Source organism: Gymnogyps californianus, chromosome 8 (genome assembly GCF_018139145.2).
Source record: "Gymnogyps californianus isolate 813 chromosome 8, ASM1813914v2, whole genome shotgun sequence".
NCBI classification, from domain to species: Eukaryota; Metazoa; Chordata; class Aves; order Accipitriformes; family Cathartidae; genus Gymnogyps; species Gymnogyps californianus.
In genome coordinates this window covers 2,765,323-2,909,501 of record NC_059478.1, presented here as the reverse complement: position 1 = coordinate 2,909,501, position 144,179 = coordinate 2,765,323, and the positions used below count along the sequence as shown (strand labels likewise).

At 39.7% G+C, this 144,179-nt stretch overlaps 4 protein-coding genes across 4 annotated transcripts; 2 read left to right on the top strand and 2 right to left on the bottom strand.

Moving 5' to 3' along the window:
- The first annotated feature begins 24,127 nt into the window (after positions 1-24,127).
- PRG4 (proteoglycan 4) lies at positions 24,128-41,804 on the top strand. Its single transcript, XM_050900952.1, has 13 exons — positions 24,128-24,221; positions 26,604-26,726; positions 28,239-28,358; positions 29,984-30,103; positions 32,193-35,488; positions 35,729-35,988; positions 36,109-36,629; positions 37,735-37,821; positions 38,133-38,272; positions 39,133-39,289; positions 40,162-40,341; positions 40,550-40,675; positions 41,682-41,804. The coding sequence occupies exons 1-13, from the start codon at positions 24,128-24,130 to the stop codon at positions 41,783-41,785; spliced, it is 5,328 nt and encodes a 1,775-aa protein (XP_050756909.1). The 3' UTR covers positions 41,786-41,804.
- On the bottom strand, positions 41,651-83,929 carry TPR (translocated promoter region, nuclear basket protein). The gene is made up of 51 exons (XM_050900846.1): positions 83,779-83,929; positions 82,062-82,166; positions 81,506-81,579; positions 80,037-80,133; positions 79,561-79,664; positions 78,715-78,879; positions 77,885-77,977; positions 77,682-77,762; positions 76,137-76,224; positions 75,473-75,613; positions 74,382-74,473; positions 73,337-73,534; positions 72,695-72,802; positions 71,931-72,157; positions 71,074-71,237; positions 70,540-70,679; positions 70,306-70,454; positions 69,843-70,005; positions 69,274-69,408; positions 68,348-68,488; positions 68,010-68,178; positions 67,324-67,490; positions 66,183-66,335; positions 65,342-65,458; positions 64,062-64,265; positions 63,788-63,972; positions 63,194-63,341; positions 62,661-62,798; positions 61,811-61,942; positions 61,408-61,538; positions 60,824-61,034; positions 60,340-60,486; positions 59,718-59,916; positions 58,801-59,006; positions 57,987-58,048; positions 56,863-57,071; positions 56,279-56,551; positions 55,320-55,468; positions 54,369-54,452; positions 52,351-52,551; positions 50,848-50,979; positions 50,223-50,313; positions 49,569-49,753; positions 48,662-48,730; positions 47,397-47,491; positions 46,591-46,697; positions 45,708-45,803; positions 45,346-45,502; positions 43,667-43,785; positions 43,018-43,116; positions 41,651-42,038 (listed from the first exon to the last, which is right to left on the bottom strand). The coding sequence occupies exons 1-51, from the start codon at positions 83,927-83,929 to the stop codon at positions 41,983-41,985; spliced, it is 7,107 nt and encodes a 2,368-aa protein (XP_050756803.1). The 3' UTR covers positions 41,651-41,982.
- Positions 83,930-84,578: 649 nt separating this feature from the next.
- On the top strand, positions 84,579-101,929 carry ODR4 (odr-4 GPCR localization factor homolog). Its single transcript, XM_050901091.1, has 14 exons — positions 84,579-84,629; positions 85,373-85,507; positions 85,946-86,077; positions 86,463-86,558; positions 87,703-87,809; positions 88,543-88,579; positions 88,707-88,847; positions 89,481-89,576; positions 90,105-90,170; positions 91,513-91,641; positions 92,323-92,413; positions 94,046-94,231; positions 99,413-99,505; positions 100,729-101,929. The coding sequence occupies exons 2-14, from the start codon at positions 85,409-85,411 to the stop codon at positions 100,794-100,796; spliced, it is 1,341 nt and encodes a 446-aa protein (XP_050757048.1). The 5' UTR covers positions 84,579-84,629; positions 85,373-85,408; the 3' UTR covers positions 100,797-101,929.
- A 5,495-nt stretch (positions 101,930-107,424) lies between these two features.
- PDC (phosducin) lies at positions 107,425-110,615 on the bottom strand. The gene is made up of 3 exons (XM_050901092.1): positions 110,555-110,615; positions 108,630-108,790; positions 107,425-107,952 (listed from the first exon to the last, which is right to left on the bottom strand). Exons 1-3 carry the CDS (start codon positions 110,613-110,615, stop codon positions 107,425-107,427), a joined length of 750 nt encoding a protein of 249 aa, XP_050757049.1.
- Between the last annotated feature and the right edge of the window lie 33,564 nt (positions 110,616-144,179).

Genomic DNA, 144,179 nt, shown 5'->3' with positions numbered 1-144,179 from the left:
GGAACAGACCTTTAAGATCATCGAGTCCAACTGTTAACCTAGCACTGCCAACTCCACCAATAAACCATGTCCCTAAGCACCACATCTACACGTCTTTTAAATACCTCCAGGGATGGTGACCCAACCACTTCCCTGGGCAGCCTGTTCCAGCACTTCACAACCCTTTGGGTGAAGAAATTTTTCCTAATATCCAATCTAATCCTCCCCTGGTGCAACTTGAGACAGTTTCCTCTCGTCCTATTCACTTGCTACTTGAGAGAAGAGACCGACCCCCACCTTGCTACAACCTCCTTTCAGGTAGTTGTAGAGAGCGATAAGGTCTCCCCTCAGCCTCCTTTTCTCCAGGCTAAACAACCCCAGTTCCCTCAGCTGTTCCTCACAGGGCTTGTGCTCTAGAGCCTTCATCAGCTTCGTTGCTCTTCTTTGGATGCGCTCCAGCCCCTCAGTGTCTTTCTCATAGTGAGGGGCCCAAAACTGAACACAGCATTCGAGGTGCTGCCTCACCAGTGCTGAGTACAGGGGACAATCACTGCCCTAGTCCTGCTGGCCACGCCATTGCTGATACAAGCCAGGAGGCTTTGGGCCCCTTGGCCACCTGGGCACACTTTTCCTTCAAAAAAGTCCTAGAGAGAGCAATTGTTTTGGGGTAGTTCAGAGATGTGCTGAATAAACAGTTAATGCTACAGTGCTACCTGGTGCCTGTGCCACCATCCTTTCCTACGAGCCTGCTAGTTCCACTGCTCATTTGATTCCCTGGGGAAGCAACACAGCATTTCCTCCCACCCTATTCTTGAAACACCACCCCGTGACACTGGCTACCTCCTCCGTTCCTGGGCCTTACCGAGGCACAAACATGACAACATTTAACTAACTACACTACCGAGATTAAACGTACCCTATGAAAGATGGCAAATGTGTTTTAGACGTTAGAGATTAATTTACACATACTGGTAGTTTAAGTAAGTGTGACACCTTGTGGCATTCCAGCAGCACGCAGCTGAGCACACAAGTCTCCCTGAAGCTCACCTCCAGGTGAGCACACGCATTAGATACCGGCTACCCGCTTGCCGCAGCACTGCCCGAGAGTGCCCAGCCCATGCACGTATTCCAGGAAAACATCCTGCTACACCCGAGCCTTTGTCTGGGCACAACCAGCCCCACTTTCCCTCCCGTAAACGATCCTTCCTTATTAAAGCCTAAAGGAAACTACATGCTAAGATGCAGCACTTTTTTTGCAAAAAAAATCATGCAATTCCTTCTGAATATAAGTTCTAGCAGAGGAATAAGGCACGAAAAGGAGTTCAGGGATGAAACGGGGGCCAGTTGCCAGAAAGGACAGAAAGTCCGCAACCGCCATCAGCTGTTACATGGCAGGTGTTCAGGAACTGAAGACAGGTAAGGTTCCCCCATCACACCTTCCTCAGAGATCCAGCTTGCCAGTCCCTTGAGAGAGGAAATCCACTGGGGCTTTGTTTTAATTCGCACACTGGCTGAATTTAAAAGCTATTGCATGGGTACAGCAATGAATCAAAGCAGAATACATAGCACCGTGGGTTAAAGGGAAAACAAGTTAGCAGATGAGAACGATGCTCAGAAATAACAAGAGTAGCAGCGCTTGACAGATAAGCATCCGCTTGCCAAGTAAGATCCAGACAGTCAGTGCTAAACGAAGCAGAAGGATAATGAGTAAATCGGTCGTCACCGCTCTCACACTGGCGTGGCAATTACAGGCAGGACTCCCACTTGCACCCCAAGAGCAGAGCGCTGGTACCCTTTGACTTCAGAAGCATTCCTAGTTCTGGCAGCTCAAATCTAAGGCTGCTGCCAATAAAAACTTGGCACGTTATGACCTTTGAAATCCATGGATTAGCTTATGAGGCTGGAATCCAACCGCCCGCCCCCCAGTTACACAGAGGCGGAGAACAGGACATGCACTGTGCGAGGAGGTACGCATCGCCAACACCGCGCCGGCTGTAAAGAGATGCAAAAGCAAGCCGTCTAGCACGTTTCCGTTTAAAGTAATCCCCGCCGAGATGCCGTGACGTACAAACGTATAGATGGGTGAGGGCTGCCGGGCAGGTCTCGCGCTTTGTTTCTGCGGAAAGCCTGCGGGCAGATGAAGGCTCCTCCAGCCTTCCGGGCTTCAGCCTCTGCTTCAGACGTGATTTGGTAGAGTCCACAGAGTCAGCAAATGGGTATCCTCTGCAGTGATTCAACACTGTATTGAGAACTCAAACACTGAAGCCTGGAAATTTAGAACATCTTCTACACCAATGTTCATTAATGCTGAAGAGCCTGAACAGTCAGTGACTTGCTCAAGCACAACGGTATTTCTTGCTGGGAAATCAGAGACGGTTTCAACTCCTGCACATACAGCAATGCTCGCTTTGTCTGGAGCTGTTGCTCCACATGAGCTATGAGACATCCTTAGCAAATTACTTTATTTGTCCTTTCTTTCCCTGGACAAACTTTCTGAGGCACAGGGTATCTCTGGATGTGAGCCGAAGCAGAAGCGAAACACCAGAGAGTGCCAGCTGATTGCCAGAGCTAAACAGGGCTGCTACGTATCACACATCCAGCAGCGTTGCACTAACAAACGTTGCATCCAAGCACAGCGTATCTAGCCGTGCCCTGGGAATAACGTTAAGTGTAATCCCTAACTGGCAAGCAGATTTTTATAAACACATTTGCGTGTCTGGCCACACTTAACCCAACTCCAATCACTTTTCAGATCATTGAGTTCAGCTATTCAGCATCTTCAGCGTACAACTGGTGCCAGACAGCATGCACAGCCGATTCTTCTGGTTTGATAAATTTAGTATTAGAAAGGGAAACAAAGAATACCTGCTTACAGATAAAGGCATATGGATAAAAAGAAGTGTTCTTTAATATTTTACACAAATACAGACTCAAATGATAATTTATTAATAGCCAAATGATGGGAGCATCAGAAACATGATCAAGCCAAGAAGTTGTTCAGATTACAGAGCAAAGGTTCAGAAGTGCTCTTGAGTAATGCTGTGTGATTGCTGCAAGGAGAAGAGAATCTGACGGAAAGAAAACCTCAGTTAAGTTTTCATTGTATGTGAGGATTATAAAACTGTGGCCATTTTGGGACTGGTAATTTCTCGGATAAAACGTGTGTAAGGAAAAAAAAAATGGTATAGCAAATACAGCACTTGCATGAGAAAGATCTTTCCTGAAATGGGAAGAGCTAGCACACAAGAGTAAGGACTGTACAATTCTTGTTATTCTTGATAGCTTAATGAAGTGGCTTGAAATTTAGCGAGATGCAGCGGACTTTCTTATTAGTAACTTCTCATCCCACTTGAAGTTATAGACTAGTTTACATACAGGTGAGAAGACATCTTCAGTAGAATCTCTCTCAACCATGATTTAAAAAAAAAAAAAAAAAAAAAAATCTATCTGCTGCCTATGAAATCGCACAGTAAATCTGATGTGCAGAGTTCACCTGGAATTCAGAGGGGTTCAGCTGGCGACGGACCGAGACGAACACCCCTCCAAACCTTTTAACGGCTTACAGAAAAGCAGGACAAACTGTACTCCAGCCTTTCTTCTGCTTGGATCACAACTGTCTCAAGGAAGCCTCTCTTAGAGAATCCCTGAGAGGTATCAAGAAATCTGGACTGTACAGATATGATCTAGCCCATAATTAAAGCGAGGCCAAACTCTCTTGCTACAAAAAAACTGTAGCACAGCCACTAGCAAATACTTAAAGTTGTATGTAAAAGCTTCAAAAAAAGAACGTATATGATCTTGGGTTCACAACTTCAGAGGCAAAAACCAGCCAGGATCCCTAAAGAGAAGAGTCCTGTAAGTGGCCCTAGTTACTACTGTCCCTAGTAAATACAGTGGTGCATAAAACACAGCTAGATTCCAAGCAATGTCGAAGTTCCTCTCTCTAACAGCCGTCACAGTCATCACAGGTTTTTAGCCAGGATGGCTCTAAAATCTGATGCTGTAGATCTAAAGAGTGAGGATGGAAACGTTGGGAGAATAATGAATTCCCAAATGCCACAGAAACAACAGAAGTGCCCCAGCTCTCCACTGAAAGCAGGCGAACGAACAGGACTTCTCTGCGTCCAAAGAGGAAAATACAGAGTGCTCTGGTGCAACCGTGTGAGTGACTGAAACTGAAGAAGCAAAAATACCATGAGAAAACAACATTAAAAGCACATGCTGAAGGGACTACAGTAGCCTTAGTGATAAACTGGGGAGGGCAAGGCATTCTCGTACCAGAACAGTACTGCTTCTGCATAAATGTCCTGGCAGTTCACCACCTGTGGACAAATCTTAAACACTAGAGAGCTTATGAGTAGGAGACAGGCTGAAAAGATGTTCAAATCTGCGACAAAACTATCACCTCTTCGATTTCTCTTCTGCTTAAAGGAACTGGACTTTGAATACAGACCTTGTAAATAACTCTGATTACATCAAATTTATTCATCCTTCCTCATCATCGTCTGCTAACAGAATTAGCTAACAAATCTTCACATATTTACCAACCGTACAGGTCAGATTGCTTTTCTCCGCTCTGGCCTTGTTTGAAAGAAAATATTTGTGGTTTGCTTACTGGTTCCTCTGCAATGCTCTCGATGTGGAGACTGATAGAGAACCTCAAATTGGGTGTAACCCTGCAAAGCCTTTGCCAAAATATTACCGCTAACATTTCGCAGCTCATGTTTTGAGAAGACTTTGGATGCATAAACGATGTTGTCCTTTAATAGATGAGGCTGTAGCACAGAAGTGGTTTGTGTTCACCAACTGAAATGCACAGCAAGGTAATATCATGGTACTTTTACCATGTGCGGTAGCTTTACTATACCACTATACTACTCAAGCAAAGAGCCATCAGTGATTACCAGAGTCACATCAAATGAAAGCCAGCCACAACCTTGCTAAAAACCCCTGACTGCCTTCGAATTGGACACCTCATCTAATCAAAATACCTCTTAATCGTATAAACGGTTCTCAGCAGACACTAAGAACAATAGCAAAAGTTAAGTTTTACTTAGAGCTGATGTAAAATGAATTTTCTGATAGAGATTTGAAAATTATAAACAGGACAAAAGAGATACATGGCAGAATGAATTACCACAGCGTGAAAAAGAGCATCTGCAGAGCAGCTAGTAAAAACAGTCTGCATTTTGCTGAGAACTAGCTTTTCTGAGAAGTAAAGTTGTTATTTGAGCAGTCATCTTCAGCAGTGAGATTCAGCCTTTGCCAGACTAGCCATTGTTTATTTATAAAGCCCTGTTGATTATCTAAATAAATCACATAGTACTGGTTTTGCTCCCACCTTGTGTGCTAGAAAAGAATTAATAGAAAATAACAATCACTGGATCTGCAGCCTGAAACTTGAACCTAAACCAGCCATGCTAAAATCTGAGACATTTTCATGATCTAGAGATATATGAATAAATTAACCATCAGTAGAGTTCTACAAGTATTTGTATGAGTGAGAACTGGCTGTGTCTGGGCATTTAATTTGCATAACACTTTGTAATACACGCTGCACTATCTTTGACAAGATAGTACTTTACTTGGGGCCTATCACACAGCTTGTCACTGTATGTCTCCAAATTGATTTATTCTGTGCTTAACATGACCCCTTAGTGCCATGGTCTGGTACTTAGCTAGTTTTCCAGCAAAGACAGTCCTAAAAAGTGGAAAACACAAACATTGCTAGCATTTTGACAAAGACCTCTGACCACTTAAAGCTGAGCTGAGAAAAACCCCATACCTCCTTCTTCTAGCTAGAATAAATCTCAGCCTGACATCCCCTGATGGACGGACGGACGGATAGATGGATGGATGGATGTCTGCTCAACCTGGCAAAACCAAAACTGTCTCTTCACTGGCTTTTCTGCCAGCCTTTGTTTCTTTCAACAAATGCTTCTGATACTCAGATACACAACCTGGACAACATCTGCAAATTAGACATTTGGTCTGAATCACACTGAAGTAAAAGTTTTTTTCCTTATACATCATAACAATATGGCCATCTCTATTCACACCTAAAAAGCTGTAATAACTATTACAGCGTGCGCTTTATATGCCTGAACATTGACTTTCCAGGCAGCTCTCAACAATGGCAAGAACCTTTTTTCTGACCACAGCAAATCCTTTTTCCCTCACTCACAATAATTCTGATTGCCGGTACAAAGACCTTTATCTTATTCTAATAACATAAGCTACTTCTTTGCTTTCAAGTCTCTACAGCCTTTCTTTACTGTCAAGAAACAGCCTTGCTAGACTTTCAAATATTTGCTCTTCCTCTCAAATTGGCCTTTTTACTTGGCAGAAGTTCCCTCCCCACAGAAGCACTCCATTTTGTTCTTTCAAATCTTTCTCCAGAGTACTCCTCTGTTAGGATGTCATTAGAGATAAAAGACAACAAAGATAGTGAAATGCGTAACTACAGGAAAGGAGTCTAACATCTTTTTCTGTAGAAGTTATCTAAAAAATTAGTTTTGGAAGGTACTGAACATCTTCCAGTGTAACATCATGTTGGTAAACAGCACTTTTATAATGATTTCCCTTATGAGAGGGTTGGCTATTGAGTTGCTTTTCTTTTTTCAGTTTTACAAACCCTGTATCTAAAGTCCAGATAAACTCCGTTCCATTACAGACAGAAAACGCACAAGATGTGCATGCGTGGATTTTAAGACCTGTTCTGCAATGTGCTCCTAGGGAAAGGGCAGGGGGTTCCTCTGGGTCACAATCTTAGATATAAACGATGCACTGAAATTTGCCCACTGATGCTACACCAAAATCCGTGATGCAAAAGAAGTATTCTTGAAAATATGAACACTGCAATCAACAAAGCCAGAGTTCTAGCTGGCAGGGTACGACTACAATGAGTCCTTGTTGCTCCTAAGTACAAGCACACGGGAGTGGATGGTGACAGACGAGCGGTGCCGTAAGGAAGGACCCAGACTGGTACAATAAGCTTTGGGCTGCAGATGGCCCAATTAGACTTTGCCATGTACTGCAAATAATGGCTGCTGCCACCTGCATTTGCAGATCTCAAGTGATGGTCACAGAGAAGAATATTCCATAGATCAGTGAACAACAATGAACATGAGCGTCTCGCATCAGTAACAAAACCCCCCAATAATCAAAGAATGACCTCCTCTAGATTTAAATCAGAAAGGGCATAAGCAAACACCGGATCACGTTTCATGTTACACCATGGATTTACAGATTTAGCCCAAGTGAGAGCTGTCACTGATGCCTGACAGCGTCCTGAGCAGCTATTCAGAGTATGTGAGCGCTTGCAAACACAACTATACTTCCACAGCACCCTGGGACAATTTCAAATCAGAAAACAGAATTTCAGTCCGTATTTGCTGAAACAATGGCTAGGATTTTTTTTTTTTTTTTTAAATCTGTTTGGGATTTCGTTCCTTTAATTTTTCTGATGAGAGCAGAACACATCCAGTATCACAAAGCTTTGCTAATTAGCAAGCACATCTGCAGTTACAGGTTTGACCTTAGTTCTGTTTTTTCAGTGTCGTGCCGAGCATGGAAGGAATATGCATTTTTAATATTTATAAGACTGCCAACAGAAATAAGCACCTTGCACTTCTTGCATTCAGGCTTCTCATGGTGGAGAAAAATATGCAATTACAATACAACCTAAGGGAGGCAACCACAGATCACACATTTTGTACCCTAGTTTACCAGGCCAGATTTCTTTCAACCGCTGATTTGCTTACTATCTAGTTGGAATGTTACATTCAATAGAATTTTGCAAGGGCCAGTTTCAGTACCCGAGTTATATGTTTTTATTAATGATCAGGGCAGGTGAATATTAGCAGATGACCCAAAAGGTAGAGGGCAAAATTAGGATTACAGTTGCAAACAAAGTTGATCAATTGAAGATAGTCCCCCAAAAACCAGGATGCTTTCAAAGATCAAACCCGACACATTACACATTAGACAGGAAAATACAATTGTGTAAATATAACATGCACGATGCCTGGTTATGGCTGCTTTTCAAAAGGAACCAAGGTATTACTGAGGATCACCAGCTAAATGAGAGTTAATGCTCTCACACGGAGATGGAAAAAGCTTCCTACTGATATCTGAACAAAAGCATTACATGCAAGACATGAGATGCATTCTTGTTTCATTTTTCATTAGTTATTATACAATTTCATCTGGAGTATCACATCCAATTTTGGCCCTATGTTCCAAGCAAGCTGTAGATCACCTTTGAGAGACTCATGAGAAAAATAACCACTGCTACTGCCTGAATTATCATAGGATAGATAGACCTTTTCTGTTCCTAGATGTTCTCAGAAGACATTGATTTATATTTTTTAGATTAAATCTCAGGTATTGCAACACACCAAAAAAAAAAAATCAAATATTATAAAAACTGTCATTTCTGCTGTCAGTAGCAGCATTGATAATGACAGTTATTCAGGGAATTTTCTACTCCAGTTTTCCATAGATAGATTTTGCAAGTAAAGAAAATATTTGACTGCATTTACCTATTATGCAGTGGGGGTTTTTAAAGCTGTTTTGATCCCATTTAAAATAAGTTTACTTTGTAAGATGAGCAACAGTACTTGTAAATCAGAACATCTGGTAAAACCCTGCAATCTGCCAGACAGCCTTGTGAAAGAGTAATCGCTCCAAGTAACTGTTATTTGCAATGCTCTTTAATATTATTCCAGACACAGTGATAATATAAATGTAAAAAGCTTAAAAGGATGGAAGTAACATCATATCCCTGAAATCATCACTAAGTGTCCATATTTTCTGAAGTTCACATATCAATCACAAGCGAACTACCATCCTGGCAGAAGTCAAAGGTCCCAGAGGATGAACATGCATGATGTTCACAGGGCGAAAAAAAAGGGGGAGGGAGGGAAGGAAGGAGCGGAAACTACAGATATTTATCATGCTCTATGGACATCTTCATTGTCCAAGTGCCTATTCATAGATTAACTGAGACAGCTAAGTTTAAGACTTATGAATTAAACTGTTTTCATTAACAAATGTAAGGTTGGAATGGACTTCAAAAGAACATAACCTTATTTTACAGTTGGGCCAATACAAGTATTTCCTTTCATTCAACAGTTATAAGAGGTACTAATGGCAAATATATATACTTTCTCACTCTTCACTATTTAGTGATATGATTTTGCTACAAAATACATGAACTAGGAAAGCTGCATTTAAATTATCTTGTATTAACCGAAACTGGTATTTCAGAGAGATATTTTTCAGAGAGATCATCTTCGTCATTAAGAAGATAAAAGTTTAAATTTAGCTTTGGTTCCAAAACGGGATTAAAAGATGGCCTTGTACTGTGATCAAGATACTCTAACAGCATCACCTGCAACAATAATATAATCAACTTAAAACATTCCTTCTAATACTAAAAAAAACTGAGTGGGAAACTGTGTTGAACGAGCAAGAATGAATATTTTATAAAATTTTATATGACACAGAAAGCTGCAGATGCTACATGCCTTATCTTTTACGACTACTGTGGTACCCATGGTTTTTCTTACTCTTAATCTCATCAAAATTTGCTTAGATTTCATGGTTAGCAAGAGAAACCAGTAAGTGAAGCACAGAGTTCACAGAAGTGGAAGGACAATGTTCAGAGGAACGACTGAGGAGTTCTCCCCTCCTCGACCCAGGTACCCTAAGCCACTGAGAAAGCTGCAGCTACCCCCAGTAGGAAAGGGACTGAAGTAAAATATTAGGGCCATCGGCGTTTGCGGTCCAGCATCAGGAAGCTGGGAAATGACTGTTGTTGCCTCTCCATATAATTATGTAATGGCAAAGTTTTACTGGCTGCCCAATTAAGACTCTTCAACAGATGGCCATGATACATGACTTAGTAAATGGAAATTAATCAGAACCATTTATAGTGAAGTAATGTCTCCAAAATAACTGTCCCCACTCTACCGTCTTACAGCAATAGGCTCGCAAAATCACAACAGGTTAATAATACAACCTCAATTTCACTATTCTCTCTTAGTGATGCAGACTCAGAGGAGAGCAAGGGAGGGACACCAGGAAGGAACTCCTGCATCACCAAGACCCTTCTCCCACAGCATTTCACCTCGTTCAAAAATGCATCCAGCTCCATCTTAAAACTCATTTGATCAGAAGGCTGTTTCAAAACCTCAGTGATACAATGCTTAAGAACCTTATTCAAATTCCCTGCATAATCCTACTTACAAACTGCTTAAAACCACTTGACTTTTGGCTGCTCTTGCTCTTCAGTTTAAATAACTCTCTTCCTCTCAGTCCCCCAGATCCTTATCGCCTGGAGGTATTTACATACAAAAATCAAAGCCCTTCTTTGCTAGAATTAACAAACTAAACCCTTCTATGGTTTCCTCTTGCATCTTTCCATTACTTTATTTATTATCACAGCCTCTCTTTTCACCTGTCTTAGTTTCAGTAACTTGTGTGTGGGCAGCCAAAAATGCTCACAGTATTCCATATCAGACCATGGGGTTTCGTTAATATTTTTAGACTAGTTTCTCTACTTTCACTGAATCCAGGACCCTGACTTTCTGAAGTGTGCTGGTCTAAATGTCACCAGAAAAACCTCAACAACATGTCACAATAACCGCAAAGTTTTATCTGGCCACATAATTAACTTCGCTGAGTAACCCGAGCCCTCAGGAGAAGAACACTAGGGCGTTACCATTAAGTAACGCAGAGTCATCAGCCCAAGCCGGAGCCCTGGAACAGAATGTTATGAATATAACATCAGCCCTAAAATGGTGCCAAACTTCTGCAACCTTTGCAAATTCCACAGCCATCTCACCCAAGCCCCATAGGATTCCCAAAGACAAAAAACACACAAACCTATCTGCTGGCAGCGAGGGCCGTTCCCGTTTCCTTCATGACTGTATATTCCAGTTAGTCCCCACTGCCTACAATTTGGTAGCTGGTCACCAATGCCAAATTCAACTTCTCCTCACACGTCCTGTGTCTGCAGCCCAACCCATTACCATCAACGCCCCGTTGACTAAACAAACCAATACCTCATCTCCATCAATACTGAGGGATTCATTTATGCTTTCAGTGCCTCTCAGTCTTTAGTTATATCCTCTAAGATCTCCTGGAACTTCACTGCTCCAGGTTCAAGCTTGCCTGTAACACTGCTGCTAAGCTTCTCCTTAACATGATATTTAAAGTTTACCTTAATTGGTCCAATTTGTCACTGGATCTAATAATGCAGCTGGTCAAAACAGAAGGCAACTACCAACACTGTATACCCTCCAGTCACCATGTATTTCAGTAAATTTGAGGTGAAACAAAAGGACTCATCCCATAGCTACACCACTTACAAAACAGGATAGTCAGATAATAGTGCCAGTCTGTTCTTCATGTTTCCTCATCAAAAACACTTGAAAGAAACACCACAATAATCTCAATAAAGCCTCAAGACAATATTCAGGATTTGTACATATTCTGAAACTCTTTTAGAATGGGAAACTACTTACCTTCTGCTTAACTCCTGGGAATTTAAAAGCATTGTAAGGTTTAAAATTTATTATACACAGAGGAAAAAAAAGGTTTGGATCTTTTGTGGTTTTTCACGAAGAGGTAATAGGCTGGAATACATTACAATATCATCTATTATTTTAGGCATATATTTTACTGATGTAAATAACTAATTTAGGGAATTTTCCTACTTGATGCCTTCCTAGGATCATTTAGTAATTACTTGTAGCAAGGTCCTAAATGAAATATTTATCATCACATTTATAAAGTACTGCAAATAACTGAGTTTTCCTGTTTGTTCTTCACTCTGTGCAAATTAGGCACAACATTCACAGACTCTTTTTCAATGTACTTTTAGGAACAAGTGTTGATCAGAGGTTGAATAATGTGCAAATTTGTTCTGTCTTCCATATAGAAAGCAAACTGAATGAAGCTCAGGTTTGCACTATGTTAATATCTACAGGTTTGAATTTATGCTGGTTCTTTACCAAGTTGCAGCACGATTTACTTGCTGCCAGCTATACTGAAAACACCAGCAGTCTCAACTCCTTACTAGAGCGTTTGAGATAGTTTCATGATTAGAAAGTCTTACATCAAGTAAAAAGGACAACACACCAGCAGCTCTGTTGCAGAGCGATGCCTATATTCTGTATTGCTCATACCTGAGTAATGCTACATGAGCCTATCTGTCCATTTTCCTATTGGTCTAATGTGGCTGATAGAGACAGTTCAAGCCACTGCGTTACTGTTTTAGAATAGTCTTGTGCTTGCAACTTGTGATCTGCACCTCTGAGGATATAAGCTTGAAAAAATACCCTATTTAATACTCTGATTTTTTTCAGAAATATAACCCTTTAACCTATCCTATTCTCACAACTCTAGTATTTGGATATAAAAATCACTTCAATGCATTAAAAGTAAGCATCAAATGGATTTGGAATTTAAATACCTACGCCTGAAACACTTTGCTTATAAAACAATTTTTACTCAAGCCAAAGTCACAAATTTACCCTTCTCTAGCCTTAATGGAGCTAAAAAAACCTCTTCATAGAAACAGATAGCAGCACATACACCCAACTGAAAAGGTCACAAACTTATGCCTAAAAAGCTAGGGGCAGTACCTTATCTCTATTTATAGTTTAGATCTTGCTGGCTTAAACTCGTCTCACAATTTCACATGAGGAGAGGTTTATTTATTTTAAATACACTATCTTCACAGGAGCTCCTTCTTTATCTGCAAATACAAGTTGCATATTGTTGGACATTCTGAAATTAATTTCCCAGAATTTCACAGACTACCTATAGTCCACTTGCTTTAGCTTCTCCGTCCTTACACCTTTTCTAATAATTCTTCCTATTAGTAGATGTCAACTTTAAGGATTCTAAAGATCATTTTGAAAGTGTGGAGTTCATATCACATTTATATAAAATTACTTTAATCTAAAAGTTAAGCCAAACATTTAGAAGGAATTGCTGTTCTCCTGAAAAGACTGGCGAATTTGGAGCATATCCTTAATTGAAACATGTGCTATATTCTTAGATACTTGATATGCCTACTCTTAGCATAATTAAAGAATAATCAAGGAAAAAAAGATTAATTAAAACATCAAGAGAGCTGAAATTCCATTGAGCTTGGCATAAAAGGCTAAGCAAGCTGCTTCCCTTTTCAATTAATTTTCCTTTCAGTGGATTCAGGACAACCAATAACCAATGATCAGGTCCCCAAGAGATGACCATTGTAGCATCTTTCTTTGGGCTGTTCTTCCTCATGTGGCTCCCACATTCATCTCAGAGTTAGTTTTCACTGTTATTTCACATCTTTATACAGTCACTAAACACGTAGGAGTTGGTTTTGGCATGCTGTTAGATTGAGCTTTCCTGTAAAATTTGTCTGTCCATCCTGTTCATTTCTCATGTTCTGGACTTAATAGCAGCAATAATTGGTTTGAATCATTTACTGAAGTATAGGCGGAGCAGCGACTGTAATGTCAGTTGTCAATATTTCAGCACATACACCTACACTTCATGCTCAAGGTTTTCACTCCTCAGCAGAAAAGGAAAGAATTAACAATGCCATTTTATTAGTGAAATGATTTCTGGAATGCCATGCTTTTAAGCAGCATAGTTACTGTATATTATTCTGGTTATGCAAATTCTTTGATTTGCAGTCTGATTAAGTCTTTACAGATTTGTTTCTCAGGCATAGCATCCATAAACAAAGGATAAGTGATGTTTTCTTATAAGAGTATTCTTATGTCAACACATATTCTTCATCAGCATCCCTAGAATTTTCTCTTATGTTCTGAAAACTAACTTTGAGCAAAGTATGTTGACAATTCACTGAGCCTAATCCTTCTGGAATAGAACTGTCTTAAGGGTGGTGCATTATTTATAATTTTAATCTTTAAACCAACTGCTTTGCTCACGAAAACATATGACTCATTCTGAAAAGTATAAAAGAAAGCCGCCTGTAAGAAGTCCCATCCTCCAGATACATCTCCTAAAATTAGATTGTTAGATGCACAGGGTGAGGACTTTTTCTTGTTTGTTCTGAAAAGCACCTAACAGATTCTGAATATTATGAAAATATTACTATGAAACAATAGTAGTTAAAAAACCTGAAGCACTCAGGAACACTCACTGACACAGCCACATACAAAAAGAAGATATTGGTTACCAACTTAAGAGTGCCCTGCAGAGGACAGCCTGCAAGGGAATATGCTAGCAGAGGTATAAAAGCCAAGGAGGAGATTTTCTTTGGAAGAACAGAAGCTTGTAAGTGTGACCCGCTACTTCCCTTAAACACCTTCTCATGGCATCCCAGTTACAAATGCACCTCCTTCCTCACCTCAGATTCTAACATCCAAAACCTGTTCTAATTTTTGGGGGAAAAAAAGGTGATTCCTTCCCACAGTCTACGCTAGAAAGGGAATCTTCACAGTCCAGCCGAGGAAAATAAGTCATTTTTCAAGCTATGCTTTTATTGCAGGCAGGTATTATCTATAAACCTGCCACCCAATTCAGAGAGTGATGTAAACTCCTGAATTCTCTACCCACTGGAGAGATTTTCTTCCACTTGCAGTCCTCATTACAACTCAGAGTCCCTCAAAAAGTTGAGTTAAAGAGCCATCAGCAAAGAGAATACTGTAAGAGAAACAGAGCAGACGATGTTTGGTGACACTAAGCTACTGATTCATTCTCACATGTTAGTTACAGAAAACATAGGAATCTGTTGCCAGAATTCAGTGTCCTGTCCCTTGCTTTCACAGTGATGCCAGCTGAGGTGCAAAAACCTGTCAGATGCACCAACACTTCAATGCTATGCCTTAGGGAAGAGAAAGGTGTCTTTTCCTGTTGCTGACTGGAGACTAATAATGTCCCAGAGCACAGAAATTGATAGCCCTTATTCTTCTACTGCCTAGATATGCACTATGTTCATATAGTCTACAAGAGCATGAGGTAGTTGGGATGGAAAGATGTTTCTGTTCTCTCTTTCTGGGATCATTGCAGGGATTTGCTCCCTGGCTGTTATTAAGGCTACACTTCGTGATGAGTTTAGTCTAAGCGCTGGGTAGGATAAGTAATACCAATAATAGCAATCAATAAAATGGGTTTCTGACACTGTAGTTTCCTAAATGTTAAACTAGAATATAACGTACCCATCTATGCAGTAAAAAATAGTACATATTTACAGCCAGTGAATGACATCAGCGCCAATTATAGCTCTGTAAAGTACATCAAAAAAGCAGGGTCCTAGGACTTCAGACTCCAAACACGAAGGCGATCCCCAGCTAAAACTAAGGGACAGACATGTCAACAGTCAAAAATCTGCAAACTTCACCCCCAGAATCTATACCACAGAGGGAATACCTGCTCCAAATTTCATAATCTTAATTTATAGCCTCTAACCCTGAGTTTAAGTACCAGATTCATCTATTCAGTTAAAGACTACTGGAGTCTTTAAGACTCCTACCAATACCAACTATTCTGACCCTGTTCAATTCAATGAACAAGGCTCCTAGGGTGTTGGTTTCCCAAACCCTAGTGTAATCCTATGCCTAAATTAACTAAAAAAGCTTCTTAAAGTATTATTTGCATACTAAGCCAGCATATAAAGCACTAGTCCTTCCAAGGCTAAATCATCATCTTTATGTCTTCAGATTATATGAGGGCCACAGATTTCTGGCCTTTGGGTTTCCAACTCTTAACCCTAAGTATGGCATCCATATAAGCAAAAATGACCCCAAAACATGAGACATTATCTCCTGCTAACATCAAACCACCACTTAAGCATACAATGTCTGTGGAATACAGTATGGTGCTAAAATCACTAAAAAAAAAAAAAGAAACAATTCCTAATCCAAGTATAGTTTTACCCCTCTACGTTTTTAATAGATAAAATAGGCCTTGAAATTTTTCATACTCCTACCCTAGCCCACTGTAACTCAGTTATGGGACTCAATTTTATGGGACTCATTCAAACATTGAGAGAAAACATAAGATGCTAGGCGCTTACTGGTATCAGACAACTTCTGGAGAACCTTGCAATAGTACATGCTCTTGAAGATTTGGATTCTGAAAGTTTTCTGGAACCTTTTTTCAGCTCCCACTGCCCACAGATTGCAGAAGGACATCAGATTTTTACTTCTCAGATTTCTCCTAACTCTGACCCTGTCTCTGAAGTCCCCAGATAATGTATATATTGATGTGTTGAATTGCCAAATCCTTGAAACCTAAACCCAATCTTCTTTATAGCCAGAGATTAATCCCTTTATAGAAGTAAAATACATGGCTGTGGTTCATGTCTGCCCACGCTTACTGGTTCTTAAAGCTATAGATGCCTAAATATTAACTCCAGCCTACATCATTATGCTAACCTCAATTGTAAGAATGAGGCCAATCTTTGCAGTAAGTGACATGGGAAGCAACTGAAACACACAAATATCTGAAAATGTAGATTAAAACTGAAACATACAAATTGAACATTAATGAAATACCCCAAAATGCTTTTACTAAGCATATACTGAATGTAGCCATAAATGAGGATCTTAATAGCATGAACCCCAAAACCTGAATATTACTTTGGAAATCAATTCCCTCAATAACACAGAAGATAAGATCTTCATCATTCCTCAGCCCTCCTTTTAACCTCTTAGTACCTGAGCTTCAAAACCAGAAGCCCTAACTCTGAGCCCAAATATATGCTTAGTAATATCAATATATATTGATCAATCCCTACAGTACATGGGAGTAAACAGGCCCTGCCAGACACCTTCCTAAAACTGAAAGCCACGAAGTTGAATCACTGGATTCTTATAATCTAAGTCAATCACTCGCATCAAACCAGAAACTTAATTTGAAGTCCAGAAGGGGGATGAATCATTTAAACAGAAAAAACCCAACCCCTACTACTGCCAGCCCTCTTTTAACTCTTAGGGCTTTTAAAATCCCCCAAGTTCTTGAAGACTTATCTTTCCAAAGCTTGACCTTGACCCCAACCTCAAGCATAGTCACACCTGAGGAAGGATATGGGGACTAATTCAGATCCCCAACCCTAACAGTAGCTTTTAATTATGGTAGTCCACGCTGTGAAAGAGAACTGTTTAGGGGAGGTGAAGAACTTAACTCCTTACCAGAAGGGAGCTCCTACCATTCCTGCTCCCAGCTACCTGTGCCCTTGAGAAACAGGTAATCAAGTGGACTTTCAGTTTTAGATTTCTAAAACCTAATACTCATTTCAGATCTAACCTCAGACTTAATTATAGGCAAACAGAGACCAATGCCTAGAAATTTCCTGATATAGCAGAAAGATATTTGGATGATGAACAACTAAAGCTGGTTATTTTCTTCATTTTGCCTCGTTATTCCCTCAGCAGATCAGGTTAAGAATCCTGCTTTTGCTGCAGATTATTCCTTTTTCAGGCTTAGATCAGCACTGCACAACCTGTGATGTACCATAGCCTTGCTGAATAATTTACATTTTTGCAATCATTCTATTTGTTGGAAGAATCTTCCTGTCATATTTAAACTGCAAACAGGCTGCTGTGTTCTCAGTGCCCTGTTTTGAGCTGCTGCAATCATGCTGTGTGTGTGCAACTCTTGCAGGAGGATTGAGAAGAAAACTGATTTCTCAGAAGCAGAGTTCATTTTGAAAGCACTTAAAAGAGAATACAACCATTTCAAAGGTCATTGAAACTGAAGGGAAAAGAGTATTTTTCCATTTTTTTATATCTTTACCTTTGACAAAGAAAATGGGATTTATCATGCTGAGACAATCTACTCTGCCAAATACCCAGTCAACTCTTGTTCACTGTAGGTGTCTTCCACACAACAGAATCCTAACAGGCAGAAGCAAAGTACCGAACATTTCAGGTGAATAATTCAGATTCTTGTAAAACTACTAATGATCAAAAACAGTTGTTTACAATAACAAGGAAAAAAGGCAGCTTCCACAAGCCTCTAGCAGCTTTAACTAAAGCCTTCTCTACTAGCATTAATATACAGTATTCAATACTGCCAAGAGAGTTTTTTTGTACATGAACTTATTATTTGACCTTCAAGACCTTCCTGTTGAATACACGTCAGAAGTGTTACTGTTAATTTCTTACTCTAAAGTCAAGCAACAGCAGAAAAGTTCCAAAAAGGAAAAAAATAAATCTTCTCAGAGAAGCATAAATTAACAACTACTTGTCGCTCTTATGTACAATTATGCTGATCCAGCAAGCCTTTCCCCCTTGAATATACACATTTAAACAGACCATTTTTGCTTGAATACATAAAAGGTGAAAGCTTGAGAATGTGTTAAAGGGATTATTTATAGTAGCCTGAGTGTGATGTCTAAGAAAGATGATTCATGTTAGAAGAAAATTACTTCATACCAAGTCTGAAAAAAACCCTGTCTGACACCTTTTCACTGCTATTTTGCCAAAGCAAGGGTGTTATTCTTCAGCCTCATAAAAAGTGGTGACTGTTTCTGTGAGTCTTTATTAACAGTCCTGTAGGTGATAATGAAATAACTGTGGTCTGAAAGAATTTTCTGCATCTTTCAGTCACAAATTAACCAGGAGCCAGTGCTAATTCAGCTACCACTGTTTAACTGAGAATTCCCCTAATTTCTTATGTTATAAACAGACATGTATAACTTCTTGCTCTCCTAGATTTACCTCTTTCTCCTACCTGAAGCACCCTGTCTTTCTCATGTTAATTTTCCTTATTCTTATCATGTGCCATACTTCATATTAATAAAATCCTGCATGAAATTTTTTTTCTTCCTGTAGTTGTATCTCTTGTTTTCTTCCAGCTATTATTCAGTAGAATTAGTTCATACACTATATGAATAAAAAAAGAACAAACAATATGGAATATAATTCATTTTGTGAGACATTTTTATGAGGCAGTAGTCACTTTTTTATCGGGCTATCTGGATGCAAATCAATAACCATTTCACTAGACCCAAGTTAGGAAGGGAATAATTCCTATACTGGGAGAGAAAGAAAAGTTGAATGTTTCTGATTTAGTAAGGTCCTGTTCTGCCAGACAGTCTCTGAAAGATTTTTCCCTGTAACTTTCTGTCACTAAAAGTCTGCCCTGTTGTATGAATCAGAGCACGCATTCCACACAAAATGAGATTCCAGCCTAGTTCAAATAAATCCATGCTCTAGCTTTGGGATAAAAACCTTTAAAATTCTTTTAGAGGAAATTGTTAGGACCCACTGAGAAATATTATCATAGCTATAAAGTGATGGTCTTAGGGCCAAGGCTCCAGAGGAAGCCAAGTTATGCACATTTATAGATGTAAACAGCCAGCAGATCTGCTCCTCCTCCTCCTGCTCTTCAAGATATTCCGTAATGTCTGCAGCTGTACTGAGTTTAAAGGCTTTTCTGGAATAAAAGGATTTCTCCTACTGGTTTTGGTAGTACTATAAAAATAACACAAACATGCAGATTCTAGCCTTCATCTTCCACCTATCACGATGGGCTCATCTGTTATCTCTGTGAGGACAAATAAAATTTCTAAGTCATATTTTTCTCTCTACTTCTTACTTTTGAACAATTCTCTCAACTTTTTAGGAAGTCTATATTTACATCAACTGGATGATGCATGTGACCATCTGCCCTTATTACAGCAGCTTGCTACAGCAGAATTCATTGCAATACTACTGCTACTCATACTACTCATAAATCACAGAAAAACAATGCTATTAATATTGCTCTGTCTTAAAAGTCAGCATATTTAAGTCCTCTTCAAAATTAACATTTTTTTTGCTATAATCAAATAAGATATGCCAATAAAACGTAGCCAGCTCTGGCATGGAAGAAAGTGACTGACGGTAGAAGGCAATACAGGGAAGCATCCTTCAATCAATTATCAGATGTCCCAGAAGAATTAATCGTAATCCCATGCCCTTCCCACATTAGGGCTTCTACTGCCTCTACATCATTCTCCTTCCTTGCCCCTCCAAGACTGTAAGCCTGAAAGTGTGTCAGTCCTTCCTGCAAGAGCAGAAGTTTTCTGTGATTCTTCAGAATTTTTCTTAGTAACTCATTTAATGAGACTTCCAGCACTCTCACTTAACTTCCAATTAAATTCCTTCTATACTTCCTTCTAGGTTAAAGATGAAAAAAAGGTACACTAATCAGTGAATATTTAACAGACCAACACTACTCTAAATACATGCTCTTTTGTTTTCTTTTCACTTCGCTCTTGCTCAGCTCAGTTTCTCTATGTAACTTCTGCTGGGACACCCCAGCTGCTCTTACAGCCAATGGAGTTCTCACAGGGATTCAGATCACTCCAGATGTAACTCAGTTTTTATATGAAAATTACATGATATTTTGAGGATACTGATGGGTTAACAATGGGGATCAATGATGGGACTGAAAAAGCAATAAGGCATCTGTCAGACCAGACCCAGATTAACACAACAACCGTTTTCTGGGATTTCACTGGCTTACGTTTTCCATGTGATCCCCAGTGGATATGAACACATCCCAAAACCACTATCACAAATGTGACTGACTAATGAGCTTCTGAAAAAGCCAAGGCCTGAAAAGGCATAAGAACACAGCTGAGTCATGGGCATCAACATAAGGAATCCATTAATCTAGAAATAAAAGATAACAGTAACAGTATTGTAACTGCGATGATCTCAGTATATAAGTAAAGCAGGGTTTGTAGGGAAAGGCTTTTTTTTTTTTTTCCACTTTTTAAAAAAAAATGCAACCAACTAATGAAGTTGGGAAATACAGATAAGATTTTGGATAACACATGACAAGATTTAATGAAGGGTTTACGTTGCCTGAAACCCTTGCCAAATTAAAGGACTGGTCAGTTGATATCTAACTGAAGCAATGAAATATCAGATAAAAAATAACGTTATCTCTTTCCGATTGGAGTGGCTAACCACAATATTAGGTCCCATATGTTGCTCCAAGACGAAGAAAAATGGTGGTGAAGCCATGTATCTTTATTTACTCATCAGAAATGTAACGAGTCCTGTTTCCCTAAATGCAGCAGAAATAAAAATAAGGAAATGGAGCTATAAAAAAAGGGAAAGTACAAAATGTTCTAAGTCCGTTTCAGATGGAGCTCAACCCAAAAATGGTTGAGATGTGTCCCCACCTCACCCTCCCCTACCCATGCAGCTCCCTGCTTACTCTTACGGCCCTTTTCACTGGCACACAAACTTTTGCATAACAGTATCAAGTAAACTCTGTCCATCATGAGTGCCCTGACTGTGTCCATATTTGAGCATATTTCTTGCCGCCTCCCAGAAACCACAATAATAATTTAAAGCAGGATTTCAAAGTCCATCCCTGAAAATAAAGGGAAGACCAGCAGAAGCTGGTCAGGATACAAAGCCCACCTCACTGTTGTCTGATCACACGCTGTGAAGTGCCTGCATAGATACCATTTCAATGCAACTGTGACACTACAATTTAAAGGCATCTTAAGTGCTTTTCACATCCTGTTAATCCACTTACGGAATTATTATCTTCTCATCACTCAAACTTTGCAACCCCACATCACCTCTGATGATCCAAAAACTTAATTTGTAAGAGAAATGAAACAATACAACCCTACCAAAATGAACATATTCATAACACATAATAAATGTAGCAGCCAATCATGACTACCCATATTTTCAAGTTGTGTATGTACCTAATTGTCTTCATATGACTTCCTTGAGTACTGGCATGTTAACAGAAGCATGATAATAATTTTGATCTTCTGTTACTTTTTATTTACTACTTTATATGTATTTTTTCACCTCGGGTAGTAGCCAGTATTAACTGGGACTCACAGCTGTACTGGCTGTGAAATGATGGAAGAGTCAACAGATCTGCTCCATATCAGGGATATCAAAGTAAGGATATACTCAATAATGTAGTCTTAAATGTTTTGCTTGATCAAATTATAAATTATTTAAGTTATGAGAATTTTAGTACTTTTCTAGAAAACCTATCTCGCCATGTTGATCCTATTTAGCTACCCTAACAACTACTACTTCCCTAGGCTTTAAATATCCATAGACAGGTACCTTTCTTCTCAAACCACAGAGTTTCTTTATCAAGCTTATAGTCAAGCTCCACTAAAGACAGCACTGAAGTTCTTGTTGTAAGACATGTAATGTATGTTTCCTTCTGTGTATTACCTTGAATAAACTCCATAAAATCTCCGAGCCTCGGGTTCCCTTTTCCACAGAGTAACAGTTACTTCATAAGCAGGCTGGCAGTGGGCAGAGAACCTTGAATAGCAAATCAACCCTATGTAAGTGCTCCCACTTAACACTTGTCTAAATAACTCTAGAAAGTTTTACAAAGATTATGTGTGTTCCTAGAGCAATGAAAAAGCACTCTTTCATTGACTGGAATCAATTAATTGAAGCGCGGCTGTGATATGAAAGCAATTGGAAGCATCCACAATGTAGAAAGATTGAATGAAACTGCCTCTGTTGTGATAATACAGAAATTAGACAGAAATTCTAGCATAAAAATACTAAAGCTGCACAATCATTGGACCAAGTGAGGAAAACATTCAAGCACATGTCTAAACCCACTCCTTTTCAGAGGTGTCTACATTATTTTTCCTTAAGAGACTCAAGCTTATTTTAAGTGCTTTCCTCAATTGGGATCAATGCGTATTATACCATATTTATTATTTTGGGATAACAGAATTACTTTGGAGTTCAAGTAATATCGTAAGACAGAAGTATCAAAGTTCCCCGGCCTTTAGGATAGTTTCTGAATAAAAAAATCCCTCCCAAACCCTGAGAGTCAGGACCATTAAAAGTTTCAATGGAAACCTCCTTTAGCTCTGAGAGAGAGTTACAAATAACCATTTCCAGTATACTGAACCTGGAACCAATAAACACAGAGACCACTGAAACAATTTAGGTCTCTTTCATTCATTTTTGATGCTTTACATGTAATATATTTAATAAATTTGAGATTCAACTAAATTCTTTGATTTCTAGCCAATACCTTGGCAAAATTTCCATTCAGTTCAGAGAAAAGTACTATATATTCAGTGCAGAACTACTGAATTACTTATGACCGTACGAATTAGATCTCAAAACTTTTTGGAGAAGATACACCATCAGTAGCAGATAATACTGCATAATTTTAGGCTACTGTCACCTAAGCTACATTTGACAGGAAAGAAAATATACTCCGTATTTGCCTATAATGATTTTTACCGCTATGCAATAATATCTAATGCCTTCCAGATGCATGCAGGACAATTTGTTCATTTCACTCAGTAATCAAAATGTGTTTTGACTAGTAAGTCCCTATTTATTTTTTTCTGTAATCATTTTTCTTAATGGGAGTATTTTCCAGATGTTGTGTTAGTCTAGTCATCTGGGACCTCTTCCAACTCATGTGGAAAGTTTGCTGTCATAAGCTGTCATTGGTGGTTTTGTTTAACAAGCTGTCTAATTAGTTAACCCCAGCATAGTTACAAAGCAATATATAAGGCATCTGAAACATCACTGAGAGCAGACATATTCTTTATTAGGTAAGTGTCACACCTATCTCTACTCAGAGCGTTTTGATCAGAGTGCTCTTCTTCAAAAGGAAAATTATGAACTGGAACAGAAAAACCAGACAAGTTTTCCTTTTGAAAGAAGATTTACTTTTATCCTACATTTCCATTTGACATATCTAAACACTAATATTTCAATGATAGTTTATGGTTTATAAAAGTGTGTTGCTTAATAACTAATGTTTTGGCAGTATTTTTTTTAGTTTACATTTATACTTATCAGTATTATAACCTTAGAAACTGTTTCATTGATGTGCATCCATATTAAAAGACGACTGTGGCTGTAGCTTTCACATAATAGAATTCTGCAAAAAATTACTTCCGTTATTTGTTAATAATTAATTTTCCTAGTCTTACTAGAGAATTTAACAGCTAATCAACTAATAACCGAGAGGGAATTTATGGAGTAATTCTAAATTAGCAATTTGTCCTTGAATAATTTAAGTATTAATTTTATGTTGTTATTAAACTAGTATTATGTATAAAGATATGCACTGCCTTTTTTTTTAAATTATAAACTGATTAATTGAATTGCATGTAGTGATGTGAGATTATTTCTTTTTAGGGAAGATGTCGTACCTGAAAGTAATGATCATATGGAACATACTTTGCGTATCCCTGGTGATCCTTTCACTGTCCTTGTTTCAAGAAGTGTCTTCTGAAGGTACGGTAACATACAAAGGTGAAGGGAGGGTGTCTAGGATATCTGACAAATACTAAGAATGCTTCAAATGCATCTTCATAAAAATACTGAGTTCTAGAACTTTATATTTATTCAGACAGGCATTATGATTCAGTTTTATCATCACTGAATATTTTCATAAATACATTTTGGTACAGCATGGTCCTCATTTTTGGAGGAATAAGATATAAATATTAATATAATGCAAAATGCATATGAATCTAGTTTTCTGTAGACATATTCTATAGATCCTGTTGCCCTCAGACTGACATATTTAGCCCGAGTGATTTGCAGTATGATTCAAGGAAGAATCTAAAATTACAATATCCACATAATTGGGTTAGAAATATTTAAATAGGCTCAGGGAAAGGAATGTCTATAGCATGCTAACTGCTTTGCCAGTAAATGCACTGTTATTACCACCACCGAGGCCAATTTTGGCAATTATTTGCCTAATACTACAGCTTTTTATTTACTCTCAAAAAAAATCTCTGTAATTGATTTCTAACTAAAGTAGCACCGTTATGAAGAAACAGAAGAACCTGCAGCCTGGCAAGTCCTGTGCTGTCACAGTTCTCCAGTAGCTATCAAGTTGTTACAGTGATAACATTGTGTATTACTTGCTGGTAGAAAATGATTTATTACTACTTGATAGTAGAATACATAACATTTGTATATCTGAGCAGCTCATCAGGGCGCAGCAGACGTCAGATTTGACCCGCAGGGCAGAGCAGTCTGACACTGCACGCTCTATAGTTGATGGGAGCCTTCCCACTATTTTCAGCAAAAATCAAGACTCTTGCCAACAGCAACTAGAACCACTTAGGCATTTTCCTTAGAAGTAACTTCATAACTTACAAGTCATAAACTTAAAACGAATAAATGAATGAAAAGGTGTTACTTTTTGGACTTATTTTGTTCCCGTAAGGGAAGAAGGGTGTGATATATCAGGCACATATCCATAAAGGAATATGTCTAGCTTCTCTTTTCAATTTCCATATTAAGAGCCCATTAAGTCAAGTCCATTAACTTCTCCATTTATTCCCTAGTCCCGCTTCATTATTTGTAAAGAAGTGGTAACAAACGTTATACCTAACTGCTGAAAATCACTATATATATACATATATATATGTAAAATTATTTGTTATCCCATGGTCTTTCTTCATACACACACGTGGAGTGTTTGCTGTTAGAAATTGTCTTTGGTGTTGTGTTACATGTTATTTGTTGTTATTTTCCTGTTGTTCCTCAATGTTTCAGCTGATTATCTTAACTCTGTTTTAGCTTGCTGATTGTTCAGCTTCTTTGTTTGTATTTAGGGGCGCTTCACTTGTGGTCCTGCATGTTTCATTTCCAGAAGAAGCTATTAGCATGTTATGTTAGTAGAGATTTCACACAGGAAGGGGAGTTGTTGCAGGGTGAATATCTGATATGCAGTAGAAGGTAACAAACCGCTGCTGAGCTTGAATGCCTGCAGTTTGAAAGCAGACCTCCCGATGTCTTGCTTACCAGCTGTAATCTGCACCATTTACTATTATCTAGCATTTTCCAACACTACAGCAGTCGAGCAGTAAAACCATTGTGGGATGAGCTTTTATGTTAGTCTGCTAATAAGTAATCTCCTAATTAACAAACAGAAAGTACTTTATAGAAGATTGCAGGACTAGATCCCAACTGTTCCTAACTTCAGAGTTGATACCAAATTCCTCTCTGACCTCAGGGGAAAAAAAAATAATGTAGAGGGCAGGCAGATTTTGAAAACTTCCAATAAAAATGGCTCTGGGGACCTGTATTGATTATGACAGTGCTCACCAGTTTGCAAGCTAAATTGATTTTATTTGGTTATTATGCAGATTACCAAAAGTAAAAATCAGACAGACCTAATGGGTCTGTCAGGTACAGTTGTGCAGATAACATCTATAACCATATGTAGGTTATTTATTCAATTAAGATGGAGAATAAGTCTGCAAAACAATATAGTGCCTGGCTGATATACTGCCTAAGTTAAATCTGCACGGGCTAGTTGGGATGCCAGAACTGCTGTGGTCATACTACTGAACCAGTCCTCAGGGATTCATTAATCTTCAGGAGAAACAGGGTAAGTTAGCCTCAGCAGAACACCCTTCTAACCCGAGCGTGTGCTGCTGCTGGTCCTCAGGCTGGCTCAGAGCAAACCTCTGATCCGCATGCCTTCAGGTGAGATTGCACCACACCCACAGTTTCTGCAATACTGAGGGAAGAAATGGCATGCTGTAGGAAAAAAAAAAAAAAAAAAAATAAAAAATCTTACTACTTTGGCGTTCAGCATTTCCTTATGTGCCATTTTGGTTCGGCAATGTTTACACCAGTGTTGTGTGATTTTAGATTTATCAAGCTGTACAGGGAGATGTGGGGAAGGGTATTCTAGAGAGCATGACTGCCACTGTGATTTTAACTGTCAACACTACATGGAGTGCTGCCCTGACTTCAAGAAAGTCTGCACAGTGGGTAAGTTCCCAAACACAGCCAGTTCCTATCGGCAAGACTTCCCCTCCCGTTTGCTCCAGCTCCCTACCACACCAGTGTCTCTTCTCTGAATGCTTAAATGTCTCTTTTAGTTCGCTGCATCCTTGCTCTCCTCTCATACATGTATTGTTCTCCTCCTCAAAAACTCAGTGACAACCTCTCGCAACCCATTCAAAGAAAATTGTGTATCCACAGGTTACCACTGAGAAAAGGATTTTGCTTTTCAGAAGAGCAGAGCTAGGCAAGGGGCAGGGGGAAACAGTTTATCTACCGCTTGTTTTCTTCTCCTTAGTGCATTTGTACTATATCTGTTTGTCTCTTATACAAAAAATTGGTGAAAGCAAATTCAGGGTTTTCCAGGAAGAAATTCTGGGACATTCCAACTCAAATTCAAGAAGTGTGGAGGCTGTAGGGTCTAATCCAAAGTCAGAGGGTGTCCTTCCATGGATAGAAATTGACTCTGGATCAGAACCGTGTCTAGATTTTGATGGAAAAGATAGTTGGATGAGTATTATTTTCTATACTTTATTTATATGCAAAACTGTATAGTGTAAATAAATACAGGTACTTCAAACTGTTTTACTGAGAGTTAAAAAATATTTTCTCATGAATCACCAATGTAAAAAATATCAGTGATTTAGATAACTGCAGTTTGTTACACTACACTGTAGTTCTAGTAAGATTACAGGTGTAAGATAAGACTTCTTAGATCCAGCAAGACAGGCCGAGTGTTGTTCAAAACGCAGACGCAGCACTCCCTAAAATGCTAATTCTGCTGCTCTGACAAGCACATTGGAAACAGTTGCACTTCAGTCTTCCCCATCCTGATTTTGATTTGCGAGGGGACATCAGCATTTTTCATAACTGAAAGTACATACTGAGGCATTTTAATTATGTAGGCTATTTATTTATTGTGGGCCTACATAATTAAAATGTATCTATTGAATAGACTGGGATAACATTTCAAAAATAGTCACTCTGTGTAACTTCGTTAACTCATTCACACAATTAAGTTGCAGTATTTTCCCAGAGACACCAGGTACACTTGGTCATGACCTATTTTGGCAAATTATTTTTCAGAAATGCTTTGGTAGACCCATCACTCTTGATGCAAAGTGGTACCCTGGTGAACACCTATTTGAAAACCCAACCCAGAATGCAAATACTATTCTTGAGATAACTGCTATTTGATTAGGGAAATGGAAACCCTCTATGATGGGACCTAGCTAAAGTGAACGCTGAGGTCACGTTTTATTCCACTATAAATTCTAAATGGTCTCAATATACTGCAATGGCAAAGTGCAGTTCTGGTTGTATAGCCCGATCCAAAACCCACAATTACACAAACAAGTTCTGGATCAGACCAGAATAACCACCTGATGTTATGAAGCTGTTCTTTACATCAGCTTAAGCAAATGACTTCACTGTAGAAAGGTCCCAGCGTTAAATGTGAGCTAGCCAAAAATACTAACTCTCTTGTTCTGCCTTACGCAGCAGTCTCCTGCAGAGGACGTTGCTTTGAAGCCTTTGAAAGAGGAAGAGAGTGTGACTGTGACGCAGACTGTGAAAGATATGGCAAATGTTGCCCTGACTACACGGAACACTGTAAAGAGGGTAAGAAACTTCTTTATCACTATATTTTTCCTACATATATTTAAACAGAGATGCTCTGCATTATCATAAAACATTAACTGTAGAGGCTTCTTAGGACACAAGAAGTTAGCTACTGAACAGAAAACAAAACAAAAATAACAAAATCTAAGTTCAAAAATAAACTGGCCATTTTCTCAAGCATGAACACTTTATGGGCGCGTACAGGTAGATATACTGGAAGCCATCACCAAGATACAAACTCTGAGGGTAAAGTATTTTGCGTTAGTCTCTTTTGGCACTAGCCATACTCTAATTTACTATCAGAACTGTCACCTAGAATAATACTTGTAAGGCCAGGTTTTGCATGTGCACTTCCACTCATGCTACTTAAGTTACATCAATAATTTTGCTGTTTCTGCATCTTCTGAACACTTTGTTCTGTAAAGGGAAGCTAAGTTTACATGTATATCTAGAGATCATGTTTATCTTTCCCATCCTCCAGAAGCCCTATATCCCCTGAATACACACGCACACACAGTTAAGGACTGATCAAACATTTTTCCCCCCCACTACTGGCTCCTCCGAAAGCCAATTCAGCTCCCAAAGTGATTTTATTCAACAATTACAATTTCTTGCTCTTTCTCAGTAAAAGCTTCAGGATATAGTCCAACACCCAACCTTACTTGCCTTGAGTACTAGCTGGCTATGAAAGTAAATCCTTTGATACCATGGTCATCACCTTGAGAGACAAAAATACCGCTCGTTTTGTAAGGAGCTGATTACACACACCTATGGCAGTTACCAGCTCCTTTAGTTGGATCAAAAAAATTCTGCAGGTTCCCCGAGTTCCATCACACTTTTTTCACAACTAACAAGATCCTTCTACAAGTCTACGCTAGCGGGAAGAGAGAGAGTCTCCCTTCCAATTGTACACTTTGACCCAACAATGAATTGAAAAATATTTTCTGGCTCTTACTGGATGCAAGTGAAATCCCATGCAATCTTCAGAGTTGGAAAATCTGAACACAAACCTCCAGTTTCTCCTCAAACTCAGCCTACTAGAAGTTAGCTTAATACTTAGACCTTGCGTTGTTTCTTTGGTCCATGCCTGCTTTGTAGCTCCTGTCTCTTTCAAAAAAACTATTGCTTTTAAGATGTCTCCAAAATGATCACTTGTGTAGAATCATCTGAAGAACTACAATATAACTAAATGTTCAGATTACCAAAGTAAATGCTTGGCTAATATGATAGCTCTCAGAAATCCACTATAGTGAGTTAGTTCCAAGCCATCTGTAGTCAAAAAATAAGCTGACAAAAAAAAATTAGACAAATTTTCAGAACGTAGAACTCCACTCAGAATTCATCTTTTTTCCCCACCTCAAAATTGCCGTTAGCAAAGAATGCCTCACCCCAGACTTCTGGGAAAAACATTTCTCCCGTCTGTGATGAAAGACTTAGGGATCCAAAGGGTATTTTTGCTCTTTCTCCCCAAATAATACTGTAAAGAATCCTATAGATAGGAAGAAGCTTAGATTTATATGTAAGATGGTAACTGAAATTTTGTAATCACTTTCTTCTCACACAGTTGACACCAAGCACCTATAAAGAAAAACGCTCCCATTAACAGATTATTTTATTTCTTTCAGCACACACAGAAAAGCCATCACCGAAGACTACTCCAGAAAACAAACCAACATCTAAAAGGTCATCCAAAAATGAGGAAAAGAAGCCAGAGGAAGTAACGCAGCCCCATGAAGTTATGGAAGGTAGGAAAGTATATGAATGAAACAGGATGGGTGTTACCTGAAGGAACATTAAAGACCATTTTCCTGCTCTGGAAATAGAAAGCCGATGCGAGACATTACCAGACAGTTACCAAGCTTGGAACTGCTCAGTTTATAAACTAATTACCTCACCTAGACCTCAGGATACTGACTCTGGAGAGTTCACTTAGCACAGATGTCAGACTGTGGTGATGTCTCCTGCATCTCTATTGGATTTTCACACGCATCTTCCAAAAATGTTACACACCATTGTCAGTTTTGGACAAAGTCCACGGCTGGAACAGGAAGGGTGTTGTATTTTGGGACAGTGATGAATTGGCAGGACCAAGACAGGAAAATCTCCTAGCAGGTTTCTCTAGCTTTAATCAAGCCAGGCCTCACACAGCTTCAGAAAACACATAATTTATTTTTTCTGAATGGAAAATATGTTGCTTTCCTGTGTTCTTTGATATTCTGCTCCAGCATTTTACGTGATAACTCAGGAGATCAGTTTGAACTTGAAACCTGAAGTAACAAGAATGAAATGAGACTAGAAGTCAATTTTGGCCGATATTTTAACCCTTACTTTTTTTTTTTTTTTAAATTTTAAATTTGGGGTACTTAACTTTCTGCTGTGGCAATTTCCTATTACAAAAAAATCAATATAGTGGGTTAAATGAAATTCAAACAACCATTAACAAGATCCCACTTGGCTTATGGTATTTCAGACACATTGGGTGGGAGGAAAACCTATTCTGCAACGCTCTGCTCATACCGCACTGTTTCTACAATACATTTACACAGGGATTATTCCTCACACTGCAGTATTATAAGTTCTTCCAGTCTGCTGGGAGAGACACTGCATCAGTGCTGCTAACAGTCATCAGGCCGTGACCATCAGCAATAGCTCAGATTTTTATATTTTTCAATTTGTTCAAAAGCTGAACAACATGGCCCCAAACCACATGATGCTGCCCTTGGTTTTTTCAGGTTTTCAAGAAACAAATGCCAATTCAGTTGTAATGGTAGATAGCAACACAGCAGGAAGCACAGGAAAAAAAACCCAAGAACACAAAAAACCCACAAAACCTATGTGAAAATAGAACGAAATGGCAAAACTTCAGAGCGATAACACTTAGTGAGAGATTAAATGCAGAAGCATTTACTGTTACTTTTTACTGAATATAGCTATATTAACAATTTGACTCAAGTCAATGTAACTATATATACAAGTAAAGAGAGTCTTACAGCCATAAATCACAAAGAGGAAAACCATCCAAGATATAAAGATACAGTAGGAGATGCAGTCAGGCGTCTGTATTCAGAAAGTTTGTTTTCCTCCCGTTTCCCTACCTCTTTCCTTCAAGTTCAGGTCATCGGTGCGGGCTATGTTATAATTAAGGTCAGAGTAATAAATTGAAAGAACAGACTGAGAAGGGAAGTGTCTTATTAGAAGGACTATATTTTATAGTGTGGTTCCCCTTCCATGAAAAAGGATAGAAACACCAGGTGGCCTCACCTACAAACACCAAACTAAAATCTGCCATGCTGCACTCGGAGTTGCGACAGGTTAGCCAAAAGGATTACTTAAAACTTCACGAAGCTGCTGCAAAGTCGCAGGCAGGCAAAAGGAATTCACATTTAACCCAGTTCAGGTTAGTTTTGCTCTTCTAAATTATTTATCTTTTGACAGTTACCTAAGTCCATAAACTGGCATTTATCAATTTAACTTGGGTTTCCACGTACCTTTTTTTTTGCCAGTTTAAATAAGTGTGCCAACCACTTCAAAGCTAATTAAGTGTGATTTTACACAGAAAGCTTTTAGAGCAAAGACCATAAAAACAACTATCGCATTCAAAGGATAAGCAGCTATTTCTAATCGGTATAATAAATTAATATGCAATAGGTGCACACACTGCAATTCCAATGCCTTAATAGGTATTTGTTCTCATAGATACTGGCAGTGGACCGGAAAACAAAGTGACCAGTCCTGCTCCAACTACAAAACACCCTGATACAACCACAACAATCAAAGCAACTACATCTGGTCCAAAAACCAGTTTGCCACCTACTACAAGTACTACCACAAAAGCAACAACTACCACAGAGACCACTACGGCTCAGAAAGATACCCCTGCGACAACAGCGGCATCAACGACCAAGGCTGATTCTTCCACCACTCCTAAGGTTGAAGATATGACCCCTGAGGCCACAGAGGAACCAATAACCGAAGCAGACTCTCCCATGACCCCCAAAGGAGAAGAGACAACCCCAGAAGCCACAGAGGCACCAACAACCAAGGCGGACTCTCCCACCACCCCCAAACCTGAAGACACAACCCCAGAGGCCACAGAGGCACCAACAACCAAGGCGGACTCTCCCACCACCCCCAAACCTGAAGACACAACCCCAGAGGCCACAGAGGCACCAACAACCAAGGCTGACTCTCCCACCACCCCCAAACCTGAAGACACAACCCCAGAGGCCACAGAGGCACCAACAACCAAGGCGGACTCTCCCACCACCCCTAAACCTGAAGACACAACCCCAGAGGCCACAGAGGCACCAACAACCAAGGCAGACTCTCCCACCACTCCTAAGGTTGAAGACACAACCCCAGAGGCCACAGAGGAACTGATGACCGAAGCAGACTCTCCCACCACCCCCAAACCTGAAGACACAACCCCAGAGGCCACAGAGGCACCAACAACCAAGGCGGACTCTCCCACCACCCCCAAACCTGAAGACACAACCCCAGAGGCCACAGAGGCACCATTGACCGAGGCTGACTCTCCCACCACCCCCAAACCTGAAGACACAACCCCAGAGGCCACAGAGGCACCAACAACCAAGGCAGACTCTCCCACCACTCCTAAGGTTGAAGATGAGACCCCTGAGGCCACAGAGGAACTGATGACCGAAGCAGACTCTCCCACCACCCCCAAACCTGAAGACACAACCCCAGAGGCCACAGAGGCACCAACGACCAAGGCGGACTCTCCCACCACCCCCAAACCTGAAGACACAACCCCAGAGGCCACAGAGGCACCAACAACCAAGGCGGACTCTCCCACCACCCCTAAACCTGAAGACACAACCCCAGAGGCCACAGAGGCACCAACAACCAAGGCGGACTCTCCCACCACCCCCAAACCTGAAGACACAACCCCAGAGGCCACAGAGGCACCAACAACCAAGGCGGACTCTCCCACCACCCCCAAACCTGAAGACACAACCCCAGAGGCCACAGAGGCACCATTGACCGAGGCTGACTCTCCCACCACCCCCAAACCTGAAGACACAACCCCAGAGGCCACAGAGGCACCAACAACCAAGGCAGACTCTCCCACCACTCCTAAGGTTGAAGATGAGACCCCTGAGGCCACAGAGGAACTGATGACCGAAGCAGACTCTCCCACCACCCCCAAACCTGAAGACACAACCCCAGAGGCCACAGAGGCACCAACGACTAAGGCGGACTCTCCCACCACCCCCAAACCTGAAGACACAACCCCAGAGGCCACAGAGGCACCAACAACCAAGGCGGACTCTCCCACCACCCCCAAACCTGAAGACACAACCCCAGAGGCCACAGAGGCACCAACGACCAAGGCGGACTCTCCCACCACCCCCAAACCTGAAGACACAACCCCAGAGGCACCAACAACCAAGGCGGACTCTCCCACCACCCCCAAACCTGAAGACACAACCCCAGAGGCACCAACGACCAAGGCGGACTCTCCCACCACTCCTAAGGTTGAAGATGAGACCCCTGAGGCCACAGAGGAACTGATGACCAAAGCAGACTCTCCCATGACCCCCAAACCTGAAGACACAACCCCAGAGGCCACAGAGGCACCAACAACCAAGGCTGACTTGCCCACCACCCCCAAACCTGAAGACACAACCCCAGAGGCCACAGAGGAACTGATGACCGAAGCAGACTCTCCCACCACCCCCAAACCTGAAGACACAACCCCAGAGGCCACAGAGGCACCAACAACCAAGGCGGACTCTCCCACCACTCCTAAGGTTGAAGATGAGACCCCTGAGGCCACAGAGGAACTGATGACCAAAGCAGACTCTCCCATGACCCCCAAACCTGAAGACACAACCCCAGAGGCCACAGAGGCACCAGCGACCAAGGCTGACTCGCCCACCACCCCCAAACCTGAAGACACAACCCCAGAGGCCACAGAGGCACCAACAACCAAGGCGGACTCTCCCACCACCCCCAAACCTGAAGACACAACCCCAGAGGCCACAGAGGCACCAACAACCAAGGCGGACTCTCCCACCACCCCCAAATCCGAAGACACAACCCCAGAGGCCACAGAGGCACCAACAACCAAGGCGGACTCTCCCACCACCCCCAAACCTGAAGACACAACCCCAGAGGCCACAGAGGCACCAACGACCAAGGCTGACTCGCCCACCACCCCCAAACCTGAAGACACAACCCCAGAGGCACCAACGACCAAGGCAGACTCTCCCACCACCCCCAAACCTGAAGACACAACCCCAGAGGCACCAACGACCAAGGCGGACTCTCCCACCACCCCCAAACCTGAAGACACAACCCCAGAGGCACCAACGACCAAGGCGGACTCTCCCACCACCCCCAAACCTGAAGACACAACCCCAGAGGCACCAACGACCAAGGCGGACTCTCCCACCACCCCCAAACCTGAAGACACAACCCCAGAGGCCACAGAGGCACCAACAACCAAGGCGGACTCTCCCACCACCCCTAAACCTGAAGACACAACCCCAGAGGCACCAACGACCAAGGCGGACTCTCCCACCACCCCCAAACCTGAAGACACAACCCCAGAGGCCGCAGAGGCACCAACGACCAAGGCAGACTCGCCCACCACCCCCAAACCTGAAGACACAACCCCAGAGGCACCAACAACCAAGGCTGACTCTCCCACCACCCCCAAACCTGAAGACACAACCCCAGAGGCCACAGAGGCACCAACAACCAAGGCGGACTCTCCCACCACCCCCAAACCTGAAGACACAACCCCAGAGGCCACAGAGGCACCAACGACCAAGGCAGACTCGCCCACCACCCCCAAACCTGAAGACACAACCCCACAGACCACAGAGGCACCAACGACCAAGGCAGACTCTCCCACCACCCCCAAACCTGAAGACACAACCCCAGAGGCACCAACGACCAAGGCAGACTCTCCCACTACCCCTAAAGTGGAGGAGGCAGAGGCAGACTCTCCCAAGCCTCCTGAGGTCAAGGGGACTACCCCTGCAGCCACCGAGGCTGACACCACTGCCATACAGAAAACAACACCTATTGAAGTGACAACTACTGTCCCTGGATTAGTAACAACTGCTAAAAAAGGCACAACCACAGAAAGCAGTGAGGCGGTCACAACAACTAGGAAGGAAACACCCATACCTGAAGCAGACACAATGGTTTCAGAAACAACAGCAAAGAAGAAAATTACAACTCCTGCACCCAAAGTAGCAACCAGCACAACTGCAAAAGACACGACTACAGCAGTACAAAGGATAGTGGTGACTGCAGCTAAGACTACTGAGATTGTAATAACTGACAAAAAAGACAAAACAACAGCTAAAACTGTTACTACTCCTATAATCAAAGAGACAACACCTAAAATAAAAACAACCACGATGAACAAAGAGATAACAACACCCAAGAAAGACAAAACTACTGTGCTTAAAGACATTTTAACAAGTAGGAGAGACACAACTACCGTAACTACGGTGATAACAGCTAAACCAGATGACTCTCCTAAAGGTAAGGACAATATTCCAAATACAACTCCTACAGCCAAGCAAGCTGTCACTACAGCAGCTGAATCAGAAGCAACTACTGCGGACAAAAAGACTGCAACAACGGCTGCAGAAAAAGAAGCAACCCCAGCTAAACAAGACAAGACTCCCACACCAAAAGAGACCTTAACAGCTAAAAAAGAAGAAAGCCCTGTGGGAACAGCGACTGTAACAACAACAGCAGCAGCAGTTACAACTCCCTTGCCCAAGCCCACTGTGTTGGCAACAACTGCCAAAACAGATTCAACTCCTAAACCTAGGGAGATTGTAACAACAAATAAAAGAGACACAACTACGGAAACTAAGCAGACTGTAACAGCAGCAGCTAAAAAGAGCACAAGTGCTACTTGTGTTGTCGTGGAGACAACAACAGCTGGTAAAAAAGAGGTAACGACCATCAAAGAAACTAGCCTCACACCTGAGAAAGAAATGGAAGATGCCCCTGAAAAGGCCCCTAGTATTGACAAAGGAGTGGAAACTACAGTTACCAAAGAGACTGCTACAAGAGATAAAAAAGACACGATAGAAGAAATGTTTATTGTTTCTAAAGGGACATCCAAGCCAACTATACATTTTCAGGAGGTTACCGACACGAGAGATGAGCCTCATCCAGCCAACCCTGAAACTCTGCCAGTACAAGAAGAGCCTCAGATAAACAACAAGCCTTTAATACAAACTGCAGACTTGCCAATTTTAACTGGAGAAACACAAGGTAATTGCATTCCAGTAGGTACAAAAGCACCAATAACTCCACCAGAGAGCACAAGAAAACACGTGAGTAAAGGACATGCAAGACCTTTCTATCTGGTGCCACAACAACATGGCACTCCTGTCCTGGTGGTCAACCATAACCACGGTGCTACAGCTGCCAGCATCCTGAATACTGGTGCCTCAGTTTTCAATTGTGTTGTTAATGAAATTCTGCATGTAGTTTAGAGCATGATCTTGTTTCAGTAATTGGTCCTGCTGAAAAACGTTTGCTGTAAGTACTGTAGAAGGTGCAAACAGAAAAAAAGTAAAGGAAAAAGACAAAATATTTCTAAGTCCCATGAAAACATTGCTAGGGAGGTCAGGCTCCATAGCCACCATTACTCAGGGTACCTAACCTGGCATTTTGTAGTCACATACAAAAAATGTCACATAAGACAGACAAGAAGTCTTTTCCTGTATTCTCTTTCCTCTGTGCTTTTTGCTACAACATTTTTCATGTCCTCACTATTTATTTTAATCAGATATAGCCTGCAGGTTCTTGGGTATTTTTTTCAATCATATATTGACAGGTATTTTTGAGGGGAAAAAAAAAAGGTTTTAAAATGGAAAATACTTGGATTTTTGTCCAAAACAGATTCATCCTTCCTTTATATTTAACTGAAAGTAAATGTAAATGCTTTTTTAAGAAATAAGGAAGGGGAAGGGAACCCACTAGAGCATCTTGGAGAAACATCAAGTAAACATGCCACAGCATGAAGCAATTAAATTAGGGACGTAGCATACGATGCATTTATAGGTCTTTTTCTGAATTACAGGTACTTAGGTAAGCAATAAGCAAAGATATCCATACCTAGTCACATAAACGGTTGGTCTTGCACTCCTGGGACCAAAACACGAGAGGCAAACTTTGCAAGCATATGTCTCAAACGAGTAATTCAACCCTTCGCATGTCAAGCACCCGGCAGAGGCCTGAACGACAGAGAGCCCCGAACATCACCCGACACAAGCGATCACATTTAACAGCCGTAGTGCTACCGGCGGTGGGCGGGGGAGGTAACGCAATTTTTGTTAAATGTTAAACAAACCCAAGCCACTGTGTTTTGCAGCGAGGAAGGACGAGAAGGACCTGTGCAGCGGGAAACCGGCGGACGGCATGGTGGCCCTGCCGAACGGCACCCTGGCCGTCTTCCGAGGTAGGCCGGCCCCAGCCTTCCTCCTCCTCCTCCTCTTCCCCCCCGCCGCCCTCCCCTGCCCCGGCGCTGCCCCTACCCCCCAAGCCGCTTCAGCGCACCGAGGCCCTCACGAAGCGGCACCCGAGCCCGGGCCCGCCTCAGGCGTGCCGCCGGGGCGGGAGCCGCCTTACCCCCTCGGCCGCGCCCTGAGGGCAGGAGCGAGGAAAGGCGGGAGCGGGGGGGAATCCTCGTTTCCAGTACCTTTCGCCCTGCGTGCGTCTGTCCGTCCGTCTGTCCACACGCGTTTCACCGTGTCTCCTCCCGCCGCGCAGGTCACTACTACTGGTTGCTGAACGGCAGGAGCCCGCCGGCGACCAGCCCCCGCCGGATCAGCGACGGCTGGGGCATCCCGTCCCCCATCGACGCCGTCTTCTCCAGGTGCAACTGCGACGGCAAGACCTTCTTCATCAAGGTGGGGAGCCCTCCCTCCGGGGAGCGAGCGTGAGGGGCGCGGGAGGCAGCCGAGAGGGTGCGTGGGGCCGGTGAGCTTAAAAACAAGGTGCAGGTTTTGAGATGCAGCCCCGCAGAAGAGGAGCCTTTGCGTTGCTCTGGGGCTGCGTTGCTCGTTTTATAGAACAAATGGCGTTTATCAAGCGGCGCGGTGGGTTTGAAAGCGCGTGGGTGAAGCGAGGCGTCTCTTCCCCAGCCCACCCCACCTCGTCTGCCTTGAGATGGTGCTTCTCAGGGAAAACCTCAGTTCCGTGGGTTTTTCCCCTGTAATTGGCTAGGAGACAAAGCATTGACAGAATAACTGATAATCGAGTAATATTTACATGAGAGCCGCACTTCAAAAAAATCCAACTCTTTAAAATACGGGTATTTTATCATGTCTCTCCCTTGCCCAAACATGGCCTAAAGTTTTTCCTAATACATTTCCCTTCCTGAAAGAAGGCGATAATGAAATACACACACCTCATTAGAGATTTATACAGTGATTTCCCAATTAATCATTCTGTCCTGGAATTCAAGCAGCTTTTTCTATCCGTGAAAATTTAGAGATTTAGAAAGAAAACCGCTTTGTTCAGTAACCACTCTTAACAGTTCATTTCTAAGATACTCTATCCCTACTCGAAGGCAGTGTTAAAAGACTGCAGAAAGTATTTTATGAAGTTGTAATATTTTTTCCTGTTTTTAATGGATGTAGGAGTGGTTCCAGTCAGTTTTACAATGTAATTATCAAAATGCTAGTGTTATGGTTATTTTTCATGTCTGTGAAGCTCAATTACCAAGAATGAATTTCCTCTAAAGCTCATTTTTTCCTTAAATGATTAGGGTCCCCTATACTGGCGTTTCACTAACGATGTTATGGATAAAGGCTATCCCAAACCTCTTGCGAACGGATTTGCAGGCCTGAGTGGGAAAATAGTAGCGACCCTCCCCATAGCAAGATACAAAACCAGACCAGAATCTGTTTATTTTATCAAAAAAGGTATGTCTCATATTTCAGAAGTTCACAGGTGATCAAAAGGTGCTTGAATTGCCTTAGTCAGGAATAAAACGTTTATCTTGACTGAAAGACATATTTCTTTCAAAACCAAAACCATAAGTGATGTCAGAGTGTGCTAGGTGGTCAAAAAATAGCCTGAAGCTTTAAAAATTTGTGTTAGTACTTACAGATCTTTAAGTGCATTTTAAAATAGACAGGACCGTAAGGGACAGAATCCAGCATTGTAGCAGACAAACATTAATATAAGTTTTATCTGGTGGTAAAACTATTTTAGTCTCAAGTTAATTAGAGAAGGGAAGGCTTTAATCTTACTAGTTCAATAACTATATATGGAAATCTCCCTCCCCATTTCTTATTTTGTATTTTAAATTAATGTAACTTCCTTATCTTATATGAATGATGTACTGCCAACATAAGAATTGTTATCTGAATTTAAAAAGCAGAGATTAACGAAATGCAAATCCTTTTGTGGACTCTAGCCCTCCTCTCATGCAGCCTAAAATGATGGTCTTTCTTACCCTCTCCTTGATAAACAGGAATGATGGCAGCAAAAGCAGTTCCCCTGGAATTGTACTTACTGCAGTAACTGGAATGAGCCTGCAGGAGGTATCACTACATCTAGAAGCATGGGTTGGATTTAGAGAGCAAGGCTTTTTTCATCTCAAAATGTAGGAACAGATATAAAAAGCTGAAGGTTGCCAGAGTTGTAGATGTATTAAAATGATGCTATTGATTTCCTGTGTGTAATACGGATATCAATGACATTTTCATACCTGATCTAGCTGGTGGTTTGGTGGGTTCTTTGGTTTTTTTTGGTTTTGTTTTTAACCAAATAAAATAAATGCCTGTTTTAGATGGCAACATGCAACAGTATGTGTACAGACAAGAACCAGCCAAGAAGTGTCAAAGAAGAACCCAGGTTACCGTAAGATACCCAGCTTATGTCCCAAGACTTGTAATAAGGAGACGCTTTCAACGTGCAGTAAGAATGCCAACCGTTATTAAGACTGTCAGATTCAACCCATATCCATCTGGTAACTTATGTTTATTAAGTTTCTTTTATACAACCGTTTTAATCTTAGTAGTTTCTGAAATACAACATTCTTCCATTTTTTTTAAATATAGTACTTTTAAAATTTTTTAATCCAATAGATCTCGCTTGCTGTAGATTATACAAGCAAATGAGAGCTTACAGCAGACACACTGCGACACCTCCTAACTTAAGTTTTCTTTTGCTTTCAGGAGTTTTGCGTAAGGAAATCAAAATGACTACCTACTGGAGAGGGCTCCCGAAAGTTATTCACTCAACTATATCACTACCCAACTACAATAAGCCAGATGGCTATGATTATTATGCCTTCTCTTACAGTAAGTTAAAGCTAATGCAAGTTACTATATATCTCAGAAGACTAGGGGATGGGGAGGAAAGAAGCCCATGTATCTCTCAGCTTTCCGAAGTGCGAGGTTACCGCTTGTGGTTCTGCAAGACTAATTTTAACCACTACTAAAAAGTCCTGAGAATTAAAATGTTGCCTGTAATAGAGGGATGTTTCTATCAATAGTTACAGGACAACTAGCAGCAACGAGGTACAATGATTCAAACCAGCCAGTTGCGGAATGCATTGCCATTAAGAGTTCAGGCTTATAAAGTGACCAAAAATCTGACACTTCAATGCAGAATTATATTAATGATAGATTGAAATCCTTGGACCACTACACATCAATAGTTCTTTCACTGGCTTCCACGGAACTATGTTTCTGACAAAAGAAAAAAGGGAGGGACATGAACCATTTTGCTTCACAGGAAAAAATTATTTATGATTCCAGATTAGGTAGATCCTTTTCCTCTAGCCAGGATCACGTAAAAGCATTCCTTAGAATTTCCTGGATTATTCAGAAAAAAAAGCTCTAAGAACTAGCCGTATCCAAATACAGGATATTAAAGTAAGTCTCTGCCAGTATGATCCAATTCCTAGCCTTAACATGGGCCAATTCACACTCGAGGACCACGGAGTTCCCACTTTTGTAGTCAGTGCAAGATTGTTTTGTTTCTAGTTTGTTCGATTTCCAAATTCTTAAGACTCTTTCTGTGTTCTAGCAGTGTAAGAGTATTCTTCCCCACTCCCTGTTCTTAGGACAGATTTAATTATTAGCAGTACTGTAAAACTTAGCTAAACACAAAGAAGGACATGTGAAAAACAAAGTTGAGGACAAAAATTCATTGTTACAGCCTCTCAACTCCATATTTGTATGTGGAATGAAAAATCTGTTATTCATGCCTAAATGAAATGAAAAGGAAGGCTTTAACTTCAAGATTCTTTCCATGTACTAAATGTAGTTTCTGGAATTTAATTCCGACATATCTTCATTTCAGATCGGTACTACAGTTTGGATGTTGGCAAAAGAATAGCAAGACCTGTTACCGCTCTCACAGGAAAGACTGTATCCAAAGACTGGTACAACTGTCCTAGCAAGTGATGCACAGCAGAGGATTTTAAAAAAGGATGCCATTTGAATGTTGACATTTTGTCTAATTTTATTAATAAAGACATTGAAATGTGTGCACACAAATCTAAGTATAAAACGCTGCTTTAAGCTCTGGCTTCATTACACTAAAGCAACCACAGGCAAACTGGCATTTTTGTATACACAGCTGTAATTACTTTACAGATCATTTAACTAATATTTCCTCTGTTCAGGCCTCCTCTGCCTCCCATTGCATGAGTTACACCTGTGTTGGGAAAGAAAACAAATGCATTAATATAAATCCTTTTCACCCTTTTAATCAACCATTGGTACGTGTGGTATTTCATCTTTCTGTAAGAAATTGCTACTGCAGCGGAGCACTTCCTTTCTGATAAAATTCAAGCTCCCCCTCCCTCCCCTAGAGCCTGGTGATACGGACACATTACACTTCTGTCATTCAAAAGGGTGGTGTTGACTTGTGATCCTGTCTCAGGCCCTGTGCTGAAAGAAAAAGTATAGCATTCTTCCCATATTTGAAATCAGTTAGTCCCCCCCTTTTGTTATTAAAGAAATGGGGATCGACTAGAAAGAAAATCTATCCTAGGTCCACCCCCTCACTACTTTTTTTTTTTTCTTTAAAATACCAGATACCTATATTTCAATGCTAGTATCAAGCCTTCTACAATGTTAAAATAATGCCAAACTGAATGGAATCCATCTAAGGATTTTTCTTAATACAGAAGTTGCAAACAATAATTTATTGTCATGGTTTAACTCTATATTGCATTACAAAATACTTCCATAAACTTTTTTCGTTGTTTTTTATTAAATCAGTGTAAGACATAGTGATACAATAAGTGGAACGCTTAATGTACCAAATGGGAAACTGATTTCTAATGTTAAAAACAGGATTTCTAAACTTATGTCCTAACGTTATTTTTTTAAATCTTCTTTTAAAACTTTGCGAAGTTTAAGATCTACTGCCATTTACTTTCTCTCCACTGGTAAGAACCAAGTGCCACATAAGAAGAAAGTTTGCCTATCTAAAAAACGCTCAGACTAACACACTAAACCAGAGCTCTTAGGGTAACATATTGAAAGCTAGGGCAGGGATGCTGTATTATTCAGTGTCTTACAAGCAAACACAGGCGTATAAAGTAGTACTTCATATATGGTCCCCACAGGAAGAAAGTACTAAAAACTTGTTTGAAAAAGTCTGAATTTGAGCAACCACGAACACTTACCCCTCTGTCTGTTGAACTGACGACCACGAACACCAGTTCTTAATGTCGGTGGCTGAAGCCTGACACGTCGAAATGGCTTAGGCTGATTACTGCTTGTGTCTGTGAAGAAGTGGAAATGCAGGAAAGAATGTCTGTGTCTAGTACAGTTTCTCACTGTTAATGTTTACATGATTTCATACATGTTATGCTCTCGAATTTACTTTGAAATTATGAAGGTGCATCCTTATTTCATTGACATCATCTCTGATATAAATAAAAGCCTCAAAACAAGTAAGTTTGGGACTTCTTTCATTACCTATGCTAGGTGGTAAATTGGTAACGCAGTGATTTACTTACCGTCTTTGACGATTTAACTGAATGAAAAAATATTTTTAAATCTGACATCAAACTTAACAGTGGATAGAATCACCAAAGTATCAATAACTTTTGCTCCTTGAAGCGCTCTTCTTACTACAGCCTACTCTAGTTACTGCGGTCCAAGTAAAAATCGTTTGCCGTTAAGACTATCGGCATTAAAACGTGACCTTGTTCTAAGAGTTCTATCTTATTTTGTCTATCTTGGCTATTAGCGGTGCATAATGCTGGTCCAAAACGTGCCCACACTTAATGAAATGGTATGAAACAACTGTTTCCAGCAATTAACCTGTACCTGCAGATGAACTAGAAGGAGGATCTTGACTAGTCGAAGGAAGATCTGACTCATCAGATGCTTGAACAGATTCTTCTTCTTGCTGGCTATCAATTTCTAGGCCTGCTTCTGAAGTAATTCTAGAAGAGAAGGAGGTAGAGGAAAAACATGTAAGTGTATTCACATAGTTTCAAAAAGCTCAGGAAAAAAAAAAATCATCATCTTGGAGCACAAAGATTCCTACGCAAATGTCTTTCCCCAGAAATTCTCACCAGTTTTACTGTGTTTGGTCATGTCCCCCCTGCCCCAATCACGAGAGATTTACTGGCTTTTAGTCCTTGATATGCAGCCCAACTCCAGATGCATATTCAACACACTAACTGTCTTTCAGAGAAGGTCATAGAAGCTATTTAACAACAATAACTAAAAAACCTAACGTGATAGTGGTGTGTATGTTTAGACAGGGGAAGAATGAAGTGGAGGGACCACACCGACCGGTTATGCCTAAAGATCACTCATTGGTGCAATATCTGAGTTATTTGGACTCTTCAAAAGACAAAAACCAAAAAGCATTATAGGGCTGGAAAAAAACCTAAATTTAGTTTAAATGCAGCTCACTTTTTGGTATACAGTTACCTTGATCAGTATATAAAAACTGTTAGAAGATGATAACTAAAACTCAAACTGTGGGAAATATCTGTTCCCTACTAGCAACAGATTGACTTGCTCTCTTAGCTTGACTTGACAAGCTAAAAGCCTGCTCCAAACTACAGATTGTTCTGTGAACCACTTAGTTCCTCTATGGATATACTTCTCATTCACTAAAGATTAGATGGTTTTGTAAGAAACAAATAGGAGTCCTTAACATTAGAATACTCATCCTATGCTCTATCTACTCGTAGGCAGACTATTGCAGTCCAAGTTGGTGCTGCATCAAGAAAACTCTGCGGCATATTTAACTTGCAGCAGTAACATATCATTTCTTATGACCAAACCTCCTACCTCCTGCCATCAGTAGATGAAAGTTTAGGTAAATTGTGAACTACACATCTTTTACTATTATGCAACCAATAAAAATCAAAAGTAAAATATAGCACAAAATGATAACCTATCCCCTTTTAGATTTGTAATGTATTTGATCATACTACAAAATATAGCAATTATTACAGATATTAAAAATTGCACTTGCAAAGTAGAAGACAAAATCATTTGCCTATCAAATACTTAAGAACTGCTTATTCCCCTCCCTTGTGCTACATGTTTTGTACTTGCACTGCCTTAACTGAGTGACTTCATTATATATGCTTGCTTTGTAACGAGGAGTGATTTTCTCTATTAACAAACAGGAATGCTTTAGCCTTTATTCTACAAACCTCAGTCCTTCAAACTGGGGCCTTTACCATCAGTATTTGACTACTACAGAGCCCTCTGCATTCTGAAAAAATACAGAAATCTTTTTTTTTTGGTGACTTTTGTATTAGCTATGTTAAATCAGAAGAAGAAAATCAGAAGAAAAACTTTGGTTTCAGACGAAAAGGTCAGATTGTACTACTTCACAAAATTACTAAATCCTGTTTGAGCTGTCCTTCCTACCAGAACAGGTTAAACTGAAGATGAATCACAGGCACGCTTGGATGAAAACAAATCATTAAAACTAACATGACATCAAGTCTTAGTGAACCAAACAAGTCGTAGTTTACCCTTCAGATTCTGCCTCTGCAAAAACTTCATCCCCATCATCACCCGCTCCAGCCTCTGTAGTGGTGGACAGATTGCCAGTAGATGTCGTAACCATTGGAACAGACTGAGAAGCATGCTCTGAAGCGTCCGCCGATGCACTTTCAGTAAAAACTGTCACTGTACAGGAAAGGTAGTTTAATAAACATCGAGTTAGTTTGAATTTCCTACAGAAAATCTAGGGAAATCTTAGGCACGTCAGGGAAAGGGCTACTGAATACTCTTGACGTAGCAATAAGCACTATAACAACAATAATCTTAATTCTTTTCTGGAAAGTCAAGGTTTCCAACCTTTACTTCAGCCTGCAAATTTCTTGCCACTTACCTGGTGCTGCTACTTGTAACGGTGTTGTGGGAACGCTACGACCACCTGATTCTTCCTCATGAGCAAGGAATAGTGGCGTTTCATACATTCCTAAACCTGCAACACAAAGTTTTAGCGACAATTAAAATAGCCAGCTAAAAAACAGATTAACTCTCTTCTCTCTCTGTACCCTTGATGAAATCCAGTGATTTGTAGTTAAACATGGAGATTTTTGTTATTTTAAGCTGTTTTGACTTACTGCCAGAGCTAATTATAATTTATTGAAAGGTAAAACCTTGATGAAAATATTTCTATTTGTTTTACTTTCATCCTTTTCTTATGCCATTATTTGGCTGTGAGCTTTCTTCAAAGAACAGCATACTGTTCCATGCTGACAGGGATGCAGGGGAAAGGGACTGATTCAGGACAACAGCAAAAACAATATAGACAAATTGCCTGGCCATCTCTTAGCACGTAAGGATGTATCCCAAAGATGTCTTTGCATTTGCTGTTTTCCCCTATTATTTTACTATAGGAAAGCTACAATCAACAGTAAAATCAAAATTAAAAGCCATTCCTTCAGTATTTCATTTCTCCTTAAATGAATTTTCTTGTGCCCAGCAGGCAATTTGTCCTACATAAAATTTCAGCTTCTCTGGTTCACATGCCTGTTGTTCCTACCCACAGAAGCATTCTACTTTTAAAACCATATTACAAATAGAAGTGCAGCAGCTTGCAGGAAACACCTTTTTACTTTCTCTTAGTCTCTCTCTGCTGACAATTATTTAAGAGTCGCAAGTTTCCACACTTCAACAAGTACCGGAAGTAGAATTGCATTTTATTGAATGTGTTATTTGTTTTTCACTCTAGCAACCATGGAAAAGAAAGTACAGAAACGGTTTACCTCCTTGTGATGCAAGCTGACCGAGATCAGAGTGACTTGAGCTAGTTTGTGGCATATCTTCAGGGGGTCCAAATCTGAATCTAGGAACTCCAGCTACCTGGGGGGAACTATCAAAATAAAGAATTAAGGAATTCTGCAATTTTTCCAATGATCGGGGGAGGGGAAGGGGGGGGAAGGGGGAAAGAAAAAAAAAAAAAAAAAGAGAGACAACTTTCTGACCAAAACAAGAGAACAAATTATGCATGAGACAAAATTAATTAACACTGACCATAAAAATCAGCTAAACTACTGCTAATTAAATAGCAATTAGTTTCTCAAACTTATTTGGACTGCATCCAAGATCAGGAAAACAGTTCTGAAGAGAATATTCTTTACTTATTCATCCCATGAATACTCACAATTTTAAGTGGATTGCTGAACATGTCCAGAACCATCCCAAATCAAAAAATGGAGATAACTTTTGCTACTTTTATTGGTAATATTAGAGGGCGGCCGGGGGGGTGGGGAGGGAGAGCAGGGAAGCAAATGAAATAGAAGAATGTCTTTTTTTTTGCTTAATCTCTTCTTAAGCCAGTCAGTTACAATACATTGGAGATGATCGGCCTCCTAATTTGCTGATAACTTTCATGATACACAGTTCAAACAATGATTACTTATTTGTAGAGGCAGTCATCTATCATACTACTTAGCACGTTTTAGCATGTTACTCCAAATCGCAAGTTCATTTCATTTGAATTTATTTTCATTCCATTGAAAACCAGAAAGAAATAGATGCCTTTTTTTTTTTTTTCTTTACATCTACTTACTGAATGGCTTCTGCAAACCCATCTGTACGATGTGGAACTACGAGAGTTGGTGTGCTTGGAACTGTTCTATCCTCATCATCAAAGAAGTGTTGCTGCTGGAAAAAAAGAGACTGATATGAGAGCCTACAATGTATTTCCAGTTTCTACCAAGTCAAGTTAAAGGTCAGTTTGCTTTTTCCACGTTGTCCAGCAAAACAAAGACAGATTTAGCTCTTACAAAATTCTTGTCTAAATTTCAGACATCTAAATCTGAGCTAGTTATGTAGATGGCCCTTACAGGTGATAAAAAAAACCAAACCAAAATAAAAGCCATGCACTTGCAGGGCACCCATCTTTCAAAGGATTTTTAGACATCTGCTCCATGAGATCATCGTACCATCAAAGTGCCACATCTCCTTGTTGACTACAAAGGAATCTTAGGGTGACTCATTCATAAATAGATAGGAATCATCTGGCTTAATCTGGATTGCTGTAATGTACCTACCACATGGGATTTTTCACATATCAAATCATCTGTTCCCTATAGACTTGCATCCTTTGTTCCTGCATTGCCTGCAAAGCCAGAAACCTCAGCTCCCTCTTCCCTCATCCTTCATAAGGCATTCTTTTCATCTCCCTGTCTTCCTCCCATATCTTTCAAACCTTTCTCTCCAAAATACTCCTAAGCCCCCTCCCATGTGATCAGTTACTATCCAGGCAAAAAGCAGTAGGTACTGAGGCCAGTTCCAAGCAGAAACTGAATGACAGGTACATGCAAGCCAAGCAGAATCAAAAACTGAGCTGATGCCTTTGATCTCAGAAAAGATACTTTTTTAGTCAGTCATTCTCCCCTCCCTCACTGAACTTGCATTTGTTCTGTCAAATACAGTTAAAGTTGGATAAAGGGTTCAAAATTAGCTGAAGGAGACAGAGAGAAAGCATAAATTAATTAGCCTTGTTCCCTTAGGATGAGGCTGAAATTTTTTTTTTTTTCCCCCCAGTAATATATCCACTTTAAAGACTGATTCTAAAAACAAGTAATTAAAACTCTCTTGGACAAAACCAATTCAATCTCTTTTGAAGAGCTTTAGCTTCCTGGGACTTTTCTAGTATTTGCCTTCCATTAATACAGAAATGAACAGGACTAAGATATTATCTGCAAGGCTACAGAAACCATCCCACGTCTGAAGTCAATAGCGAGATTTCTTTAAAAAACAAAATAAAACCCAAGAGTTACGAATGTTCCCTCAATGCAGGTTTTTAGTAGTAGACTTTCATATACTTACCATCCCACCTATACCAGGAGTTAGCTGCAGTCCACGCCCCACCGACTGTCGTCGAGTCATCTGGATTCTCTTTATAGTAAAGAAAAAATGCAGTAGAGTCAATGCTTTCCTGGAATTCTAATAACATGCAATTGTTCAATCAGAGCCAAGGATAGTGGCTAAATGAGTAAGTGTAACAATCACATGTCAGTGTACAACGCTGCTCAGTACAGGCATCATACCTTCTTAAGGAACAGACCATGGCAGCAGCTACTCCACATCTCATATCTGCTGCCTGGTCTAACCACAAAAAAGAATCATGTAGGTTTAAATTCTGCGTATGTGACATTACTATTTCTACTGAGGACAGAAAACTTGAACACAGAAATACTGGGGCCCCAAGCCTCAGAACAAGTTAATGCTAAAGGATAATTTCAGTCCAGCTATTTTTGCAAAATTCAGGTTGTGATGTTTTCATTTACAGAATCTATAGGTCTATGTCAAAGCATAATCATGGGTCAGGCACTGACTGTGAAAGGTTTAACTTAGAAAATGAAGGACAACATTCCTTTGCCCAGGCTGCATTGGGGCAGAGACTAATAAAAACCCCTGCCAAGCTGTCTGAGTTACAACCTGTTCAAGAACAGCTCTTGTAGTGGAAATAACAGCAGTCACTGACTGAAACAACACTGGTATAATAACTTCAAGATACAAATCCATCATGAGTGCCTTACTGCTTTTAATGTTCCCTGTCTAGCCATAATCTGCAGGATGAGACATGTTAAGTCAGTTTGCTCAGCTACCAGTTTTAGGATGCTAAATAGATGTAATCTATTTTTACAATAGGTAGAGCACTTAGGTTTTATTTAGAAGAAATCATAGAGTAATTTTTTTAAGTGTCTTTGGAACTGCTAGAGATAGCTTATACCTGTACTGGGGGACCCAGTTCTTGAGGAGGAGCATGAATAGTTAGTCGTGGGGGCAGTGGATGTGGTGGTCTGCGTGGTGACTGTGGGGGCCGAGGGGCCTGTCTCTCCGAGGCAGATGATGGCTGCTGTTCTCTTGAACTTTCATGAGGAAAAGTGGACTCTGCAGCACTTGTACTCCCTTCTCCTAAAACAATACAGAAGTAGAGGAGTAAACCCATGCTCTCCAAACTTAGTTGAAAACATGAAGGGAAGTCTTCAAATTCTGCTACCACATTAACACAGACATTTTCTACCCTTGCGAGAGTGGGGACAGCTCAGTACTGTTCTTTAAAATCACTTAAGAGGACTTGTGCCAACTACATCAACACCAGCACCGAAACAAACTGATTATTCGAGTGCTGATTTAGAGAGAGGACATTAATCTACTGAGCCATCAACAGCAGTTTCCATAGCAACCAGAGCTTGCAGGGTTTTCAAAGGAATGTAGAATATATCCAGAAAAGAACATTTCAAAAGAACCTACATTTCAGGTTAAAATGGCCTTTAGCATTTCGCCTTATATTCTTAAGTGCATATTTTAACACATGCAAAGCAGCTTCTACATATCCCCCCCTTACAGACACAGACTTTGAAGAAACATGGAATAATCATACCACTGTTTTGAGAATCTGCTGCCCTCTGGTTGCTTTCACCTCCTCCCATGCTTTCCTCAGTTTCTGTTCCAGGATCTGTACCGTCAGCACCCTAAAAAAACCCCACATAAACATAATATGACTTAGCACTAAACAACTTACAGGCTGTAAAGAGAATATAAAAGCAGTAAAAAAGTATTCAGAAAGTAAACAAAGTCAAATATATGAAAATCTCAAAATATTTCTGTAAATATCTACAAAATCATGTAAATGTATGAAACTGTATGAAATTTCAGTTTTGCATATCTGTACATACACAAACGTGAACAACACAGCCATCATCACTTAATAATAATAGCCAATGAAATATCCAGCTTTTGAAGAAACTCCCTTACTAGCTTTGCAACTACAGTATTTGGTGCTGGCCCCTGTACTTTGCATTTTCACTCAGCCCTCTTAAACATTCAAAGTTGATTCTTCTTGTGAAAACACAGAAATTACTATCACCTACTAGCAGCCTCAATTTTCTGGGATGAATTCATACTAAGATTTTCTCTTTCAAGTACTCAAATTTGTGCAGATGCATTACAACACCAATTTATTCCAAGAAATTTAACAGGCTATTAAAAAAAGGTACAAATCTCACCTCAGCGTCATCTGCTTCATATCCATCATTACCATCAGCACTACCAGTTCCTTCATTACTGTCATCACCTTCATCTCCCATCCCTGTGTCTTCATCATCATCCTCGTCTTCCTCTTCCTCATCCTCATAGTCCTATGATAAGACCACAAAAAAATCCTTAAGGAAGTGCGGAAAGGGTAGTGGAATAATTTCACATGTTGAAGTGGTACACTTCACTTTGTGGTACACAGACCACGTCTGTCTGTGGACCTCTTTCTGAAGATGTGCAGCATTTATTACCCACAGAGTAGCCGTATGTATTTTTTGATTGCTGTGGTAGGCTGACCTTGGCTGGCTGCCAGGCACCCACCCAGCCACTCCCTCACTCTCTCCAACAGGACAAGGGTAGAAAATAAGATGGAAAAGCTTGAGGGTCAAGATAAAGGCAGCCAGATCACTTACCAATTACCACTATGGGCAAAACAGACTCAACTCAGGGAAAATTAATTTAATTTGTTGCCAATTAAAAATAGAGTTGGATGGTGAGAAACAGATGAAAACTAGAACACCTTCCCCCGCCCCGCTTCTTCCCAGGCTCAACTTCACTCCCTCATTCTCAACTCCTCTTCTTCCTCCCCAACCCCACACAGGGCAGAGGGGACAAGGAATGGGAAGCTGTGGTCAGTCCATAACAGTTTCTTTCTGCTAGTCCTTCCTCCTCACACTTTTCCCCTTGCTCCAGCATGGGTCCTCTCCACAGACCACAGTCCTTCAAGAACTACTCCAGCAGTGGGTCACTCCCACTGAAGGGCTGCCGTCCTTCAGGATAAACCTGCTCCTGCATTGGCTCCTCTCCATGGGCCACAGTTCTGGCAGTAGAGCCTACCCCTCCATGGGCTGCAGTTTCCTTCAGGGAACATCCACCTGCAGCACCATCGTCCTCTCCATAGGCTGCAGGGAAACACCCGCTCCATTGTGGTCTCTTCCATGGACTACAAGGAATATCTGCTCTGATGCCTGGAGCACCTCCTCCCCCTCATTCTCCTCCAACCTTGGTGTTCTCAGGATTGTTTCTCACATTTTTTCCCTGCTCCTCCTCACGTTAACACTGCCATGCAATATTTTGCCCTTTCTTATATATGTTTCTACCAGCTGATGGGCTCAGCTATGTCCTGCAGTGATGCACTGCAGAGCCACCCAGAACACGCTGTGCCTGGCACAAGGCAGTGCCCAGCCTCTCCTCACAAATACCACCCTCGTATGTTGAAAAACTCATGTGTTGAATCGCCAGAGATAGTCCAGACGCACTGTGGAATTTTACGACTTTAAAAAAAAAAAAAAAATTAAGCTGAATTAGCAAGTATCTTTAAAACACCAGAAGTCCAGACTACAAAAATACAGACTATTTATACAGTAAAAAAAAAGATAAATTGATTAAATTAGTTCTGCACAGTGATCTTTACATCTCATCAAAGACAAAATCATAAATGAAGTAGTTCATAAGTAATTCCATGATATACATACTTCCTGCTCGCCTTCATTTTCTTCATCATCATCATCTTCATCATCACTATCAATTACAATGACATCATCTCTCTTGGATTGACCATCCTGAGATGAAGAAGTATTTTGTTGATCTGACTGAAGAGGTCCAAGATCTATTGGGATAGACTGAGAAGTTTCTTCACTATCCTCCATGGGAGTGTACTCTCCCTGTGTAACACCCTGTAAAAGATAAAGGTAAATTACCAGAGGATACAAAATGAAGTGCGGCATATACAATTTTTAAATGTTCATCAAGAAAGTGTCCATTGTACTTCTAAGAGCTCCTAGCTCTTAACCTCAATCAAATGGAGGCCTGGTCTACAACACAAGTGTTTTATCCTTCACTACCAAATCTGGCACCCATCTGATTTAGGACGGGTGCCATCACTACAGATACTGTATTCATATATGATGTATTTGAATGCACATCCATGAAAATCTGCTGTCTGAATGTTTAGCCATCTACTTTGGATAACCAAGGAGCTATCACCAACACCTGCACCATAAGCAAATACAGATACATGGAGCACTGTTGACAGCTGAGGCAGCACTCTGCCCTTACTTCACATCCAGCCAGACCAATTGCGTGGTTACTTAGAGGGGCACTCTCTGAGCACTCCACCAACACTGCAGTTACTGTCAGTGCACGAGACTGGTGATGGGACAATGAGAAGAGAAACAAGCTCTGATGCTTACAAGAGAAACACTAGTTATCGCTGGTTCTTAATAACTAACCAAGATAGGAGAGGACAAAAGAGAATGCTATAGTTGATTGTCAACAATCAACTACAGACAACTAAAAGCCTCCCCAGGATCAAGGAACAACCATCTCTCTTCTAAGCATGAACGCTGAGCTGCTGTTTTAGAGTTCTTTTGGTCTGGAGGAACAGTAATGCAATTCACATGATAGCCAGACACAGAGCTAGCAAATAGTTCTCTTTCCATTCAACACGTATGCATATTCAAAACATTTGAACCGAATCTGACAAGTATGACTAGAAGCGTTCAGAAAAAAAAATGCATCAGAGACAGTCCCTCACAATCTCTTTTAAAAACAAAAAAAATCAGGACTCTACTACATAAATTTTGTAGCATTCAAGACTTTTGGTTTAGGTACGATAACTAGGTTCTGTTATTTTCTGAACAACATGTCACTTTAATGTTGCAAATGGTTGTCTAGCAGCAGCATTCAAATAATCACATTGAGTACTAGAACTGTTAATTAAAGAAGGTTTAAAGATACCTGTGGAATAGAAAGCACACAGCTGGGATTTAATGGGGAGGATTAAACATGTGAAGGATACGAGGGGAAAAATGACTAAAGACTCAGCACTCACCACTGCTTAAAGAAAACAGATTCCACACCTCAACATGAGGTTTTGCCAAGTTAGAGAATTACCGTAACACTTTTGCTCGTTTCTAAGGTGAAAGGAGATTCATGGTTTTCACTTATATTTGGCTTTCCTAACACAGCTACAATGGGCATTTTACAGAACTAGAACAAAACCAACTTTTTCTTCTTTGTTTGTCAAATCATGACCCATCTAACACTAAGCTTACTCAAGGATTTGTCAAATCTTTCTGTAAAAGAAAAGCCAGAAACCAAAGAGAAGCACTTCAAAGGAGTAAGTGAAGAACTGAAAACTCAAATTCCATTTTAAGGCTGTGACTCATTTAATCTCTACATCTCAGTTTCACTATATAAAACTGGGTTAAGGATACTAGGATTTCTAAAACAACACATCGAATTAAAGTTCAAAATTGCAAAGCTTCATTAACATTCTGAATTTTACTTATATAGGTATGTGTAGAGTGCAATAAAAATTGAGTATCTATCCTTGAACACAGCAAGTCTAAACTTTAAATGGTTACAAGTGGTTTCCACTGGAAATCTGCAAGATCTCATTTGAGATTTCACTTCTAAAAATCTTGAGAGTTTGAAGTAAAAAAAGATAGCTATTTCTGCTGAAGATTTTTTTCTTTTCAAATACACTTACTTCTCCAATTGAGTCTTGTGAGTCTTGATTGTATGTTTGAGCTTCTACCTCACCATCAGTGCTCTCTTCTGCTGTCACTTCCTCCTGAAAGAACATATATTTTTCTCGTTCAAAACACATCACTAGCCCTAAAGTTTGGTTCTTTAAGATGGTTGAGGTTTTTTTTACTTTTTAAAAAAACCTATCTTTTCCCACACAGATCATGGGCAACATTTTGTTCCCCTTTTACTATTATTCCTTAGATCTGCTTCTACCTAGCACCCCAGATTTCTCTGCCCTGGAGAAATACGATTTCCCTATTCCAGTCCACTGGACCTCAGTGTCTCCAAATCTTTTCAGGACCAAAAAACCCTCAGGGTTTCCCACTCCACCTCCATCCTCTCAGCTAATCAAGTGATAACGTTCTTACACCCTCTTGCCCTTTTCTGTTATGCAACATGCCTCTCGTACAGAGTTAATAAAACATCTTTGACTTCCTTAACATTTTTTGTGAGTTGCCTGCTGTAAGGTTCTGTCTCAAGTTCATTCCTTTTTTGCAGGACATCCCAGTTCCCTCACACCAACATTTCACATGCATCTCCTCTAAGCTTTTCCATGGAACTCATCTTTGCTTCCCTGGCATCTCCTCAAGTGCACTGTATTTTATTCCAGAATAACTGTAGATAATGACCTTCCAGACTACATTGAAAAATGTTTTAATTTGTTCCTCCTCAGTGCTAGGATATGGCCCTCTCTTCCATCCCACAGTTCACTAAGATTTGCATCATTCATTGCAACTGGTATAACCTCTGCCTTTTATGACACCCAAACATAACTGCTTCCTCTGCGATAGATTAAAAAGTCATGTTAAGAATTAACTGACTTGCTCTGAAGTAATATACTCCCTCTTCCCATTAAAATCTTCCAGAAGGACAGTTTAAGTAAGTAGTAGCATTTTATGTTCTTACAAACCTCAGGTCCAACTCTCTGTATGCTTCTCAGTTTCTTTGGAAGAGGTACATCCACCGTTTCCTCTGAAATTTGGTCTGAGTTTTCCACAGTGTTATCCTCCTCTTCCTCTCGTGGACGTTTAGACAGTGAAGAACTTGGGGTAGCTGAAACTTAAAAGAGCCTCTCCGTTATTTTCAGAACAAAAAAACGTATAAAACAGAAAATGAAAAGGTTTGGTATTTTACTCTGGAAGATCGTCTCCTTTTCTGCATTGAATGACAACAAGTAGAATCAGATAGAATCAGTTTGTGCTGTTTCCTAGGACATGAAAACATCAGCCCCTTCGGTTACAAGTCTTATGCTCTGGGACCTATATTCACAACCTGACTGAACCCAAATGTAAGCTTCACGGTACAACGAAAATATTTTTTCCAGTGTCTTTGCTTCTGACAAGTTCACCTACAAGTTTAACAGAGTATCAGCTAGGAAACAAAAAAAAGCAGTTTACAAAAGTATATTTTGGGGAATAAATATTCTACACCAAAATCTACACTATGTAGGGCAAACAGATGTGCAACACTATCACACTGAGTAGCTTTAGTGTTCATCTCTGTATTTTTATATTCCAGCTTAAGCAGCTTACTCATGACTCCTAAAATTAACCTTACTCCAACAGTACCATGGAAACAGAGGCAACAAGGTTTAATGTATTAAACCCCAATGCTGCTCTGAATAGATAAACACATGAGTTTTTATTTTCTACTTTAAGGAATGCAGTGACAACAGCATTTCAGAGGTACCATTTCTGAAGGTTCAAGAAAGAAGCCTAACCTCAGAATTTTGTAAAATGTGCAATAAACTAAGGGGGGAGGGGGAAGAGCAAATTCTTTTGCTGAAGTTAGGCCTCGGTTGACAAGGGTTCAAATGGAGCTACTTAAAAAGAACTATTCAAAAAGGTAGGCCTATAAAATAAAACCAACCTGTGCCAAACACTGCTGTAGAAGTGGAGGGCCTCTCTATTTGAGAGCTCTGTACAACTTCTACAATGGTAGGGGATGGCTCCTGATTAGCGGGCTCAATCTGAGGATGACTTTGCTGAGTGGGCTGCACAAAAGCAGTCGCTTGAGTCTGCTGCTGAACAGTCAAGATGGGCTGAGAGAGAGACGTCTGAACATTAGGACTGGTGGAACGCACAGACCCACTAGTGCTTCCAAAGACTGGAACATGCTCCACAGGTCCTTCTGATTGCATAGCTGAAAGGCAAACAGTAGCACATTCAACTGTCTTCGTATTATCTAGTACAGTTCACATTCTCCATTTCAGAATGCCCTAAACAAACAGATTCAGCATTTTACAGATTGAGTTAACATTGCTTATACCCATCTTCAGTTGAGGAATCATGAGCTTTGTTACAACAGAAGTGGTCATAAAAGTGCAATATTGAAAGAGATGCAGGGACAATAAAACTATTTGAGGTACTTTCAAATTAATAATTACCAAAATTTCAAGGCAAAGGTAGCATTTATGATTACTGTAGATCCTTATACTATACTAAACTGCTCACCTTCCTGAGTCTCCACCTGTGTTGTAGGCATAACTGTGGCTGTTGGAGTAGTGGTAGGATTAGTGACTGTAGCAGGAGTAACCATTGGACGGATACTGGCTCTTGGAGTAGACTTATTCCCAGCTATTGCAGCAGCAGTCACTTTACTTGGAGTTGACACAACAGGAGTCGGTTTAATATTTGCTGTTGGTGGATCTGAAGTGCTAGCACTGAAAAACAGGATATTTGTTTCATCATGGTAGCGCAGAAAGCAGATTTTAAAAATACCAAATGTAAATATATTATCATAGCCAGAAATAGTAATTTTTAAAGGTTTAAAATTTAAAAGCCTGACAAGGGCATAATGAATTGTCTTCCAAAATTCATTTATAGTTAAAAAAGAAAGACGACAGACCCATTATGCCATCAGTAGGATTTTGTCCAGATTAGAGGTTTGACAGGTTTCTTCAAATGTAATCAACTAGAACTCTGTAAGCAGATCAAAAGGAGCAGTGTGTAGCTCCTACTATTAGCTGTGCTGGGTGAGTAATACATCTTACATTAAAACTAACTGATTCACTCAATACAAAGCAACATCATCTCTTGGTTGAGACAATGATCAGCCAAATTTTTTTGAAAGCCTTGCTTTCAAAAGGATGCTGTCATGAAAATGGAAAGGGAGTTTGTTACCAAAACTTAGTAATACAGTAATATTTCCCATTTTAGAGCTTAGTCATTTGACTATTTTATCTGTTGTTAGAGTTACCATCTATTTAGCCCGTTTCTCATGTTTGAGATTCTTGCACAAGGAAGATCCCCCCCAAAACCAAAAAGGTTAAAGGTAACAATCAAAACTGTACAACTTCAAGAGTCTTGAGGTCTGAAAACATTTTAAAAATCTTTTATGTTTCCCAGACACCATGTTCCTGGTGGTTAATATGACAATTTAACAGCTTAAAAGCTTTGATTAAAATGTAGCTGGGAAAACAGGAGGAACATATTATGTCAATCAGTATCTTCAAAGTTGCTTAAGAAAAATTGTGAAAAGCTAGTGGTTTACTAAAAAGAAGAGCAACTAGATGAAGACAAAACCAAAAAACACCAACCATAGAAACTCTGCAAAACCCCCAAACCCTTCAACTCACATTCCTCTTTCACCTGAAGCTGGAGTAGACTTGAGTGAGATTTGCCTCTGCTGTTCTGGGACCTATTAAGTAAGAAACAGAAGTATCATGCCATGTAAATATGAAACCGAGCGAGTAATTTGGTAAAATACTTCAGCAGACAGATCTCTTTACTAACAATTGTTTCTCTAACAGCTTTGCTAGCATACCTAGTCAGACTCCATGATTATTGCAAATTCTCCAAAACAAATCATACCAGTCATACCAAGTATGTAAACCAATTCAGTAATTTCTCAGGTATTTTCTGAAGCTATTGAGATAATAGCAGCTAGAATCCATTATACCAAATGCATGGATAAAAATACAAAAATAGAGAGCAGAGCGCAAACAGCTCATTGGGTAATTCACAGTGAATGATATAACTGTATGCTTGTTAGCACTGGGAATTCTGACTATGGCAGGAAGTAAGTTTTAAATTAAGTTCTGAATCCTTACTAAAGCCAACTTGTATATTTCCAAAACCAGGGGACAGTGGAACTTGAATAGCGCACAGTTTGTTGGGCTCATTGATATTTTTTAATTTTCCTTTTTTTTTTTTTTTTTTTTTTTTTTTTTTAAAGTGTAGGAGTCCTATGACAAGAATTTCCGTCTGCTATTTAGGATGTTTAGAGAAAGCACCTTCACGTAAAATAGTCCTGAGTATTAACTACTGTATACACAAAACCAAACCAAGTCGGACAATGGTGCTCGTACTGACAGCTCTTGTTATCATTCAGTCATGAGACATGCATGCTGTTTATTTCCTCTCACATAGCTAGCTAAAAGGATTTTGTACCTTGTTTGTAGACTCTGGTGGCTCATCTCGCTGCTCATGGTGTCGCTCTTGCTGCTCTCTAAGCTCTCTTTCCAGACGGCAGATTCGACCTTCATACTGTGATTTGAGTGCACTCATCCGCACCTCCAACTCAGTCTTCTGCTCTTCTAATGAGCTGCTCTTTTGCTTCCACTCTTCGTTTTCTTTTGTTAGCTGTTCTTTCGTACCTAATTGAATAGGAAAGAATTCAGTCTTGCCACTGTAAAGCTGCCTACTAAGTCTCTGCAGGCTGAATACTTGGCTGTTTTAATAGGTTACTGAATTATTTTGAAATCTTAAAAATGTTAAGCTATCAAAGGAGCTCGTAGAGGTAATTTTAACTTTCACATGCTATTTTTCTATTTAATTGCAATTAAATAAAAACAAATTAAAAATATAAAAATATATTATATATATATAAAAATAAAAAATTAAATAAAGAAGTAATCACAAAAGAACAAGATGTTTTCAGCAAGCTCTTACACCATCGTTCCTCTCAACATCAACTAAAAATAGAGGAGGCGGTATGTTTTGCACCTGTACACTCTGAACAGAGGGAAGGGGAGAATTACCTATTTACCCTATTTAGTGGGGTCAATCTGCTCTAATCAACAGAAGGATAAAAAACAGGGGTTGTCGCGTTGGCTGGCCAAAACTAAGCAAAACTTTTTTTACCTCCAGTGCACAGCTAGTTATATACTTTTATCATCTCCTGAAGGAATTAAACTTTAAGTTCTAGAACAATTCCTGTAACATTTAATCTAGAAAAAACTTTTAAGTAAAATGTGAAGTAGGCCATATTTTCCCAAGCATTCTGTCTACATGCTTCTCCACAGGAATAATCAAAAACCCAAACAGAAGACAACATCTTAAGGACTGGAAAAAAAATATTATAATACCAGCTAACTGTGCTATTTTCTGCTTGGCCGCAAGCAAGGTCTTCCTAGTTTTCTCTTCCTTCTCAGTAATCTGTTGCCTGAGCTGTTCTTCCTGTGTGGTCTTCTCTTGCAGATCTTGATGAAAACGAGCAAGTTCTGATTGTAGCTGTGTTATCTGCTCCTGAAGATTTCTAACTTCGGTTTCCTTTTCTGCTATAGTCTAGAGAGGAGAGAGAGATTGCAACCATTGGCCACAACCAGCTACTTTGGCAGACATATAGCCTAGCAAGCTCCACGGACCTAGTATTAACTGGCCACTGTATTAAGGTTAAAAGGCTTCTAATCAACAACAGGGGAGTCCAGTCCTCTCTGAATGCAACAGTTGAGAGAACAGCATTCTCTTTCCCACTTATTCATTCCAAGAAACAACATGAGCCACACTAGACACAGGATTTAAGCCAGGTTTAAGGTCCCTCTTGCTCAACAAGGTAGAGGCACAAACAGGTCACGTCACATATTTCTGTGCATACATGCATGCACACACACAAAACCACCCTCACATTCTTCACAGTTACGCATTTAAGATTTCGGTACAGTACTCCGAAATTGTTCACTGTTCTTATCTTGTTCACTCTGTTCTTACCTTTTGTAAACTTTCAACCTGAGTCTCCAAAGCCTTTGTCTTCACTTCAGCTTGACTGAGAGTGTCTTTCAGCTCTTGTACTTCCTGGACAGAAACTTGTTCTTCTTGTTGTTCTACAAAAGACTGAGTTGATGCTTCGGCAACCATCTGAAATACATCAAGCGGTATCAGGCTAAAGGGTACTATCTCATTAGAATGTCATTACTTTCACAAGTTGCTTTTGCATGCAAACTGATCATTTAAAAAGTTCTGGGCAAAACCCAGGAATTCTAATGAGCCCTAAAATTCTGTTAAGAATTCCGCAAAATATTAAGGGATATGCAGCTCAGGTTTTGTGGTGGTTTGAGCTAACAGCAGAATAAACGATGCAATTTTCTGCTTTTCTCTTCACAGATAAGTATTCATACAGTATTATACTAAGTATAGTATGTACTATATACAGTATTACACGCTTTTTCTTTGTTTGCAAAGAAATTCCATCTACCTTATCATGCTGTGCTTTCAGCTCCTCATATTGAGTCTTGTACCTGCGCCCAATTTTCTTGACCTGTGTTATAGTTTTCACTTTTTCTTGTATGTCAGCCACTTTAGCATCTAGTTCTTTCTGCAAGGTATCCTTTTCTGTTCTTATTTTAGTTACTTCATCCTTCAGGCTCTGAACAAGATTCTGGCTTGTAGTCAAGGATGCATTAGTTCTAAATAACAAGAGATTAGAGGAAGATGCAACTGAGATGTTTGAAATAATCAATACATTTCAATATTGCTCATTTATGTAATATCACAGGCATTATCTTTAGTGAATAATGTTTTCTAGGATTTTGCAATACAAATGAGTATTTGTAGAATACAAATTATTGTACAATACATTAATTTAGAATAAGTTTAGCTAAAAGACAGCTTCCAAAACAATTCTCACTTCATTTTACCTGCATATTATCAAGCTACAGTAAGAATACCAAAGGTTTCATAGTTACATGGAGACAGTTAAGAAATTATACTTCCAGATACAGCTTTATTTAAAATATTTTGCTTTGCAAAAAACTTTTTACTAATTGACTTATACCACACCTGGCTATTTCTGCCTTAAGCCTGCCTGTTTCTTCACTCATTTGTTGTATACGCTTGGTGTTTGCCTCCTTCTCTGAAAGCAGCTTCCGATACTCTTCGAGATCAGTGTCCTTCTGTTGACTCAATAAATGCTGAAAGGTTGAGAAAACAGTTTGCACTTTCAGAAGATGATTATACAGTTATATCTAGAAAATCTCTTTGAATAACAGGTACTGCTTTTGCATTTTGATTTGGAATGCCTATGAATTGGAGTAGCCTATTTTGAAGCTGCATAAACAATGCAATTCAAATACATTTCTTAGCTTGTTGTTGTTTTTAAGAAAATTTAGAACTTTTTTTTAGTTCTTTGGGTTTGTTTCTTTTTTCCCCCACAACATCTTCTTTGAAAACACGCATTCCCCACCTGAGTCCGGGCTTTCCAGCGTTTAACATCTTCTTCCAACAGCTTTTTCTCTGCCTGCAACATTCCACTTTTCTCACTCAGTTCAGCATTAGACTCTTGTAGAGGTAGAATGTCTGCCTCGAGCTTGCGTACCTGAAAAAACACAACTGGGGATTAAACTCTCTGGATCTTACGACAGTGAAGGAAACAGAACATGGTAGGCCTTGAACAATGATAGTAAGAGGGACTGAGAGAGTAAAATCAACACCCTCAAGAAGTCATGATACAGCTTCTTTTCCAACTCTGCCTTTCAGTGGCCAGCTGGGGGCAGGGAGAAGGACGAGGGACAAGAGCAGGGGATGATCCTACAGAGATAAAAAACATATAGGTACAACTTCACAAGCTTAGATTCTCACTCTTTGTACTTTGGTAGAGGAAACAGATTATTAATTACATGTTAGAAGCCAAGCAACACTGCACTGGATTCCATGAAAATAACTGGTGTGTAGAAATGGGAAGAGGCAGTATCACCCTTTTAAACTCTTAATAAAGCTGTGGTCTGCTTTATATGTATTCCTGTGCCATTTTTCATTTATCTGCTGATAATATCCTTGTTACTGGTATACCTCTAGCCAAGGATAAATGCTGATTTTCAGTTTCATTTAAATGAAACTGAACTTTAAACTTTCCAGTGTTCTAGGTGGACCAATGTCTTCTAAAATTCTAAACAGAAAAGTTTCCTCATTTGTGTATAACGTAAAGGAATAATCACAATCTAAATCAAGTATTTGTTGTAATTAGCAATGGTATATCCAGACACTAACTCATCAGCTTGACTATCTGAACAATTTATGCGAACCTCAGTACTAACCTTTGCTTGAATTTGTTGTAGCTCTTGTTCTAATCTCTCCTTCTCTTCTCTTAGCATCTTGTTGGTTTCTATCAGTACGTTCATGGTCTCAGTTTTTTTCATTAATTCTTCATGCTGTGCAATGGTTTTTGCTGTTACCTTTGAAAAGATTTAAAGTCAGTCATTTGTTTTGCTTGCACATGCACATATACTTAACTGGATCTGGCATAACACCATCTTGGAAAGCTATCATGGCATTCATTCTCTCACATGTACATTGAAAACAAGTAAATATTGCTTAAGAAATGGGAGATGGGAAAAAAATTGAGAGAAATTATCTTTATTTTCCCTATTTATGTGATTTTGGAATTGCCACATTGCTTCACAGGATTCAGAACAAGATCCTCCATTTGGCTATGTAGCAACCCCAGTTTAAAAGCTCCCAATTCTTCCAAAACTTCATTTTGGGGCGCAGGCAGCAAAGGCAAAGAGTAGAACATAGAGAACAGCCCTCTCTACTTATTGAAATCATAAGTGATAATATCCAACCATACCTGCACCTTCTCCCTCTCAGCATTGAGACTGTCCTGCAGTTCCTGGAGTTCCCTTTCCAGGTGCTCCACTCTCTGACGGTAACGCAAACTCTCCACTTGGGCCACCTCAAATCTAGTCTCTGCAATCTCCTTTTCTCGACGTATAAATCTGCAGTAAGAAAATGAACACCACCTCACGTCAATGAAAATGCAAGACAAAGCATTTTAAGTTGAAGCATCTTATAGCTGAAGGTCTACTGAGCATAGAAATCTGTTCAGAAAGATCAAAAAGAAAATCCTAGATAAAAATTCTTGAAAATCTACATAAACTTCCTAAAAACCACAATAAGAAAAAAATCACCTCTATGAAACTTTCTTGCCAATCACATTTGCTAAAATCTGATTTAGCCTCCTGTAATAATTGACTCACAGTTTTTTCCTAGGAGTAGAAAGAAATCTCCTCTATTAGTTACTAATGTAGTACAACCACCTCCTACCTAGCAAAAAAGCACTTAAATTTTATACATTATCCTTCAAATATAAAGTAATACAGAACTATTTAATTTGGCAATTAATTTATAACCACCGAGAGAAGGAGCCCAGAGCTAAATTTACCTAAGAATTTCTAAGATTTGTTCCTGCGATTTGCCTTCCTCATTGAGAGAAACATTCACTGCAGTTGGCATGGCTTCTTTCATAGAAGTCACCATCTTATCACTCAGACTTTCCAGCTGTTCATGTAATAATCGATTTTGTTTTTCCAAATCTTCACAGCGGGATGCAAGTTTTGAAGCTTCATCCTACAACAAAATTGTTCAATGGCTGTGAATTCTATGGCTAAATTTCTGTTAACTGAAAAAACCCACTGAAACTATAAAAACAATCATACCTTGATCATTCTCTCTCTCTCTTCCCAGGAGGCTTTGCACTCTAACAATTCAGACTCAGCTTTCTGAGCAGCTTCCTCTAGCTGCTGCCTTACCGCTGTATTCTTGGCAACTTGGTCTTTAATAGCCTGTAATGCCTCAACATCGGCAGCGTGAAGCATTAATTCCCGTTCATATTTATTTTGAGCTTCAGAAGCCATCTTTGCCTGCAGGAAAATGTAAAAAATAGATCCTGTTACCTTAATGTTATATGTTTGATATGTACAAAGAGATTCTCAAATTCTAGACAAAATCAGTGACCACTAATCAAAAAGAAAACCACTGGCTAAAACCTCTGTCATTCTCAAGTACAAAAAAAATTGATAAGCTTAGAATGGTTCCCTTAAAGAAATTATTATTTTTAAGAAAAATTAGAATTTGAAATAATTTTCTTTGGCTAGCAGGAGGACACACTGTCTATAGTTACTCTACAATCAAACCTCTTGCTGTAGATTCTGCATGGCTAACAGGCAGGTATTAGTCCAAGAACATCCACTGGTTACTTCTACATGTGAATGGGCAAAGATATTTACTGCATGAAGTTAAAAAGCTAAGGACAGACTATGGTCATAGTATTAGCTGAAAAAAATGGAAATGCCTGTCTGCTAAATTTTGGGTTGGATTAAACAACAGCCAAAAGTTTTTCTGCATCCTTTACACCGATCAGTGTTGCTGGAATTCTCACCTGCAGAAAAGCAGATTCCCTTTAAAAAACAGTTGGCAACAAGACAATCTTATCAGGTGCTGCTAAATATCATATTGCCCCGCAGTCTTAAAAGATGACAATTATATTTCGGGTTAGAAAAATATTTTCCCCATTGTCTTGTTGTGAGTTTCTTTTTTGCTCCCCCCTCAGGAGACTGAGGTAGCAATTCATTAAAAACAGTTAATTACATTCCCCAATTTTTTTTACATAACGAAACAGACCTTAGAAACAGTAATCCATTGCATCTTCTGTTGTTTTCTTAAACGTGACACAAACTGTGCTTGCAGCACAACTTTATATTCAAAGTCAGTTTAGTTGATATTACCACAATGTTTGATCAGGTGGAAAAATGAAGCATTAAATAAGCAGCTGTTCACAAAATAGAGAAAGTGCTCTTACAGCATTTTTATTGCCTCCACAAGTATCCGATTAGCAGCACTACCTTTAAAAAACATTTTGAATTCAACTGAAAACCAATGAAAAACTAACATTAACTTTACTACCTCTGGCTAAAATAGGCAAATACTACAAACATACTTGTTCCTGGCAGTCACGTCTGGCTTGTTGTTCATTATTTAGAGCTGTGCTGGCTCTCTGAAGAGCTTCCTGAACTTCTGATTGCACGGTTGACAGACTCTTCTTTAGTTCGGATAGCTACAGTGATGGGGGAGGGGGAACAACAACAACAAAAAAACAAGAACAAAACCAAGACTAAATGGCAAAGTATTTTACAGAGTATTGAACACAGCAAGGCTTTGAAAGTAGACAGTCATGAATAATGTAGAACCAAAGGGTGGTTATTTTATTTATTTATTTTTTAATACTAATTTTAACCTAAAGAGAAGTACTTTCAAGATTTTGACTTATTAATATACAGAGCTCTTTCCTGGTAAAAATATACTACTGTTCTTTCAGAGTTGGGCCAGTAGTAATTCTAGTTGCAGTCAGCTTGTTTCTTTCAACTCCAGTGAAAGCGCAAATATAAACCAGACAAATAAGGGCAAATAAGGGCATAAAACACTCCAGTATCAAAAGATGTGCATACTACAAATTTGGTTCTGGCTAATGTTCCAAAAAGGGTTTTCTGAAACCTCTCTCAAAGGCTTTTACTCATGTTTTTCTGCAAACTGTGCTCAAAGTTCAGGAAGATAGTGACAGTTTTAAATACACAATCACCCTAACAAAGTGATAAGGCTAATGTACTACTTATGTTTGGAAACCTCTCATAAATTTAGGTAGTCTTCTGTACACCCTAAAAGATTTAGTTTTGGACCCTACTATACTGTGAAAACAAACTGAAGTTTAGGGAATTATGCAAAAGCACATTCTTGTGGACTCTCTACAAGGGAATTTAAGGGAGGGGGCATTCAGTGCATACCTGTTGTTCCATACTCTCCACAGCTTTACGCTTCTCCTCTTGCAGTTCTTGTTTTTCTTTCTCTGACTCCATCAGCTTCTTTTCTAGCTGTGCTTGATACTCTGAAGACTCCTTCAGACGAGCTTCAACTGTTGCACGAACTTCCTCTGTCACCTTCATTACAATACATCATAACAGATCGATTTTTTTCCTTTAAATACGGTATTCTGATGTGAAACCAGTATTTTATTAACAATTTAAAGCCAGAATAGGTATTCTCAGCATCTCATTCAGAATAACAACACTGAAAATGTGGAGAATCACGAATAGCATTGAATTTTTTTTTTTCCCCCTTCAAAGCTGCAGTACCTCATGAAGTACACCTAAGAAAAGTTTTAGGTGACTGCACTCAAATGCGCAGTAGCCAGCATATCTTATTTTTACACACTAGAATCTGCAATATTGTTACAGCATATCAAGCCACAATGAAGTTTTTACAGTAACAGAACACAGACAGGCAGATAACTTGGATACTAGACAAATAGCACTCCATCGTCTACTGATGCTGTAAATTCAGTAGAAAACGAGAATTCTGTTCCCCAATCTATCTTATTTTGTTATGCTGAACAGCTTGGAAGAACAGGCTTCATTCACTATTAACATGGTGGAGTGTATGACAGATCAGAAGGTCGTTCCTAAGCTTCTCCCATTAATACCACATACAGAGTGTTCTTTTGCATCAGAAGACCTTACTGACCATTTTGAAGACCTTATTGATGCAGAAGGTGTGAATTTAACTGCTTTTGATTGAGAGCCAATTAATATTTTTAATCATTGATCACAGGGTTATAAGAGTTTTTAGAAGTCAATTCCCCTCTTTCGAAGGAAGACATTGGCAGAATACAGCTTTGAGTCAAATTTACAATTCAGCATTTTAAAAATATGCTGCAAAAAGGTTTAATATTTCCATGATTAAAAGTGTTTTTAATAAAATTGTCTAAAATATGGTCTTACTACCGTATATTCTAGTGCCTTCTAAACTAACTTCAGTTTTTTAGTAATTCCTCCTATAATCCTACAGACTGTACTGTAGTACAAAAAAAATAAACCATCTTTCATTTTGTTTCTGTTTTTGCTCTAATAAAGAATGGTAACTACTTACTTGTTTTTCCTTATTAAGGGATTCCTCTAGACTAAGAACCATGGCCCTGTACTGTTCCACATTACTAGAACTAGTCTTGAGTCTTTCTCTCAGGTCATTGACTTGTTCATCAGCTTGTCTTAGTCGACTTACAAGATCATCCACATCTTCATTTGTACTAGGCTGACCTATAATATTAGAACACATTCATTAACCAATGAAGTTTAATTCAGTTTTTTAAATCACTGTTCTGTTGAAAACTGAAGTCTTTTTAGGATAACAACATGGGGGGAAAAAAAAAACCAAAACAACCAAAACCACCCTCAAAGCTTCCCTAAATAAAATTGTCAGCCCTAACCAAAATAGTGGCTTACAATAAACATTGCTGATTCAGACAAAAAAGAAAAAGGCTATTTAAAAATAAGTAGCTTAATAGACTTAAGTTCTTTCAAATAAAAATAAAAGGGATCCTTTAATAAGTTTTACTTTATTTTTCCCCCTCTGTCAAAGACTGCTTGGACATTAATTTTACTTTAACAAATCATCCTGGTTATCCTTTATTTGAATATGCGATTGTAATAATGAAGAGGTTTATTACTTAGTATACTGTCCTCCTAATTCTAAGTTATTATGAATTATGAATTTTACCATTCTGCAGACAGCAATGTTTAACATAAAGAGAAATTCAATGTAGAAAAACATCTTACCTTTCCCTGGAGCCCTCTGTGATGACTGAGATGCTAGCTGAGCCTCCGTATTGTTAAGCTGCTGTTTCAACATCGCAGTTTCTTTCTGGGCATTCTTTAAAAGTTCCTTTGTGTTAATGTGGCGGTTTGTCTCAGTCTCAAGTTGCCTCTTAAGATCCAGGATATGAACCTGAAAACACAAGGTTCTTAAACTTGTAATTATTCACAAATGGCACAAAGACCAAATATGTTTATAAATTTCATGTATGAAAAACAACGCACTGTAAGCTGGCAGAAGCCATGCAACTATGGCTTTATTTTCACTAAAACAAGTTTAGCATATTTATAATTATACTTACCTCTTGATTTTTGGTAAGGGAATGTCTTTGTTCCACCTCACTTTCTAGTTTCTTCTTCAGCTGAGATATCTCACGCTCTAGCTTTTCTATCTGATTATTAAGTCTCTGTTTTGTTTCTGTCTCAGACCTCTCCAGTATTCCCTGATAAAAGAGCATAATGCATTATGCTTACAATACACTTTAATAATTTTCTTCTGAATTACTGCAGCACTTCATACAAGTTGTCACAACACTTCTCCCATCCACAAAATAATTACTGCAGGGAGCAAGCAATAATAGGTAGATACAGAAAATTATGAAAAGTAGCACTTACAATGTATGACTTAGTTTTGAAAGATTTTAAGAATATTGATACAATAATATTATTAGAAGAAAATCTATTACCCATGCAGTCTAATTCCAGGGATTAAAAAACCCAAAAGATCTACTTCAGAAATAGAATTGAGTCACATGATAAAATGTGCAACCTTAAGTATTTATACTCTAAGAGTCAATATGCGTTATAATAGAAGACATAGAAGTACAAAAGTAAATATACCTTAAAACAATAGGAAAATAAACTACCAAGGCAGGCACTAGCAAATTTTGGTATCATAAAAATTAACATACAGATTTTTTCCTTTCACTTTGTTTCATGTGTTTTGCTTCCATTTTATTGTGAGAACTGTTCCCATCAACTCAAAATTCTCAGGACTTTGCCCAGGTAAATAACAGAGTATCATAATTTAGGACAGGAATAACAAACTTGCTTAAACAAGTTGCTGAAGTATTTTACGTTCAGTGTCAATTTGTTACCAAAAAAAAAAAAAAAAAAAAAAATCCACTTTAAGACCCAATTCCATGACTGTTTTATTCTATGTCGATGGGTATTTATTGAAAACTCTGAAAGACAGACCAAACTTGGACATAAGAATAATACCACATACCTGAATAGTTCGCAAATTAGTAAGCAGCAAGTTCTGTCCTCTTTGTTCAACTAATAAAGACTCACGTTGCTGAGTCAAACGCACGTCTGACATCTTCAAGATATCTTTCTCTTTTTTTAAGTTTTCTGCTCTCACCTTTAAGACAGCAAATAATAACAAGAAGTTTGTTATCAATCCCAAATCTGCCTGTTAATTTTAATATTACTTTTATGATCAGCTAATACTATTTAAAAAAAAGAGCTTTTAAGATTATAGATTGTAAATTGAAATTCATGCAAATTACGCCAAGAACAGTAAGAACACAACTGTTTGACTAATCACATTCTGTTTTCTCTGTAAACTGAAACACCTTCGGAATGTTGTTCCATCTTCACTCAGTACCTGAGATATTCTGTGGAATGTTACAAATGTACCCACCAAATATACATGCACACAAGCTTTTACAAATTTAATAGCTGATGCACTCAAAAAGCCACACATTCAAGTTCTGACAGCTTTCAAGATAATCATAAGAAAAACTCTTGTGCTAACTTGGAATATCTACCAGTATAATGCACTGTATTACTAACCTCTGCCACTGCCAGTTTTTCATTAGCTCCCCTCAGGTCCTGAGTCATAGTGTTAATTATCTGCTCTTGCTTCTGAGTTGTTGCTGTGAGTTTCTGAGTTCTTTCATGCAGAGATGTTATTTCTCGACGATAGCCTTCAACATTATCCTGCAGCATTTCATAACTTCACATGGAACAACAAAGCAAAGTATATGTTTGCCACATTAAATTGTTTAATTGCAAGAGGTGTTATGTACACAGCTACATGTTTCATGTGCTTCTGCGTCAGTTTTCACATATGTGGCTCACTCAACTAGGAAGGTATATTCTTGATCCCACCTTCACTATTTCCTTTGTGTTCTTTTAACAGAATAGACAATGTTTAACTGGCAACTCTTCCTGAGCAAACGATATCAAGCAGTCAACAGGATTCTATTGACAGAGAACACATACATAAGGCAATGAAATTAAATAGCTGATTTACCGTTTGGAGGCAAACTCCAGCTGTGTAGATATCTTTGCATTTTGTGACCTCAAGTCTGTGACCTGCTCCTGAAGCTTTTCATTTTGTTCATTCAGCAACTTGTCATTCTCTGCCTTTTCTTTTTTATAGTTCTCAAAAACTTCCTGCAACTACATCAAAGAACAGACATTAAAGTGCTTACAAGAGTAAAAAGAAATAGTGATAGCTTTCTACAGTGTTTATTGAAAAATATACCTGCTTAAGTGCAGCCTTAGCCTCCACAGCCTCCACTGACTCAGTCATTGACACTTGAGCAGGAGTTGACATGGCTTGAGGTAAATTTGGGCGCTTTGGAGTAGATGTAAGAGAAATCTCCTCTGGTAATATACCTGAAGCTAAAAAAAGATAAAGGGGATTTTAAAGGCAACAATTGAATGAATGGTTGCCAAAGCAGAAGGTCATATAACCACACTGAAATATGGCCAGAAACAATACTGTATTGCTAGGAAAGTCTTGGGCTCTCCTGAGCAACTCATTCTTTATACCTACAACGTGCTACCAGAACATACGTAGTCACCACTACACGTCAGTCGTTATGTAGCAAGTTATTATACTGTAAAAATAAAATCATGTGTCTAAATCCAAATTCATGGGTTTTCCAGCGAGTAAGGGTAGAAGTTGAGTACCAGATTAACAGAAGTTACTAGTACCATTACAGCACCATTACTGAAAACTCATAACAAACAAGAACTTTATTTTTTTTCAGTGGTGCAGAAAGGTGAAGCTTACCTTGCAAAGGAATGATAGCTCCTGTGGTCTGGGCCAACAATATGCGGAACATATCACGCTGACGAACTATAGACTCCACAAGCTGCAGCTGATGATGACGTGATTCACGCAGTTTTTCTAGCTCATTGAGAGCTTCCTCAAGCTGACTCTGAAGCTCGGAAATTCTGAAACCAACAACAGTTGTTTTCAGTAACATACCCAGCGAGGCATACCAAGATGACACAACCCTTACATTTTGTTACAAGTCCTTCAATGTACATTTATTGCATCTTTGAAAGTTAAGCACCACTGGGATTTTTGAGCAAACTTATAGGAAGATTGGCCTTTGGGTTTGCTACTTTGTAGATGACAAAGAAAGTAGGCCTCTTCCATGAAAAGCAGAATAGAGGCAATTCCATTCATGTGAATAACTTGAAACAACAGTCAGTAGCATGAGCAGACAATCAGGCTAAGAACTTTTAATACAGAATTACAGTATCTGTGGGCTTTACAGCTAGTGAATCAGATATGCACATATTCAATTTTTTGTTCAGCTAACAGGAATGAAAACTTACCTTTCTTTTTCGAAAAACAGCTCTGTTGTGTGAAATCACATTCACTAAAAGACCGACAACTATTTTTACTTTGGATTTTGATGAGAGGACCTATTACAAGATATATAGCTATAAAGCCATTTTAATCTAAACCTGAAGACAACGTTGCTTTTATGAATTACATAGCTGCTCATGAGCATATGCGCACTTACATATCCATATGCACACAATTAATAACAATCAGAAGCAAAAAACTGAAGTGTTTGAATAAATCCCCGTTACTACTTAGTATAAACAGTTTACCAGAAGGAACAGATAACTTACTTAGATGATGTTGTTTCTTGCTCCTCTTTTTCTCTAGCCTCTCCCAGCTCCCGAAGAGCCACCAAGAGACGCTGATTCTGCTGCTGAAGTTCTTCAATATTTCTGTAAGAGACTAGATGTTGAGATATCACTTCAGAAGAGCTACTGATGTCAGCGGAGCTCACTTCTTCATCACGAATCACATGATTGCCTCTAGCTTCTTCAAGTTCCATTAAAAGCACACGAATCTGAAAGAGAACTTCCTAGTGTAAGACTTGCACACAGACTCAAAAGTTCACTCTGAAAAACAATATATTAGAAATAAAGTACTTGGAAATAAAGTATTTTTTCCCTACAATACACAAACTATTACAATCAATAAATCCTTGTAAGATAATTACATTATAGAAAAAACAGTCTGACAACAGGAAACCACGTCAAGATCAGAAGTAGATAGTCTGTGTTCAGTTCTGCAAACCGATTACAGGACATTTCAGTCAAACAAAGAAGTTATATATAGGAGTTTTCCATGTCAGATGTTTAACAATATCATCCTAAAGCAGCATCACTTCTATCCAGCTAAACTTATTCCAATTTTGTAAGCAAAAATGTAAATACCATGTTGTCCTAAGCAGAAGCTTTTAACGTCACTAAAGGTTCTTATGACAACCAAAGTCTACATGACTGTGGCTGAACACGACTTCCAAGTAAACTTTAGAAATACAGCACCATGTTAATAAATAAATTGCAAATAGTACATTTAACCATAGCAACATTTGTTCTACCTGCTGTGAAAGATCTTTTACTTGTACTTCCAGTCTCTGGTTTTCTCTTTCAAGCAGAGAGGCGTGCTTATTGGCTTTATCAGCATCCTCCTGCAATCGCTGGATTTCCTGCAAGCATACAGACATTAAGAAACACATAGCAATTCAACTCAGACACATTCCTTTCCAGAGAGAAAACATCATGTAAAGACATGCCTGGTGCATCAAACTGCGCTTTACTACTTTAAAGTTACACTCCAAAGGTTAAACTCCACTTATTTAGGAATCAAAAGCCACACTCTTTCATGCTGTATTAGTGTATGTATTAAAATTAATGGGAAGTGAGCACTGAAGTTCAATTTTATTTCTTTGGACAGACAAATACTAATCTTCGTTTATAAAGAATTCTCCTCTCTCAGAAAATCAGAGATTGTAAGCCACCACATTTAAGCCTTCACTATAAAAAACTCTGAAAAATGTTGGTTCTGTAAAATACTTTGTACAATCCAATAAATCGCAAGCTAGAAAGTTCAACAGATATTTTCCCCACAATAAAAGCTGACTAGAAGATCCATTTTATACATTTACTAACAGCTATTAGGATTAAGGAATTAAAAATCCATTTTTTCCATAATTTTACATGCTCTTTTATTTTATACTGACCTTCATAGCTTGTTCAAGCTTTGCAGACAGACTAGCAACAGCTTTTTGGGAACGCTCAAATTCTTCACGCTGACGTTTCAAGATTGGTGCTTTGGCTTCTACTTCCTGCACTATTTCATCCAAATATTTATTGATTCTCTTATTCTCCAGCTTTTCCAAAAGCAACTGATCCTGAGTTTCTACATATGCATTGTACAGCTGCAAGAAAAGATTTTTTGGTTTGTTTTTTGTTTGGTTGGTTTTGATACATCTGGACAGACCTCTTTAAAAAAGAACCACCGGTAATTATGCAATTCATACCTTAAGGTAGCATAATTTTATATAACTCTAACCTAGTTAATTCAGAGAAATAAGTAGGACTTTCAAAACAATGTGTTTTTAGGACTCACACCATGGCAAAGCAGTTACCCCTATTAATTTAAAAATGGCAAACTTCTACAGTGCAACTGTATGCAATAAAAGAATTCTACGTAAAAGGGACAAATCTTAAGCAAGTTTAAGACAATAGAAATATCAAAACTAGTATCACAAAAGAAAGCAGCAAGCACAGAAGAAAGTAATTTAATGGCTGGACAGAATAACCAATAACAAACAAAATGCACATACAAATTTCATAAATAGAAGTGTAAAAATACCCTAGAGTATGTACGACCTATCATTATGTTAAATTTTTCTGCAAGTATAAGCCAAATGCGCAGCAGTACAGATTAAAAAATTAGGTAAATAAGCAAAAAAAAAAGCTCCTGCCAAAAATGCATACAGAAAATAAGTTTATGTGCACAAAAAAAAAATGTATTTCAGAAGAAGAACTTAAAGACCCTACAAATGTTTTGATCTACTAAAGAAAAACTGTAAGGTATGTTGAAAAAAATCCCAATAACTTAGCTAGTAAAGTCTGCCTCAAATGCATGAAAAGATTTCATTGACTTCAGTCAGGCATTACACCAAATCCAAAACAGTGAATGAAGTCTGCACCCTTATATTATTAGTGTATCTCTGTTGGCATTTCAAGGGCCTTGAAATTGAAGAATTTCTTCTCACTTACCTCAGTTAATTTCATTCCAGGCTTGACTACTTTAGCTACGGCTGCAGCAGTGGGAGACATAGCTGCCAGTTCCTCCTCAGACAATATGGCTCCTGAAGACATAATCCCACCAATTACCATTAAAAAGCTGCAATAATTCCCATCATAAATATTCTTTATTAATATAAAGAATGTCTTCATATACCTTTGTGCTTTGTAACTACTGTATTTTAAATGACTATTTTAAGCCCTTAAAGTTACTGGTTTAAGAGTTTTCTGTAATCTATATTATACATATATACATGTGCAAGTGACTGGTATTATATACAATATTCCATGTCATACATCATCAACGTCTCTGACTAGTTTAATTCGAAATGCTGAAAAGCTTTTGCTATTAGACTCTTAAAATTTAGATAATTTCTGAATGTAAGCAATTGAAATAGCTGGAGCAAAGCTTAACATCAGATTTCTTAGCAAACTGCCGGAGGTTGAGAGTGGCAGAGCACTGGTTTACTTCCATTAAATTAACATAGGGCTATAGCAAATATACTTCATGCCTCTGTTCCTTCCTGCTCTGCTCTCTCTTTCCTTTAGAGATTACATACATGTAGCAAACAAACTATTCTTTTCAACAAAAAAAAGATAGAACTAGAACAGTGAATACTGAGCAAGATTTAATGTTAAATAGAAATTTAAGGACAGAAGTTTGTTTTCTGTTGCCCTTTTTTTTTTTTTAAGAGGAAAATAAGAATAGTTTATCATCCCCACTCCCCTCCCCAGAAAACCATTAAAAGCATGATGATTTAGCCTTAAGGAAACGTTTCCTCTCCATTTATTTTGAAAAGGTAAGTCAGATTAACAAAAGAACTTCAAAAAACATTTTGATAGAAAAGCATTTTCTGGTGGGGGGAAAAAAGTATATATATTTTCATATATATATACACACACACACACACACGAAAAAGCTTCTAAAATTCATGATTAGAAATGACCAAAGATGAATTCACATTAATGCACTTACTTTCTACAGAAATTCAGCACAGTATTTTCATGCAAGACGAGAGAAAGCCTGAGCCTTTGTGTATTTTAGTTCCCAGTGTTACCCCTACCTTTGCGCTTTGTAGCTGACAGTAAATCATTAGCATTCTCCAGCTCCTTTTCCAGTTTACTGATCTTCTCTCTCAGTTCTTTTTCCATTACAGCTTTCGACTCTTCCACCTCAGCCAAATGCTCCTGGGTTGCTTTATTAGCTAAAATTAAATCAGACAAGCGGTTTGCTGTGTTGTGGTTGGTTTTACTTTTTTCTTTTAAAAAGATCAAAATTTGCATATGTACCTTAAATTTTACTTTAACTTTATATGATCTGCAGAAGCTCACGCTGATAAGAAAACTCAGCAGCATGACAGAAGCATGACCTGCTACATATCACCTTTGCTTAGAAGAGGGCTAAAATATGAACTGTCCTTTTATCAGTGAAAAGGAAACTAAAATGAGAAACTAAAATGAAGGCATATCTTGCAAAATTAGATCCTCCCAACAAAATCCAAAGTAAAATTCCAGGTATATTTGAAAATAGTCCCCCTACACCCCCCGCAAGTAAATTCAACTAGTCAGGTAAAATTTTTGTTACAAAGTGACTGATGTTTCCACCATCCCAAAAGCTTAACGAAGTTCCTTGCATAAGCGCTCAACACCTATTTTTCAATGCATCAAGGCAGTTACAAAGGAGCACAACTGTTCTGTTCCATTTGCCATTTCTCACCCACGGCTTACCTTCACCTGCTTCCTTCAGGAGCTTGTGCAGCTCTTCTACTGCTCCTGTCAGTTCATTGCTCTTTGCCTCCGAGTCATCAGCAGCACTCTAAATAAAAGCATTTTATTTAACCTTTTAGTACATAACAATAGCAACTATATTTTTATAAGAAAGCTGGAACTGACCAAAAATTATGAACACGCGGTTTTTTTGAGTAAAATGCTAAAAGATTCACCTAAACTGGACAATTCTCTTTCCACTTGGATTAAGTCTCACTTTGATGCAAACTGCTCATCTGAGAGTAAGAAGTGTCAATTGATTTGATACGACAAATCCAAATAAAATGTATGTGCTTTAGCCGCCTTATAGCTGGTGCTGGCTTCGTTCCTTCTCTTCACAAAAGAAAATTTGGAGAAATTTGAGTACTCAATTTTGATCATTCTGAAAAATTTGGTATTTTTAGGGAATCTTATACATAGAGTTTATGTTTCTTTGCTTCCAGTTAGAGATCTCACAAGTGCAAGACTGTACAATACTTTAGCAATTCTGCAAGTCCATTAGAGATAACTGAAATAAAGTTGATTCAACTTTTGCTAATCAGCGAAGTCTCAAAATAGGCTCCCAAGGGAGGGCACTCAATCCTGATGCTTTTAGTATCAGGTCAGACAAATATGTCAGCAGTTACTAGTACATAGCAAACCCTATGTTAAGTGGAAGACAAACCTTGAAGCCCCTTCAAATCAATGATTCTGTAACAAAAGCATGAATGAATAGGAGTAAAAAAAAAAAAAACCACCCCAAAACCAAACCAAATTAAAGGTAAATGGTAATGCATTATGCTCAAGAAAAGTTAGCTACTGACTTGCTGTTCAATGATGGGACATCAGTTTACATCTAATCAAAGTATTAATGTCGAACTCAGAATTAAGCAGAGTAGAATGTTTATGTGGGTATCTATGCAAGAAAACTCAGGAAACAGAACTCATTAACCTGTGTATCTAATATGCGTAAACTAAAGAGCAATCAGTTGTCCCCTTTGGCTGACTTTATCTTAGTCAATACGCTACAGGGTATTTTTCACTCTTTGAGCCAACAAAACAAACAAAAATTACTTGTTTAGATGGTGCTTATCTGACACAATACATGACATTCAGCTATGTCTTAATCAGATCACGAAAACTTGCAGTGGTATTTGAAATGAACTTCTACTAACCAAACTCAGAAAAATCTCTTGCAGAGTCATATTTTACATACAAACCTTTACCTCCCAATACAACATCGTAGGACATAACCACGTTCATACAACATGAAGCCTCAAAACTGTGAGCATAAAATTACTATTTTAACCCCAGTTTTGCTTAATCTACAAAATGATCCAAGCAATGTAAGATTTCAAATGCTGCCAAAGACAGCAAAGAAAACAATGTTTTGCAATGGAAGTTAGTCTTCCCCACATCCACACTTTATGGGGAAAAAATACCAAAACTGGCCTGCATTACATTTAATGCTAAGATTCAGCTCCAAGCAATACTCATATACGCTTATAACACAGTCAATAAACTCACCTTATACAAATTGGATAATTTTATGTGGGCATTCAGTTCATTGTGGAATCTTTCCTCCATACTAGCTTGCTGTTCTTTTGCCTAGTAAATTAAAGAAGAGACAGGGTTGGGGAGCATCCCACTATTTCTATTTCACATTTCTCGTTTTTTAATTTGTAGAAGCAACTGTAACACTGTTTCACATACACTTCAAGTTGTCTTACCTCCTTCAGTTTATTCAAAAGGTCTTCCACGTGCTTCTGAAGGTTTTCGTTTGACTGTTTTAAGCTGTTTACCTGTTCCTCCATTCTGGAAACCTGTTCAAAGAATAAATGAGAACATCATGTATAAATTTGTCTTTCCAGTCCAGTTTATTTTGGAAAATACCCATCTCATTGGTTTTTTACTTTAAAAAAAAAAAGCCAAACCCAAAAGTTCCAGAAAGAGCATAAATGGTTACATTTTCTAACAGTCTTTGCTCCCATGCATTCAGCTAAATGAAAAAGTGAGAGTCCCCAAATTGCTCCAATTAGGCATAACCAAATAAACGCACAAGCCTCAGTGGAGCTACAGAAAACCTGACCAATTGTCACAGTTGTTAAAGAAACTGCTCAGGTACCCAAACAGAAGCTCACTAAAGCTGAGTATTTTCAAAATATGGCCATTGATTCTGCCACGTATTTTGCTGCAAGAAAACAAAAATATCATCACCCCACTCCGCAAAGAATGTTAAGTCAGATCCTTCTGCCCCTTCCCCTTATTAAGAACTGTATTCCCATACACTTTAATAGCATTATATAGCTTTGTTATCAGTGACTCCAAAATTTCTAGCTCATAATTCAAATATTTGACTTTTCTAATCTAGATAATGGTAACTATACATATTCCTTAAAAATCACAAGTTAAAAGAAAGAACACCTCTTTATTAATTGCAAAACATACTTTTTTTTTTTTAACTCGAATACAATTATTAAAGTACTTGGTTTTGTTTAATACAGTTAATCAAGAGGTATAATTTATAAGAAATGGCAAAAGCACTCAGTAATTACACTACCTCCTCCTTCTTGTTCTCCAGATTACATTTAAGCTCCAAGATTTCATTGCCTTTCTCCCTGGCAGTATGAAGAAGTTCATCTGTTTTGGCTTTCAACTCAGCGTTCAGCCACGTGTTTTGATTCTGTAGTAGTTCTTTTTCTTGCTCCAACCTTTTCTCACGGTACTAAAAAGAAAATCGCATAGTTTAATTGTACTGGTTCCACAGAAAATAAAGAAGCTAATCAAAGTACTATGATCAGAGCAGGAGTAGCAAAAATGTACTGTAATTTGATAAACAGCACCAAACGACAGGCAGTGTTCCTTATTACATTGGTAATACTAACTTACCAGTCTCAAACTACAAGAACCTCTTGAAACTTGACTTAGTTTCCTCAAAGTTTATGTTAGCTGGGAACATTAACAAGATTAATATCTAGTTAAAGGAAATAAATTAAGGTATCAAAGTTTTCCTCCTCTCTTCTCCTTTCCTCCTCTCTTTCAGCTCTTTATGGAGTTTATTCTGCCCACAGAGAAATGGTGCAGATTCACAAATTATTTATTTTTCTCCTTTCTACCTGCCTTCATGGACCTGGAGTCCTCCTTCCTAGTGGGTAGGAGCAGCCACCATTGCCACCGATGAGGCCTGGACATGCTTGCCCAACTTGATGCCCCCTTGCCTTCTATAAATATATGTCTCAGTTCCAGTCACAGCCACCACTTTTATAATAAAATAATTTGTTATAAATAACAGGAGTACACTTGACCTACTTTCAAAGTCAGTAATGACAGAATGATGATTACATCACATGTAAGCAACTACTTATTAAAACGTTAACATGTACTATGCATATAAAGCACTACTCACCTTCATGGAAACATCTGATGTTTGAAGTTCATCCAACTTTAACTGAAGTTTCACCTTTTCTGTGTTTGCTTCTGTAAGCTTTTCATTTAAGCGTTTAACATCCTCTGGAGGAGGGAGGAGGGAAATCAGTGTTAAAAAAAGCTAATTGTATAACAGTTTTAATTGCTCAGCTTAACTAAATTGTAAAGAATGAGAACAGGCAAGATATAATGTATGTAATTGTATATTGTGCAATAAGATATTGCATAATATATGTTTTTACATCTACAAAACCAAGCATCAAACTGCTGTGTTTTTCTGCAATTAGCATGTAATTTCCTGCATTGTTTCCTCTTCTCTAAATACTGTTTCCTGCTAATCCATTATTTGGTGCTGCCTATACAAACCGGATACTCCATACCAGTTCAATTGTTCAAGAATGTCTTTTATTTAGCAAAATCTTGTGAAGTATTTTGTTAATATGTTCTTGGCTATACCGTTTAAATGTTCAACTTCCTGAGATCGTCTTTCACTTGTTCGAACCAGATCTCTCTTTTCAGCTTCCAGTTCTTCTTTTTCTCTACTTAAATGGCTCTGAAAAAAAATGCAAAAGAGCAATAAAGAAATGGGATCAGCTTCCTGTAACAGTTTATAGTCACTATTTACACTTATCATCACAGAGAAGCACGCTAAACCACAGTAAGTTACCCCAGCCAACTGAAAACTGGGATAAGAGACTTTTATAGTGGGCAGCTGAATCAGTCTAAACTACCTAGTATGAAAACACAGCTGCTTCCATTCTTTCTATCATGCTGGGGTATATAATTCAAACAAATGCAGGTTAATGTACCTCTTTCTTCTAGTGCCTAATAGCCAACACATTTCAATTAACGGGTTTTTTCCCCATAAATCACTCCGATACTAATGTTCAGCTGGCCCTTTGTGCTTAAATGCAAAATGCCACTATCACATAAGATTAGACAGCAAAGATGAGAGAAGTATCACACAGCTTTCAAGACCAGCGTACTGAATAGCTAGTTTTCATGCCTTTGCTTTTCAATTGGCATAGAGAGGTCCAGACTGCCACAAGACTCCCTCTGGTTCTAGCTGTATTTGAATGAAGATTAGAATGAAAATCGTTGAACTTAGAGCAGATGAAACGAACTGAAGGCCTAACAGAAATCCAAAACAAGCAACAGGAACTGTTCAAAACTGCATCTAATTTTAATATTCTTTGAAAGATAGCTTTGATGGTTAAGACTTCACTGAAACAGTTTTATTTGGTTAAATAAAAGACATAGCAGAGTAACCAAAGAATGAACACATGCAAAAAATCAACATCAAAATCAAATCAAAGTCAATCATCTTGGATCATTTATAGGCTATAGTACTGCCTCTGCTTTCTAAGGTGTCAATACAAACCAATTCATTTAGGCCCAGGTAAGCCCCTCTGGGGAAACAATCAGATCCGCCTTCTCACTGGGGACACATCAATTTAATAATAATGTTTTTGCTTCCTGCTCCAAAATTAGTGTTCTGCTGGATCAGTCAGCTGAAGTGCAACCCCATGACTTTTGAGCATAATGCAAGGAAAACTGTGTCAGAGTGTGGGAAAGGATGGGGAAAAAAACAGAACTCTTTACACCTTTGTCGGATTTTTGAGGTTCAGCTTAAAGTCACTTCACAACAGGTTTCAGCTAGAATGAAACGATCTATCCAAACTGAAATAAAAGCATCTGCTCTGACATATGTTCACCTGTAATTCAATTTGCTAAAACACCAGCATTTACTTAAAAAACCCACACAGTTTTCCTGTACAGATGGCCATATGGACATGTAAATATGTACATCAGTACATATGTGTACTGATATTGATACAGTCCAGTTTGGAAATTGATTGCATTCTTTGCTGCAACGAGACAGGTGAACCAAAGTCTTTCAACTTATCGTCAAGTTCTTCCAGTACCTGAATGGTTGCATTACGATCCTGAGCAGCTTCAAGTTCTTTATTTTTCTCATTCAGTGACTTCAACTGTTCATCTGTTGGATAAGAAGAAATAGTAGTGAGGGATCTCCACTGTAACATAAGGACAGAATTCACTCTCCAAATGCAATTCAGCCAAAATTTCCCTTAACAACAATTTAAAAAAAAAAGAGAGAGAGAGAGAAAGAGAAGAATTCAAGGCTTCACTATGGATGGACTAGGTAGTATTGTGGCAAACTACTGCAATCCTTAGAGCACAGGCATTTATTGTGAAGAACAATACATAACCCAGTGTACTACTATTACTACAAAAATCAGAAAGCAAGGTGTGTTTTTTTTTTCCATTAGAACAAAAATTCCATTTAAAAAAAAAGCTGACTTGAACACAAAAGCAGAACATCCCTCTACTTGCAGAAATAAAAAATGTAGGTGATGGATGGATTTTCAACTCCTATTTAAAACTTAAAGCATTTCAGCATAACATTGGACTAAAGAATGAATATCCTGTCCAATCTTAAGAATGTGCAGTTATACTTACGAAGTTTTTTAAGCTCCTCACGGAGAGTTTGACATTCCTGTGTCTCATTTACAAGCCTCTCCTGACTTTGAGCCAGACGCTTTTCTACTTCAAAGTACTGTTGTTCTGCAAAATAACAATGTTATCTCAATTTCAATTAATAAACATTTCTTTTTCTTTCTCATCTTTATCAAGGATCCTTATTAATTGATATCTTTAATAAAGAACAGTATTTATAAAGAAAATATCTAAAAATAATAAGACTACAGTAGAATTTGAAGAAAAAAGTATTTTTGAAGGAAAAACGATGCATTCCCACATTGAATTAACATTGTTTAAAATACTTTGTTAGCATGGAAAGTGATATGTTTCCAGAAACGAACCATAAAATAACAGCCTAATTAATTTTAATACTTCTTTAACATTTTTGATAGAGCTAGAGAACACTGTACCAGCACAATTATGCAGTGTGGTCATATCAACTTAAAACTTCTTTTACCTGTAGTGTATTTCTATACACATACAATAAAATCCACATAACCCTAGGTATCAAAGAATTCGATTTAGAAAATATTTAATGAACACTTCTTAGTAAAAGCAGAACTAATCTCACTCTCAGGTGTAGTGAGCTTCTAAGGAAGTACTGAGGGATTTTTATTTATCTTATGCTTCCTATAGTATCTTACAACTTCAAATAATGCTGCTCCTCCAGCCACATATGAGCAGAACAGACCTGAAAGAGACTAACCTGCTAAAATCTGTGGATTACCTTAATTTACACTACACTTTATTAATTTACTTTAGCAAGATTTTTATCATGAAAGAGACAGAAAGGACGAAGGAAAGGCAGAAGTAATGTTTACATCAGAAGTATGTCACCTACCCAATAAATTAACTCATATTCACTACCCTGCCCAGTGCTTACACTCATCTACACTCTTCTCTCATTTCTACTCCAGTTCTCTACTGGTATTATTTTTCTGTGATCAAGTAACCTCCAAATCAATATAAAAACATTGATTCTATCAGGAGCACTTTATGGAAAAGTTATGGTCTTCAACATGGAATTTAACAGAAAAAGTATAAACCTAAAGCTATTTGAGAGTTGGATAAACAAATCATTATTTCTTTTCCACAACAAAGATCAAAGCAGCCTGAAGCATATCAATGCTTCGTAAAAATCTGATGAAAAGCTGTTCTTCAAGCCCATTTCGAATGAAGTTTTAAACCTGAATAGTCCTTTGTAATGGGGGGGGGTGGGGGGGGGGGCGGGAATCAGACTCCTCTCGCCCAGCCAAAGTGAGAGAAAAAACCCTATCAGGTCTCAACTGAAGGGCCCCTTCCCAGCCAACGGACAGGCCCCCCGCCTCAGGGCTCCTTCCCGGCCCGAGGACGCACACCCCCACCTCACAGGCCCCAGCTCAGCCCCTGAAAGCGTTTCGAAGCCCACACGACCCGTCAGGCCCAGCCCTACCTCCCCCACGCCCCTCATCAGAGGGGACCACGACACTGCCGCTCGCTAAAAGCGCGTCGGAGGAGGCGGCACCCGGGCCGACGCCAGCCCACCCGTCCGCAGCCCAGCTGCCGACCCGCTGCCTCCGCCCAAGCACCGGGACGAGCGGATGCCGCTCAGCCCTTGAGCAGCGCAGCCCTCTCCGCACGGAGCAGCCCGGGGCCCGTTCCCGCTGCCCCCTCACCTCCGTTCCCGTTCCCTCAGCTTCCCCCTCCCCGGACTCACCGCTGTCCACCTTGAAGCGCTCATGCCTGGCTCGGAGCCCGTCGATCTCGCTCTGCTGGTCGGCCAGGAAGCGCTCCAGCTTCCCCTGCACCGGCTTGGGCAGCTTGGAGAGCTCGGCCCGCTCCAGGACCTGCTGCAGCACGGCCGCCATCTTCGAAGCAGCCGCTGCGCTTTCCGGCCTAACCGCCACCAGCCGCGACGCGCCCAACGGCGCAGGCGCCACGCTGCCGCGTGCGCGAGCGGGCGGGCGGGCCGGGCCCCGCGGGATCACGGGAAGTGTAGTTTTCCGGGCAGAAAGCGGCGCGGCCTGCACGCACTTTCGTTTCCTGTAAGGCGACTCTTTCCGCCATGTTGAGTGAGGCTGGAGTTGCCGGTTGATACGTGAAAGCTGCTAAAATCGAGACAGGCGCCCCGCAGACTTCGTCCCGGAGCTCGCCACGAGGCCGCTCGCCCTTCTAAGGCGTCCCGCGCGCCCGGGAGATGCAGGAGGAGGCGTTACCGCTTCCGCCACTCAAAGCATGGCGGCGCGGGCGCCGAGCTTTCCCTCTGCGCGCCCTTTTCCCGCGCTCGGGTCTGGGTTGGTTGTGCGTCATTCCTCTGCGCCGGGGCGCGAGCGGCGCCTGCCTGTGACGCAGGCATCGGCCACCTCAGTGCTCAGCTGAGGCGGCGGCGGCGGCGCTGAGGCGGCGGCGGTCGATTTTGGGGACCCGGCGGCGGTCGTGCCCGTCAGGCCAGTGCGGGGAGCGCTGGGGGTGGCCCGCGCCCCGAGGCGCTGGGGGAGCTGTGGGCCGCGCTCCAGTGCAGGTGCCGGCGGGTGCAGAGGTGCTTTTGGCCCGGCTGTGTGGGCTGAGGTGAGGCGGGTGGCAGCCTTCCTCCTCGCCCCTGTCCAGAGCTTCAGCTCCGCCGTCCCTGTGCAGCTTTCTCCGGCAGACACCTTTGCGACGACTTAGAATGCCCTTTGCTTCCTCACCATGTGCTCTTTGGCTTCAGCTTTTTCATAGTTAATTTTTGTTGAAAGTCCTCAATGCGTGAAGCAGTTTTCAAAATAGGTCTGCATGGAAGGGAAGAGTGTCTGTGGCAGTCCCCATGTCCTGGATGCATATGGCTACTGATGGGAGCTGTAAAGATGGCCTTTTGGATAGTCCACAGATGCTGTACTTTTAATGCCTTAGGAATTGGAATAAAAATTGTGCATGGCATGTTTAAGTACAAGTGTGGAATTTAGCAAGTCCCTCAAAGAGTGAATGCACAAATGCACACTTTACATTCTGACTTCTGATGAAACATGATGCAGCAAGAAATTGTTGCTTGGAGACATGTTTTTCCTAGCATTCACTTGCATGACTTGCCATGTCATTTCAGTGGCAGGTATTTGAAATAGTTTTCTTTCAAATAAGGGTCACATACTTCCTCTAGTATAGACACTTATGTTTTTCACTTAAAAAAACAAACTTGGAGATCATAAAGCTACTTAGCTAACCTTTGCTGACAGATAAAGTATTAATCTATTCAGGATCTTTGTGTGACACTTATTTTCATGTAACCGGTGTAGTATATATACTTTCTTTGACTCTATACATTATTTGTTTTGTAGGTTGAAACTACAATACTTGGTCTTAAACCTGCAGCAATGGGTAGAACTTACTTCGTTGAGGAAGCTGTTGGGCAGTATCTTTCAGACCTCAGCACAAAATTAAAGCCTTATGTCACTGGCCTCTTAATAGGGCAGGTAAGTGTGTAATATCTGAAGTCTGTTCCATTCATTCATGTTAATAGAGGAAAACCCCCTTGGCCTTAATCGTCTGCGATAAGTCTATTAACATCACATTGAGCTTGTATAATGCAGGAGAGTGGTAATATGACCAGAAGGGACTTCTGTAAAGGGTTTGCAATGTCAACCAACTACTCAAGTCTTGTAAAATCCTTTTGTGAAAGATACGACACACAGAAAAGAAATTAAAATTGTAAAGATAAAACTTACCACTAAACAAGGCTTTAAGGCAAAGGCAAAAAAAAATTCATGAAGGAATTATTTTTGTAACAGATTAGTATAGAATTTAACAATACCTAGTGTAAAGCAGCCCTTACAGTTACTATATTATGCAGTATATTCTCACACTTGTTATCAGCCTCATGGTATACTTGCTTATATTGATGTTTTTGAAAGTGTTCCCTGCAAAGAGACTACATAATTCGGGCTGTTCGAACGCCTCCAAAGGAAGAGCAGAAGGAAGACAACATCAGTCCTTCAAAACTGGCATCCATTGATGACGAATGGATAACTACACACGCCAGTCAGGTAGCACAGTATGAATTGATGAAGGGGGTGGGAGGAACAGAAAGGAAATAGTTTTTGTCAATCTTATCTCATCACTTGTGTAATCTCAAGCCTTTTTCTCAGTAAAAGAACCTTCCTAGCCATGCGAGGCGCAGATATTTTAAACCAAAATATCTGTATTGTTTTCAAAGTTTATGATGAAACAGAGACTTGATAGGACTGAAGTGAGAAAATGTGCAAGATGTGTTCCTATAGTTCAGAGGAACCTGTAAGTGAAAAACAGTCTTGCTTATTTCGTTTCTGCTCTTGATGCATACTTGTCTCATTAGAAATTTTTTATGATATCAAGTTACATGGTTGCTAGATCTCTGATGCCTATTAATAAACGTTCATTTTCATTTTTAAGGTTTCTAGAATGCTTCCTGGAGGCTTATTGGTTCTTGGGGTATTTATTATTGCGACTCCAGAACTGTCAAAAGATAGTCAAAATGCTTTGCGCAAGGTACGTAGACTTCATGGTGGAAAGACAGGAATATCTTTAGGTGTGTAGCTGAGTGATTTTCTGTCATTGACTTGAGTATATATGGTGGTTTTGTTGCTTTATTCCTAAAAGCACAGATGTTCTGCTTTGCTGTGTGGTTTTGAGACTGAAACCTCAGAAATTGCTGTCCTATAGGACTGTACCACAGGTGATATTTGCTAACTTTCTGTTTCTTGTGATGTTTGTTGCTGAAATAGCAAATCTTACTGTATTTACCGAAAGTGGACATTCTGGCTTAAGGAAAACATCTTCAAGGTTTATATTAAGCTAAATCCTTGTGGCACAATTGTTAGTAATGGTAGCATGTTAGCTTTTTTTGTCTGAATGAATTGCTCTTATTAGAGAGGTTTACAACAGTGAAAGATCTATAGCTCTGATTCCTTTAAAAGGAATATCTTGTATAGAACTAGTGGTATTTGACTTAGGTGCGTGGGGTTATATTTAAAAACTACTTAGAACATGCTACTGTCTGATAGACTTAAAATGCATTTTTGTTACGGTATTGGGGCATCTAGTGCCCCATTTAGTTTCTGTTCTGTAGATGTAGGTTCATTTTATTGTTTTCATAAGGTAAGCATGATAAGTGATTTAAACATGAGTAGGTTTTGAAGCCTAAGGTCCAAGATTCAGTTTTGGCAGTGCAATGCAATCGCATCTCAGTTGTGATTACTGAAACGAGTAGCCAACAAAAAAAGGTGAGCTGTGTCCAAGTGATCAGTGATTGCTGAATTAAAATTTGGGGTTTTTTTAATTAGTAGCTATTTCGCACAGCTGTCTTCCCTGATCCTCAACTGATAGGCATAAAGCTGTAATATTTTTGTAAGGGGAAAAGCATACAAGTTGAATATGTGAAGGTGTGTTGCTTGGTTCGGTTTATAAGGAAGGTGAATTAAGATTTCACAAGCAACTTTTGCTTTGGAGTAGTTGCCTATGAATCTTTGTTGAATGTTCTTTTAACATGACATTTTGGTGACATGTAAGCTCTATTTCCGTTTATGCATAATTATGATATCACTTGGACTTAGAACTTCAGTACAAGAGTATTTTCCAAAATTAGAATGCATTATTTTTGTGGCAAAATCCATAATAATTTTTTCATCTTCAGCTAATCTTCTCAGTGGAAAAGTCCTTGACTAAAAGAAGGCTCTGGAAGCCTGCTGAGGAGGAGGTCTCGGACAGAGCAGCTCTTCAAATGTGTTCTGCTACAAAAAAGTATCCTTTATGAGCAAGCTTTATTGATTGAGACTGCTACCCCCAACCTCTTTTCTGTAGTTATTTCTGAATAAATGATAAATTGGGAGCAGGAAGTTGTCTGAGTTCAGATAGGCATAGATCAGTAAGTTGAAATCATGAAGTTTTCTGATTAGCCATGACTAAGACTATTGACCCTCTTATCCTTGCAAAATTTCCATCATTTCTTACTGTTAGGTTTGTCTGTGTGGTGGCATCAAATTGTGCCTCCCCCCATCAGTTTTGATTTGCATAAATTGAAGAAAACATCTAAAATACTGTTTAGCTTCTTGAGCTTGCTGTTGCCAATGATACTTACATGGAAGTGGGGAAGTAGTGGGCATGTGGGATCTGTACTAGTGCTGCAGAAGGATGCTGGATCTGTTGATAATGAGATAATAGAAGGAGAGAAAGCAAGGTTTTTCCTTAGAGAGGTGAGAGAGATGAGGACAAATTGCAAATGGGTGCATTGGTGGTTCTCCCTGTGAATACCTATTGATCTTAATATATTTGTAAGAGATGGGACAGCATCACTATGGTAGTTGGAGTTTACAGTCAAATGTTTTTCCACTTTTTTACACTAATGAAAGGTGAGAACTTTCTTCAGAGCATAAATTAGCTCAACAAAGAAGTTAAGTAAAGGACAAAGTTAATTGTGAATTGTTCTTACTCGTTTTTTTGCTTTTCACTGGATCTTTTTCTTTAAGTAGCAAAGAGTAGTTTGCCGAACCTATGATGTACAAGATCCAAAGGTAAGTCCGTCATCCTGTGTGTCATATACAGCTTTTAATGCATGACAAGAAATGTTTCAAAAAAAAATCTCTATTTGAGTTATACAGTGTTTTGTATAGATGTTTTATTGCTTTTTCCTGCTCTCAGAGTTCGGCTAAACCAGCAGATTGGAAATACCAGAGCGCTCTGTCTGCTTCCTGGTTAGCTTTGGACTGCACAGTAAATGTTAATATTCACATTCCGCTTCTTGCTACTTCACCGAACCATGACTTGGAGAAGAATACCAAGGTAACTAACTGGCTGCACCAGTTTTGTGGTTAGTCTCTACACTACTTTTTCTGTTGAAAATTAAATGAGAGAGAAAGATTTGAATAGTGTGAGTAGAGGAGTAGGACTAATCAGCGGAGAATGTTTGGCAGTTATTCCTCTTCTAAATGTAATTTGAAGTTACTGTGAAGCATTCATAGTCTAAAAAATGTGCATAGCTTTTCTTCTGCTGTGCTTAGTGTTGACAGTTTCCTTTGCTCAAAATTATTTGGCAATTGTCATGGGTATTCCAACTAAAGTCTTTTCTGCTTCACCTAGTGAAAGGTTACGTCCGATTAGAACAGGGGTGTGGCATGCTTTTGATATGAATTGACTTTCAGTAAGCTGCATCCCTCTACAAAAATCAAATCCCTGGGGTAGCACTTCAATATTTTGAAATGTTTGTTTCTTAATGGATATATTTTGAACATGTTGGTTTTAAGATTTAGCTTCGGAAAAACATATAGACAGATTTTTCAGAGACTTTAAAACTCTATTGGAGTAACTGTTGAACCATGTATTTCTATAATTTTCAGCATGATACTGTCCAACTCTTTTAGTGAAATTCTCTTTCCTCTTTCTTATGAGATTTTTGTGTTTTCACTTTTTTTAAAGAATGGGTTAAATCGATGGTCGAAACAGATAGAAGACAGTGTTTTTCTCATCAATGGACACGTTAAAGATGATGATACAGAACTACTGGAAGGGCAGGTGAGTACCGAACAACAAGCAGTTGAACTCTAATAGATGTGTAGTTAGAACCTCCAGTGTGATAAAGCATTGACTGAGACGTCTTTTGTACAATATTTGTTGATCTCATTGGCCCGTTTCGGGTAACTAGTACGCGGGACTACTTGTGTTCCCATCTTCATTGCTGCAGATTGCCTCTTCTTCCTCTGGCAATGTGAACGCAATAATTATATGTGAAGTCTGACTAAAAATTTTTCTATATGCTGTCTCCTCATTAAAGAACATGAGTAAGGTGTGAATGGAGATGATGAGATTTCTAAGACCTATGTATGTCTAAATGTTTAACAAAGAGTGGAAGCACCTTGTTTGGCTGATGCATTCATCTCTCCTTTTAGTTTTGTAATTATATTCTCGTGGCTGTTTTCTGTGTGCCATTTTTCTCTCTTAAAAGCTATAAACTAGGGCACATTTTATACCATAGTGAGGAGACTTTGATTCAGGGGGATTTTTTTTCCTGTTTCATGACACAAAGAATTTTTTTCCCCTCAGAAAAAGTTAAGAGGAAATACTCAGTCCAGCACTCAGTTTTCTGATGTCAAGGTTCTGGCACAGCTGGTAAGTATTTAGTGGTTTGTAAAGTATAACCTTGCTGTTATCTTCTAAAATAGAATAAAAAATAAAATAACATTCTGAATTATTGTCTAGAAATCCAGCTTACTTAATCCTAAGACTTTTTTGTCCCCCATGGATATTGACTGTGAAACTGATTGTGGACAGATCTGCATATTCTCTGTCCTTAGAAATTCTTGTGGTGTGATAGCCGTGTTGCCTAAAAATTGCACAGTATAGCTGCAAGGAGTCCTGCAAACTAATTCATTTGATAGTAGGATACCGGTACGTACCTGCATACGTTGATTTCAAGGTGACTTTGCATCATTCTGAAGTTCAGAATCACCCCCACGCTTCAACTTGCCATGGCTAGCTATGGACATTTACTTGAATGCTTTCGTCAGAAGCTCAGTCACTAGTTCTGGATTAAGGTACCGATCCTGTGAGCTGAATCATAATCTGGAGCTGTTGGGTCTGTCAGGAGTTTCCTCGCTACCAGAGGTTATGCTGGCTTGAACCCTGAATTAGGTGCCCCAGTCCAGGTCCTAAAGTCCAAATGTGTCCAGGCATTGTTTTGTAGGCTTCTTGCACAGCACAGGCCATCCTGTTTTGTCAGCTGGATCCTGGATTCTCTAAAGTTACGTTTAGCAAAGCTTTTAGAGATGTATAAAATGCCATTTTAAAAACTTGGTGAGTATCTCAGCTGCTTTTGTTGTTACGTTGTTCCAATGGTTAATTGCCTCAGAGAAAGGAAAGCTTTTTATTTTGGCAGAGGTAGTTTGTGCAGTTCATGTGGAAGTTATGCATCCCTGTGTTTCCAGGTGTTGTGTTTGAGTGCTTCACGCAGCACACCCATTGTTTTGGTAATTAGGGTGAATATTTCTAGGCAACAGTTTGATACAGTTCTAAATGTGACCACATTTATAATTTAGTATTGACTGATGGGATGACTTTCAGGATACCGTAGGTTATGCTTACTATACAGTAAACATACAAACTTCATCGTTCAAAAAAAAAAAAAAAAAGGTTTCTAGATGGCAATACTAGTATTAGCCACAAGCCACTTGCCTGAAAAGTTTTAGAAGTCTTATAGACACAAATATTTAAATTGCAAGAAATGGAACATCTGGAAAAGTAAATACATTTTCCATAATGGAAAAGGAGAGAGATTTTCAGTCTGACCCAACAAAACTAAAAAAAAAATAAATCAGAGTTATAAATTATGAGGGAAAACAGGTTATATGTAAACATCTTAAGGTATGCTATTAATTTCCTAGTTCTGTTTTTTGTTACTCATGCTGCAAGTGCCTAGGTAACAAGATAAAACTGAAACATGTTTATTTTTCAGTCCCAGGGTTCAAGTCATAGATCAACAGCTACAGTCCAGGTCTGCAGTGGGTCCATAAATCTCAAAGGTGCTGTGAAATGCAGAGCCTACGTACATAACAACAAGCCAAAAGTTAAAGAAGCTATTCAGGTAGTGAAAAGGTTGTTAGTTCATCAGAAACATTTTTCTGAAATACGTTAAATTTGTCATACTGGTTTTTCTTTGCCAAAATGATGTGGTCTAAACTGGTGTCAAGATGTTCATCACCTTGAACATACGGATTTTTTTAGAAACCATCTGTGTGCGTGTGTGATGGATTCAGTTCCTTTTTCACTTTTAGCAGGTATGGCTCCTGTTGCTAAGGCTGTTCTCTGATGAATCTTTGCACAAATTGTCAAAGTGATTAGGCTGTGACAAATTTTCTTAAAATTAAGAAAAGGTTACAGACTACATTTTTGTATGTGTAGAGGGAAAATACAGATTTACTTGTTCAGTGATTTTTTTTTTTTCCCCCTTAATGAGTCAATGCCTTGTGATTATTTTCGTTTAATAGTAATGTCTAGAAGTTGTCAGTTTTTATTCTAACAATACTAACATTTTCCTCAGCTTTTCATTTTTGTTTTGTTGTTTTCTTTTTTGATTTTAATTCTTTTGATGTTAGCTTCTCTTTATTGGACTTTTTAAAATTCTCTTTAGAGTTTTTATTTTCTGGAAAAACTATACTTTTAACACGGGTCGAACCCTGTGAGGGGCTTCTTTTGTTGTTTCTTACTAGTCAAAAGCTTTGCAGATGGCTTTTATACTACTGACGTTTTTGCTTTGTCCTTGCAGGCTTTGAAAAGAGACATAATAAACACATTGAGTGATCGCTGTGAAATACTATTTGAAGATCTCATTATAAATGAAGGACCTCACAAAAAAAGTAGGAATTCAGAGAAAAAACAGCTTACATTTGCAGTGAATTTTGGTTCTTGTAGAAAATTCTGCTGGGGTACTGAAGTTCCAGTTTGGTTAGAGCAGAATAAAAAGCAAATAGCATAATTTCTGTTTGGCAGCCTTGACTTTTTCTTAAATCATGAGAATTTTTGTCAAGTTCGGATATGTTCTTTGGCCTCACAGTTTTCACACAAGGTTTGTGTTCAGTTCTCGTGACCACAAAATGCAATTTCAGCTTCTTTCTCACTGATGAGAAATTTTGTGATTTCTAAAAATTCTGTAGTTGAAACTCCTGTCACTGAAGTTCTAACTGTTAACTCGCACATTTTAGATTTTTATTGTTTTGGTTTTTTTTTTAAATCATTGTATGGTATTCCTATTAATATTGAAGTGTGCTAAAACTTGGTAGGATTAGAAGAACGAGCTGGACATGGCCTTCAATGTTCTTATATCACCTATGTTACAAATGCGAGTGGACATGAGCTCTGAAGTTCGATAGTTCATTAAATTAAATATGGCATTGTATGTGGTGATTATGATATGAAGAAGTGTCCTGATTGTTTTTTTCTAACTAACCATACAAATATATCATTTGTGTTGTCTCTCCCCCCTGGACTTCTTTCTCTTCATCAAATACTATTTTACAGGCTTTGTGTCTTTTAAAGAAGTAGATCTTATTTCAGCACCATGAATAATTGCTGGATTGCATTAGCTTGAATTTAACAGAGCACCATGCAGTGGCCAGAACACAATGCAAATTGATCTAATGAAAATAAAGCTTTCTATCGTGATTATATTAAAAACATAAGGGGATATATGCTGAGACCAGATCTCCTAGCTCATGCTGGGTGATTCTTTAAGCATCTCTGAGTCAGTGCAATGATATCAAGTTATCTTCTTGTTGTTGTGTTGTTCTGTGTTTTTTTTAAACCAAATATTATTAGTTAATTGAAATATCAATTTGAAGATCTTATCTAAAGGAAAGCCTTTTAAAAGGTACTATCTTTGGTAGTGATTTTAGAAAAAATAGAAAAGAAATGGAAACAGGCTGATTGTGTAAGGAAAAACGATTCATGTTCAGAATTACCATTTACTTTAGGATAATGTGGTTCGTTTTGCTGTTAGCCAACTTTATCCAACCTGCGTGATTTAAACTTGGATGTTTTCAGTTGCATGCAGTTTTCAGTTTCCTCTTTAGGTGGCACCCGTACTTTGTGGCTTTATGGCCGAAAGCAGCCAAATGTTTGCAATCCTTTGTGGTGTTGAAATCATGTGCTGTTCTGTGTACACTCTTACCTGCAGTCTTTCCCAGAGTTCTTTTGCTAGTCATTCTAAACATGAAAAAAGATCTGTTTAACATTTTATGGTCTGTTTTGGAGGTGTCTCAGATGTTTCTGGAGAGACTAATGTAAGAACATAAATCAGTAGAATAGCAGCCAAAACTTTCATAAAACAGTAACAACTAAACAAGCCATGCCTGAAAACAGGATTTTTACATGGAAACCTTGAGCAGTTCTTTTGCAATAGCTTTATCTTATGGTCAGAGATTAATGAGGAATCTTATCATAACTGGCAAGTCTTTTATTTGGATGCTATTTTTTCCCCCTTTTTCTTTTAGATTTTGAGAGGGAATATCATGTCTTACCTCAAAGACTCTTTGTCCCTGTTGCTGGATCCAGTGTGATGCTCAGTGATTATAAGTTTGGTGATGAGGCCACTGGAGAAATTCAGGAACGGTTTGTTGAGATGTTGGATCAATCTGTGGAAGCTGAAGATATCCATGTAGCAGAGGAAATTAACACAGGTAAATGCAGTGTCCGAGAACCAGGATACACTGCATCATGGGTTACAAAAATGTTGACTAATGGCATAGGCCAGTTTTATCAAGATATGGATATGCTTAAAGTTGGCTTACTTCATATCAAGCTATAAGGGTTTATATCAATCTAATTACAGTTTAAATATATTTGTGAAGAGTGGTAAGGGTTCTTGAAGTTTTTGTATCTGACTTGTAACAGACCTCTCTCCTCTCAAATATTTTGCTTTTTCACTGCATTGTCTGTGCAATCATGGTTGCAGCTCGTGAACTACAGTAGATACATAAATATATGGTTGAACAAGGCTTGCGTACATTACTCTGCACATGAATTAAGGGTGGTCCTATATTGGCAAATAAACTGTAAGAAAAACCTGTAAAGCTTTATATTCTGGTTACCTTTTTAGTAGTTCAACTTTGCTGGTTTAAGAGCTGAGTAGTTCTGATACTACTTAGAATAAGTTAGAATAAGAAGTTAAGAGCTTTGGTCAAATCTACTGTTTTTTCACTAAATATTAAAAAATACATATATAGTCTAATGTGTCTTTCAGGAAGATCACATGCTAAAACCTGACTCTTTCAAAAATAGAAAGTACCTTTCTTTGTTCTGAGTGTTTTAATTTATGTCTCAAATGCAGTGCCCAAAACTGAAGTTTTGTGGTTTACCCGAAATGGAAAGAAAATTGACAGAGCTTTTCATTTTCTACTGAATGTCTTACAAGGTTATGATCTGATTATGAGACTGTTGTATTCTTTTTAATACAGATATTTTGCTATAATCTAGTTACTGACTTTTTCTGAATATTTCTCGTTTATATCGTTTCCTGTTGGTTTTTTATTTCCCATACAACTTTGATTTCAATGTAGGAGTCAAATCTGTAGTTGAAATGTGTCTAATAATACTTCCTGTGATTTTATGGAAGAGATGGCTTTTCTTCCCTTTTTTCCCCCATCAATGTGAATATGAGCTGCAGGTTACAATTTTATAATATAAATTAAAAAAAAAATAACATTAATTCTCAGATAAGACCTTTGGACACTTTTTGATATTGGTATTTAGGGACAAAAAGTAGAAAAAGTAGCCATGATCTTGCTGTGTAGGGTGAACTGTGATTACTGATATTCTACTTCACCTACTTGTTTACTTGGTGTGGTTTTGAGTTTCTTAATTTCAGAGCTAACCATGCATTCTTATGTCTTTCTAAGTTTTCCCAGGTTTTAACTAAACCTGTTAGCAGTGAATCTGACTCATTATCTTGAGAAGTAAAAGATGTACACAGCTGAAGACCCTCAAGAAAAACAGGAAAGCCAATAAAAATATCTCTTGCATTATAAGAGTAACTTTAATAATCTTAAAGCTAATTATTACTGAGCTTTAAGGAATTAGTATAACTTAGGGAAGCAAATTAATACTGTTGTAGCAGTGGAGATAGGCGTGGGAGGGAGAGAGAAGATGATTCAGTTTAGCTTTATTGCTTATGTAAGGATGTATGATCTGGAGGTAGGAAGAAAGCATGATTAGACTAACAGCAATGCATCACAAAGATTTGATGCCATTAATGTGTAAAATGTGTAAAATGATGTCCAGGTAGCTCACAAAATGAGTTTGTGTGTTCTTGTAGCTTGCTGGTTATAGAGTTAGGTGTGTGGGATTTATTTTCTTTTTTTAAAAAAAAAGTAAATTAAAGTAAGCGCATAGCAAAGGAAAGGAAAAAAACATACAAAGAGGATTTCAGAAAAAGCTGAGAGACTGGCCTTGTCCCAGTGAACACCATAAAGTTTGTCTGTAGAATGGGTTCTGTTAATAGCGATGATAGTAATAACGCTGTCAGCACAACGGTGTTCGATTCTGATAATTATTGTTATGACATTATTAACTTGTGATTTATTTATACACTTTTATTAATGCCAGGAAGGCCATTTTGGAAATTAGACTTGTTAACTGTGTAAGAAAACTGTTCTGCATTGTAAAGAAAAGCATTAATTTTGCAATTTGATTTTTATTGGTACTTTGGTATGAAGTGTCTTAGGTATTGCTGTAAATGTGTTTTTGTGACATAATGAGAGTTTGGGGTTTCCCTTGTGTAAAGGCTTTTTCAGTGCATCATTCCAATTTGGGTAGCATTTGTTGTTTCTCAGAGCTTAGCGCTATCTTTATTAATAATAGGCAATATTCAATAATGGTGTAAAAATTGGTTTGTAGTGAGTTTTGACATCAGCCTTTCTGTTTGTATCACGATTCCTGTGGTCTTAGGCACAACCTTGAATTAACTGGAAATGCTATCCATAGTGAAGTTCTGGGGTAAGTTTGCTGATAAAAAGAATTGTTTAAAATTCAAGAACATGAGCAGGCTTTTGAAATAATTTCTTTTTTTGTTGCTCTTTAAAATACACACTTGAGAAGAAGAGGATCTAATCAGTATAGCCAAAAGATTTATTTTTTTAAGCAGCTTTTAGTCAAAACATATGAAATAAAGGTATTTTGGGAAGGTCAGTTTTATGTGCTTAGTAGGGCCTCTGCTGCTGTCTCCTACAGTTTTATTTTCTTGATTCCTTGTACAACTCTCCAGTGAGGTCACTTCTGGGTCATGCTTTAAAACTGTTACATGCAAAATAGAAAGTAAAAACTGACCTATTTATAATTGAAAGACATAAATAGCTCTAACACTGTAGTTTCAAGGTATTTAGTGCTTTAATATAAGCAATTGAAAGCTCTGCATTTATGATTGGTATTACTAAATCCCTGCTCCTCCTTGGTGCAGGGGGTGGGGGTGCGGGTGCTGTGTTAAATACCCTGAGTGGGTAAACATAAATAAGACTTCAGTAGTGGTAATCACTTCAACATCTTTGTTAGCAAATTGAAGAATTAATGAAGAATTAAGGATTCATATAATTGGTGCTAGAAAGCATCTGCTTTTGAAAACTGTGATTTATACTACAGCTGCTTCACATGCAAGTCTTCCATAACTTAATGGCATAAATGCCTTTGGTAACTAAATAGCTCAAGGGTGTTTCTTTCTTTTTTCTTTTTTCTTTTTTCCTCTTTCTTTTTTTTTTCCCCCCCTGAGCAAGCAAGCATTGCTGCCTTGATGTGCAGCTTCAAAAGTTACCTTCAGAAAAGTGCAACAGTTCTTATGAAGGTGCAAGAACATAAAGTTAGAGGGCACAAACTATCCTACTTGCTCATCAAAACTAAAGCAGAAAGAAACCTGCTGGATCTAGACTTCAAAGGTGACCCAAGAAATGTGGTCAGCTTCTCTAAAAGTGATATGTTATTTTAGGGAATTGAAAACTCTATTGTAGTTTGGAGAGAATTTGGTGCTCTTACTGTGCTAGTTAAGGTACTTACTTAAAAAGCTATCTTGCAACAATTAATAATTCATTTATTCTAGTTGAAGATTTCTGCTCGTATTTTAGGCAGATGAGGGTGTGTTTTCTGCACAGAAAAAATAATGATGAAACTACGGCCTCATTGTGGACCAGTGGACTTCAGAGATACTTGATAATTTCTCTTCAAAAAAGCACCCCTTGCATTGAACTGTTGTGTCCTTATTTTTATTTTACATGTATGTGCAGCTTGCAGACAGATCTCAAAGCAATGTTTATGCTTAATGTATGCTTATGTGTGTGTGTATATCTGTGTATCTTGCTATCCTGTTAAGTTTCGTATTGGACAGTTACTAATTGCTCTGCTGTAGTAGATCCTATACAAAGTCAGTGGGTTCAGGGATAAAAATGGCTAAAGACAGGTCCTAAATGTCTGGTTTGAGTGCTTTTGTGTAACAACAGATCTTGTGCAAGTTTGACTTAAGATTTTGAAGACAATCATGCACATGGCTCATCTTAGATGACGGAAACAACCTTTCTGATCACACATCTAGATTATACGTTTCCCCCCTAGCTAATGATACGATAGAGAAAGTACTTTTCCATGAATCATTTTCATATGAATCATACAAGGGATATGCCTTATTACTCAACTATATAATTTGTAATTTATAGGTGATTGACAACCCCACTCTGGAAATGGGAGATCTGTTTTTATTTAGATCAGTGTTGCATGGACTGCTAAAACTTGATCTCTGGTACTGCTGTGGGTTTTTCTTCTTCATCTGCTGAATAAAAACAATCTGTTAGGCGCTTTTTCTTATCTCAGCATACCCATTCTGTTCTTTCCGAAGACATCCAGCTCTCGCTGCAATAGCACAAACACTTTCACTTACTGTTTACTTGTCCAGAAGATGTTTGCAATAGTAGCTACTGAATTGTAATCAGAACTTTTGACAAGTGATGCCTTAGCAAACTAGCCTGGGAACAGGAATGCAAATTGAAGACCTTTGGCCCACTGCCATCATAAGTAGCCTTATCACTGAATTGCATAGTCCAAAGCATGCTTGCTCTGTGTGGGACAAACAAACAAGTTCAGCTAGAGGACTCGAGACTAATCCCCTTCTTTCTCTGCTCCCCCTCTCTAGCAAGCTGGATGTAGCCAAGCGATTAGGGAGATCTTTGGAAAGGAAATAGATATGGGTTTGAATCCCATCAGTCTGGAAATAGAGTCAAGCTCTCTCACATCCTGGCTGAGCAGTCTAAGGATTTAGTAACTGTTCCAAAGGGGAATGTGTCCTCTATGCCTGCTCCGAATGTGTATTTTTAGGGGATCTTCAAAAAGGAATTTCTGTGCCTTGAAAAAAAAGCATTTATGGCTGTTGGGTAGGGAAATGATGCTGGGCTCACTCTTTTAGTGGCAGTGGGTTTTGCATGTAGCCTGAACTGTGGACAGATGGCTTTGAAGGGAAAACTTTGATCTTGGAAGGCGGTTAATGGTTCATTTTGGTGGTTCCCTCTTGGAGTAGTCAAATTCTCCGCGGGTTATGTAAAGGGGGTTGGGTATGTTACTCTGGAAGCAGGATGTGGAAAATGAGTTTTGGAAGAGGAACTCCTTCCCATGTGTGGTTTTTCTCTTTATTTTTACTCTTCCAGCCATATAGAATACTTTAGTACTATGCTGTTGCTACTGTACCGTTTCTACGGCAATGAACTGTTTTTTCTACCATAATGTACTTTATAAAGTTGATATGAAGTTCTTGGCCTTCTGGATTAATTCAACTGTAAAACAACTGTTAGCTTTTCACCTGGTATTTACTTCTTCACTTGATTTCCGTGCAGTTGATATTTGTCCAGTTACTGACAACATGGATGACACACAACAGAAACAACTGACAAAAGCAACATTGCTGTTGAAACTTCAACAAAATATGGGTATGTTACTTCCCTGACTTTTCCTCTGGCAATCCAGAAACTATAATGGGCCCTTTCAGTACTGTTAGCTTCCACAGCATTATTAATAAACTGGTGAGACTAATACAATACTTTTCTAAAATGAGTCCCCATTTCAGTATTGTAGGTGCATGGTGTTTCTGGGGTAGAAAGAACCACAGCCCGCTGTTGGAACAAAACCAGTGTTTGCATTAGTTCAGCCTACAAGTCAATAGAAAAGGCTCATGTAGCTTGCTTTCTTTTTTGGAGAGCCACCACTGCTATAATTCCATACTTTAAAAAAACATACACAGTTGAATGGCTTTGTCAAGTAGGCATCCGTAAATCGGCTAGTGACTCACTAATCTTCTTCCGAAGCTGACAAATACATGTGGGCTTGGGTGCTAATTGTCAGCCTCAATAATTCAGGGCACACCAGCCACAGAACTCTTCTTCAAATACAACTCCTCCGTGATATTCCTTCGTCCAGCTCTCATATATCTGTCTGCACTTAGTAGTGTTCTCTTTGCTGTGAGTTTTGACTGTCTTTTCATATTAAAATAGAGTTATACTTTAGTCAACAAAACAGTAACTTCTGTTTTCTATTAATTCTTAGAAGTAGAACATGGTAACTGGAAGATTAAAGAGTAGTAGCAGTAAATATGTGTTTGCTTTGGATGTAAAAATGTTTTCCCTTGAATCATCACTCAGGTGGTTTGGGTTTTTTGTGTGTCATCTCAACTGCATCAGTAACAAGCATGTTAATCAATAGGAGAATGACTGTTGTGCTACAGAGACTTACAGAGTAGATGTAGTGCCACACAGAAAAGAAAAAACTTAATAGCTTTTGTTTCTTAAAGCTTAAAATTTTTGTTATTTTTCCTAGTCTGATTCCTAGAATTAAGCAGTAGTGCAGAGTCAGTGCGTTCATTTATGGGCCAGGACATGGCCAAGGTACTACAGAAGTATGCAGTCAGCTGGATTTCTGGAAGGATCCTGCTCTGATTAGAAATGTCATGTGGACATATATATATGTGGACATATAATTTAGTTATCTGACATCGTAGCTTTAGATTTAGGCTTGGCAGCGGTAGATAGTTTTTGGGGTGGCTCTTATTGTTTCTCCTCCTGCTTGTCATTCACCTTGACCCTGCCCTCCACACCCTAGCTGTCGATGACTGTGCTGCCCTTGCCACTCACTGAATGCATTTCCTTTGTTATTTTAGGTGTGGTAATAGCAGCTGCTGTCGCAGTCTTTGCATCGATCTTCTCTTTCAATTACTTCAGTGATTAAACTCAAGCAACCGGAGCTTCATGGAAGTATTGGCCAGTTACAAGATGGAAACATCTGGGTTTAATATATTAGTAATTAAGAATTGTTGCCTAAATATCACCAGTTAGATGTGCAATATAAATTGTAATGATAGGTTCAGTTACCTTGTTCCAGCATGCACTTACTATGTCAAGTAGAATCATGGGGTTACAGTATCAAGTAGAAGGTGAATCAAGTTTACAAGAAACTAACCCTGTTGCTCTGTATAAATGAACGGTAGTACTATTTTTTAGAAAGATCCCTTAAACAAATGTAGAACTTCTTCCTACTTGCTGTTTTAACGCAAAATGCTACTACTGGTGTTTTTCAGGCTATCAGTAAGCTAGCATAGTTACCTGGTATGACAATTCTTGCTTTAAGGGTTCCTTTGCTAAGAGAAATCTCATCTTATTAAAGTTAATTGGGGAAAAATTAGATTTAATGAAGCCAGCATTTCACCATATGCATTATTTTAGATAATATTGGTTAACTAGCATAATAGGTATACAAGTAGTTTCTAGTAGTTTCAAGACTAGACCAATTCAGCCTGTAAATACCTTAGTTCAAGACCTGGAGAATTCAGAAATCAATAAAATGCATAGGACTTTTGAGATGTGTATATGCCGCCTTCTACTCAGTGACTCTTGATGAGGATTTCTCTGTCCAGCTCTGATTCAATCATCGTTCTCTTGGAATATTAACTATTTCAGCAACAGCTACATCTAGGTGGCCCTTGCGGATTAACTTGTAGATACATGCAAGTCGTCAAAATTGTTTGCTAATCAGGATTTTTAGACTATAAACAGATAGCTTTCCATTATGAGATATTCTCCTGGGTATGTTAGGCGATAACATTATTGTTTACTTGCCATGAGGAGAGCGGAAGGAGGGAAGAATTCTAGTAAGGTTAATAAAGATAATTTGTATATGAAATGTGATGTTTACTTGGATCTGGACTACAATAGAAAAGAATTCCAGATTCTAGGGCATTTTAATATCACTGCAAATTTCTTTTTTGTATAAAGGCACTGGAACACTAAGAAAAAATATGAACACTTTGGTTCTGAAGCATAATCAAGGATGTACTGGGATACTGTTAATAAAAGGCAACTATGAGAAAAGTGTCTTAAATACTATTGCCTCATCTGTGTATTCTGGTTTTACACGTTTGGAAAAAGAGCTGCTTTTAGTATTGTAACTATATTTTGGAACACAGTGTTGATCTTTTGTGCTTAGTATTGCTCAAGTAGGGCCTCAGAGGAAAGTGAATGTTGTAATGGAGGCACTGTTTTCAGCTGCTGCATGTTTTATAGGCGCATGTTATTCTGTGCAAGTGGGTGGACTCAATAGGCAAGATGGCATTATGCAGAAGCAGCTGATTCCAGGAGAGGTTGAGTGCTATCCAGAAAATGAGATTAATTTTGTAACGTGCTTCAAAATATGGTTGGTTTAAAAATTGCTCTGCTAAAGTCTCTATTAGAAGGAGGAGCAGGGGAGTCACGAGAAGAAAGAAGTTTGTCTTTTGTCTCTTTTTGTCTCTCTTTTTTTCTTTTTTTTTTTTTTGGTGGGGGGTGGTATGCTTTTGGAGGTAAAATACAAAACGGTTATTCTGTAGTTGCCTGTTACTTGAAACTCAGCCACAGAAGTGAGGTACAACATTTGAGATGCTGAATATCTTATACCAGAGAAGAAAATTGTCATGAAACACTCTTCCAATAGTTCTTCTTGTTTAGCACCTGTGGTGTAAAAAGTAGAGGTTGTTTGGAGATATTATTCCATGGATCCCCTAGCAAGGAACTCTGTTTTTCTTCCCCCCTGCAAGCTTATTCAGTGTGTAGTAAATGATCCTTTTCTTTATGGTGTTATTAGAGACCGTCAAATTAATCCTTCAGCTTATAACTAACTAGGTATCAAGGATCTGTGGAAGTCTAATTTGCCAACTTGAGGTTGGAAGAAGGCAAAGAAAGAAGTTGCTTTGGATGAGATTTCTGCTTTAATACAGGAGACTGCATTTAACTACCATCTGTGCGATAAGAAAATAATTTAACCCTGTCAAAAAAAAAAAGTAATTTGACTTGTATCTACAGATTGAGCCTTCCAGTCATCCTGCCATGAAGAAATAATGGCTGTAGAAGAAAACAGTTTCTCGCTTGTCTAAGAATTACAGAACTAATGAAGAGGGGATGTCATTGTCGTCTTGTTTCCCATCCTTTTTGTACTGTTAGCCATTGATAACATAAGAAAATGAGTTCTTTAAGAAAAACAAAAAGGTGTGCGTAAGAAAAAAGGAAAGCAACCTTTTAAAAGTCTATTTCTTGACTACTGCTTAACTTTTGCTCAGGTTTCATAAACATTTATCCTTTTCCTGCTACCTATATAATCTTCTGAAGCTTTCAGTTTGTGAAAACTCCATCGTGACTGAAATTGAGCTTTGTTAACTCGTATCCATGACTGCAGATATATTTTTATTTTAACGTGTAAGAGTCTAGAGGAACGGTTGGGACTTTGACATCTGAAAATCTGGCTCTTCTAAGTGTAGTTCTAAAATTGATGTGACGGAATAATTTTACAGAAACCTTGCTTTCTGTGCTATGTAGTTTTAAAATGTAGTTTTAAAAAGCCTCAGTGGTCTTGTACAATAAGGTTTATAATTCCTCACATCTGAGGGGTAGCATTTGGCATGCTGATAACAGGCATGCATCTACTAGAGCTTCTGTTCTTAGTTTGATCAGCAGTGACACCACTGATAATTAGTTCCCCTCTCTTCTCCATTTTTGTCTGCATCAGAATATTTGACGACACTCGGGGTCGCTGTGACTTTGAGTCAAAAGGAAGAGTAACTGTGGCCCAGGGTAGCAGGAAGGCTGCTGCCTTGTGCTTGTTGAAGCATTTACTTTTTGTTATTCAAGAATCTTTGTAAGGTAGTACGATGTTTGACTCAAGCCTTGCTTTTTGTTTTTAAGGGTTTTTTTTCTGCAGAAATATGGATGACTGCTGTGATCAGAGCTTTATTTGCAACTACATTAGTCATGAGCTTCTGTTGAAGCTTGGCGTCACATGTGTGTTTCCTTTTTTTTTTTTTTTAAAATTACAGGTTGAAGGAAATCCTGCTTAAGCATGCTTAATCTGTCTCTTAAATTGGAGTGTCAGCTTCTTTCTTATAATTAGCTATAAATGTAGTTTCTGTGGTGGTTACTGTTTGTTAGGGTTTTTTTGCTTTCAGCCTAGTTTCTGAAAGAAATGAAGCTTATGTGATCAGGCTGCTGATGTGCAGCCTAATAACTTTTGAACCAAGTTTGAGAAGGAGGGAAAGTTCTCAAAAATGTTAAGTTTCCACCAGTTACATGGAGATTTTCTGGTGTGTAGAGGACAGAAATTTTTCATGCCTCTTCTTTAAAACATCTTATCAAAAAATACAAGACAAATATTGTCCCACTACTCAGGTAACTGGTTATTTTTGTGATAGACAGAAGATAATTCCTTATTTTCTACATAACCTGTTATAAGATCATCAGATTTTCATAACGTTAGGTATATCTGCAAATGGTAGCTTTCCGAAGGGTTGACCTACTAATGCAAATGAAATGTTAAGATGAAGGTGATTTTAGCTAAGGGGTAAACATCACGCTTGAGTAAGGGGAAAAAGGACTGCTCTAAGGGAAAAGCTTTATGCCACCTGGAGTTCCATGAGAAAAACTTATGACAGTGTTGCATTCAAAAATTTACAACACGGAAATCATAACATTTTGGAAAGATGCTATTTGAATTCTTGGTGGAATAAAATCATGAATTGTTTTACAGGTTAAAGAAGATTGTACCTTGTTAAGAGATGATAAGGAACTTCATTCGTATTGCTTAGTGTACATGAGGTGAGGTTTCTAGTGCTCTGTTAAAATATTAATCCATGGCAAAACAATATTAAAAGTAGAAATTCAGTAGCATTTTGATAGTCCCTAAAATTGGACAAACAAAAAAGACAGATTTTTTGGGGGGGGGGGGGCCATTATTTAAAACAAGGCATAAGTTGTGTTTAAATCGTTTTGTTTGAAAGGGTATCTCGTGACTCTTGCAGTAATGTTTTGCAGGGTTATATTTCCCGAATATTTTTGAGTGGAATTATTTTGTTGTGCAGATCTGTTGAAAAGTAGTGTAACTTTCAGCTACTCCTGTGAATTTTCCATGTGAATGAGAAGTAGAGAAAAAAATGTGTTTAAAAGAGTGGTATGAACCTATTTTTAATGTGTGGGTTATATCACTGCAGCAATGGTCCCTTGGTCCTGGCCGCTCCATTCTGAATTCTTACTGACGCATGTGCAGAATTTTGCAGGGTGACATTTCTGTGGTGGGATCCTGACCTGAAGCAAAGCTGAAAGCTCGCTCTCCAAAGTGAGCAAAATGTGAAACTATCAAATCAAATAAAAACAGGTGAGTCATATGAGTACTAAAAATGATCTTTAACATTTTGATAATCTCAAACGTTATCAGCAAAATTGTGTGCAGTTAAGATACAGATATTTCTGTCCTCACAGTAAAATTCAGCCTTCAGCTTTGCCAGTGTGCAAAAGAAGTCATTGGAATGTTTCTGATGTTTTGTTGTCTTGTATCAGAACTGGAGGAGGTGGATTTTTTAGACCTACAGAGAGAGGAAGGTTTATAGTGAGTTTACCCCGTGTCTTCCTCTCAAACAGATTGTTACATTGTAGTTCTCAGCAGCATCCCTCTAGCAAAACTTAAAACTTTGAGTTTAGTAAATGTCTGATGAGTGCTTACTAATATTTCACATGTTTTTAAGGTTATGTACTACCAATATATTTCACACTTTGTCATGGTCTAGGCCCAGCTGGCAGCAAAGCACTATGCAGCCGCTCGCTCACTCCTCCCCCGCGGTGGGATGGGGAGGAGAAAATACAACAAAAAGCTCGTGGGTCAAGACAAGGACAGGGAGGGATCACTCACCACTTATGGTCCCAGGAAAAACAGACTCCATTTTGGGGAAAAATAAACCAATTTAATTTGTTAACAACCAAATCAGAGTAGGATGATGAGGAATAGAACCATATCTTAAAAAACACACCTTCCCCCCACCCCTCCCTTCTTCCTGGGCTCAGCTTTGCTCCTGATTTTCTCTACCTCCTCCCGCCAGCAGCACAGGGGGGCAGGAATGGGGGTTGCGGTCAGTTCATCCCACATTGTCTCTGCCGCTCCTTCCTCCTCGGGAGGAGGACTCCTCACACTCTTCCCCGGCTCCAGCGTGGGGTCCCTCTCACAGGGGTCACCCTCCATGAGTTTCTCCAACTGAAGTCCTTTCCACGCGCTGCAGTCCTCCACAAACCGCTCCAGCGTGGGCTTTCCCACGGAGTCACGGCCCTGTCCAGGCCCAGCCACCTGCTCCGCCGTGGGGTCCTCCATGGGCTGCAGGGGAATCTCTGCCCCCCCCCCCCCCTGCACGCCTCCCTCCCACGGGCTGCAGGGGAATCTCTGCCCCACCGTTCACCTCCATGGGCTGCAGGGGCACAGCCTGCCCTCTCACCACGGGCTGCAGGGGAATCTCTGCTCCCCCGCACCTCCTCCCTCGCCTTCTGCACTGACCGTGGTGTGTGTGCATGGTTGTTTCTCTCACATCCCACTCCTCTCCGCTGTAGCTGCTCTTCTTCTCCTTCAGCAGTCTTTTCCCCTTCTTAAATATGCAATCCCAGAGGCACTACCACCGTCGCTGATGGCCTCGGCCTTGGCCAGAGGTGGGTCCGACTTGGAGCCAAGGAAGCTTTGAACAGCTCCTGACAGGAGCCACCCCTGTAGCCCCTGCCCCACTACACAACCCTCCGCCACACAAACCCGACACACACTTCCAATGGCAGATTTTGAGAGCTGTTAAGCTTTATTCAGAGTTATTACATAAGCACAATATACTTTTTCAGTAACTCGCAGACATTTTAAATATTGCTGTTCAAAAGATGGAGCAACAATGAACTGAAATTAGCTGGTAATGTGTGTGTGTTAGCTGTTTGGATGACAAACTTATAGAAGCACCGAGCTAACTCCTGTTTTTTCATCAATATTGGAAGTTAAATGCGGAAGCATAAAATAATGTCCTAGATACCTAAGCCATTTAGGAATGCAAGGACTTTGAGCTCTTTGTTTGTCCTTAGAACTGCTGGATGAGATCTTGTTCCTGCTGAAGTTGGCAGAAGTGAATCTGAGGAGCCAGGACTCGCCGTAATTCCAGAGCACAGAGATGGCTTTTTGTGTATGCAGAGGGATGGATCAGTCCTGTTCCTGTTGAAATGAAGTTCTTCTTGTGCTTCATGGAGATAGGCGTAGGCCCTCAATTTTTAATTTTTTTTTCTTCCTTAATTTCTTAGAGATCACCAGTATCATCTCTTGTTCTTCCTATTACTTGTGGCTGGCATAGAAATAATTATGTACAAGACTGCCAGTTGTACGTGTTTTGACTAGAATTCACATACTAACAGTTAAGCAATTTTTATATAAGCATATCTTACAAATAAGTTAGCAAATACAGCCTTCTCTAAATGAGATGGGTGTTACTGTGATTGATTTACAACATACTGAAGAGGAAAGAGAGACAGTGAGGACTATGGCTCTCTAATTATTCAACATCTTGCTCATCCATGTTGCCATTTCCCAGTGCTGGAAGCTCCCTTTCAGGTAGCAGCCCATACTCATTTAGGAAAGACTCCACATCCACAGCAAAAAACTCCTCATTGAATTGTTCAGAAACGCTAATGAAATTGCTCAGAAGCTCCCCACCCTTATAGACAAGTAGGGTGGGAAGCACTTCGTTTGAGAAGCGGTCTCCAGCCCCCGTGTTGGAGGCCTTGATCTTGCAGAACTTCACCGTGGCGTACTCGGCCGCCAGGCAGGTCAAGCTGTTGTTGAGAGCGTCGCAGCCCTTGATGCCGTCTTCGTAAATGTGGACGATGACGGTGGTAGTTTTATGTTCTTTCTCAATGGCTTCCAGGAACTGTTCCCCGTTTTGCAGCTCACACAGATAACCGTATTTCGGCCCAAAACTCAGCCTCTGGTGCATATCCTGCATGCAGCGTTTGCGGTATTTTTGTAGGCAACTTTCATCTTCTTGCTCATCATGAATTAACTCATACTCCTGCATGCTCATCTGTGAATATTGAGAGAATGTTATAAGTGGTAATCTGTTGGTGCTGAAACAGGAAGAGACTAAGTTGTTGTCTAAAGAACATCGCATCAAAAGCTTAGCCAGAAGAGCAGTCACTTCCTACAGTGACTCTGGGAGGTCTCTTGAAGAGACGGGTGAAGATCCTGTCTCAACACTTGCATGATACTGAAGACAGTTGCCATATTTGGCAAAAACTTCTGCATCTTCCAGAGTTGGTGGGAATGTTGCCAGTGACTGTAGTGGGGTCAAAGTTTAATTCCTGTGGTTTTTTGGGTTTTGGGTCCCCCCCTTTCAGAACTGGTAAACAGTAATGAGTGACGTTCAGGCTCAGAGCTCTATCCTGACTAGTAGGTTTTTAAACATGTTAAAGATTTTCCATTGCCTTAACCAAGGATAGAGCATTGAGGCAGGGAAGGGAGGAAGAAAGGTCAGACTCTGTGTTGTGTGATATGTTGTTGTGAAATATACTGCTTATCCTACTGAAGTTAGACTTTGCTTGGGAGAGGACTAGATAGATGGTTGCACGTGCATTTGTTCTGTTGTGTGAGCTCTGCTAAGTTGCAAAGAAATTGAGTCTGGCAAATTCAGGATTTTCTAGCTTAGAACCAGTATGTTTTATATAGAATCAAAATTAATTTATTTTGCTTTTCTTCTCTTACCTTACGGCAGAATCTCTCTCTGGTGTCTTTATCATCTTTACTGAAAGATCTGTGTGGTGAAGACATTTGTCTAAGAATTTCTTTCTTGCTCAAGGATAAGGAGCCTCTATCTTCGCTTTCTAATTTAAACTTCCTCCAGTCATTGATCACGCCTTTGGGCCCTAAGAGAGATGAAGTTAGATGAGAGACTGGCTGCAACAAGAAGCTGTCTTAAGAAGTCTCTTTGCTGGTTTGTCCTTCTGTGCAGCAGTTTATCTGTCTGCCACTCTTCCTTCCAGAACGCTCTCCAGGAGTGCTGAAAACCAGAGCTTTGGGACCAATGTGTTACATTAGGCTCCAAAAGAAAGAAAGAGGTTTTTTTCTAACCTGGATCACTTTGGTGGTCTGTTTCCTATCAGGATCCTGTAAAAGGATTTTGGTAAACTACATGAGTAGTTAACAAGGATGAGGATGTCGAAACTTGTTAAAACTGACGTGTTGGCCAAAGCTAGTGTTTTGTAGAAGTATATTTGCATTTCTCTATAGACAGTGTATTTGAATACATAACATGTGTAAGGACTTACAGTAAAACTAAGAATACAGGACACTTGAGTTGTGGGTTTTGGTTTTTTGGTTTTTTTTTTTTAAACCCATACCTGTTCCACTGGAAGAGTAACCTGTAAGGCAAATGCTGTGATAATTCTGATTGTAATGCAGATCTTGGTCTTTGGAGCTGGTTGATTAAAGCAGTTAAATTTTGAAATGGGAAAAAAAAAATTCATTTCAAAATTCCAGTGGTGTTTCTCAAAATGAAACATTTTAATCTGCATCTTAGATTCTAAAGCAAAAACAAGGAATATTTTAGTGTTTTCAGAGGTGAAGTTTATTTCTATGGAAAATTTAGAAAAGGCTAGGTAAGCAGCTCTCCCTCTCAGGAGAGACGTGTGGTGTTGCCAGTTGCCAAGACTCTGTTTTGGATTAAATTTCAACATCTTGAAGTGGTGGCTAACGGCACTACACCCCTCGGTGGAAAGGGAAGGTGACCTGATCTTTTGCAAACAGGTTCCAAAGCAGGAATTAGCCTGAACCTCTTGGCGTAGCGATAGCAGTACAGTAGCCTGATTTCCAAAACTATTTTGAAGCCTAGGGGTGGATGTAGTGCCCTACATTTGGGTCCCTAAAAAAATAGCCAACAGCAGCAAGGCTGGTTGGGAAAGAACCCTGGAAAGAGTTATTACAAGAGCTAAATTTATTATAGCACAAAGAAAAAGAAGCCCTCGGAGCACAGGGAGGGAATGATTGCCATATAGTTACCTGTTGGTGGGGTGGGATGAAGTGATACCTGTCTGTAGAGCTGAATACAATGTCAGTACTCATAAAAATCATGGTGATTGAGTGCTGGATTAAAAAGAATTGTGATTCTGAGCAAGGATGCTTTTAAAGCTTTTAAATGCTATGCTGTGTTTGCCAAAAGGATTTATAGGTTCACTTCTAGCACTGAATGTTCTTTCTATAAGAAGGAAAAAATAATCCAGCCTTTATAGTGAAACCTTATAACCTAATTCTAGCGTGTGAGTGTGGTTTTTGCTGCTATTTTGTTTTCTTCTCTTTTCCCCAGAAGAAGAAAGGCTGTGGTTCCTGACTGAAGCAATAAACCAACAAGAGCTGCATTGGGCCATTGCTGTTGGTGGCTTCTTCAGGTGTCTTCTGCATTTGCCATTTGCTTCAGGTATGAGGAGGATTGGCACAAAGATCAGTTTGGTGTTACCTGCCCTTCCATGAGAGGTGTCACTCCAAAATACATTCTCATTGGCTTTGGAGCCTATGTTTCTGTGCAAGCCTGTGTTTCTGGCAAACCAACTGGATCTACTGGAATTCTGGTTTTCCCCAGTGAACAGGGACAGTTTAGCTTATTTTTAGAAAAAAAATGCAGTTAGTTTCCTTGCCTGTGTGTGTCGCCTGTCCTTCAAAATCTTCTTCGAAGCTGGTGTTGGCATTTTCTTCCATTTTGGTGGCTGGAGTAGGAGATGCTGCAAGTTCAAAGAGGAGAACAGTTAATAACAGGATAGAAAAGGGATAAACTTACAGTAGGTACAGTGCAGTGTGTAATTTCCTGCAGCTGTTACGTATCAGTGAAGATCAAAATACAGATGATAACTGTAGAGCTTCTCATCATCTCATAAAAAGCAATTAGGATATATGTCAGTCTCTTTAAAAAGATGTCTGGCCAGATTCTTACTGAAAGTGCCTAGGCGAGGGTTTCTCCATTGTACTGTTCCTTCTCAGTCATCGGAGAAAATTGGGGACATGGTGTGAAATCATGGTTGTACAACTTTCTGCAATGGGAATGTGTAGTGAGTATTTTTTTTTTCTTTCTTTTTTTTTTTTAATCCGCCTTGGAATCGGCAACCTATTAATTTTCCAAGTGCTGTAAGCATTTATTTTTAAGGATTGCCTGAACTGCTCATTTCTCATACAGAAGACGGAGCCAAGTATTTGAACCTGTTGGGCAAGAGACCTCTGAACATCCTGGAGCTAGACTTCTTGTACTGGTTGGGCCATGTTTGTTACAAAACAGAAAAAATTATGGGGGTTATAAATCAAAATCACTTTCTTGTTGCACCCGTTCTATAAATAAAGCAACCCAAGGAGCCAGATGGCAATCCCAGGGCACTGCGATACAGCAGTACTCAAGCAACACCCTTTTTATCTTTTACGGTGGAGTTTTTGAGGGGTGAAGTAGAACCACTGTTCTTTGAGGGAAGAGGAGAGGTTTCCTGTCGTGTATTCCCACCAACAAGATGAGCCCAGCTGGATGGTGCCAGAGCATTACAGAGCAGCAAGGTTTGGCCAGAGCTTTGAGCTCTCAAGGTCAGGCTGATGTTCTGCTGGTTCCTGAAAGTCACAGTAAATGTTCTTGGGGTCCTACAGCTTTCTTGAGAAGATCAATTATCTGTTTCAGGAGGATGTACTGGGGGAGAAAAGTACCAATTCTTTGCATGCATTTTTACTACACTGCTGATAGACATCTACATAGCCCTCTGCATGAGCTCTGCCACCACATAGTACTGAGTCTTTTCTCATGTTGCACATCGGTCACAAGTTTCCTTTTTAGTCAAAAACGGTAGTTCTAATGTGATGAAGTGTCACTGTCTACAGGAGTCTTAAGGCAGATGATTTGAGTGTTCCCATTTAGTCTAGACTAGTTTTAGCTGTTCAGATGTTAAGGTAAGCTTTCTTTGACTTCACAGTAAATCCCATCTTGAAGCAAACGCTAAGATGTTATCATGCCATGAATGCCATTTTTAAAAGCTGCTAGTGTGTTAGACTAGAGTGACGTTAGTGTTGTAGCATGTATGCACAGGAGGAAATGCACCTTCATTTTTACATACCAGCATCAAGGGATGAAGTGGAATAATGGCTGAGCAAGACACAAGGAATCCAATTCTTGTGTGTATTGGGACTAAAGCTGATGTGTAAATGTGCAAATAAATTGTTCCATACCTGTACTCGTGGCAATTAATCAAAACTTGTGGGAAGCATTGCAAATAAGTTTGGAAGAAAAGCAGGTAATGAATTATACTTTATTAGTATAAATTCTTTCTGTAGATAGATCTGTAGATAGATTGTTGTCAGCATATAGATCCAGATTACTGGATCAATTCCTACTTAATCAATTCTGAAATAGAAATATGAAGCTAATCCCTTCTCACACAGGCAAAACTGAAAATCTTTGCCATGTCAGGGATGGACAGTTATGTGGATATGCTGGGTCAAAGCCTTGTAAGTCATTCCCGTGACTTACATGGACATCTACAAAAAGGTCTTCTGTCTGCTGATGCTGAGGATTTTCTTTGTTCCATGAGGAAAGAGAGGGTTTGATTCTCTGTATGCTTTGCTGTTTCATAGCTTTTAGCCCCGAAAGGCACTAAAAATACAGGATATGAAACTTAAGCAGTCTGTTGAAGGCTCAAACCAGAAAACTGACCATGCTTTTGGTGAAACATTAGAGATGGGAACTGATTGCTTAACAAATGAAAGCTCTCTGTCAAGTTTGTGTTACTGATCTGTTGTATCTAATAAATCTGCAAAGATTAGGTGAATCATAATGACACGGAAAGCTGCGTTTCACCATTCTTCTGCAGCGTGGCATGAGGCAACAATCCTGACCGTGCACAGGCTGGTAAGCTGACCATGGACCTGGGAGTGGGAAACTCCTAAAATTTAATCCATGGACCTGGAGTGGGGAACTCCTAAAATTTAATCCTGGCCTTGCGACTGAGTCAGGCTGTGAGCCTGGAGCAAGTCATGCAAACCATCCTCCTTTCTGCTCAGTGGAGTTATAAATATTTATTGTTCTTATCTTGGCACTGTGGGAATTAGGCCGTCTGAGCCAGGTGTTTCCCAATTAGGCACCTGAGGACAAGGGCATATGAACGTGTAACTGCACGGTGATCCGTGGGAAGCTCGGTTATAGGATGAGCTGGTTCTCCTGTAGTAGAGTCTTCCTTTCAAGAAAGCGCGGTGGAAGAAGGTGTAAGCTATTGCGTTTAGTGTGTGGGCAAAAATGGGCAATCACCAGGGCAGGAAATTCTCCCACATCCTTGTGAAGGGTTTAGATAGAGTTTTTGTGTTGCTGGTTGGGATTTTTTTGGGTGGTGAGGTGGTGTTCTTTTATATGCTGGGCAAGCAGCATTTTCCAAAGAAAAAATTAGGTTCCTAATATTTGGAGAAATGTGGGTGCTACCAACTCTGGAGCATGTTGTGCAAGTGCCTCCATGAGGAAATGTCAATGCGTAATGCTGAGACAGTAAAGCAGATAGTGTCACAGAGCAGTTTGTAACGACCCATCACAAGGTGTCTTAGACCTAAAGTTGCCACCTCCCCGGCTTTACAGGTGTGCTGAAATCCGGTGTGCCCGGCGGTGGGGACAGCTAGAGCCGTCCTCTGTGCCAGACGGCAGCTCTCGTAAGAGCAGCTGCACTTTGCAACCCCGCGGACAGACCGCAGCGCTCGCGTTCGCGCGCCCAGCGGCAAGCTGTCCTGAAAGACGGCTGACCGACAGTGCTGCCTTTTAGAAATTCGTTAAGGTCATCTGTTAATACAACGCCCTTAAACCTGAGTCAGCCTGAGAGCATCGTGGAGCGCAGAGGTCAGAGGCAGCACTTAGCTGCGTGGGGATGGTTGCATTCAATAGGGATGGGCTTGCATGCTGGAGAACGTACATCCCTGGCCATTGCAACCATCTCTTATAGAATCCTTACTGCTTTAAATCTGATTTTTTATTTATTTCCCCCCCCCCCCCGTGTAAATGTGCAGTCTTACAATCCTGCTAAATACTTGCTCGGGGTAAAAGCACACGGTGAGAGTAGAATATCCTGAGAGGGTAGTCAAGTCAAACAGCGATGCAGGATGATGTGCAGTGATGGTAAAGTGATAATAAATCTCATTACTAAAGCTATTTGTGTCTGTTAGTTCTAAGGAAGTACCGACAGACCTTCCAGGACACCAGCTGCTTTGCCACTGATCTCAAGTTTTCTCTTTGCACCATTTTAACAGCATGTGACAAGCCAGATGAACAGCAATCTTTGTGGAGGGAAAAATTGCTGATTTAGAAGATATTGCATTTTCATTAGCCTTTGTCATTGATTTTGACAACTGAAAGCGGCTCCTGACGTTTTTATTTGAAAAGTGCTAATTGGGGAGAAAAAATTTTCCTTATCAGGTCTGCAGATCATCAATGTATTAGACTGTGTTTTTTAATGCATATGGTGACTTCACATACATATTTTAAGATAGTCTTAAATTTTAAATTTATTAAATTATTTAAATTTTTAAATAAATCTATTTAAATTTTTAAATTAAATTTTAAATTTATTAAATTAGTCTTCTTTACTTTCCTGTCTTTATGTCAGACTTTCTGAGTGAAGAAAGCAAAAATTACAATTTCTTCTTTTCAGCTGGTCCCTTTTAAAAAAAAAAAAAAAGCCGAGGAAGCGAGCGCGCTATCCATCCTTGGTCATGTATGCATTTAGATTTGCAAGAGGCATTAGCATCATTACGTAAGCAAAATCAATGTCAAGGTCGGAGGTCAGAATTTCAGACCCGTTGCCAGAGCATTGTGGAGGGAGCCGAAAGCCATAAGCACCTTTAGTGATCTGCTCCCGATGACGACTGTCAGGCACCAAGCCAGATAGCTGCTAGTCGAAAACACAGAGTACCTGCAGCTCCCTTGGCATTCAGAGACAGTCAGGTCCCTTACATTAAGGTGGGTAAATACAGATTTAAGGGCCAGGCTTCAGAGCCGCAGCCACCTGTGTTGACCGCTTGCACCGGCGTTGTATTACCCAGATGTGCAAAGACAGGCTTATTATATGGATAAATGAAAACTTCCTGGGCTTACCTAAAGGAAAAACATGGTGTATCATGTAGTGATGAGATCACTGTGTTTGGGGAAAAACATAGTTTCAAAACACCCGAACGGGACTTTATTTGCTTAAAGAAGAGTTCATACGATAGGAAGAAAATATAAACCAGGATGGGTTGACGTAGAAAGCTGTCAGCTTCACTGCAGGTCACCAGGACTGATGAGAGGGTTATGGGATTGGATTATTCGCTCTATCCGCTTTAGGAGAGTTATGCTGTTCTTTATTTGTGAGATGGAAACATTTTAAATAGATGCAGTCCAATGTTTCATTTATCCTTAAGGCTTTGCCAGTTAGAAAATTCCCTATGTGACTACCCCTGGCTTCAGTAGTGTGTTAGGTTAAAAAACATAGGATTAGAAAAAATATCCCTTTCTTTTAATCTTTTTTTTTTTTTTTTTAAGTCTTTCAAAATTTGGTCTATAGTTATGCACCAGAAATTGTTCATCTTTTATGGATTGCACATTGATTTCTGGATTTCACTCTGAAATGGGAAATGAGCTCAACATCTTTCACATCAATCAGCTTCACTTCTACCACAGTACCATTATGTTTTGTATGGAAAGGCAGAATGCAGATATTTTAAAACAGACCTTGTTTTATTATTTCAGAAAAAATATTAGTTGACGTTAATAATGTCAAATTTCAATTATCATTAACTAAAATTTTTTATTTGAAAAAGCTTAATTTTGTATATTAAATGGTGAATGTCTTTCGAAACTCAGGATTCGAATTTTTGGAGCATGTTACATATTTGTTGGAGCAGTTACATAGTTGTTACTATTGTGATGAATTCATCCTTTTTTTTTTTTTTTTTTAATTCTGTCAGGAAACCTATTATTCATTTATCTTCTTTTTAAAAAAACTTGGATATATCAAGTGGGGTGGAAGAGGAGGATGGTTGGATGCTAAGAAAGTGTCTATTTGAAGCGAAAGCAGAACAGCCAGCGTTTTCAAATGCAGATATTTAAGGGCATGAACCTCAATCCATGTTTAACCTCAATGCCTGGCCCGATTTGTCAGATGGATTGAGCATTTCACCACGGTACTCTGAAAGTCAGGACAGAGTTTTCAGTTGATGTTTAAGTACATATTTAATTTCTGAACTCTAAGTAAACATCTGTATGCCTGCTAGAATTGACATGTCCTTCAGAGTTTTGGTTGGAGTTTATTGTTGTAATTAGCAGAGGCATGATGAACGGCAGAAGCCTAGGGGAGAAGTTTTATATATATTTTTTTTTTTTCCAAGCTCAGCAGATGTTTGGCAGTGCGTATAATCCCTATAATTTGTCAAAAATCACTTATGTCAGAGCTGTAACTCTAGCAGTGACTGGAGACAGGTGTTTAGAGAGGTTGATGGCTAGCATTTAATGGAAAAGGGAAGAAACTTAAATTTGTTGTGAGGCTAATTAAAGATCTAGAAGAAGTAGTACCCTGTAGGGACTTTGAACAGACTCTTACTGCTCCTTTCCATCAAAAAACAAAGAGTGCCTGCAGGGGAGGGCTGGGAGGAATCGAAACTTGTGAAGTTGGGAGAACATCCACTGTCTGTTTTGGGGTAGGGCTTGACCAAGAATGCCTCCTAAGGCTCTGGATATGCAAAAAATTGCCCACAGAAAACAGTTAGCAAAATAGGTTTGGCTCAGAAATGATAATATTTAATTCTGGTGTGGGTTGTTTTATTTTTTTTTTTTCCCTTAGCTTGGTTGAAGTTTTTTTCAAATGTGTATTTGTAACTGCAAAAGTAAATCAGTAGGAATTCTTGCTTTTGCTTTCTTCATATCTACACTTTGTTATCATTATCTGCAAAAGGCAGGCTTGACCTAGCCAACAGGCTCCCTATGAATGCAGGGTCTACCTAAGCAGTCTTTCAAATTTGAGAGAATTAAGCAATTTAAAAAAAAAGTTGGTCATGACAGCTTTCAAATTCATGTATTCTTCATTCCTGGCTTTCTCTGAGCATTAACATGCATCCTCTGAGATGCGCGAAGATTTTGTTTGCTGCTTTCCCATCATTTGAAAAGTTGTATTATCTCTCAGTTCTGACACTCTAACACTGAATTAGTGCCTTTCTCTGCAGCAGGACCTACTCACCCCGGCTGGACAGAGTGCAGCATCTAATGCTTTGGGCAAGGCAGGGCAGTAGCTCTTGACAGGGAGTATTTATTAACTTCTTGGCAGTTTAATTAGATTTCCAGATGTCTTGCGGTGATGATTCAAGAGTAAAGTAAGTCAGAGCAGACCGAGTAAGACTGTGCTACGGTAAGGAGAGGGACATGGATGAAGGAGGTATCTTCAACCTGTGCTCTCAAGAATTTCTTGTGTCTTCCAGCCTGCTGCCCTGGAGCTGTTCCTGTAGGACTGGCAGAGCCAAGCAGGTAGGGCTCGCTTGTGACTGCCAGGTGCTTGCTGTTCTTCCATTCCCTTTCTTCCCCTTCTGGTAAAGTGTCCTGGGACTCCACCAAGCACATCTCCATGTTTTAGAAGAGTTGACAGTCAGTTGGTCACGTCGTCTTGTTACAGGCATTTAACTTAAGGCACCAACAACGGGAAGCTGGTTTTTCTCAGCTTTATCTGGTCAATGTGTGGGGGTAAGCCCTCCAGGTGGCTTTGCAGAAAAGGAGTCCGTATTGCCTTTTCAACTGGAGAGACGAGCTGTGTAACGTAGGTGATTGGGTTAGGCTGGTGTGAATCTCCCATCCTCCTGGCTCTTACATTATCAAGCAGATATTCATTCTGTATTAATAGCTTTCAGCCACTCTGTTAATATGGGAAGAGCCACTACCGAAAGGTGGGATGGATCTACAGTTCTGTGATCTCCCAACCATCCGCTAATGTTTCTTACGCGTGCGGAAACGTGAATAAAAAATGTTTTTCTTCTCTCCTGACACTTATACAATAGTTACATGTGCAGCTATTGGATGCAAAATTGTTTTCCCTTTACAGAGCAGAAAGTGAAACTTGCTAGTTTGGGGGATTAATTTCTGTATTTACCTTAATTGGGAAGACCCACATGTAAAAGTGCTGTATCTGTATTTGTCAAAAGGCAGCAAGGACACTGTGGGGAGGGCGCAGGCAATCCTGAGTTAGGTCAGTATATCCAAATTAGAAGAAAAAAAATTTCCTCTGTTGAACTGTAAAGCTGTTGCCAGCTGGATGTGTTACACCAGAATGTGGTTTGTTTTTTTTTTTACCTGACCATTTACCAAAAAAATGCAGTAACCATTTATAAAGTAATTGATTAAATGACAGACGTCCAAGTCCCGTTCCAACCAGCTGCAACTTCACAGTGTGTGCTACAGGGTTGCCTGGCCCCCTTGCTTCCAGTATCAGAAATAACGTCGTCTCCACTGTATGATCCTGACATCCCTGTAGCAACTACAATTGCATGAAGTAAAAGCAATAGTAGGAACGTATTCCTCATGTTACCTTTATTAATCAGAAGATGAAAGCCAAAGCGGACAGTATCGTGTGGCCAGAGAGCCCTGGAGAGCTGTAATTCCTGCAGCAGTTATCCCTTTCCTGCACAGATCTTTTATACCATTGGTGTCATTCCAGAGGCTTCATGTTTTTCTTTGGATCCTGTGATTGACTCTTAATTATAAATGGTGAACTTTCTCCAGCTAAATTGTAAACACTTGTAAAACTGCATAAAATTAGAATTAATGTTTTTGCTTCCTTTGCAGACCAAAACTAAGCAAACTGGGGTTGCAGTTATGCAGCAACTAAGGCATTTACACAAGTTTCTCTGAACATGTAGATAAATGTCACAATTTGGAGAAAAAGCCGATGGCTTAAAACACATGCTTTTCCTATCCCGCTCCAAAACATAGCTCAGATAAACAGCATAGTAAATCCTTTCCCTGGGACTTGCTTTTATTTGTGTAGAAACTGGAGCGCAAATTCTGGGACAATTTTTTTGTGTAGAGTTAGTTGTTTCTAAGACTCCTTCACAGGGACTGCCACGGCTCTATCATGAAATTAATTCCAAATATTTTAGCCTTTCCCATGCTCAGGCTACAGTTGTGTCACCCCATAAGAAGCCAGCCCAGCTGCAGCCATCTAAGAGTGATCATTTCTTGAAGGCTTCTAACATTCATCTGAGCAGAAGAAAAGAGCATCAGCATCAGCAGAAAAGGGCTCGTTGTAACAAGCAGCAGGAGGTATGAGGAAGCTTGTTTTCTTAGGGGAGAGTGGGGGAAAAGAAGGGAAAGGGAAAAAGGAAAATGAAGGGAACAAACCGATCTTATCGGAAAAGATCTTACTGTAAATGCCTCTGATCATTTCATCTGCTTCGTATGTGCACACCAGCACAATGAGCACACCAATACAGCACTCGAATGCCAATTTACCTCCGAGGGACAGAATTTGGAGCAAAGCCCAGGTGAAGCATTACTATCACCTGCGTGATGTGGAAATGCTTATGCAAAACCCAAGAAATAACAGTATCTCAGATACTGCGGTCCTAGGTATGGGCAAAGATGCCTGAATTCCTTTGGTTCCTCAGTGCTAATCTTAAGGGTAAATGGAAAATATACTCAACAGCGCAAGTTTCTAGTGAATAAAATAGGAAATGAGTGGTAAGTGTCTGAACACAATGTTCCTTGTGTTGTAGGAAGTTGCTGCAGGATTTAGGTACCTTCTGCAAAGTGTCAGAGCAGCCCTGTCTCATTGCTATTGTGGCTGACGTGATAAGATAAGCCGGGTCCTGACCTCTTCTGTTTGCAGCAGCTGGCCATAGGATCAGGAGAAGTAAGAACAAGAGATACTGAAGGTGTTCTGATGGTGGTTTTTCTCCTCCCTCCGGATTTGTTTGTGCGGCAGAGGGTAACGTTTGGTTAAACCTGAGCCGCTGTAGGAACCTGCCTGCAGCTGTGGAATTAGCTGCAGCAGACATGGGAAGTGGATGGAGTCGCAGCCGTATGCAGCGTGCTGTATTTAGGAAAGGAGAGGAATTCTGTGAGCATTAGAAGTAATGAAATCTGATTTTTCTAGGATTTTTTTCCTAACGATTTTGGTGTCTAACAGCTTTTTGCTGTGGCGTCAGCGCTTAAAGGGGCTCTATTTGTGGATTCTCGATGTGAATGCATGCGAGAGCGCTCACTCTCCCTTTGGGAGAATTAGACTCAGATACAAAACCAGAGAGTATCATAAATCAGAGAAAAAACATGCTATTTCAGATTACCATGATGTCAGTTATTTGGATTTACAGGATAAATGACTGTTACAGCATTAACTGTCCCAACAGAACAGTTCAAATGTGCATCAGTTTGTAAGAGCCTCATTTATTGATGTGTTCCAACAAGCACTCTAAAAAAAAATCAAATTATAATTCACTTAACTATTTAACAGTCGATAAACACTAGGTTGGTCTGTATGACAGCAAGTCTATATTAATCCCTATATTTTAAATATTGGATGACGCATCAATATTCATACTAAACAGAAGAGTATAATAAAATTCTAAAGTCCTAAAATGATTGCTACCATATTTTAAATGAATAGCCACTTTCTAAAATGATTTATTAAGTTATCTAAGTAAGATCTGAATACATGCATTCTAGTTTGCTGTTTACCATAGATTGTGGATTACTGACATCTCTGAGACAACTTGGTTCAGTGGCCTGAAACCCTTTTTGGACGAACTGCAGAACTTAACTAATCTGGAGAGGATGCAGGCATCGATAATGGGAACAAAAATTTGCATTCATTGGGAGAGACAGTCTCCTGAAAAGCAAAGGGTGCCTGGAGGTGGCTGTAGCGTGGGCACTGAGGAAGTCCCCAAGGTCTAAAGGCACTATATTTAGACCTTGGATGGTCCATGGCTGGCATGTTTCCTCATCTGATAGAGCCTAACTTCTCCTAACTCTTTCTGAGGGTTTACTTCATCCTGTTTGGCTTAAAGCTTAGCAAGGTTATTTTTAGCTAGGCTGTATTTTCAAATGTGCCTCTTGCCTGCAACCAAATGCGATATGTAACAAAATAAACCCGGACAGCGTGCAACGTGTGAGAGAACGAAGGTGAGCAGTTGCCAAATGCTGCCTTCTGGGATCTCTTCTCAAGAAAGAAATGAGGTCTCCCCACGACCAGTTTTGCGTGTCATTGAGGGTTCAAAGGACACCACCACTGTACTTAATGGTCAACAGCATTGATATGCTTCAATTTAACTTAAAATTTTCAGTGAAGGCATTTCATCATTGTGTGCTTTCAAAGAGATGAGATCCAAGGCTTTATCTCATAATTGCTTTCAAAACAGTCTCAGTTTGCTTTATTTAAAAATTTCAAAGGCCTTCTTTAAGGGATCTCTGAGAAAAGGAGTAGCTAGTATCTTTACTGCTTTAAGCCTAGACAGTGTCCCTGCTATAAGGAGAAATGGGACTGTGTGGTTATCTTTGGGTACTGCTGGAGGCAGCTATTTTAATAGGATTCCAGCAATTATGAAGGACAGGACTCAGCGCTGCAATTATTTTATTTGATACTTTGTGTCAAAATGACAAGACTTTATTATAACATGCTTTCATCTCAAATTGAGATAAAATATTTAATTCCATGCAAAGCAACTCTCCTTAAAATATTGCCTAAATGGAGTCATTTAAGAATATTTTAATTATGATGTCATATTATGAATGACTGTTATACCACTGAAATGGCAAGGATATGCAAATAGAAACAAATTTAATTTCAAGATGCCATTTGAATTTATTACTTTAATGTTTTCAGAACAATGATATTGCTTTTGTGGAAGTTCTCATCAACACTGAAACAATTACCGCCTCCCCCCCCCCCCCCAAAAAAAAATCAGTGAAATAGTTTTTGTTAAGAACAGCTTTGATAACACATTTTCACCTGGCTCTGTGCAAGACCTGTCAGCCAGCAGTTTTCTATGAGGCTGAGAAAGACCAAGAACTGAATCTGCCGCCCAGCGTGGCTGAGTTTAGGCTGGAGTCACTGCTGCTGTTACAGTTCACAGAGCCTTATTCGGATGGATGGCTTAGGTAACACGAGTGGTAATTTGGAAATTTCTTGGAGGGGTTTTGACCGTGTGGAGTTTTGTAATGCAGCAGGTACTTTGCTCGGAGCAGCTGAGATGGCTCATTAAAGCCCAGCTTAGCTCTCTCTGCAGGAATCGCTGTTCCCGCAACGTTGCCATCCCTTCCCCTGATTGAATGCAGTGAGAAAAACTATATGGCATTTGCTCACTGCGATTTCTTGCATTTTCCTTCTTTCTCTTCTATTATCTGTGGCTGTTCGAGTGGAAAGGGTTCTGGGTCATCAAAAACAGTTTCTTGTTTTGGCAGGCAAATATATGGAGCTATTTTTCAGGCTTATCATACTTCCTCTACTTGTTGTTGCCCTCATCTTGCATGTACGTCCAAAATGAAAATGCTAATGAAAAATTGAAATGTTTCATTTCCGCTTAAAAAAAAGAATTAATACAAGAGGTGACATGAATTCACAAAGTCTTTCACTTGAAATAGTTGGAAGGGCTTTTTTTGTTTGGTTTTGATTTTTATTCTTTTACGCAGAAAGTGCTATTCCCCTAATTTTGGCCAACTCTGCTCATAGCTGGTATTGGGTAGACCCCATTTCTCGCTTTCATTTTATGTTCTTCTACTTACAGTTCTTTGATATCTTCCTTCCAGTAAGCGGAAGAATAGGAATTGCTCTGTACTTAGATACTGATTGTGAAAATTGCTCTACAGCTTTCACTTGAATTCCGTAAGCATTGAACATTACAGGCAAAACCTGTGTTGTATGCTTGTCGCAATATAACGGAGTTCTCTGTGTTGATTTATAGCGTGTTCCAGCTTACATTTAAATCAGTGAGAAACATTTCACTGTATTGGGACTCAGGCTAAATCTTTGTGCTCATTCAAGGAATTCCGAATTAAGGTTATAATTCAGTCTAACTGTGGTTAGCCATATGCCTTAAAATAAAGCCTATTATGTAGTTTAAGATGGGATAGCACTGAAAGCTAGTTACCAGACTCTCCAGCTGAGTTCCCTGCATCCTTTTGCCATGTTAAACATACTAAATCATGGAGGCAACCTGATTTTTTTTTTTTCCCTCTCCTTGCTCACCCGTGTCTAACTAGAGTGCTGTACAGTCTCTGGAGGGTTTTCTGTCCACAGGTGGCTTGTGGAATATGGGTTTGTTATTCTGGTTTTATACCACTGGCTATCTGAAAGTGTCTAAGAAGACAATAGGTCTAAAAGTCAGGGTGGAAATTTAAGGGTGATGTAGATTTTTCATAAGTTCTTGCATCGTCTGCATTTAAGACTATTCTGAAGTTGCACAGCTTTTGCATATAGTGAGAATCGCAGCCTCCTATAACGGCAGTTAGTTGTACAACTGAGGTGGTTAATCCCTGTAATCCTAAATATTAGTGCAATATTTATTGAAGATTATTTCTCCACTGAGGTGGGGCTACTGATTCTATCAGTCAGGCCCTTTTTTCTGAATTGGTGCTCTCTTTGCTCTTTTTTTTTTTGGAGGGCTGGAAAGGGGCAGGGATGTCCTTTAATAATGTAGTTCACCCAGGAAAAAACTTTGCAGTTGAGATGAGGATATGGACAGACGGCATCATGAGTATTTTGAAGATGTAAAATACCTGTAGGGTTTTTTGCACTTTATAAATTAGGAATAAGGGAACCCTGTGATGGTTCCAAGATCCATTGCTGCTAGTGATGAATTCCCTTTATCACTGGAAACCAGTAGTTGCATATACTGGCATATCGCAATCATCTTTAGCTATGCAATTTGCTCTCAAGTTGTGTTATTTTGATTATTATCTTTCATGCTCTAATGCATTTCCCCATTATTTTAGCTGTGCTGTAATTAGAGTTGCTGGGATTAGACATTAATATTTATAACAGATCAGCTTAAAATCCCATTCTGAACTAGGATAAAGTATTCAGGTCTAATTCTAGCAATCTGGTATATATCAGCTGCAGAAGAGTGACTTTATGTTCAAACTGTTCCCTCCTGTCAAAAAAATTTCAAGTACTTGCAGAAAAGTTGTAAAGCTGTTGATTGTGAAGATCATATTGTTTGTGTAAGCAGGTTGGAAGCAAGAATCCAAAACGTAATTTTGCCCCAAGGTTTCTTGACCACTTAGACCTGTACAATTCACAACAGGCTCATCTTCTGGGGATCTCAGCTGTAGAAAGCAATCTCTCAGTATCAAAAAATGGGAGTTTAGTGGACTGTTATATTTACTAAGTTTTCTTTGTTTGCTCATGGTATGGTTATTTTTTAAGGATTGACATATATATGGCTGTTCTTATGCCCACTGCCAAATCCAAAACTGAGTACAAATGACAAAGACGTGCCACTGAGAACAGCAAAATACTGGTAGGTAAGTAAAGCAGTCTCTGCATCTCCACTCAACTGTGGACCTGATGATTTTTTCCATTGCTGTCAATGGCAGATTGCCCTCAAAGGAGGTAGGCTCACCAGCTAGACAGGGACATTTTCTTCATCTTTTCATGTAACACATCATTTATACCTTTAGTTACATACTTGCAGCCTGCCTGAAATTAATGCTGTCACACCAGCTACATCATAGAGAAATTTCTTGTCCAGTACATTGGGTTTATTATTCTTTCACACCAATATTTATACTTACCAAAACATTCTTTTGCGAGAAAACAATTCTGAGCCTGAAATTAGATAGCCGGGTAAGAAGGTTTTATTCTAAAGTTAGGATTTAGAGTTTCTTGGAGGCTCTGAAAATGATGGACCCAGACATGAAAATTCTCTGGGGATTATCCCAGACATTTGAGCCCTTCACTCACCCTTCACCAGAGCACAGAACTCTATCCCCGTACAGGCAGAAGAAATGGCGTGTTTATGTTGTCTTGCAGATTCTTATATACAGGTTAGTATTCAAAGATAGGTTACAAAAGAGCAGAAATCCCATTTTGAATTAAGTCAATGACAAAATCAAATAAAGAGAGAGAGGATTCCATGCAAGGAATAGAAAAGCTCTATTAAATTAGACATAGGTGTCACTTCTGATAGTCTGGGCACACGCCGTCAGCAGCTCAGGCATCTAGATTTCTCATATATTTCCTCTTCCCCAAAATGACTCCATCTGGAGTGAAGCACCGCTTACTGTCCATGCTAGAGCAAACCCTGTATTTATTTAAAGCACGAATAATGACAGCTCTTGTAGCTTGTTATTCTCAGCTTAATCAAAACAGCCTGCCAAATTCATAACTGGAAATCTGGCATTAGTTTTTATCACAAGAGCTACATTTCAGCCTGATGCCAAAGGTGAGGTTCTTCTGAGAGACTGTATCGGTTAAGTTTATCTATTAGAACGTTTAATACACCGCTGATAAATTTTAGCAGCTGTGGCCATCTTCAAAACACCATATTTTATTCCCCTACTAAAATAAAACCTGAAAGGCAATCAACATACAAATCACTCTACCTGAGAAGCTCAGTTGCTCAGCTCCGCTTTTTCCGAGCGCTGACAAATGTCCTTGGTGGTTTCAAGGAGAGGAGCTGGATTACAACTGACCACAGATAGACCTGGTCTCAGATTTACATCTGTGTATTGATGACCCTTGCAGAAATAGCTTTGGACAGTTAATAGGATTATCATAAGGGAATTAGAAAATACTGTTCATTAGTTTGAGCCAATGAAGTTGCAGACTGGATAGAGGTTTAAAGGATTTAGTGCATAGATACAATTGGGAAGGGAGAAAAACAACTGAGCCTGAAGAAGAAATACAGCTGGCACCTTGGTATTGCGGAGCAAGGTGTATTAAAAATGCTGAAGATATACAGATGGATTATAAGCACAGTATAAGAACCCGTTACTGTACACAGGAATGCTACTCTTACAACCCTGATGACCTTGTAAATATTTCTGAATTGTGATAGGACTCCCGTTTATAAAAAGGATAAAACTATTCACGGAAATAATGCTAATATTCAAATAAATCACCCAGTCATACCTAGCTACTCATTCATTTTAAAAATGAAGTACTTACAGAGTGAAAATGAAAAAAGGGGGGAGAGAATTTTATTGGATGGAAGACTATAATGTCTTATGCAGCATTAAGAAACGTTAAATTCAAAGCAGCTTTAAATGGAAGACTTGTGTTTAAACATCAGCAGCTGTGGCTCTTACACGTAGCTGGATGCTTTGCGGCCAAGAAGGTCCCATCTCTCACCCACACTGTTGCTCAGATGAGCTTAAGGAGGGTGACTCTGTGGAAATACTGACAAGTAATGAATGCCAGCAGAGGTGGGGAAGGGACAGGGACCGGGACCCTGGCTTTGGTGTCCATGCCCATGCATCTCCTGGTGAGGCAGTGTGGAAATGACCCGAGTGCAGTGAGGTACCTTAACCGAGAGTCCTCCTCCCCTTGAGCTCGTGTCTCGTTTTGGTTGTGCAGTCAAGGAGAACTGGGAAATGCTGCTGCCGACAGCCCATGGGACGGTGGGAACTGCTGTGCTTGAAGCTGTTTGCTCTCTCACGTGGCACATTTCTTTTGGAGTTCTCTACTTGGACCCTGAAACAGCTGGTGGGTATATCGCACTACAATCAAGACATTGATAATGTCTACTGGGATAAAGCTAATCCAAAACGTTAGTGTGAACTGCATGTGAACTTCTATGGTCCGCACAGTTTCAGTCCATCGTTAGCTTTCAGCTCATTCAAAGTGCTTATGCAGCAGTAATGCAGATAGTTTATTGTTGCACCAAAATCAGCAAATTTGACCCAGTTAAAAAAACCATATAGAGAGGGAGAACATGCTACATAGGTGCAACGTGAGGGTTACTGCCCCGTGCATATAGTGAGCAAGACTTGCAGGATACCAAGAGCTTTTGGAAAACTGGCTCTGAAGCGGTTGCTGGAGTGGCCGTCTGGTAGCTTAGGTAACTGAGGTTTTGTGTAATTTGTGACTAATATTAGTGATAAAGTAATGACCAGCTTTCAGTCAACAGCCAGTCCTGATTTTATCCACCCAGCAGTGACCCTTGATAAAACTGAAAGCTCACCAGAGGTCTGAGTCCTCATTAAGACCAGCCTTCATTAAGCCCCATCCTCCTGAGCCCAGAAAGTCTGGCACAAGGAAGACTCCTCCTCCTCGCTGTGGAGGAGGATCGGGTTAGGGAACATTTAAACAAATTGGATGTAATCAAGTCCATGGGACATGGGGTGCACCTACGAGTGCTGAGGGAGCTGGCCCGTGTCATTGCGAGGCCGCTGTCGCTTATCTCAGCACTAGAGAGGCACATCTGGAGTGCTGTGTCCAGTCATGGGCTCCTCAGTACAGGAGAGATGTGGGCTTACTGGAGCGAGTCCAATGAAGGGCCACAACGATGATTAAGGGATTGGAGCATCTGTTGTATGAAGGATCTTCTCCGTGTTTATGAATATCTGATGGGTGGGTATAAAGAAGAGAGAGACAGACTGTGGGCAGTGGTGCCCGGTGACAGGACAAGAGGCAATGGACACAAACTGAAACGCAGGAAATTCCTATGAACATAAGAAAATGCTTTTGTGCCATGAACATGATTGAACACTGGCAAAGGAGAAATTATGGAGCCTCCATCCTTGGAGATACTCAAACCCAACTGATCAGTCCTGGGCACCCTGCTCTAGCTGACCCTGCTTGAGCAGGGGCGGTGGGACTTGGACCATCTCCAGAGGTGCCTCCAACCTCAGCTATTCTGTGATTGCTTATTTGTTAACAGTGTAACAGCTGTTTAAGGATCAGTTGCAAATTATTGAAAAATAGGGTCACTGTTTCCTTAGAAATAAGATTGTAGAGAAGAGCAACAGAAATAAGTTCTCCCCTGTATCAATAAACTCTATTTCTTATTAAAGGCTGGTTCATCCTTAGAAATAACATCGTAAATGTGTTGGGGACCTGCCAAAATTCTTCACTGAGATTATTGCCATGGAAGACAAAGCTACGCATTATTGTAGGTTTTTCTGTGTCTCAAAATTTCTTAGCTCTGTTCCACAGGGCAAACCAAGAAATTTCATATGAAAACATATAATATCACTGTTTTCAGACAACATCATGTAGGCAGAATTCAATTTAGCTATGAAGTAGCTGATGGAGCTTTTCCAGGGCCCAACAGGAGGAGGACATATGTAGAGGAAAGAGGGCAAGCAGGAGATTTCTAAATATAAACTTGTCAACTTCCAGTTCTTTGAAGACAGAGGGTCACATTAGATTTGAAACTGCTTTGTATTTGAGTATGATATTGAACATCATTGTTTCTGAATGTTTACCTTTTACTTTTATCTGTTTCATCCATTTTTACAACTTCAGACTGTGGGCATTAATTTCCTTCTCTGTGACAGCATTATTTTAGTGCAAGGCCTGGATGTGACTTTTAACTCCATCACTCGCTCTTAACTCCATCACCCTCTAGCTTTTCCCTACTGTAAGTCACAGGAATGTAAAAAACATAAAAAAATTCCCAGTATGCCTTGTGGAGGTAGCCTTTTAAATTAGCATGGCCAAAAAGCTTTGTGAGGGCCAAAAATGCCATTTTGAAATCATTTACAGTCTTCTGAAACTGGTAAGTTTTCTTAAATTTTTAGATTTTCTCTTTTTTTTTTTTCTTTTTTTCTTTCCTCCTTACTTTTGATGAGATAAGACTGCTACAGTTTTAGTTTAAAACATGCCCTTAATGTCTTTAATTTAAAATTACATTTTCTCTGCTAGCAAGCTGTAGTGTACGTGCCATGATTTCAGAAAAATATCTATTTAAGAAATTGATTACTAGTGTTATTTCATCATAGTTTTATATCTAATGATGAAGAACTTGTACTTGCAAGAATATTTACAAAATTACAGTTGTTCATCATTGGCTTAAAAAGCCCTTTGTTGCAAAAAGGTGGATTAAATCTTGGCATGGAAACTGATCTTAAACCAATTAGGAAAACTCCGTTTGTTTGCATCCCTGTCATTAACTTAAGGAAGATTAAAATAAAGAGCAGGAAGAGGAGCAATGTGTTTCCCGTGTCCTGTTCGTCAAGGAGCTGCAGCGTCTTGCCCTGTTGCAGTTCTGAGGCACAGCAAACCTTAAAATTTTGGTCTGTTTAGTTATTTTTTCACTGAAGAGGTCATAAGAGCCTCGTGCAACTGGACGATAGTACTGAAGGTGCTGGGGGATAGCCCAGATCTGGCTGTCCTCACGCTGTCAGGGTGAGGCTTGTCCCATCTTCCCACTGCCCAGCCGTGCACTGCTGTTTCATATTTTTGCATTTTGTGTCATCGTTTGTGTCTTGGTTTTTCTCCCGGTGTGGTCCGAGTCTCCATCACACAGACGGCGATGGTTCTGCACCCGCTGGCAGTGCCCCGTCTTTGAAGAGGGACGAGGAGAAGCCATATTCCCAACTGGCCATCCCCCGGCACCGTGACATCTGCTCCTTCATCCTGGTTGCCCATCCTTACATACTTCGTGCGACCCCGGGGCCAGGGCTGGACCACCGTCGCAGCCTTGGCATGGAGGATCTCAAATGTTGGCATGCAGTCGAGACGCCCGTGTTTTCCCCATCATCCTGGGGGCTCAGGACCACCTGCAGTACGCGAGGTTGTGATCCGGAGTGGTTCAAGCATTGGGGGGGTGCTTTTGTGAGTAATTCTCTCGGTATTAGTACTGCTTTTTATGTTGAATTTAGTCTGTTTACAGGCAAAATCTGTTCCACTGAAGGATGACACAAAACTGATGAAAGCCGTTTTGGTGAGGGATGTAACTGTTTCTGAAGTCCATCATTGCATCCAGAGAAAGGATCCTTGTCCTTATCCATATCCTACTTCAGTGTAATGACTTTGTCTTACAGAGAGGTGCACAAAGCTTTTTGAAATTTTTTTGCATGCACGTTTGGCCTTTCTTCCGTACTTTATTTTGCACCATTACACGTTGCCCGTAGAGGTCGGTGTTTGCCTTTGAAAAGGAGAGCCGTATGCCTGAAGCACTGTAATGCCTGTCACATAACACGCAGCTGGCTTTCATATCTGCTTCTACCCATTTCCCTGGGTTAATAACGTTACATTGATCTCTTTTGAGGTTCTAAAGATGTAACTGAGAAGGAAAATGTTTGTATGTATTTTGGTACCTCATTAGGTTTTGCTATCTTTAACATATTTTAAAAGATCAAACATGGTATTTAAAAAAAACCCCAACAACTTGACATTTCATAAAATATTTGCATATCTAAAAGAGGAAGAGAGGATGATTCAGAGTGAGAACCGTATCTGTAGTTATCATATTACATATATTTTATGCAGTCATTTGCTGGCTGAAAACATGAAATGTTTTCAGTGATGTGCTTGTAGAACGAAACCCTCCCTCTTTATCCTATCTACCCTTATTTGTCAATAATAGTAACAGTTGTGGCTGTATGAGAGTAATTACATGAACTAGTTGCCTGAGATTGTGGAAGATACTTTGGGAAATAAAGTCTGTAGAGCGGTTTTGAGTGAGCGCTGAGTGAGGGAAGTATAAAAGTGGTCACTCAAAAAACAATGACTGCAGGTTGTATTTTGTAAGGACTGTCTTCTCAAATGTTCTTTACATAAACCGTAGCTAGTGTTACCTAAACACATTTAAAAAATATTACTTTGGATTATTTTCTGTATGCTTCCGCATGGAAAGTGAGGTAAGAATCGTGTGGATTGCACCACGCTTAGTTATCGTCTCAACTGTATTTGTAAACTACCCCTACGTTTGTGTGCATTGCAGTGTACTTAACTGTCTAAATGCTTTTTAAGCAGAACTGTTAAATGAATTTACTGGTTGGATAAAAATCTTAGATTATCATGTCAAGACATGGAAACTTTGTTTACTAAAATAAGCATTCCTTAGCTTCATCAGGTGTGACGGTTGGAAATGATTTTGAGCAGTACGCCTGGCTGCCAAATAGTCTGAATTCTTGTGTTTCACGTCTGTTGATAAAACTACCATTAATAGTTCTGTGTGTTCCTTTAATTAAGTTGGCCTAATCCCTCTTTGAAGAGCGACCATTTTTCTACAAAAATCAAACCAATTGCTTTAATTCGATAGTACTTAGTATTCCATTCATTGTGAAGTTTATATGAACGATAGATTATTAATGAGACGTTTGCAGAAAGCATGACGCGACTAGTGCTTTTGGAAATGCATTAGTGGAAATGTTCAGCTGAAAGTGCTTATACATCTGTTCTGATATTCTTTTTCCCTCCTTAAAAAGTGTTTTCCCTCCTTTAGTGTCTTGGTGGTGGGGTGAGGGGTTCTGATAGTGTTGAAATACTCTTTGCAACCAGGTGTTTGTGTCCTAACTTTTTTTTTTAAATTAAGTGCATAGGACAATATGATGCGTGACTTTCTCAATTTACGTCTAGGCAAACGAAGATCGCTTCTTTTCAGATTGTCTTCTTTCAGACCTGTAGCCAGAAGGGAGCACTCTTACCTAAGGCATAGTAATGTTCCCCTCACCCCTTAGTTTCTGCTGCCTTGGTGTATGTAGGCAGCAAATTCTTTCACCAGAACAATGGGTAAAGGGTGAGGCTGGGAACTGTTCAACGACACACTTGCAGTCTCTATACTAATTTGTTGCCACATAATAAGACTTTTCTGTCTCTTTCATTACTGGTGGTAGCCTTTGCTTGCTAAAATTGAATGGCAATTCAGAGTAAGATGAAGCAATTCTATTGTCTTCTCGTAGGGATTTGCCATATAAGTTTTTCCAAAACAGTGATATATGACCCTCATATTACCACTCCTCAATATGATCATAGAGTGGTTTGGGTTGGAAGGGACCTTAAAGATCATCTAGTTCCATCCTTCCTGCCATGGGTGGGGGCATCTTTCACTAGACCAGGTTGCTCAAAGCCCCGTCCAGCCTGATCTTGAACACTTCCAGGGATGGGGCATCCACAACTTCTCTGGGTGACCTGTTCCAGTGTCTCACCACCCTCACAGTTAAGAATTTCTTCCTAATAGCTAATCTAAATCTACCCTCTTTCAGTTTAAAACCATTACCCCAGGTCCTGTCACTACAGGTCCTGGTAAAAATCTCTCTCCATCTTTCTTCTAAGCCCCCGTTATATATTGAAAGGCTGCCATAAGGTCTCCCCAGAGCCTTCTCTTCTCCAGGCTAAACAACCCCAACTCTCTCAACCTTTCTTTATGGGGGAGGTGTTCCAGCCCTCTAACCATTTTCGTGGTCTCCTCTGGACCAGCTGCAACAGCTCCATGTCCTTCTTGTGCTGGGGACCCCAGAGCTGGATGCAGTACTCCAGGTGGGGTCTCACCAGAGCAAAGTAGAGGGGCAGAATCCCCTCCCTTGACCTGCTGGCCACACTTCTTTTGATGCAGCCCAGGACACGATTTGCTTTCTGGGCTGCGAGTGCACATTGCCAGCTCATGTCCAATTTGCCACCCCACCAGTACCCCCACGTCCTTCTCCGCAGGGCTGCTCTCAATCCCTTCATCCCCCAGCCTGTACTGACATTGGGGATTGCCCTGACCCACGTGCAGGACCTTGCACTTGGCATTGTTGAGCTTCATGAGGTTCACATGGGCCCACTCCTCAAGCCTGTCAAGGTCCCTCTGGATGGCATCCCTTTCCTTCAGCGAATCATCTGCACCACTGGGCTTGGTGTCATCCACAAACTTCCTGAGGGTGCACTCAATCTCACTATGTTGTTGATGGAGATATTAAATAGTACTGGTCCCAGTACGGACCCTTGAGGGACACCACTTGTTACTGGTTTCCATTTGGACACTGAGCCATTGACTGCAACTCTTTGGATGCGGCCATCCAGCCAATTCTTTATCCATCAAATAGTCTATCCATCAAACCCATCTCTCTTGAATTTAGAGAGAAGGATGTTGTGTGGGCCCGTGACAAATGCCTTGCAGAAGTCAAGATAGATCACATCAGTTCCTCTTCCCTTATCCAGCAACGCAGTCACTCCATCGTAAAAGACCATCAGATTAGTCAGGCACGATTTGTACTTGATGAAGCCGTGTTGGCTGTCTCTAATCACCTCCCTGCCTTCTATATGCCTTGACATAGCTTCCAGGAGGATTGGTTCCATGATCTTACTGGGCACAGAGGTGAGGCTGAGTGGTCGGTAGTTCCCAGAGTCCTCCTTTTTACCCTTTTTAAAAATGGGTGTGATGTTTCTCTTTTTCCGGTCACTGGGGACTTTGCCTGACTGCCGTGACTTTTCAAATATGATGGAGAGTGACTTAGTGACTACATCTGCCAGTTCCCTAAGGACCCTGGGATGCCTCTCATCGGGTCCCATGGACTTTTGTATGTTCGGGTTCCTCAGATGGTCTCGAACCTGATCAATACGGTATCATCTAGGATGTTACCAACTTGGGAGTCCCACTGCATTTGCCATGCGCTAGGTGTAAAGGGTGCATTACAGAAATCTGTTGTAAACCTGTGTAACACGATTAAAATATTTTGACAGAGAAAAGGGTCAGGTTCAAAACGGAATCGAGTAAACTGACCTGTCGGTCACCCCATTATTCAAAAGCTTTCAGCAGTCAAGTGCAGACAGCTTGCACATGTTTGTTTTCCTTCCCAGGGATTAACCAGAGCTCCACGCATGGTTCAGTGAAGGCTTTAAAAGCAAACAGGAAGTTTTTCCCTAACGGAGTCCAGGCAACGCAGGTAATCTCATGTAGCTATTGATTTGCCATGTAGACAATTGTAAGATGACAGCTAGCTGCAGGCAGTAAGTAAGTGGATGTCTGAATACAGGATGGCACAGTTCCTGGTCCAAAGATTTTGCAACTGAAACAGCTGTTTCCTAGGGCCAGGCTACCTGGCTCCCCTTGCTTTGGATGATGTCTCCAAGAATCAGAGTACGCATGGGTCATATGTTAGAGAGCCACACTGGCTGTACGGTAAGTCGCCCCCTGAGCAATGTCACTGAGACCCCAGAAAAGGTCTTTTGGATCTCTCTCCTATTTACCTGTTTTGAAGAAAACCCAAACAAGCCGTTTCTAACAGCGAGAGAAGTGCAGTGCTTGCGGGTCTCCTCAAGCTCCTTCTCAGATTTCTCTCCGATGGCCAGCTGCTCCTCCAAAGTTTATTTGAATGTCATGGGCAGCAGTGAAACTCTAATTGCCTGCGATAACGTTGTGGGTTTTTTGCAGTTTATCAAGGGCATCTTTTTGGCAGATCTTCAGAGAATATACCACGGGAATGTCAGACTGCTTGTGCTGGCTCTCTGCGTGCAGGGGCCGGGTGGGAGGTCTGTGTACAAGGGCTACGGTTATAACACAGAGAGAGTAAATTATTGTAAAACCAGGGGGAAGGGGGAAAAAAAAAAAAAGCAGAAGTGACCGGGGCAGACACACAAAGGAGGTGGGCAGTTATTCATAGGTCCTAATATAGTACTGGACGTCATAAAGTGATGCAGATCCAAGCCTGCCCAATGAATTTGGAGCAAAATGGGGAAATAAGCTGGCAATCCACACAGGTATTTAATCAGCATATAATCACAGAAAGATATTTGGAAGGAACCCTTTGTTGGTCATCAGGTCTACTCCCCTGCGTCATGGAAGAGTTTAATTATGCTAAGCCGCTCCTCCTCAGATGGAGGCCAAGTAGTCATTATGTCCAGCGAAGATGTTTCTTGGCAGCTTGCTGCACTGTCCATGTCTGAGAAACAAAAGCACTGCAGCGTAATGTTGTTAAACTCTGGAAAATGACAGTAAAAAATGGCATAATTTGGGGTCCATGGTTACTGCTTCTCAGTAACTTCCACCTAAGTATTTTCAGTGGATAAGTAAACTTGTAATTTTGGTTCCTGAACAGGAGTCCTGGAAAATGTCCTCTGGGAGTTGAAATTCTGTGCTTTTTCTGTCTTAGCTTTTTACTAAAGAATCGCTGGCTCAGATGCATCTCTGGCTCAGATGCTCAGATGCAGATGTTTTATGTTGTCGTGTACTTATATATATACACATATGTACAGGACAACATAAAACAACATATGCATCTGAGACAGGTGAGACATGCACGTGTCACCTGCATATGTTCATGTTCCACACACATTTAGACATGGCAGTGTGTGAGTTCTTGAGTTGTTTCTGCTTCCTTGGAGGAACTGAAAAATTACAGAAAAAGTTTAATTCATTGAAAATTACTTTTCCAATCAATATTTGCCCCTTTGGGTGCAGTGAGTTATCTGAACAGACTGTGCCTTATTCATGTGCGTTCCCAAATAAAATTTGGCAAAGAATTTTTCAGATTTTAGGCCCTTTGTGCACACTTTCCTTTGGGTATTTGAAGATTCAAATTTCTTTTTTGTGCATGTGATTGAGTAAGCAAATCTGATTCCTCTTTGATTGGGTGAGCGTAACTTCCCCATCAGGAAGACGCAGCACAGGGCACGTTCGCTGGCTGATGCCAGCAAACTTCTGGCAACCGGGAGCGTAGTGAGGCATCACCTGTGCCCAGCGTCGCGATGCTGGTACAACTCTTTTTCTGTGAAAAGAAACAGAAAAAAAGACACACAAAGCTCGCCAGCTGAGCATGCTCCACGAGGCTCTGCTGTGAAGGACACGCAGAGTAACCATGTTCAAACTATTCATTTGTCTTACTTCAAATAACCGTACCCCTCTTCTGGATTTTTCAATCTGTTATGGCAAATGCCAGGCATTTTTCTGTGTGCTTAGGTTCTCTGCATCTGGACTATGAAATTAGTGCCGATAGCGTGGGTGTTAAAGATAAACTCTGGCCCTGAGTCATACTTTCCAAATGATGTTTTTCTATATCTTTTCAAGATGATACTGATCAATTGATCTATTACATTCAAGAGAAGCGTTTTAAATGCTCTTTCCCCACACTATGATCAAAACAGAAGCCTTAGAGCATAAAGACCTTAAAAATGAAAGCTAAATGCATTGGTTTATCAATTCATTTTTCATTGTCTCAACAGAGAAGAACTTAAAACCAAAACATCTTAAGAAAGGTAATAAAAAAAATCTTTCTTTTTTAATACACTATGTTCTCCTGAATAGACAGGGATTTCCTCAAAATGCTTTTAAACTTGATTGTGTCACCTAAGCTTTCTTAGCAATGACAGTAACATTTCATGATGCTTCTGGGCTAGTGATGGCTGGCTGATTGATTTACAGCATTTCTTGGACATTTTGTGAAATGACATTAGAATAAAATCAACACTTTCATCTGCAAAATCTATTACCGGCTTTTGGCCTCTAGGTCTCTTTTTTCTATTTAGAGGGTTTTAAAAAGCAGTAGTAGGATGCTGTCCCTACCAACTGGAGAGCAGAAAATAAAGGTGTATCCACACAGATGATAACATCTCTGGATTTGCTCGGAACAAGTAAGTTTGAACCTGCTCAGATTAACTTGAGCACAAGGTTGTGCTCAAGCCCTATATATCGTATGGTCAAAGAAAGGAGTTTGCATCTGTCTGTATCTGTCAGCCATACTGTGAGTGGGGTTCCCAGATCACTTCTGCTGCCATTGCAGTCCATAGCAAGGCACCGGAGGGAGTCTGTGGGAGCAAGCAGAGCCCATCTGAGTTTGAACAGACCAAAGTGGGTAGTGTAAGAGAGGGCATTTTGCACACAGGGCATGAGATTTATGCTAGTGCTTTATTATATATACCTTTTACAAATCTTTGTGTGGCTTGAGGCTCATTATAATTTCCTCTGAGCCATACTTGTCTCATGTTGGTGAAGAGGTAGGACTTGGAATGATGGAACCATTAAGATATATAGATGAGAAGCATTATGTGCCGCTTATGAGACATATTTGAAAAGAAGTGTTCAGTAGTGACTGGGTCTAACTTAGTCTGGGTTACCGCTTACACCAGCTCACTATCTGATCCAACGTTGCCTGTTGCCAGGGATGTTTCTGAACCCTTGGTTGGTGACAACCGTCCTACTAAAAAGTGATTTGTGACACCAGCAAATCAGACTTCACTCTTAGGTTGTGCAAATACTTTCCTACATGAATTGTGAAAAAACAATACAAAATTTATTATATAAAACATAAAAATATATGTAATGAAAGATGTAGTAAACATGAGGAAAAATATTTTTTTTCTGTGTAAAAGCTGAGGAAGAAGAGAGGATTTTCACAGATATGTTGTTGAACCTAAGCAGTGTTGTAAAATAAAATTGCTAGGCCTGATGTTGACTTGCACTTATTCATTTTATGCTAAACTGAATTTAAGTCTTCCATCTTGAAGCTGCAAGTGGGTTAGTGCTGTGCTGTTGTATTATGGGATGTCTGCAGCTCTCTCAACTGCAGACAATCGCACGAGAGGGTCAACTACCATGAAGACTGCACGAGTCATTTATTGCAATCTTGGTAATGTGTTAATGATGATCTTCCGCTTACATCAATAAGGTCTTATCTTGTTTTGCTTAAGTAACCTTTCCCTCCTTGCAAAAGGAAATTTTTTTTTAGATTCTTAGTTATCATCTCTGGCTTAAGCCAGATGCTTAAGCCCTTCTGTAGCTGTTGAGGTCAACCATACCAGATTCTCCTGCAAGACTGAGGTTTAAAAGTAATTGTGGCTCAAGACATGAGAGTACAAAGACAGCCTGGAGTAAGATGATGTGCTAACTTTGCTTTCTAAGGGTAAAGGACAGATCATGAGGTTCCATGCTATAAACTCAATCTTCAAGCATGTTTCCCTCATTTATGTTCCGTTTTCCCTTCCTGTAGCACATTGGTGTCCAAATTCCGATTCTTGTACCATCCAAGGGAGCTCTTGACATCTATTAAGTTTTGGTATAATGACAGAGCCGGAGATGGAGGAGAGACTTGGCTGGTAGCCTTTGCATTAGCATCCAGGCATCTGTAGTCTTTTTTGAGGACTTGGTTTGATGTTACTATGATGGCAACTCCTGAGTTCTTGGTCTGGTCTCACTATCTGCCCGGGTTCAGTACCCTGTCAGCCCCCTACTGCTACTCTAGGCAGCAGGACCCAGTCATCTCCACTTCGCGCTATCTTTGTTGCAGCAGACAAAATCATTTTCATGTTCTAGTTGCTGCATTGTGGCTCTGCTCTCTTCTGAGTGAAAACTTCTTATGGACTTTCTTGGGGTGAATTGTTTCTCATCAGAGTGACTGCCTTCTGGGTGGCTTTTCTCCCCTTCACGAGGGTCTTGAATATTTCTTTTACTAGCCACTTTTCATGGATAGGCAACATTTCCTTTTTTCGTAATAACAAAAACTGTAGGGCAAATCTGTGTTAGGAGAAGACAATTTTGGGAATTTATTCATGAAATGTTGGAGCACAAGAGGTTATTTCAATTGGAATGAGAAATTGGCACAACAATCAGATGTGCTGGATGTTATCTTGTGTAAATGTATTGCTTTTAATCTAAGAGAAAAGGAGGCGAGATATAATTAAGTTTTGCTTTGGGAATTCAAAGTGCGTGGTTCTTGGTAGAGAGCACAATAATTGATCAAGAGGTAACACTAAGATTTTGATCAGTCCAAGAAATCTCAGCGTAGTCTTTGGCTTTGCTCAGGTACCACTAAAGTAATGGGCTAATTGACTTCATTTGACTCACTGGTATGTCAGATTCACAAACTTAAAAAGATATGAATGGGCTATAAATAGTCCCCTGGCCTTTTCTGATTTCTTTAGGTATTTATATTACCTCATTTGACTTTTGAAAGAGTTCCTTTGTTGAACCTGCCAATCATTGCCTGAGGAGGAGGATTCTTGCCTAGTCTGGCACGGTGTTAATGGCACTGAGCCCAACAGCGCTATAATCTGGCAGATTCCAAATTTTAAGGGAAAGAGATTGCTTTCCCTGTGTCCTGGGGCTTTCACTTTCTCTGTTATTTGAACTAATGCATTTCTTAAATCATACTTGTGTTGGCTCCCATTCTTGCCTGATTTATGTGATGTTAACATGTCTGTGCTGAAGGCTCTTTCCTTTTTCCATAAGCCTCTAAGGGTTTGGTTTGGATCTTTTCTATACCAGCACTGCAGCCTAATCAAAATTATGTCTTACAATATTGCAGTTCGAAAAACTTTTATGTAAAATGATACAAAACCAGCTACTTTATTTTCTCTGGCTGTGGAGGACTCTTACAGCAGTTAGCTTTTCTATGTGAGAATTAATGTTTGTGAATGTCTCTCACAAAGTTTTATTTCCTGAACAGTGGGAACGGGGGGAGTAGCGCATTCCTCTGCTCAGAAATCCTTCCCTGAGCCATTGCAGCAGGCTGTGTTCAGCTGCAGAATATACCAAGACATTTTATTTAGATGAACAGTTACATGCTGGATCCGAGGAAAGAGAATGATTTGAAGTAAATTTCTGAACATATCCTTGGTTACCTAACTTATTTAAAAATCTAAGGTCATGCATATCAAGAATATTTTATACATTTTTATAAATGGACCTGTCAATATCTGACAGGGGTCCTTCTAACACGACTTTCTGAAGAGGTTGTGGAAATGCATCTTGGAATCAGTCTTGGCACTGCTTCTTCCGTTATCAATTGCATTACAATGCATCCAGGGAAATGTTGAGAAATATTGCTGTGTCATTATTATTTTATCAATAATGATTGCTTGGGTAATCACCCTGAGTATTTCAATCTCAGTTTCTCTTCCACAAAAAAAGATGCTCACTATCCAGCAGGAGGGAAAGGGTCTGGAGGGCTTTACTTTTCATAGGTACTTATATACTTTTTGCTTATATTTCTGTGGATCCGATCTTGCCAGGTTGGATCAGTTCTCCAGATCTTTTGCCCAAAGAGCTTAAAATAAAAATAGAAAAGACAGAAGGATATACATGGTCAAGACTCTCGTTTAGCTTGGAGTAGGATCCCCAAGTGTGATGGCGTTGTTTATTTTGGCAGCCTTTCATCTGACACTGGCTTGCTCAGGAAAAGTTGGACCCCTGCCCACCTCAAGATTTAGATATTAAAAGGAGCTGCCTTTTTAAATTTCTGTGCTGTGTATGATCTATGTAGCTGTCGTGTGTTGTTTGTAAGTCAAGAACCTGAAGCCTATGACATAAGCGATAGGAATTTGCTTGTAAAATGGCAGTCTGGTTACGACATACCAAAGAATATAAGATGTGTGTGTAATATTGGTGCTGAGCGTCCACTGAAATCCACTGATCTCGCCGCCTAACTCCCTTAGCCTCCTTTGAGAAATCCCGGTCTACGTAATCGAATGGATGAATTAAAAGTTCATCATCATCAGCTGCTAGAGGAGAGAGGAAGATGCTTAATGCTTCACATCATCGATCTCTTATAATAAATAGTGACTCATGAGGTACAGCTGAACTGCAGAATATCCTAAGTAAAGCAAATACATTCAGAGAATGTACGTGTATTTTTGTGTGTGAAGGAGAAGCTGAATATGTACAATATTGTACAGCCATGTTGGGGTGCTCTGAAAGGAGAAGTCCAGGGAGGTGGGGGTTTAATGTCACATCGTTCCTTTATTGCGCTTCTAACAGGAGCAAGAGGAAAGTGTCCAGTCAGATTTCAGCTACTTTCACAGTTACGATCAAAGGACTTCCGAAGAGCATATCAGCTGAACAGGAGGTATCAGCATCACCTTGGAATGGGTGTGCTGAGAGCCTGCAAATGATTTCCTGAAGGAACTACATGGAGAGAGAAAACTGTGTAAACTTTCGGTTTATATGAAACAGTGATCATTTTTATCTCAAGACAAATATCAATGGAATTATGCTGCAGAGATGTAGTCCTTAGAAGTAATGGGACTTCTAAGTAGCAAGTGAAAGGTAGCTAATGAGGAAATACTGTGCAGATGCAAGTACCTCGAAGGAGGATGAAAGGGAAATGAAGGCTTAAGGTGAAATGAATGTATCTTGCTCTTTCCAGATGTAACAAAGAATCACGGTTTTACAAGCGATTGAAAATAGAGTAGATGCTTTAAAAAGACATCATCTTCCTCCTCCATTCTTTTTCCATCTTGGCAACAGGTAGAGAGAGTGATGCTGGAAGGAACACCTGCTGCTTGCAGCGATCTTCGGCAGCCCCTGGGGGCAGGGGTAACTGGCTTAAATTATAGCAGGATCCTGTGAGTTATGTTACACAACTGAACAGGCACATCTGGCCTGGGCTTAGGGGACCACGAAGATGGCTTAAAGCTTCTTCTACGTCGTTACCCGTCTCCAAGTTAAATATGTCCCACAGCTGTTACTGAAGATTGCAGTCATTATCTTTTCCTGTGTTTTTTTCTGTCTTTAGAGTTTGTTGTGTCAGGGGCTTGTTGGAAGGAGGCTTCCTCTCATTTTTACTGACCTTCCCCTAACCTCTCACTGGTAGGGTTTGAGAATCTTTTCCAAACGGATAGATAAAACTCTATCTAGTAATGGAAAAAACTCATTACCATGTTCCAGTGGTTTAAGTCTGAACTCCTTCCAGCCCTGTATTTTGGCTTCTCTCTACTGCAGCAAGAAAACAAGTAGATGAAGAAAGTAGAACTGGCTGTATTCTCCAGTTTCAAGGCTTTTTCTGTATATACTTGCATATTTCATCAGGTTGTTCCAATATAAATATTTAAAGAAAAAGGATGGAAACCCCAAACTGGAGTGGACAGCAGTTTCCAGAGCTGCTTCAGAGAACGTCTGTGTCAGGACAGCTCTTGACTGCGAAGGAGGAGGATACAGCATGTTATCGAAAGATAGAAGATAATTGCTAGGCAAAATCGTAAACCAGTCTGGCCCTCACGTCTGCTGTCCTGATATCCAGACGGTAGGAAAACAGGCTTGGTGTCAGACCGTGGGGGGCTGATGGAGAAGGGGTGGGAGGAAACCCGTGAAACCGCAGTCCTTCCTCCCCGCTCCTCAAGATGTCAAACGCCAGAACGGTTTTTCCTTGCCTTTCTGTACCACATGCATACAGCTGTGCAAAAATGTGAGTACCTTAGAGCACATCACGGTACAGTCATGCCTGCGTGGCTCGTCTGCCTGGCCGTGATGCATCGGGCTGCAGTTAGTAACGGAGAGCGTGGAGACGAGGAGGGGGGACGACCATGTCTGCAGCGTCTTCCCCCGGGCGGCCCTCCTGGCTGAGCCTGTCGAGGGGTTTAAAATTGCCTGAACTATTAAAAACTGTGTGGGCAAGAGCTACTTTCCGGATAAGAAAATTAGAAACAGTCCTGTAATCCTCGTACGTGAACAGTGGAGCAGATATTGCCGATGATCAATAAAGGACGATGATGTAACTTTGTACTTACAGCCGAGGGGTACACCAATAAAGAAACTTTCTCCTTTGCTCGCTTGTGAAGCCTCGGCACAGTGGTTTAGGAATCCACTGCAAGGAAAAATAAAGATTTCTATTTTTGTTTCTCTTCTTACTGACCTGCTATGACTTCAGTCTCTGAAATAAAAGAAACACTTGTGCTCTGAAAACATCTTTTGTTTTTTGTTTTGTTTTTTCTGTTTGAAGAAAAAGTACTTTAATCTCCTAGGTTACCTGAGTGTATGTAAAATTGAGTATCTTCAGAAAATTCAGTGCAACCATCTTAGCTATGAATCCAGTCCTGCATGCCAGACGGATTCCTGAAGAAGCATTATGGACATATAATTTTTTTAAATAAGGAGATTTAATTCTCTTTTCTCTCCCCCTTCTAGTAGACTAATTGTGAACTTCTGAAATTGAAACAACAGGGGTTTTTTTCCTGCTGGAAAACCCCTGATCCAATCCATGCTCACTACGTTAGTTGCTCCAATCTATATGCTGTATGGACTTTACGGGTCCTGTTTCCACAGATTTGGGCAGAAGAGAGACGTGGTTCAAGCAAGGTAACTGAAACTTGAAAAAAGAGCTTTTTTTGAGTCAAAATGACATCTTCAATGCCTTTTGTTGAAATGAAAACATTACAAAGTGATTTTGGCTTAACTCTGTGCCACATGAAGATGTCTTATTTAATTTTGAAATCACTGATGCCTTTGGATAACCTCTTAATTTTAACCAGTTTAAAAAAAAATTCTTAAAAGATTTTGCTGTGTTTGAAGTGAAACTTTTCAGTTAAAAATGTCCAAATGACTTTGAAGTTTCTAACTCCTTTCCTCCACCGAGTGAAAATAATCAACAAATAAAACCAAAATTCTGGGCATTTTTAAATCCTCGCCTCACTCTAACGTTATTTTTATATTTTGTTTCCTGGGGGAAACCGAGGAGGGTGGAATTCACGTTGCCGTGCGTACAGTCTACGAATGTTTTTTTGGCCCAACCCTATTCCATATTGACTTTCTTTTAATTCGGTCTGACATTTGAGGTCTGACCTTCTCCAAGGAGAGCTGCTGGCTGCTGTGCCCAAGAGGCGCTGGGAAGCAGGAGGGACGCAGGTGGGTGTGCGTTGTGTGCCCAGAAGGCAGACCTTCTGGATGGCTGATGGTTAAGCTGTGAGATCCACGTCTCCCTGCGCTGCATCAGCCTGATTGCGGGTCCAGTTCAGCCCAAAATAGATGGAATTTTGATGAGATCAGTGAAATTATGCAGATTTGCAGGAGATGTGACTGTAGTCCGTAGACTGAGAGGCACTGTCTCATAAGTAAACTAATCCATGACGGTCGTCAGACCGCACTACCACCAACCATGAACTTGTTTATATGGAGCCAGTGATTGATGCAATTACCTTGGATGTTTTGGCAGACGGATGTTTGCAAGAGCTGGCTGCCGACTGTTGTTGTATTACATCATATAGTAAAGGTGTGATCCGTATTTTCATGTCATAATACAAAACAACCAGCCCCTGTTGCACAAGTAGGCACTTTAGAAGACGTGGGTTCAAAATGGTATAAGCAAAGCACATTTAGAGTGATTGCTTGTCTCCGACAAAAGCGATTCTCTAAATTCTCCTTCCCTACTACAATATCATTGGTATTAATAGGGAAAATGGTAAATCCTTTCGCTTCAGACGTAGGTGCCATTAGTTAGCTATGCTGTCCCTACCGACAGCATGCCTCTTCACTTCCCTGCATCTTGCTGGTGAGCACGAAGTTTCTGCACGTTGATAAGTCAATGTCTACCTGTACTCTGTTCCAGGCTTGAAATGAAAGGATTTACCATTTTAAGTGCCAAACGGGGCTTGCAAAAACTCTAGACCCTGTTGTTCACTATGTTTAATATTTAACATCACCCTGAGGAGTAAAACATGTTGCCTAATGTCTAGG

What these genes read in the sequence shown, in the direction of transcription:
- PRG4 (XM_050900952.1), top strand. Translation starts at nt 24,128, where the DNA reads ATGTCGTACCTGAAAGTAATGATCATATGGAACATACTTTGCGTATCC. An exon ending in CACGGAACACTGTAAAGAGG is followed by an intron (nt 28,359 to 29,983) that starts GTAAGAAACTTC and finishes TATTTCTTTCAG; the next exon opens with CACACACAGAAAAGCCATCA. An exon ending in TTATTATGCCTTCTCTTACA is followed by an intron (nt 40,676 to 41,681) that starts GTAAGTTAAAGC and finishes TCTTCATTTCAG; the next exon opens with ATCGGTACTACAGTTTGGAT.
- TPR (XM_050900846.1), bottom strand. Translation starts at nt 83,929, where the DNA reads ATGGCGGCCGTGCTGCAGCAGGTCCTGGAGCGGGCCGAGCTCTCCAAG. An exon ending in CAAGAAACAACATCATCTAA is followed by an intron (nt 71,238 to 71,930) that starts GTAAGTTATCTG and finishes TGTTGGTTTCAG; the next exon opens with AATTTCCGAGCTTCAGAGTC. An exon ending in CTCCTGGTATAGGTGGGATG is followed by an intron (nt 47,492 to 48,661) that starts GTAAGTATATGA and finishes CTTTTTTTCCAG; the next exon opens with CAGCAACACTTCTTTGATGA.
- ODR4 (XM_050901091.1), top strand. Translation starts at nt 85,409, where the DNA reads ATGGGTAGAACTTACTTCGTTGAGGAAGCTGTTGGGCAGTATCTTTCA. An exon ending in ATGATGTACAAGATCCAAAG is followed by an intron (nt 88,580 to 88,706) that starts GTAAGTCCGTCA and finishes TCCTGCTCTCAG; the next exon opens with AGTTCGGCTAAACCAGCAGA. An exon ending in AAGTTAAAGAAGCTATTCAG is followed by an intron (nt 91,642 to 92,322) that starts GTAGTGAAAAGG and finishes TTGTCCTTGCAG; the next exon opens with GCTTTGAAAAGAGACATAAT.
- PDC (XM_050901092.1), bottom strand. Translation starts at nt 110,615, where the DNA reads ATGGAAGAAAATGCCAACACCAGCTTCGAAGAAGATTTTGAAGGACAG. An exon ending in AGGACAGGCGACACACACAG is followed by an intron (nt 108,791 to 110,554) that starts GCAAGGAAACTA and finishes CATCTCTCTTAG; the next exon opens with GGCCCAAAGGCGTGATCAAT. An exon ending in GAGAGAGATTCTGCCGTAAG is followed by an intron (nt 107,953 to 108,629) that starts GTAAGAGAAGAA and finishes CAATATTCACAG; the next exon opens with ATGAGCATGCAGGAGTATGA.